This window comes from Anas platyrhynchos, chromosome 1 (genome assembly GCF_047663525.1).
Source record: "Anas platyrhynchos isolate ZD024472 breed Pekin duck chromosome 1, IASCAAS_PekinDuck_T2T, whole genome shotgun sequence".
NCBI classification, from domain to species: Eukaryota; Metazoa; Chordata; class Aves; order Anseriformes; family Anatidae; genus Anas; species Anas platyrhynchos.
Window position 1 is genome coordinate 174,411,227 of NC_092587.1, and position 144,179 is coordinate 174,555,405.

The window sequence follows — 144,179 nt, forward strand, 5'->3', positions numbered from 1 at the left end:
TGAAGGCCTTGATGTCCACCAGTGCTGGTCACTCTTTAAGCGATGCTTCCTAGAAGCACAAGAACAGGCAATTCCTAAATACCGCAAGTCAGGCAGGCGCGGCAGGAGGCCGGCGTGGCTGACCAGGAACATTCTTACGGAGATTAGGCGGAAACAGAGAGTGTTTCACTACTGGAAGGAGGGCCGGGTGACATGGAAAGAATACAGGGATGCTGTTCGTGTTTGTAGGAAGAAAATTTGTGTGGCTAAAGCACACCTAGAGTTGAAGCTGGCTGTGTCTGTGAGAGAAAATAAAAAGGGTTTTTTTAGATATGTGAATGGAAAAAGGAGAACTAAAGAATACATAGGGCCGCTCCTTGATAGGGAAGGTCTTCTCACAGACGATGACATAGGCAAAGCAGAGACGCTTAACGCCTTCTTTGCCTCTGTCTTCAATGCCGATGATGGGCTTTGGGACCCAGGGTGCCCTGAGCTGGAGGACCGGGACGGTGGGGAGGACAAACTCCCAACCGACCCTGAACGTGTGCGGGATTTGCTACTCCACCTGGATCCCTACAAGTCCATGGGTCCGGATGGGATTCATCCCCGGGTGCTGAAAGAGCTGGCGGACGTCATCGCGGAACCTCTCTCAATTATTTTTCAACGATCCTGGGATTCTGGAGAGGTCCCGGTAGACTGGAAGCTGGCAAATGTTGTGCCGATTTTCAAGAAGGGTCAGAAAGAAGACCCTAGCAATTACAGGCCTGTCAGTCTCACGTCAGTGCCTGGTAAAATCATGGAGAAGATGGTTCTCGAACGTATTGAGGCGCACCTGGGGGACAAAGCAGTCATTGGTCCCAGCCAGCATGGGTTTGTGAAGGGCAGGTCCTGCCTAACTAACCTGATTTCCTTTTATGATAAGATCACCCGTATGGTGGACCAAGGGAAACCAGCTGATGTGATTTTTTTGGACTTCAGCAAGGCTTTTGACACGGTTTCCCATAGGATCCTACTGGACAAAATGTCCACCATACAGCTAAATAAAAACATCATACGATGGGTGAGCAATTGGCTAACGGGCAGGGCCCAAAGGGTTATGGTGAATGGCGCTGCGTCAGGCTGGCGGGCGGTCACTAGTGGGGTCCCTCAAGGCTCCATTTTAGGGCCGGTACTTTTCAATATTTTTATAAACGTTCTGGATGTAGGAATAGAAGGTATTTTGAGCAAGTTTGCCGATGACACCAAACTTGGAGGAGTTGTGGACTCGAATGAGGGTGGAAAGGCCTTGCAGAGGGATCTGGATAGGTTGGAGAGCTGGGCGATCGCCAACCGCATGAAGTTCAATAAGAGCAAGTGCCGGGTCCTGCACCTGGGACGGGGAAACCCTGGCTGCACGTACAGACTGGGTGATGAGACGCTGGAGAGCAGCCTAGAAGAGAGGGATCTGGGGGTCGTGGTAGACAGCAAGTTGAATATGAGCCAGCAGTGTGCCCTGGCAGCCAGGAGGGCCAACCGTGTCCTGGGGTGCATCAAGCACGGCATCGCTAGTAGGTCGAGGGAGGTGATTGTCCCGCTCTACTCTGCGCTGGTGCGGCCTCACCTTGAGTACTGTGTGCAGTTCTGGGCACCACAGTATAAAAAGGACATGAAACTGTTGGAGAGTGTCCAGAGGAGGGCTACGAAGATGGTGAAAGGCCTGGAGGGGAAGACGTACGAGGAACGGCTGAGGGCACTGGGCCTGTTCAGCCTGGAGAAGAGGAGGCTGAGGGGAGACCTCATCGCAGTCTACAGCTTCCTCGTAAGGGGGTGTCGAGAGGCAGGAGATCTTTTCTCCATTAACACTAGCGACAGGACCCGCGGGAACGGGGTTAAGCTGAAGCAGGGGAAGTTTAGGCTTGACATCAGGAGGAAGTTCTTCACAGAGAGAGTGGTTGCACACTGGAACAGGCTCCCCAGGGAAGTGGTCACTGCACCGAGCCTGACTGAATTTAAGAAGAGATTGGACTGTGCGCTTAGTCACATGGTCTGAACTTTTGGGTAGACCTGTGCGGTGTCAAGAGTTGGACTTGATGATCCTTAAGGGTCCCTTCCAACTCAGGATATTCTATGATTCTATGATCTATGTTTTCACACAATTAAATTAAATCTCTAATCAACACAGTTAATGGAATCTGGACATTAAGCTGTTGAGTCATGAACTACTGTAAAGTTCACAAGAGTATATCTACATTAGCAAGTAATCCCAATATATAATGACAGGTCTGTAGCATGAAACAATGGGTGTTGAGCATACATTTCATCTGGTCCATGTGACGAAATTCACATTTGTGACTAAAAGCATTAAATACACTTATTGAAGCACTATTTTTCATTTAGTCCAAAAATAAGCAGATTCACACACTCCAGGACACCTTCATAATACAAACCAAAACATAGCAGGTGGACACAATCAGGAGACACAATCCAAGGTGCATTACTGATCCAACCTAAGATTTTAGTCTAGATTCATCCTAAAATAAACAAAAATGGAAAACAGGGCCAATGGGAAATGCTTGACTTTCTGAAATGATTTCTGAAGCACAGTTGGGATACACTAGGATATCTCAAAGGGCATTGACACCAAGCTGATTGGTGAGGTTGATATGATAGAAGGAAGGGATGCCATTCAAAGGGACGTAGAAAAGCTTGAGAACTGGGCCCATGTCAACGTAATGAGGTTCGAGTTCAAGTGCAAGGTGCTGCAAGGGCCAGAGCAATCCCAGATATGAATACAGACTGGGAGAAGAACTTATTGAGAGCAGCTCTCTAGAGAAGGACTTGGGGGTTCAGGTGGATGAAAAGCTCAACATGAGTTGGCAGTGCATGCTTGCAGCCCAGGCCAACTTCATCCTGAGCTGCATCAAAAGAGGAGTGGCAAGCAGGTGGAGGGAGGTGATTGTCCCCCTCTACTCTACCTTTGTGAGGCTCCACTTAGAGTGCTGCACCCAGGTCTGGGGCCTGCAGCACAAGAAGGATGTTGATCTATTAAAGAGGGTCCAAAGGAGAGCCATAAAGATGATCAAGGGCACTTCTCCTACAAAGGAAGGCTGAGAGAGCTGGGGCTATTCAGCCTACAGAAGAGAAGGTTCCAGAGGGACATCATTGTGGCCCTTCAATACTTGAAGAGGACTTATAAAAAAGATGGGGAACAACTCTGCTCAATCAGATAATGACAGGACAAGGGGGGATGGTTTTAAACTAAAAGAGGGGAAATTTGCACTATACAAAAGGAAGAAATTCTTCACTCAGAGGTTAGTGAGGCACTGGAATATGTTGCCCAGAAAGACTGTAGATGCTCCATCCCTGGAGTTGTTCAATACCAGGTTAAATGAGGCCCTGAGCAACCTGATCTAGTGGGTTGCATCCCTACCTATGGCAGGGGAGTGGAACAAAATCATCCTTGAGGTCCCTTCCAACCCAGGCCATTCTATGATTCTATGATTAGATGTTGTGGTTAGGCACTTCATCAGCTGACTTTAGACACCTAAAATCAGGTGTCTTAATGTAGATGTCTTCCTGTCATCTATGGTGTTTAAACTTTTCCTATAGAGAGTGGAAAACTAATACTTGTTTATTCAAATAGCAGAGCTACTCAGACTTCCAACATTGTTACCTGCATTTGGTTGGATCTTCACCTCTCCAGACATCACTGACAATTGAAAAGAGCCTAAGTTAAATTGCTCTGATTTAAGTCTCTTCTTCTCTTTTAAATGTGCAACCTTGAACTTCTTCTCCAAGAAGGACATGGGTCTCCAGTCAGTCCCCTTAGCTGGTTAGATGCATAAGCTACAAGCACTGCATCTTTCCTCATATGTCTAAGAGTGTCTGAATGGTTATACAGCGGGAGAGAGACAGCAATTGTCATTAAATTGAATTTTGTATGAAATGTTTGTTTAAGTCACTTCAAAATTCCAAGTGTCTTCTCAAGTCTGAAAAGGCAGTACTTAAGAGTTAAGGTCCTTAGAAATCACTTCATTCTGTCTGCAAAGGTACATTTCATTATGCAGTGAGAAAATGCAGTAATGCTTGGTGAAAAAATAACATACACAAAAGCTTACTATAAAAATGATAAATCATGTTAGTGGTGCTTTCTTGCCCTTAGTACAGCTAATTTCAGAGGCATCCCAAGTCACAATGTGCATATGTAAGATCCTTTATTTTCCACTGCTCATGGGAGATATAAGTCATGTACTCTGTCTCATATATTAAAATAATAGTAACATTTAGATGACTTCAGAAGGTTAACCTTTTGGTGGTGAATTGTTACGGGTGGTGAAGGGTTACTTACTTTCAAAGAGTAGATACTGCATAACAATTTTTCATGAGCTCAAAAGCATATGAGACATAGTGTCTTCTTAAAACCATGTGAGTGGCGTTTTACAATTTCTATTATAGATTATAAAACAGAGTGGTGAAGATATATTGTTTCACTGTAGTATTTCCTATTTTTCTCCTTTCTTAGCAATGAATATATCCTAAGAATTCCCTTCCTCCCGTAGACTGGTATGTTAACCAGACTGTTTAAAAGTCTATGTCTTACAGCTTCTTTTCCTTGGGTTTCCTACTATTTTTAAGCAATACTAATATTTTTTTGCCTTGCACCAGGTAACAAAATTTGACTTTTCTTCAGATCATCAGGCTTTTTCCTAGCTTTCTTTTTTTTTTTTTTCAGCCTTTGTTTTTTAGTTCATTCACTCCTGTTTACCAGTTTTTCATCTCTTCCAGTTTCACAGGTCACTTCCCACCAGGCTTGACTCTGCCCCAATTATTCACTTTTCCCTTTCTACAGAGTTGCAGTGTCTTTCTGTTCCACATTAAACAACTTACTGGCTATCTACTTCAAAATTATAAACTTTCCTATTCCACTCTAATATCCATATCTTAATGTAGGTCTCATATTCTTCTAATCATACCCATATATTCATATCTTTCATCCTTTCAGACCCATACCTATACACTCAGGCTTCAAGCCCTGCTCATTGACATAATGGATTTGTCTTTCTGTACCAGTCCATTCTCAGATGTCAGGATCAGTTTCCTTTTCTTTTCTTTGACAAGAGTTAATCTTTTTTTTTTTTTTTTTTTTTTTCTTTCCCTTCTCTTTGCTAGCCTTAGATTAAGAGTTCTACTCACTATTGCCAATATTTTTGTTAATTTCCAAACACACATGAATTCCTTCAGAACCATGATAAGTTGTGAAATTCTGTTCTTTCCCTCTCACTTTCTCTGTCACCACTTTCTAATTCGTCCATTCTATTAACGATACCATTAGTTTTAATCTGATTGGGGCCTTTTGGTCTGTGGCTCCTCATGGTTCATGTCAGTTCCAGTAAAAGTAAAGTAAAGAATTAAAGAATTTTTTTATTATTATTATTTTTTATTTTTACTAATTTTCTCTTGGTTTCTGTAAGACTTTATTTCTGACCTATTCTACCATAGGTCTCATCCATGCTATCCACTTCTTCATTTATCATGTGTTCTATAGGAAATGAATATTTTAAGAATCAGATTACTGAAAAGCTGCCAATCTCATTTCAAGTAACTTAATAGTCACAACAACAATGAAGATAGTTTATTTTACTTATCTTCTTTCATCTGAAGAAGATCCAAAGTGTGTTGAAACCACATGTGATATATAACATCTAGCTGGACAGGAAATTGATGATCTTTATTTTTGATAAACTAAGCATATGAAGTGTTTCTTTAGCAATGCGAAGTCACAGGAAAGCCCCTAAATAAGCTTCATGGGTGATAGTTTGGCTCTAGTCCATAATGGAAAACATTATTCTAGGTATTCATTTTAATTTTGACACAGACTGTGATAAAGTCTCCTGTAGCCAGTATTTTGTTAGCTGCCAAACACATGCATTCTCTCATAAACTCAGCTATGTGCCCATATCTTTTGTTGTTGTAGTTGTTGTTGTTGTTGTTGTTGTTTGTTTTTCTCTGTCTCCACAATCACCATTTCGCAATCTGGAAAGAGAAAATACCAAACATTAAGCTCACACGTTAGGAGCAATTGTGTTACAAATAAATGTTCTCAAAAGAGATATTTTGCTGTCAAACAATAAAGGAGGAAATTCTACATATCTTCATTAAGAAAAAACACACCAAAGATATTAGTTCATTCAGTCTGGAAACATAGAGTTATCTAATCAATAGCTTCCAAGAAATGTAATTTTGAATATCATGGAAATAAATGAGCAGAAAGCTACTGAAGTAATCTGTGAATAGAGTAGCATCCAATTTGAACAGGAGAAATAAAAGGGTCAGACTCATCTTGTGAAATATAGATGTCTGTGATATTGATGTTTTTCAGACTTTCTCCTAGCCCGGTCTTTTTTTTTATTATCTTTTTTTTTTTTTTTTTTTTTTTTTGCTTCTGTATTTCCCCACTCATCTCAATTTAAGTATTCTAAAAAGTTTGGTTAATATATTTTTACTTCCTGCTTCTCCCTCTTTTTCTCTGCCTCTCTTGTAGGGCCGTCTGGAGTATTTGTTACCATAGCTTCAGAAATGTGCCATATTGCTCCTCTACTAACAGCTTTTTGAGCATGTCCCTGGCATGCTCTCATTGACGCTTGTTGTTTTTCTCTATATGATTATGAACAGTCACCTCAAAGCTAACTGTGCATTAACAAAACTGCTGATGAGTTACCAGAATCTTCTTTCATCTTGATCCTCTTTTCAGTTCTGCATCTGCTGCTGGCAGTTCTCCTAACTTAGAGCTTCCTTTTGTCTGTATAAGTGCTTCCAGTGGGGAGCTAGAAAGCCGCTCTTTTCCAGTTAGACCTTGGTAAAATATATGGAGATTTCACTGCAGACCAGTCACAAAGTGTGCTCAGGGATGTGAGTTTGTATAATACATTTAAAATTATCTATTTTAAATACATAAAAACTTGTCACAATAAATAAAATTAACAATCTAGGAGAAGGTGGAGTTGGTAAAGGATGCTAAATATTTATTCCACTGGAGGAGGATGTTGCATTAAGGGGTGTATTAACCATTATGGGCCCAGTCGGATTCAGGGTACTGAACTATCACAATCACAGATTCACCAATAATGCATTAACCATTAGGGGTCCAGTCGGATTCACCAATAACACATTAACCATTAGGGGTCTGGCTGCATTCAGAGCACTGAACTACCACGGTCACGGATTCACCAATAATGTATAACCACCCTTACTCTAGTCGCAGTTAATGAGAGCTATCACAACTAGGAACAATGCAATCAAATGCGATTTATTACAGCAACAGGTACACAGATTCTTTGGATTGCCAGCAATAGTGACTGTCTACAAAAGCAAGCTATCACGCATGAAATAGGTGACACAGGTGACACAGGTGACACAGGTGCGCAGTCTGGAAATTAACGTCTTAAAAGGCACAAAGACTCTAGAGAGATTTATAACCAAGTGTTCAAACCTCACCCAAAGGCATCCCAATGGGGGGGGGGAGAAAGGCTCAGCCCGTCAACTGGTCCCAGGAGTCAGGAGGTCCTAAGGATGTTGTATTCCCTTGGGATGGTATCTCCCCTGATGGTGGTATCTTCCCTAACATCCCTTCTCTTAGGCCAATTTATGTTATTTTATATCTTTTAGGTGGAGCCTGAGTGACTCTAGTCAAGCATATCTTAGTTATGATTGATAAAATGTTCTCCCATCTCTGTCTAAAGTAATAGGCTCCGAGAAATTCAGAGCACATGCTCAGTGAGGGGTGGTCGCACCTTGGAGGTGGGTAGCTTTTGGGATGGAGGTGTGTTTTGGTATTATAATGATATTATAATGAGCAAAAGTACACTAGGTTACAGTATTTGCCAAAACATGACAGATTCTTGGCTAAAGGTAGCAAAAAGTGCAGCTTATTGGTCTCGGTGTGCACAAGAACAATCAAGTCCCCACCTGGTCACAGAGCCTAGCCATGGTGTCTCCACTCCACTCTACGCTCTGTACTGTTCCTTAGAACTAGCACACCAGGTTCCCCCAGCATGATAGCATCTAAGGTTGGAAGCCTAGGGAACGCTCAGGTAATGCAGCTATGCCCCACCCTGAAAGCCTTTTCAATGCTGTACATTTTCTTTAAAAATGTGAATGTTAGTTTTATTTTCCTAGTTACTTCAGGCAATTGCACCACAGAGGACCGGAAGACTGTGGGCATTCTGCTAAAATTTTCTAGGCTTTCAAAAACTTATAACAACTCATTTTGGGAAGCAGAGTAAGAGTACAGCTTCTTACCTCCTTGTTGGGAAGGTAACCATCTAAGCGATTTTCTCTATCTTAGATATGAAAGCTTTTATTCCCAATGTATATATATGAATATGTATTCAAACGACTTTTAAAATGCTTCAATATCTATTCTTTTCAATGGTCCTTTTGCATACTTTATCTGTTCCTGTCTTTCCACTTTGCTATTTCAAAATACAGCATAAAGGACAATCCTTTGGAAATAAACAACTTGGGAGAAGGGTAATTGGGAAAACTAAATGGCTCGTCGTGATGAGCTCCTATCTTAATATGACATCTGGATAAGCAGCTGTGAACCTTGGATGCATAAGCAAAGGAAAATTGAAGAGAAGTAGAAAACTAATAACCAACACTAGAAGATCTTTTGCTAGAATATTGAATACTGGTCTAGTGTCCAAATTAAAAATAAAAGAGAGAGAGAGGAAACGGAAGAGAAAGAAACAAAAATGATAATGAAGGTTTAGAAAAATTATTTGAGATTGGGAAATCATGTTTTCAATCAGCTATTAGAGTTTGTTTCAGTTAAATTACCTGGGGAAAAAAAAAAAAAAAAAAAAAAGGCAGATTAGATTTTATCATTGTCAGCAAAATTCTGACATAACCATATTATGGGCTGATAACCTGTTGGGGCATGCAGGTGTTCTGAGATACCTGGAGAAATTGCTGAGGATATGATTCTCTCTGTGTTAAGATATCTTGCAATATAATCATTTCAGGTCATCTCAAAAAAAAAAAAAAAAAAAAAAAAGTGGCCTATGGTAAACAATTTTACAGTATTAATAATTTTACTGGTTTAAGGTGTGATGGAACAGACATCATTATGTGCAATCTAGATAGAAGCCCTTTAGGCATCTTGATAGTTACGAATAGTTATGTAAAGAAAATAATAAAAAAAAAAGATCTTACGGTACAGATTTGCACAAAATGTAAAAGACAAGAAAACAAAAAGACAAGAAGATAACAAGATTCTGTTCTGGTGGTCTCTTGATTTGCACAATGAGTTGATGCCTCGAAATAGATATTTCTAAAGTCATTGCTTTCTAGAACAGCTATGAGATTGAATTAATATAGGAATAGGTTATTAAATTATATATCCAATGTACATTGTCAATGACATAGAAATGAGCACACAAAGACCTCTTTGGTTGTCTAAGAATATGGAAGAAAGGGAAAGGGAAAGGGAAAGGGAAAGGGAAAGGGAAAGGGAAAGGGAAAGGGAAAGGGAAAGGGAAAGGGAAAGGGAAAGGGAAAGGGAAAGGGAAAGGGAAAGGGAAAGGGGGAGGGAAAGGGGGAGGGAAAGGGGGAGGGAAAGGGGGAGGGAAAGGGGGAGGGAAAGGGGGAGGGAAAGGGGGAGGGAAAGGGGGAGGGAAAGGGAAAGGGGGAGGGGAGGGGAGGGGAGGGGAGGGGAGGGGAGGGGAGGGGAGGGGAGGGGAGGAAAACTTTGTACAGACTGGCAGGACCATAGGAAAATTACTTTTCATACAAAGAATGTTTTTTAAGTTTCCTGAAAATTCACTGATACTTTACAACTAGTAGTAAGGCAGCCTCAGAAACTGATCTATTTTACCCTTCATCCAATCTTGAGAACCAATGCACTGAGTAACGAGATAATGGAAGTTCCCCTGGCCATGCCAAAGGCAGTATTTACAGAGTCACTGGAAACCCTTTCATTCCTGCAGCCTGCTTATATTTCTGCCAGCTTCAAGAGGCTTCTGATTGTCTGAGGTTCTGCAGCTCTGAGGCACTGTTGAAATGATTTGTTCAGACTCCCTTCTGGCCAGTTCTTGAACAGTAGTGATCAATCACAATTGAGTTCCGGGTACCATGTCACAACAAACTGATTAAACTCTCCCTGAAGAAATCACAGATGTTATTGGGTTTAATGATATCATCCAGGACTTTAAATTACAAAGGAGATTATATTTGTCTTTCTGAGAAAACATTTTAATTTAAAAACTCAGCAAAAAATGTTCAAATCTTGTATGGTGATCTTTGTTAGGAATAAACTATTGCCTTTCAGAATTGTAGGGTAAGAAAAAACTGTTATACTACTGACATGTAAGATGTTTCTGTGCTTTTTTATTTTCTAACTGCTTAGGAACAAATATTCCTTGTTTTTCAGGTAGAGAGCATAAAGATAGCATCAGCTTCATTACAGAACCCAGAGCTACTCAGTGAATGGCTACATCAACCCACTGCTATTATGACTCAAGCAGATAACAGATATCCTAGCCTGGAGAAATCCCACTGATTGCTAAGTTTCCAGGGAGAGACTCCTAATTAAGTTATTGCGATTTTATAACCTATGCTCTAAAAATCCAGACTTTAGCTCATCTGTAATTTAAAATAAATAAATAAATAAAAAATTACAGGAAATAATGACTTAATTTAAGCCTGAAAATATTTCACACAGAAATATGGAAAATCAGAGTTGACACATGCACATAGATTACATACAGTGCAGCTACTTCCTTCAAGTGTCTCATAAAATTAACTATGTTAATTTATGCTGAGTTCTGATTTCCTAGTACTGCTCTGTTTCTCAAAATAAAATTGAATGGATCAAGCAAGAAAAATATCCATAATCTCCATTCACAAAATAAGCAAATGCTACCAGCTACCTTTATTCAAAAAATAAAATAAAATAAAATAAAATAAATAATAATAAAATAAAATAAATACAATAAAATAATAAAGTAAAGTAAAGTAAAATTAAAATAAAATAAAATAAAATAAAATAAAATAAAATAAAATAAAATAAAATAAAATAAAATAAAATAAAAAATGCATTGACATTGAACAGAAAATAACCTTTTAGTTGATTCAATACTCAAGGAATTATACTGAGATAAGCTTAGTTTACAGGAACAGATTTTAGGTCTGACTGACCTGTGCTCAGATCAGTTCTTGGAAAAAGAGGGATAATAGGCCTCTTGTATCATCTAATAAGTGTGCATAATTTAGAGCATAATTTAACACATAATTTCAAGCAGATCTTCCCTACATTCACAAGATGTTCTCATTTTGCTCAGGGCAAAGGAACAATGGAAGGGATTATATTGGCACCATCTTTACAGTGTGTATCATCAATTGTCCAGGAACAGATTCCTTGGCTCCTTTTTCAAAATATCAACCCTTACCATTTTTATTTTCTGAGCAGAAAGGCCAGGGGGACAAGAGCTAGACAAAACTGAGGCATGTTGGAAAGCTTAATATATATATATATATATATATATATATATATGAATCTGTCTGCATGCTCAGTGAAGCAGCAATTTCCCAAATATTTCACATCTCACACCCCTGGTTGCATAGAACAAGGTCAGACAGAAAGTTTTGATAGATCAGGCTTGTAAATTCAATATTTAGGCTCATTGAAACTATTGAAAGATGAATTCAAAAAGCCATGCAGCTACCTGCAGGAGAACATTTTTAATTAAATTTTGTGGAGATATGGAAATTTAAGCTTATTTAAGCAGATGCAGGGGTGGTTTGGCTTCAGCCTGATTTCTTCAGAGACCATGGCTTCAGTTCCTTGATAGCTCAGATCTAAAGGCTGCCTGAAGATAAGTGAGAAAAAGAATAGCTTAAGAGTCCAAACTCTCATCTCATATCTCTCTTTCTCCCCACATACCCATCACACTGTGCCTGCCCAAAGCCTTCAGCAGTGCAGGCTGGTGGCTCCTCATTCAGGCTGACTAAGCCAGGACTTTCAGATGTGAATGCAATACAAAATATAAGAAACTGCCTGTTATCTCTGCACATGCTGGGGTACAAACCAATTATATTTCTGTTGTTTACACACAGAACTTTGAACCATACAGTTGTTTCTTCTTCTATATGGCAACATCTTTGGCTTTGGCTCTATTTGCTAATACCTGCTGTGACCCATCTTGGGTTCACTGATCATCCAGTACTGGCAGAGGGATATATTTTCACTGTTAAATAAGAACAGGCCAGGGGGGTGAACCTGAGCAATTGATCCTTAATCATCCACTCTGCTGAATTGTCAGATTGCTCATTGTTTTGGACATCTTAAAAACACTTCTGCTAACACCGGGGGTAGCTCTAAGTAGTGTGGATACGAGAAACTCCTTAGCCACATGGTATAGTTTCTAATCCTATTTTAATCAGTAATACAGACATGGCCACTGTGCATCACAGTCCTAGACTAATCCATGTGCACACAACATGGCACAACATTGTGTTGAAGCTATTCATATGCATGCACAAGTCCACTGTGGATACAGGACACAGCCAGCACAGGCAGACAGACCTGGGAAATAGGATGTACCCTTAAGTTCTGCTGTATAGACATAACTGTGCTGAAGTAAGTTATTTTGAAATGACAAGCTAGTATTATTTTTCCGGAATGAAAAAGGGAAACATATCTTATTTAACTATTCTGAAAATCTGGGTGATCTTCAAAAATCTTTTCTGTAAAATGAGGCCAATCTAAAGTTATCACACAAAAGGAAAAATTTGCAGACCTGTCTTGTTCTACATTCTCATTCCAAATGTTTTTCATCTCTTCTTTTCCTGTACAAGAAAATTATTTATTTTACGTGTTTGTGTTTTATTTTTCAATAATGCATTAATATATGAAAAGAACTAAAAATGATACAAGACATCAAGCTGACTTTTTTTTTTTTTTTTTTTTGTCAGAAATTGTTTTTCTCTCCTATTCTTCATTTTAGGGATATGGATATAAAAAACAAGCATTCCTTACATTTCCTTATGGCTGTGAGGAAGGTTTCATAATGTAGTGTTTTCAGGGATCCTGCAGAAAAACAGTAAAAAAATGAAACTCCAGCCCATTACTGGCATTCAGAACAATTGGAGTATCCTATGATACATTTGTACTTTTTTTCCATTGGTTCTTTAGGAAATGGTGTGTGTGTGTACATATTAATAAATCAATTTATTTGTTTATTTATTTATTTACTTTTAACCACCATAATCTCAGCTCTCAGAATCAAGTGACTATATCAGATGCTAAATTTTCATTTCACATTGAGCAAATTTGCAGCCTTCACAGTTGAGGAAGAGCTTAAAGACCTGAATTACCAATTCCAATCAATCAAAAAACACCCTAAATTTTGTGATTCCTTCAAGTTAGAGTCACAATTCCTGAATGTTTCTGTTGTAAAACAATACAATAAAATGACATGCACCTGACCATGCTGCCCTATGACATTTTTACACTGTAAAAGACTACACATTGAATCCTAGATCCTGTCTATTATAGACATAAGAAGAGAAAGAGGCTATGCTATATTGTGGAATACATACACATATTTCCAACTAAAACACAACATAATGTTCATAGTGATTTAGAACTCAAAGCTGAGTAGGCAGAAGGGAAGAATAGCAGAATATGAGAACAACCCATTTGCAGTCTGAAAGTGGCTGATATATTTATTGCCATTAGCTCTCAAACTTGTGCTAAAACATCCTGAAGATACGCACTTTTCCTTTTTTTTTTTTTTAAAAAAAAGACCAGAAACAGTTTTAATTTTCAGATGAGAACCTAAGCTGGTCAGACTCTTCATCTTCATCAGTAATGGACTACTCATCAGTGTTCTACCTAAACAAGAGTTCCAGCCTCCCCCTTCACTTTCTGTGTTCTGTACCTTTATCTTTCATCAGTTTTCAAATGTTCTCCTCTTAAAAAACAAGCAAGCAAAGAAAGAAAGAAAGAAACAATCCTAGCAACTTAATTAAACCTTTGCCAGTTTTCACTAACTACACAGAGATATAGAAATGCACAAATTACAGTGACTATATTCATTATCTTGTTCATTTTACTCAGATTAATAATGCAAACAACCCTGGTGAGGTATGGCATCTGTTCAACATCAGTGCACCAATACTCCTATTACATAATGTTAAAACTTTTCTCTCCTGAAGAGGAATATAATCATCAAGCCAGGAATAATAATAAAAAAATAAAATCCAGTGTGTAAACCTAATAGACATTAGAAGGTAGAACGTACTTTCATTGAAATATGGCAAATATAGTGAGAATAAAATTAAAAAATATTTGGGAAAAGGTCATCAACTCAGTAGAAAATAAGTTTATGAGATTATATTTTCAGATCTGATTAAAAAGAGTTTGTTTCTACCTTTTTTATTATTCAAAAAAAGTGATTATTTTTGCATACAGTTTGCATACAATTTGCAGTCAATTTGTAATTTGTGTTTGGTTGATTATTTTGTTTGTTTGTTTTCCCTTTTCTGTCTTTTTCATCCAAACTCTGATTAATCCAGATGGATTGTATGGAATTTATAAAGAACTTATTTTCAACCACCACAACATTTGTCAGAGGTGTATTTTCTACTAACACTTCAGCTTTCACTCAGAATTCATACTAAAATCCTTTTTAGTGGGATAAAGCTCAGAAAGAATGCCATTTTAAATCTGTGATTACTAAAAGAAGGAAAAAATGAAAAAAAAATAATATCATCTTACTGATACTTAAGCTTTGATGAAAATATGCTTATACCTAATTAGCTACCTTTATCTTCCCTTGCACCTGGAAATACTATGGAGAAATAGCATGATTCAATATATAAAAACATTATTTCAACTGAGGACAGTATGCAAAATGATATTCATGTATGCAACCTACTTTATGATGAACCACATTTAGGATGTATAGTAAGTGATATTTCATTCTTCTCATTCTTCTCTCTCTCCCCCCCCCCCCCCGCCCTTTTTTTTTCATGTATTGTAATTAGTCAAAATGATTCTTAGTAAGAAACTAAAAATCTTATATTTCTTATTTCAGACAAAGGACCCTTACAGATAAATGTTATCAACAGAAAAAAATATTGATACTATTCAAACTAAACATTCAAAGTAAAAGTATACAAGGATTGCTTCTAACAGTGTAGTTAATGATTTCTTTTATATGCTCTGCCAAGGACCATGAAAGCCAAACCAGGTGTCTGCTAACGGAGTACTCAGGGATTCTGATCTGGCATGATATAAAGCAAACCACTGTGTTGGTAACCATTCTCAACAGGTTATGATAGTGACATATTCATATCAATGATGCTTTGATAATCATGTATTTTGAGAAAACTGTATGACTTCTCATGACCTTAAGAAAAACACACATCCTCTCATGATGTGCTAATAAGAGAAGGCTATGATGTTACGCAAATGAAGGAGAAAAAATTGGCTGAAACTAACTCAGATTAACCTGTGTTTGCATATTTACATATATGTGATTATATTTACATACAGAGACAAATGAAATAATGCTTGTTTTAATGCATTGGTCCAGAAAAATTGATTTTTTAAAAAGATGAATGAAATATCAAAACCTGTTTCTAAATTTCAAATAATTAAAAATGATTAATGACATAACTCTTGACTATTACTGATAGATTAAAATGGTGTTTATAAAAAGAAAATTTAACAGGAATAAGATCCTGGTCAAGATGCTATCACGCTGGGGAAACCTGGTGTGCTAGTTCAAAGGAACAGTACGAAGCATAGTGGAGACACCATGGCTAGGCTCTGTATCAGGTGGGGACTTGATTGTTCTTGTGCACACCAAGACAAATAAGCTGCACTTTTTGCAACCCTGAGCCAAGGACCTGCCATGTTTTGACAAATGCTGTAACCTAGTGTGCTTTTGCATTTCAGTTCAAAAAAGTGTCCTTTTTTGAACTGAAAATTTGTGCCTAGAAGACTTAAAAAATGTATCTGTGAAACACCTTATGTGGAACAGAGATGCAAATTTAAGTTTCCTCATATCCTACCTTATTGGTAGGATACGAGGAATGGCTGAGGGAGCTGGGTTTGTTCAGCCTGGAGAAGAGGAGGCTCAGGGGTGACCCTATCGCTCTCTATAAGTACATTAAAGGAGGCTGTAGAGAAGTGGGTGTTGGTCTATTCTCCCATGTGTCTCGTGACAGGACGAGGGGGAACGGGCTAAAGTTGCACCAGGGGAGGTTTACGTTGGATATAAGGAAGAACTTCTTTACTGAGAGGGTTGTTAGGCATTGGAATGGGCTGCCCAGGGAAGTGGTGGAGTCACCATCCCTGGAGGTCTTTAAAAGACGTTTAGATGTTGAACTTAGTGATATGGTTTAGTGGAGGACTTGTTAGTGTTAGGTCAGAGGTTGGACTCGATGATCTTGAAGTCTCTTTCAACCTAGACAATTCTGTGATTCCGTGATTCTGTGAAACAAGTGTCTCTCATTCTGTTTTATTATGCAAAACTTTCTTTTTTTTTTTTTTTTCTTTTTCAATTAAATAATTACCTGTCAAACGGAACAGAGTTTTGATTGGGGTTCTCTAATGCCAGATGAGCTCCTTGTCTTAACTCAGCAAATAACGTGTGCTTTGATGTACCCCAGTTGTTTTTAAAACGTAAAGTCTTTTCCAATGTATATGCTCTGTATATCTAGGTGTTTAGGCACTCCAAACACAGTAGACGGAGAGAAATTCAATTTAAACATACACAGCTTACATCCTAAGATACTCAGAAACAAAATGATGCATAAATGAAGGAGTCAGGCAAAGAAAATCTTCAAAACTAAAACTTCACAGACAAGTATAGTCCCCCTTTTTGATCTGGAATCCTACATCATCTGTCCTCTACAGTGGATATTATCTTCTCTATTTTCAGTTGCTTTTTTTTTTCAGTCAGGTAGTTCTCTTGGAAAGAAGAACTGGAAGATCTCATAAGAACTGTACCCAGCAAATGATAAGATGTTTCAGTCAATACTTCTCAGCACAGAGATTGAATTAGCTCTTGGGCATGCATTATAAAGGAATTACAGATGAAGCCAAAGTGAATCTTTGTTAACAAAGTTAACTTAAAAGATTAACTCTGTTAATCATTTGCACACCTGAAAGAAAATAAGACATTTCTACTTCACATGGGATTAAAGTAATCTGTGAAGGCAAATATATTCCATTGAAATATACATAATTATATGTATTTAGCCTCAAAGAAAACAGCAAGTGTTATTGGGGATACTGAAAGTGATTTAACTATAAAATCAAGGATAAAGTAAGCATAGGTAACTAAGTTACATTGGTCACCCAATGCACACGTACTCTAAGTGTAAGAGAATTACACATGAGGCTGAAGGAAATAAACTCAGAATCACAGAATCACTGAATCATCTAGGTTGGAAGAGACCTCCAAGACCATCTAGTCCAACCTCTGACCTAACACTAACAAATCCTCCACTAAACCGTATCACTAAGTTCAACATCTAAACGTCTTTTAAAGACCTCCAGGGATGGAGGTCTTTAAAAGAGTCCAGTGGACTCAACCACTTCCCTGGCAGCCTATTCCAATGCCTAACAACCCTTTCTGTAAAGAAGTTCTTCCTAATATCCAACCTAAACCTCCCCTGGAGCAACTTTAGCCAATTCCCCTTCATCCTGTCACAGTATTTGAAAGGCTGAAATATAAACAATGTTCACACATTTAGTAGATCATGAAAATGGAACTGAAAATATTCATACTGTACAGGAATTTTCATCAGCAATCACCTTTGTCCAGATAGAAACATACTGGCTTCTATGCAGGGATGTGCTAGGCCTGACATATAAATATGGGATCTACCTGCAATACATCCTGTGGCTAAGAACCATAGACTCATCAAATGGTTTGGATTGGAAGGGACCTGAAATATAACCTGGTTCTAACCTCCCTCCTGTGGGCAGGGACATCTGAGGACTTTAACGGATTAGGCCTCAAAGATTCATCCAACCTGGCCTGGAAAACTTCCAGGGAGGGGGCATCCACCATTTCACTGGGCAACCTGTTCTGGTGTCTCATCACCCTCGAAACAATTTCTTCCTTACGTATAATCTAAATCTACCCTTTTTTAGTTTAAAACCATTACCCTTTGTTCTATCGCTATAGACCCAGGTAAAACTTTAAAAGGTTTGTAACAACAGGCCCTTCAAAACATTGGGGTGGGGATGTTACAGTCCACTCCTATGAAATATGCAGTCTGGTAGTATTACTCTAACTTCATTAGAGCTTTCAGTGGAAAACACATGACAGACTGGAATTTTGCTTTTGAATTCATTCCTTAAATAAGTTCGACAAAATGCTTTAAAAAGATGTAGAACTGTTCTTAAATGCTTAACTAAATTGGGACACCTAAGTTCCTCTCTGGAACAAAATGAAACTGGATATAGCTTCAGTCTCTCTTACACTACGAAGAATTTAAGTATCTGAGCATTTAGTTCAGTTCAAAACTTGAAATGCTGTAATTGTGGGGTCCGGGTTCCCCATTAAACAACAATAAAACTATTTCAGTCATCCATTTGATCAGAGTTTACAGCTGAACTACATCGCTAGAGAAACACATTAGTTAATTTATCCAGTCTTGCATTCTTCTTGAAGTCTTCTGCTCCTTCACAGAAAGCTTTTGAAAATATGTCTTTCAGATCTGTTTGTGCATTTAGTTCACACATCCAATTCTAACAAAATGCTGACAGTACTGCCAGGATTGTAGGGACATCCAGTAACATAGAAAACACACTCCATTAGATATTGTTAATAGAGGATCAATAGCACTCTCACTTTCTCACCTCAACTAATTTCTTGTACACTGAGTAAACACATCTGGAGGAATTAGAAGAATTGTTAGCTAACATTTGTCAACATAATAATGTATCAGTTTAAACATTTGAAGATTGATCTAGTGAGGAACAATTTTACAACATGATAAACTAAGCTCTAAACAAGAAAACAATATATATATATATATTTAAAGTTCTTATGCCTTTAATTTTTTAATTTTTTTTTGAGCTATTGGAACAGATTAAATGTAATCCTTCTAGCTTGATGAGGAGACAATATTCTGAAGCAGACCTGGTAACAGATGTTTACTAATCATTGATAATTTTTGCATATTTAAAAGGGGAAATGGTGTTTAGAGGCACTACTGATATAATTATAAGAGCATACAGAAACCATGTGAAGATTTGCTGAAATAAAATCTAACCTGGGAATAAACACAAAGCCGCTACAACCTTGAATCTGGAACTTGCCCACATTCCAAAAAAAAACAAACAACAACAACAAAAAAACATTCTTTGAGTGTATTACACAAACTTCCATATCTATTTTGCGTTTTCTATTCCAAAAAAACGCTTTTGAAATAAATGATTTAATTCAAAAGCAAACCTTTCCAACAACACTTCATTGAAAGAAAACAGAACTAGCAAATATTCCTCATAGCCCCAACATGCTGATGGACATGGAATGAGGAACCCAGTTAGGATGCCTGAATAATGTTTGTATCAGATATGATAAAGATACGTAACATATATCAGACACAAGCTAGAGAAAACAGACAGTTTTCTTGATCTGCTGTACTCATTCACCTTGAAAAAGAAAATGAGATCTAGTGTTTTCATCAAAGAAAGACCAACTGGTAATGCAGTGCTATGTGAAATTTACTGAGACCCTATTTGGAGTTCTGTTTTCAGCTCTGGGGACCCCAGTATAAGAAGGACATGGACCTGTTGGAGTGAACCTGGAGGAGTGCCAAAAAGATAATCAAAGGGCTGGCGCACCTCTCCTATGAAGACAGGCTGAGGCAGTTGGGGTTGGTCAGCCCGGAGAAGAGAAGGGTCTGGGGAGACTTAATTGTGTTCCAGTACCTAAAGAGGGCCTACAAGAAAGCTGGAGAGCAACTTTATCAGGGAATGTAGTAATAGGTTAAGGTGAAATGGCTTTAAACTAAAAGAAGGTAAAATTAGATTAGATATTAGGAAGAAATTCTTCACTCTGTGGGTGGTGAGGCACAGGAATAGGTTGCCCGGAGAAGCTGTGGATTCCCCATCCCTGGAAGTGTTCAAGACCAGATTGGATGGGGCCCTGGCCAACCTGATAGTGGGAGACATCCCTGCCCATGGCAGGAGAATCGGAACAAGATGATTTTTAAGGTCCTTCCATCCTTCCAACCCAAATCATTCTATTATTCTATAATACTGATTAAAAAGGTTTTTTCTTTCTTTCTTTTTTCTTTTCTGGAACCATGCAACAGTGTAGCTTAGCCATACACACATACCTAGAAGACTAAGAACACAATTCTGCTAGCAGCCTGTTACAAGAAAGAGCCCAGAATTTCCCCAGCATTTGCTAATAACTAGAACATCTTAAAGCTTCTTATCTGCAAAGATATTAATTCATGGATGTGCATAATTCCCATCTGTTTCCCCCATCCCAAAGCCAGAAACACAACTCTAGATGACCTAACCTGAAAAATAATTGATGAAAATTGTTTGAATGCTCCTTGTCAAGTATTTTGTGTCTGATAGGTAACAGCAAGACTGGCAGATAAGCAAAATACCTGCTGGAAGGGTGATGTTCAATCTTTTTAATAAAAAATAGCAACTTTTCTCCAAGACTGTCTTAACAGAGGAGTTTCTAGCATGTCAGAACATTAATGCACCTACTGAGAAAATGTGCTTTGCAATGATTAATGTCTGGAGTGAGGACAAAAAGAAATTGTCTGTAGGAGATACAGCAAAGACTGTAGTAGTCTTTAACACAGTCTGCATGGTAACAGCTGAATCCTGCAACTAGCTGTGAGGAGCTGAATCATGTGCATAATAAGAATATTCATAGTATCTATAGAAGGATTATTTTTTTCTTAACATAACAAACTCTTGGTTGTTTTTGAAGGTAGTGAGTTCTGCTAGCTTGCAAAGTTCTACAGTTTACTATTTGCTTAAAGAGAAAAATGCTTTATACATTTCATATCATGTCACTAGTTAAAACACTGATTTGCGTCTGAATAAAGATTATAAAGAGTAAAAACTCATAGCTTTAACTCAAAATACAGAATTAATCTCTCTGGACTCTTGAGACATGATGCTCAAAGAAAAAGAAGTATTCATACGTTGTAAGGGTTCATTAAACAAATTTTACCAAAGTACATGTAAAGAATTAAGATAAGAAAAGAAGGGGACTGTGCATAAACTGGTGAAGTTTTGAATCATCTACATGTAATTACTGATTAAAAAAAAAAAAACAAAAACAAAAAAAACCATGTTTTTTGTACAATGCAAAAGTTGGTCTTACCTAGAATTTATGGTGAAAATGATGGAAAAGTACCTCACACAAGAAAGCCCTATGATCCCTCATTATCTTGTGACTTGTAGCTGAACTGTGTGGGTTGTGACATGTACTTGACTTGATTTACTACTATGCTAGTGAAAATTACTTTTCAAATTAGTTGACTGTAGCATCCTGTTCTGATAAAACACTCCATCTGGACCATGACTGATACTCACAATTTCACAGAGGCCAAGTATAGCTAACTCTTACAGGTAGGTTTTCCACTGATCTTGTACTACATAATAAACTTCTGTTCTCAATGATATCTTAATGAAGGATTCACCTCATCCCGCATTTAAACATCTAAATTTTATTTTGCCTATGGAAAGAATTGTTTCTACGCAACAGTTTGGCTCATCCTAACATATTTGCCTTCTCAAGGTGTTTATTTCTTTTCTTCTATTTGAAAGGAAGTCTAAAGAGTATCTGAGATTCTTCATTTTTTAAAAGTTGCTGGAAGGCAAATACACTAAGTATACATCATACCCTACACTCTGTAACATTTCAAGGTTATATTTGGAATGAAGGATTAATTTCCACCCAACTTTATCTTGTCTTTCAAAGTGAAAAATAAATAAAAGTGCAGGGAATAACGTGTGGGGCTTTATCAGGAATAAAGGGTAAAGGTCAGAAACTCTGGAGTGCTTGGCTTTGCACTTATTTATTTATTTCTCTGAGAAGTTGACACTGCTGTTTCTAGCATTTTCCTCTTAGTTAATGAACTTGTGATGGAAAGGTGTGTGTAATTAGAGCTGTCAATATTGAATTCTAAATGTGCACTGCACTATGAATTTAATCTAAGTTTCCCTATCCCCAGTCCTCCCTCCCCATTGCCACTGGGAGAGGCTGAAACACTTGACTGCTGCTGTGGCAAATTGGGTCCTAATAAGTATGATGCTTTACTGCTTCTTGTTTTTGCTAAGATACAACTGCAGCATTTCAGAAGAACTCACCTGGGCATTAATTCAACAAGAAATGTTGGTAGGAGTATTATATTTTCCACGTTTTGATATCTCACTGAATGACTTGCATATAAAGAGGCCTGGCAGCTGCTTTATGTCAGTGACTGATGCGCTTGTCATTCCAGCCTCAGATTTGGCCGATTCACCTATGCCAGGCTTAAAAATAATATTCATCTTGTTTTTTTCCTACTATTTTGCAATTTTAACTAGTAAAAAGAAAAAAAAATTACAGAATGAGGCTGTGACAAAAGCAGTTAAATATTATATAGCAGGTTTTGTTTAATATCAGGAAAGAGGTAATCTCAATGCATGTCACCTCTAGCAGTAATAGCAGGTTTATTCAGAAATGGAGAGGATGTATAAGAAAGGAATATTTATTTTTAGTGCAATAAATTAGTTCAAGTCATATGTTTACATCCTTAGGGAACTCAGTCATAACTGATAAAACCTAACAACAGCAAGGTAGGAGATTTGAGGTGTATCCATAAAAACCTTGTTTAAGATGGATGTTTTTATGCTATGTAGAATCTTATCAGAGATCAGGACGAATTCACACTTTAAGCAGAAATAAGAAATGCCACAACTGTTTCACCAGTAACCGTGGATACAGAGGGCCATCTTCCAGTCCACAAGTTACTTTATGATTTATTAAATCAGTTGCTACATTCAGGAACGAATCACATTAAAAGAGACAGAAAGAGAATGAAAGAAAAAACAAAGAGCCAATATCATTCTCATAATTAATGAAAAGAAAAAGAAAAAGAAAAAAAGAAAAAGAAAAAGAAAAAGAAAAAGAAAAAGAAAAAGAAAAAGAAAAAGAAAAAGAAAAAGAAAAAGAAAAAGAAAAAGAAAAAGAAAAAGAAAAAGAAAAAGAAAAAGGAAAAGGAAAAGGAAAAGGAAAAGAAAAAGGTCTTTCTGATTTTGTTTCAGAAAAAAAGCTGCTCCTTCATAGTTGAAATGCCACCAGATGGTCTCTGTTGCTCTAAAATAAGGTTATCGTTATGCTACATAAAATGACCAGGAACAGGGCTTCTTCAATCAGATCACAATCCCGGTGCTATGTGTAAGTTTTTGATGAAGTGCTTTTTATTCAAAACAGAAATAAAAGCATTTTAGAACTTTTTACATCAGTGTCTCAGAGTTTGTTTCAGAAAAGTTCTAATTACACAGTTTAGTAGGAATATTTTAAGCACATTAAAAATTTTAAAGAGCTTGCGCTTGGAATTTTGGTCTTTACACTAACCAAAATCGGCTGAAAATTTGCCATCAGTCTCCGCAGCAATGTCATGCAGGAGAGACTGAAACAGTTGAAAATTAACCCTACTTCAAGCTGTGCATATCCATGTTCCAGTCTGCCTGAAACAGGGCCTGACTTTGTCTAACTAGCCTTTCTTATTTCTCACATTGTACTGTAACATGCTCACTGGTAATAACAGGCTATCACTTTTGCATGAAGTTTGCACAGTCCCAGAACTAAGGGTTGTCAGGCTTGCTCTGCCTGAGCTTTTCTTGACCTGCCTCCAGCTGTCTTACTCTTGGTTATCTGTGATTGCAATTTCTCCATCAGACCAGGTTTCCATAGCAGCTTAAACAAATATGTCTATTTGTTTTACTTTTTTTTCTTTAATTTTGTGAGGTACAACCATATTATTCTGTAGATACCAGCAATAAGCAGTTATTCTATACAATATAAGATACTTTTCCTTTAGCATAGGGAAATAAAAACCTGGTTTGTTAACAGAGGCCTTGGAAAGTGGGTACTCCAATGCATTGCTGAAGAGCACAAATGTGGGATGATAAGGAATGGGGCACTGGAGACATCATTTCTATAAATGTGTCAAATCACTGAAGAGCCCACAGCGACAGAGAACTCACCAATGGCCAGTTACAGAAATGCAGAAATGGAGCTGGGCAAAACTTGGTCTAGGGGTAACGAAGAAATAAAATAAATAGTGTTTAACATACATGTACATAAAAGACACAATATGTAGTAAATTTGGATATAACATGCATCTGCAGAAAATGAAGAAAGGGTAAAGGTACAAATGTATGATAACAAACAGAAAATGAGCTGAAGTGGATCCTAGAGTGAGAAAGTAGCTAGTGACATCAATAAAACATTCCTCCCAAAATGAAGAGGACAAGATGACAACTTGTGGTGCTACCCTTTCTAGCAGTCCAGAGCTACTTTGGGGTGCTATTTGGAGCAGTCAGTAGTTTACAACCCAGAAGAACAGTGCAAGGGTAGTCAGAAATACAAGAAAAAGGGATAGAAATTAGGAAGTGTCACAATTCTGTGTTGTTAACATTCTTGACAATGTTTTTTTCTCTATACAAATATTCTAACTGTATTGTGTTTTTTTTTCTTTTTCCCATAAAATTAAATCTGAACAAAAATGGGTTCTTCATTTAGACTGTTAAAATATCAGTTGTACTAACTATAATTTAATGTCTTTATATATATACTTACATGACATGTTTCATCCTTGAAAGGAAGAATTTGAGTATAACTTACAGTATAAGGAACTAGTAAGAGCAATTGGTTGCATTTGCAAATCTATTTAACACAGCTTAAACAGTTTCTGATCAGCATGATACAAACATTGGAAAAATGGGGGCCCAAGTGGTATTTTACAACTATGTTGCTGAGTAAAAGGGTGCTGAGTAAAATAATGGTATTTCTTGTGAAAAAGTCACACATATAAGTATCTGAATATTTAGAGATGCAGTAATAGAAAACTGTTCGTATAAGCCTTTCTTCCAGGTGTTTTTATAAATAGATACTGAATTCATATATGTGAATTTCTGAACATTTTCTCTCTCTGTTTTCTTAGGAGAGGAATAACATAAAATGGTAAAACCATGCAAAAGTAAAACATGATCTGAAACTAAAAAAATCATCCCATTTAAACAGCGCTGAGATATTATGCTAGTCCCACATTCTTTGGAATGATATTTTTTGTGTCCTCATTTTGCCTTTGCTCAAGTTCTCAGCCACTCGACAGGTAGATGCTGACTGATGACAGCAGTGAAGCCACAGGAACTCTGAAAACATTTCTGTTTAATGTGGCTGGAACAATGACACAACCTTTCTAACATTTTGACATCCCTCACTGGCTGACATTCTGTTTTAAAATAAATAAATAAATAAATAAATAAATAAATAAATAAATCCTGTCAACTGGAGCATCTGACACAAGGAATGTAAGCTCTGAGGTTCAGATCATCATCATATGATCCACCAAATGCCTGAGTGTATTGTAAATGACTATACACACCTGAATGTTACCACAATGGAGCACTGAAAGACCATAATATTCAAGTTTGGTGCTTTGAACATTTATTTAGACTGTCATAAAATTTCCACTTCCATTTTTCTTAAATCATTCTCAACAAAGAAGAAAGAGAAAGAAAGAATGAATGAAGAAGAGAAAAAGAGCAGAGTGAAAGAATACGAGGGAGAGAGGAGAAAGGAAAGAGAAGGGGAAACATGAAAGGAAATGAGGGAGAGGGAGAGGGAGAGGGAGAGGGAGAGGGAGAGGGAGAGGGGGAAGGGGGAAAGGGGGAAGAGGGGGGAGTGGGAGGTGAGGGGAGGGCAGGGCAGGGCAGGGCAGGGCAGGGCAGGGCAGGGCAGGGCAGGGCAGGGCAGGGAAGGGAAGGGAAGGGAAGGGAAGGGAAGGGAAGGGAAGGGAAGGGAAGGGAAGGGAAGGGAAGGGAAGGGAAGGGAAGGGAAGGGAAGGGAAGGGAAGGGAAGGGAAGGGAAGGGAAGGGAAGGGAAGGGAAGGGAAGGGATATGCCTTGTCATGTATTCCAGGAGGGTCATTTAGTAGTTGTACAATGTACAGCACTGATAAATCTTTCAAGTACTGTAGCTGGGTAAAATAAATCTATCTATTTGGGGAAATTACAATAGTTGGAAATGCTGGTAGTGAAGGAGAATTTTATGTGGTACTACAAATGGATTCACAGGCATTGATGATCAGGCAGGAATTGCTGAATATAATCAAATACCCTCTTAACATGTGCAGAGCTCCATATTGTACAGGTGGAATTAATCTGGCAGAGCAGCATTTCTGTACAGTGAAAATGCACCACATTTATGCTGTTAGCTATATTTATACCCAGAGAGGTATGTGGGGAGATCTGATTTCTCTTCTTTTCAGCTTGATTCCAGTTATGAAAGTTTGAGACTTTGCAGCTACTGAAGAAGACTCAAGTCTTTTGAGCAAGGGAACAAAGACTGAGTAAACCATTTAGCTGTTTGTTTTAATAGTGAAGATAGAGTCTTTGGAACTGTTTGGAGAGAAAGTAATGGATAGAAAGGCCTGAAACTGAGAGTACACAGTAGACTCTTACACTTTGTTTCAAATAAGTGTAAGAAATAAATGTGACATTCAAAATATCAGCAACCACAGTCAAGGCCATTTCATGTCTTTTTGAAGTAAGACAAAAATAATAAATAATCAGTTATCCTATCCTATCCTATCCTATCCTATCCTATCCTATCCTATCCTATCCTATCCTATCCTATCCTATCCTATCCTATCCTATCCTATCCTCTGTTAAGCTCACCTATTCTTCATGGTGCCACTGCTCTATGTGTTTTAGTGTAAGCTCTGAAGAGAGAAAGATATCATAACACTGAGAAATACCAGAACTGTGGAAAGATCCTAGTGCCTTCAATGAGAAGCTTGGGCTTCTTTGCACAAGTTTAAAGGGAGAAAAAAACATTTTAGTATTGTATCCAATAAAATGATGTGCTAAACTGAAAGCCACTGCACTCTGGCTCACTGAGGTGCACTGAGGGGCTGCCTAAGACAAGATAGGGGAAAAAACAAAACAAAACAAAACAAAACTTTAAACATGCACTTTGTGGTTGAATACCTTCTTCACTCATGACCTGAATCATTATCTTCCTCTGCTACCTATAGAACTGCATGGTGGTAAAGTTCCAAGGCTCACAAACAATGTGGAACAAACCTCAGCATTTGAGTGCTTGTTGGGTAAAAACACAATTTGGTCAAGATTCTTAATACTTAGTGTCTGTAATAGTTAATACGTTCTTATGACTCTCCTGAAAGCTGGAATAGAGGCCAAATCTTACAGATAAATGCACTAGATGAATTTATCTCCTAGATGAATGGGAGTATAAATCTTTTTCAGATGACCTCAGGGGCAATGAATAAGTAATTACAGAAATACGTATTTGAAGCTGAGTTGGAAAGGAGAACTGCAATACCTAAGATACCTTTACTATGTGACTCTGTTTATCCATTTGTAAAATAAGGGCAATTATACATTCCACATAACTGTTGAAAGCTTACATTCATGAACATTTACAAAGAGTCCCAAGATCTTTATTTGGAGTGCAGAATTAATTTCTTATGCTGAATTTTATTCTAAAAACGTTTCACAAAATGTTTCTGGTAATTAATTTTACAAAAATTTAGAGTAGAATTTTTTTGTTTGTCTTCCTAGTGTTATGGCTTCGGCATTTGATTATAATTAAACATTTAAAGTTTCGATTTTGAAAATAAAACATTTTGAAAGTGGTTTTTTTTTTTTTTTTTTTTTTTTTTTTTTTTTTAAGAAAGTTTTAGTATTCTAACAGCTCTCACTAGCAATACAGGTAAGAGCATATAAGGCTTTCTGTTATAAACCTGGATTTTCAGGATTAATTTATCAGCTTTTTAAAATCCCATTGGGTTAAAACTTCTCATACGAGCTGTCAACCCATATCTAATATTTCCCCTAAAAGAAAATGGTTTAAAAACCTCAGATTTTTTTTTTTTTAGATGTGAAACATTCCCCAGAATAGATGTTTTTGTTGGCTTATATGTTTTTCTTTCATCAGATGAAGCTAGAAATGTTTTCATATATGTTTACAACAACACAAACCAAGATATTACTATGATGTGTTCTAGAAAACTAGGGGGTAAAAACTGCATTAAATGACCCACATATGCCTACTACCCTTCTTGTCTGATGGCTGAATGGTAGATTAATGAAAAGATTAATGAAGTAGCCTTGCAGCCTCTTAATGTGGATTTTACAGGATGCTAGTTAAAAGGATTGTGTTTAGTAACTGGAAAGACTGATTGCAACCTGCAGTACTGAAGCCACATGAATCACTGCATTAGCATATAGGATCGAGACAACAAGTGATTTTAAAGGTATTTAAAATCATTTCTTGATTGATTAAGTTCTTCTACTGAGCAAGAGCATTTTGCTTAATGTCATTGAATATGAAAAGCACAGTCTGATTCCTCAACAGCTACTTAGTCCTCTTTTTTCCCTATCTCTACATAGAGGGATATAGTGCTGTCTTTTCTGTATATTCCTACAGAGAAACCACTCTACCACCAACTTTTGCACTAAGACAGAAGAGCTTCAAAAAGGTTCTCTGCTATTCAAAACTTATGAAATACTAAAAAACAAGACTGTAGAAACACACTGCAATACATGAAATGACTGCTGGTATTTTGACAAGAGATCCAGGGCACATCCTTCATAGTAATCAGTATAAGAAATCAGTCTATGGACAGTTGTCCTCTCCCAGAAAGATCTAGCAGAGGGTGATGACAAACCTCTGCCCCACTGGCAGTAGGTACAGTGTTATTCTGACCTTACTGGTCTCATAGGAGCAGAGCCCGTGGACCACTTCCCTTTTGCACGTCTAATCTACAGGTTAAAATGAAGATTTACGAAACTCCAGAGACAGGAGACATTTTGGCACTACCAAACAGACATCCCTCTACAAACCTAAATAGTTGCATGCTCGTGTGTGTGCACGTTTGTGTGTATGTTCATCCAACCGGAGTTAGCAGCAAGGGAGCCTGTCTTTCTTTCTTTCCGTCAGACTGCTTGACTACAAGAGCTCCTCTCTTGCCCTTGTATGTAGGTTTTTGCTTTGGTTTTGGTGTTTTTTCTTTCACTGTTGAATACCTGCAGACTACAAGGTTCAGAAGGCAGGTGGAGGGGGGAGAGAGAAAAGCCCGGGCAGACAAGAGCAGCACATAAATGTTGATTTCACAAGGGTAGTTGGGCATTCATTAGAAACATATTTATAGCCACTCCCTGTGCACATGCTTATTAAATTGGTCACACATTTTTTGCTGCTGTTTGCTAAACACGCTGTAGGGTTTTACTGAATACCTATCAGTTAAATCCCAAATGGTGTTCTGCTTGAATTGAACCTAAGTTCTTAACCATATGGTTCATGCTAAAATGTTAATTGGAAATATTTATAGTACTGAATTGTGTGGATAACTATCTGTTTTCCATACAGACCAATTATTTAACATATTTCTTGACACAAATAAAATTTTGTAATATAAGAATATATGCAGACTACTTTTTTATGTACTTTTTTCAAATGATAGCATCTTTTTTGCATATTTTTCCTCAGTTTTCCAAAACCAAAGGAGATTTAGGGGCAGACATGATTTGGTAAGACCTCAGAATACACAATAGGAAGGATATTTTTCTTCTTCCACCCAAGATTGGAATGACTGCACTTCTATCCAACATAGCCTAAGGGCCTTGGGCAATGGTGCTGGTTGCTTTCCTTCCTACCCCTCCTCTCTGAAATGCAGGCTTTGTTTGAAGTTTCATAAAATCCTTACAAGTCTTTGAAATGGCATGAAAGAAAAATATATCAGAACTTCACTGAAATTGGGATGTCAATTGCACTGTAAATAGCTGGAGAGATGCATTTTGGTGCCAAAATGGTAGTATCAGTTTTGTTCTGATACTCTACTTAAATTGTTTTTTACAGATAGAGCTGTCTTATCTCATGCAGTAATTTAAATAATTTCTCTGTAACCCATTGTGGAAAGAGCATTTTGTTAGTTCATTATCTAGACTTCATGCAGTTTTAAATGTATTTTAATGATGAATTCCAGACTTCCATTCCAGCTTACAACAAAACTAAAATATATTTCAAATGGAAAAGAAACACAAGTTTTGTTTTGGTTTGTTTTGTTTTGCTTCTTTCCCAAAAACTGACATGTAAAGGACTTTATTTTATTACTCTAAAGCCTACAGTATGCCTAAAATGCCCGCAGTGGTGTTTGTACTAGCAGGGCATGGTAAAGAAACTTCAGTGCGAAGTTCATACTTCAGTTTCACCTGAATCTGTGCATAGTGATCCACACTCATCTTATTTTTCTTTCTGATATTTGATGTAGTTATTTGTAACTGTTTAGTGAGGATGCTATCTAAACAGAGCTGTCCTTGCAGTTATACAAAGTTACATTCAAGGCACAAAATAGTGAAGAATTAGTACTTCTTCATCTAATGCATAGAACATTTGTTAGATTAATCTATGTCTTTCATGTACTTCTTTCTCCTTACTCTTTGAAAGCCTTGCCAAAACCTCTCATTGCATAATTTAAATTCTCTAAGCCAAATTAAAACATCATCCATTATAAACTCTGAAAACTTTCTAGCTCACTTAGATCTAGCCAATTAATCTTAGAAATATCTTGGGAGTAGAACTTCCACTAACATGTATTCACTGAAATGAATAGCATCCAAATAGTGACTTTTAACCTGGATTTACTGAGCACTCCTTTCCAAATTCCATATGACATTTTTCTTTGGTAAACTCACCTGAGACTTCTTAAGAAGCTTCAGTTGGACAACGTGTGCATTTTTTGGCTTTGCTTAAATATTGTTCATTGCCTTTATGTTTTCAGATCATGGCATTAACACTTTTTTTTTTTTTTTTTTGACGTCTCTCTTTTCCATGATATCACAATCTTTATCATTTTTTTTATTACTTCATCTGAATATATGTGTGATTTTATTTGTGGATGAGTCACTAACATTTCCTGATTTATCTGTCCTATGTGCTATTTTTTGACCATACTTTCTCAGCCTTGAACAATAGTTAAGGATTGATTCTCTTTGCCTGTTGCAGATAAAAATCTTTTCAACCAACTATGTGGTTCAGCAGTTTTCTCCAGTGTATATTAATTCCTCCTGTATGCTGGCATTTTCTGAGCTTTGGAATGCACGTTTCACTCCTCTTGCCTTTTTCAGTTCTTTTACTATCTCTTTGTACAGGGATGAAAGCATAACCATATAAATATACATATATACATATATACATAAATAGCCATAAAAATATACATATAAATATAAATATGTATATAACCCAATATACATCCTGACTTTCTCACACCCTGTATTCCACTGATATAGGCAATCATCTGCTATGTGCATGCACCTGGGAATTTTCATAAACTTTGAACTCACAACAGGATTGTGTCATTCACATATGCATAAACATAACACATGGGCACATTAGAAAAGCAAAAAAGAGCAAAAAAAAAAAAAGATTTTTTTTTAATTTGTGTTATCAGCAAGAGTACTTGGTGAATTACAATGTTTGTGTATACATCTATTTTCTGTACAGCTATCTGTTTTTCCTGTTTTTCTTCCTTGACCTTCCTTGGTAATGCCCCTGGGTCCAGTATCTGAAGAAGACCTTGTTTGTGTCTGTCCTGTCTTTTTTTTTTAATTATAATTATCACTGGTTTGTTTTTTTTTGTTGTTGTTGTTTGTTTTTTTTTTGTTTTTACTATTATTAAAGGGTTTGGAGTCATGAAATTACATACAAATCTTCTTCTCCCTTTTTCTTTTCTTGAAGTTTTTAACCCTCCTGTCCAGATAACAAAAAGTACATAAAATATAACATATGTCTACTTTTACAAAACTCATACACACAGAACCCCTGCACATTTATTTATTTATCCTTAAATGTCATTAGGTTAAAGCTGATGCCATTATGTCAAATCCGTGATTTGTGAGATCAGATTGGAGCTCCTCAATGCTTGGACCTGACATCCTGATAAGCAGTCACTATAGTCTAACTCTCTTCAACTTCTAGAAACATTCAGGTACATGTGTCACATACTTAGAGGCTCAGCATAAACTTCAGCCTTGGTGGAAAAATACATTTGTTTCAGAAATGAATGTTGTTTCCTTCCCTCACTAAAGAATCACATATTTACATACTTTCTTTCAAAATCAACATTTTAAAATAGTTTTAATAGTAATGAGATATGATCTAAAATTATTCAACTCCATAGTTTCAGTGGAACAGGGAAAATATTGTAGTTAGTCAAGGGATATTAGATGTTTTGTTTTATCCTTTCAGTATTGTGAGCAAGAAACTAAAAAAAAAGATTGTTTGACAATGTATCAGAGAACAAAAAACACCTGTCCCAAATACATATAATTATTATTCTAACTGTCATGAAAATATTTTTGAGAACCTTTTTTTTTTTGTAGCCTTACGGCAAACATTTTTTATTTTTTTTTTTTGGGGGGGAGGGGACAGAGATCTATTACGTATCCACAATCCTGCTATGTTAATAAGAGCCATATCTTAGTGTCTTTACCGAAGACATACTCAGGTAAATGGTGCTCATAAACAATAGATAGACTTAATTGTTAACTATGACCCAGGGCTCAGAGAGCTACTTTAATGCTGTCTGCCTCCATGGAGTTCAGAGAATAGACTTCCTTCTATCAAGATTTCCCAAGCAATGATCATCATTTACTGTAGTAACCAGATTCAATTCATTTTTATTTAGAAAAAAAACTAAAAACCCATGTTTATGACATAAAAATAATAATAAAAATAATAAATAAAAATTGCATAACAGAAAAGTACAGGAACTTAAATATATCTAAACCAAATGACCTTAAGTAAATCCTTACCCAAAATGCGCAAAACTTGATTACACTAGTCCCAGTACAGCTATTTGAGCTACTAAATAATAAGAAGGCATTTCTGGAGATAGAAATGGAATTGCCGGAGATGTTAAAGAGAGGACTTAAAATCAGATGTACCAAAGGAAGTTCTAGGGGGGAAAGAGGGAAGGGCAGGGGAGAGAAAGGAAGCGGAGGGGAGATGGGGAGTGGGGTGAGGCCCTTTCCAAAAGGAAATGGGAGACCTGGTTACCCAGAATATGGAGAACGCTGAGGTATTTAATGACTTTTATGCCTCAGTCTTCACTGGCAAGAGCTCTGGCCACCCAAACCAAGTTGCAGAAGGTAAAGGCAGAGAATGGGAGAATTAAGAACTGTCCACTGTAGGAGAAGATAAGTTTCGAGACCATCTAAGGACCCTGAAGGTGCACAAGTCCATGGAACTTTACGAGATGCTTCCCTGGGTCCTGAGGGTACTAGAAGATGACGTTGCTAACCCATTGTCCACCATATTTCAGAAAATGTGGCAGTCTGGTGGAGTTCCCAACGACTGGAAGAGGGGAAAAATAACCTCAATTTTTCAAAGAGGAAAAAGGGGGAAAAGGAAAAGGAAAAGGAAAAGGAAAAGGAAAAGGAAAAGGAAAAGGAAAAGGAAAAGGAAAAGGAAAAGGAAAAGGAAAAGGAAAAGGAAAAGGAAAAGGAAAAGGAAAAGGAAAAGGAAAAGGAAAAGGAAAAGGAAAAGGAAAAGGAAGGCTGGGGGAACTGCAGGCTAGTCATTCACACCTCTGTGCCAGGCAAGATCATGGAGCAGATCCTCCTGGAAACTATGCTAAGGTACATGGAAAATAAGGAGGTGATTGGTGACAGTCAACATGGCTTTACTAAGGGAAAATTGTGCCTGACAAATTTGTTGGACTTCTATGACGGGGTTACAGTGTTGGTGGATAGGGAAAGATCAACTGATGTTTGCACTTTGCAACAAGGCCAAGTGCAAGGTCCTGCACCCAGGCTGGGGCAACTCCAAACACAAATACAGGTTAGGCAGACAATGGATTGAGAGCAGCCCTGAGGAAAAGGACTTGGGGGTATGGTGGACAATAAACTGCATGTGAGCTGGTGATGTGCACTTGAGACCAGAAAACCAACCATATTCTGGGCTGCATCAAAACAAGCATGGTCAGAAGGTCAAGGGAGATGCTCATGTGTCGATCTGCTCGAGGGTAGGAAGGCTCTGCAGGAGGATCTGGATAGGCTGCACTGATGGGCTGAGGTCAACTGCATGAAGTTCAACAAGGCCAAGTGCCGGGTCCTGCACCTGGGGCGCAATAAACCCAAGCAGAGCTACAGGCTGGGAGATGAGTGGTTGGAGAGCTGCAGAGAAGGACCTGGGAGTGATGGCGGACAGTCAGCTGAATATGAGCCAGCAGTGTGCTCAGGTGGCCAAGAAGGCCAACAGCATCCTGGCTTGTATCAGAAACAGTGTGACCAGTAGGGCTAGGGAGGTGATCGTCCCCCTGTACTCGGCTCTGGTGAGGCTGCACCTCGAGTACTGTGTTCAGTTTTGGGTCCCTCGCTACAAGAAGGACATCGAGGTGCTTGAGCGAGTCCAGAGAAGGGCGACGAAGCTGGTGAGAGTCCTACGAGGAGCGGCTGAGGGAGCTGGGCTTGTTCAGCCTGGAGAAGAGGAGGCTCAGGGGCGACCTTATCGCTCTCTACAGGTACCTTAAAGGAGGCTGTAGCGAGGTGGGGGTTGGTCTGTTTTCCCACGTGCCTGGTAACAGGACAAGGGGGAATGGGCTAAAGTTGCACCAGGGGAGTTTTAGGCTGGATGTTAGGAAGAACTTCTTTACTGAAAGGGTTGTTAGGCACTGGAACAGGCTGCCCAGGGAAGTGGTGGAGTCACCATCCCTGGAAGTCTTTAAAAGACGTTTAGATGTAGAGCTTAGGGATATGGTTTATTGGGGACTGTTAGCGTTAGGTCAGAGGTTGGACTCGATGATCTTGAGGTCTCTTCCAACCTAGAAATTCTGTGATTCTGTGATTCTGTGATTCTCCCCCTCTGCTCTGCTCTTGTGAGAACCCACTTGGGGCACTGCATTCAGCTCTGGAGCACCCAGAACAAGAAAGACATAAACCCATTCGAGAGAGTCCAGAGAAGGGCCATGAGGATGATCACGGGGCTGTAGCACCTCTCCTATGAAGACAGGCTGAGGGAGTTGGGGTTGTTCAACCTGGAGAAGAGAAGGCTCCAGGGAAATGTTATAGCAGCCTTCCAGTACCTAAAGGAGATCTACAGGAAACTGGGGAGGGACTCCTTGTCAAGGAGTGTAGTAATAGGATAAGGGGGAATGGCTTTAAAATAAAAATGTGGTAAATTTAGGTTATATATAAGGAAGAAATTCTATACCATGAAGGTGGGGAGGCACTGGAATAGGTTGCCCAGAGAAGTTGTTAATGCCCCATTCCTGGAAGTGTTCAAGGCCAGCTTCAATGGAGCTTTGAACAATCTGGTCTAGCGTCTTTGCCCACGGCAGGCAATTGTGGTGGTTTTACCCTGCTGGGCAGCTGAACTCCATCACAACTGCTCTCTTACTCTCCTTCCTCAAAAGAAGAGGGGGAGAAGGAATCATGATGGAAAGAAAAAGGCTCATGGGTTGAGGTAAGGATAATTTAATTAAAAGGAAAAGAGAGGGGAAAAATAAAATAAAATAAAATAAAATAAAATAAAATAAAATAAAATAAAATAAAATAAAATAAAATAAAATAAAATAAAATAAAATAAAAATAAAATAAAATAAAATAAAATAAAATAAAATAAAATAAAATAAATAAAATAAAATAAAATAAAATAAAATAAAATAAAATAAAATAAAATAAAATAAAATAAAATAAAATAAAATAAATAAAATGAATAGTCATGCAGAAGCAAAGAGGTGGAAAACAACAACAACAACAAAACTATTCTCTACTTCCAATCAACGAGTGTTGTTTGATTATGTTCTAGGAAGTAGGGCCTCAATCAATACATGTTGTGCTTGTTTGGGAAGACAGATGGCCTCATAACAAGAGCCCCTCTCTTCCCCCTTCTCCAATCCCTTTCCCAGATTTTATTGCTGAGTGTGACATTATATGGTATGGAATATTCCTTTGGTCAGTTAAGGTCAACTGCCCTGGCAATGTCCCCTCCCCACCTCTTGCTCACCCCAGACTACTGGCTTTTTTTGGGGGGGAAGGTGGACAGCCTTGATACTGTGCCAGTGCTGGTCAGCAATAAATGAAACATTGGTTTGATACTGTGCTGGGTCTGTCTGGGATGGAGTTAACTTTCCCCACAGCAGCCCACACAGTTCTGTGTTCTGCACTCGTAGCTAGAACAACACTGGTATCACTCCAGTGTTGTGTCTATTGCTGCATAGTGCTGGCACCACATCAGGGCTCCCTCCAAGCCCCCAGGAGCCAGTAAGCTGGGGGTGGACAAGTGATGGGGAGAGGACATCACCAGGGCATCTGACCTAAATAGACCAAAGTAATATTCCATAACACCTGACGTCACAGTCAGCAATAAAAAGGGGGGCTCTGGTGGTGGAGGGGGCTGTCCACCCAAACAACCATTACATGTTTTTAGGCCCTGCTTCCCAGGACGTGACCGAACATCGCTTGTTGATGGGAAGTAGAAAACAACCTTTTTTTTTTTTTTTTCCTTTTAATTAAGATAGCCTTATCTCAACCATTGAGCTTTTTGTGTTGTATTTTCTTCCCCTTCCTCTTTGAGGGGAGGGGAGTGAGACAGCAGCTATGGTGGAACTCGGCTGCCCATCCAAGTAAAACCACCACAGATACTAATGCTGTTCTAGCTACAAATACAGAGTACAATGGTATATAGGCCACTGCAGGGAAAGTTAACTTCATCCCAGCCAAACCCAGTACAGGGGGGTTGGAACTAGATGATCTTTAAGGTTCCCTTCTAACCCAAACCATTCTATGATTCTATGTTGTTTTTTTTGTTTGTTTGTTTTTTCATAAAGATTATCTAATTTAATCAGACGTATATCAAACTCTGCTGTTAGAGAAAAGTCAGACTATTGCTTATTGGAGAAACTAAGGCATAGCCACTCTGCGTAAACAGCAGGGGAAAAAAAAAAATTTTTTTTGCTTGATTTTCTGACAACCAGAATAGATTAGACTTAACTCTAGTCTCAATCTGAGTTAGTCCTAATGCTTATCTGAAACCCCTCTGTTTCGAAGACAAGCTGTCTTCGAAATTAACACCTCAGAAGAAAGTCAGATATGTTTTGGGGGTTGCTTCACTTAACATTATTTTGGAGAATTGGAACTGTATATATATATATATAGAATCATAGAATCATAGAATATCTTGAGTTGGAAGGGACCCTTAAGGATCATCAAGTCCAACTCTTGACACTGCACAGGTCTACCCAAGTTCAGACCATGTGACTAAGTGCACAGTCCAATCTCTTCTTAAATTCAGTCAGGCTCGGTGCAGTGACCACTTCCCTGGGGAGCCTGTTCCAGTGTGCAACCACTCTCTCTGTGAAGAACCCCTTCCTGATGTCCAGCCTAAACTTCCCCTGCCTCAGCTTAACTCCGTTCCCGCGGGTCCTGTCGCTGGTGTTAATGGAGAAAAGGTCTCCTGCCTCTCGACACCCCCTTACGAGGAAGTTGTAGACTGCGATGAGGTCTCCCCTCAGCCTCCTCTTCTCCAGGCTGAACAGGCCCAGTGCCCTCAGCCGTTCCTCGTACGTCTTCCCCTCCAGGCCTTTCACCATCTTCGTAGCCCTCCTCTGGACACTCTCCAACAGTTTCATGTCCTTTTTATACTGTGGTGCCCAGAACTGCACACAGTACTCGAGGTGAGGCCTCACCAGCGCAGAGTAGAGCGGGACAATCACCTCCCTTGACCTACTAGCGATGCCGTGCTTGATGCACCCCAGGACACGGTTGGCCCTCCTGGCTGCCAGGGCACACTGCCGGCTCATATTCAACTTGCTGTCTACCACGACCCCCAGATCCCTCTCTTCTAGGCTGCTCTCCAGCGTCTCATCGCCCAGTCTGTACGTGCAGCCAGGGTTTCCCCGTCCCAGGTGCAGGACCCGGCACTTGCTCTTATTGAACTTCATGCGGTTGGCGATCGCCCAGCTCTCCAGCCTATCCAGATCCCTCTGCAAGGCCTTTCCTCCCTCATTCGAGTCCACAACTCCTCCAAGTTTGGTGTCATCGGCAAACTTGCTCAAAATGCCTTCTATTCCTACATCCAGATCGTTTATAAAAATATTGAAAAGTACCGGCCCTAAAATGGAGCCTTGAGGGACCCCACTGGTGACCGCCCGCCAGCCTGACGCAGCCCCATTTACCATAACCCTTTGGGCCCTGCCCGTTAGCCAATTGCTCACCCATCGTATGATGTTTTTATTTAGCTGTATGGTGGACATTTTGTCCAGTAGGATCCTATATTTCACCTCATCCTCTGTATTGATAATTGTGCCTCATAGTCATCTGTCATTCAGGTCCCAAATGAGATCTCAGATCCTCACTTCATATCATATAAGCAGTGTAGACCTGGTAAGCAGCAATGAAAGAAGGGGAATGGGAAGACAAAGGAGAAAGGGAAGAGGAAGAGGGTCACTAGCAATGACAGAAATATGATAGCATTAGATGAGAGAAATTTTAAGATGACTGAAAATGTCAATATGGTTTGGATTGGCACAACCATCAAAGATATTTTGTTGGCCTCATGATCTTTTGAAAGTAGAGAGTACTCAAAGCCTTAGGCAAGTAGTTTAAATTTGTTTGAAGACAGAAGTTCCTCTGTAAAATATAGTTCTTTCTCTTCAAGGTAAATCTGTTAACACCAGTAGTTAAAGAAACTCAGATGATTTAGTTGTACAGCCAAACTTTTCTGGTCTGCAAAACTGAGCCTCAAATCTTATGAGGAATCAAAATATTAATTAAGTTTCCCTTCGATACTAAACTTACCCTGTGGGCTGCAAAAGTTCTAGAGGGGCACATGCAAAAGTTGGATACCAGCTGACTGCAGATACACGCAGGAAATAGCCATGAAATGTTAGTTTCTGTTTCACCAATGGGATAAAATAGTACAGTGTTAAACTTGAGGAAGAGGAACTGCAGCTGGGTCCACAGTCCAGATTCAGAGCCAGCCTTAGCTTAATTTAGAAATTGCTGATAATGTGGAGAAATACACTGGATTTAGAAGGATCTCTCTTGATTGCATGTTTCAGTATTAGATTTAAAAAAAAAAAAAAAAAAGTTTAGATTGGTCACCAAAATTTTTCCATTAACTGTGTTTAATTCTTAGTGGAAAAAATAGTCTGCTGCAGTTTCTGCAGTTTCCTATGAAATTTCCAATGAGATATTGAAATCTTGATGTGCTTCAAGTTCTGCATGTTCAAAATGGGACAGTAGAGTTTTACCAGAAGGATCTGGTCACCTTACGTAGAGTTATCAAGGCTGTCAGATGAGTTGTGTTAACTGACTGCATGCATCCTGAAAGTCGGCTCCAGTTATGAAATAAAACATACAAATGTGCTTTAAGTTAGTGTTTTTAGCTCTCCTGACAGACTGAGATCAGATCTTGAGTTTAAAAAGTCTTTGATCTGGCTTCAGAGAACCAGGATTTTCCTAAGGCAATGTTTCCCTTTAAACAACAGCACATAGTACTACTTTTTGTGTGTATGTCTGAAACTCATAGGGTAGTTTTGATCTGCATAAACATAGGATCATTTGAAATGACCTAAGCTGTCCCACCTGTACTCCAGCTGCCCTACCTGTACTCAAGCAGCCCTTACAGAAAGGTTTTTTAACTTAATGACTTATGTGGTATCTCAGAAATTCTATGGTATTTCAAACAGTGATAGATTCCTATCTTTAGGTAAGTCAGTCAAGTCTTTAAAGGCTGAATCTAGCAAAAATGTGAAACAGAGACTATGATCAAAGTCAGTATTTTCTTCCTTCATTTGAGTTTATTCCCTCCAATGCTGCACAGATGAAGTAGCAGAATGCCTAACACCTCCAGAATGGAGATGCTACCGATGCATATGAAATAATATTTTGTGTCATGCCTTTGTAAATTGTATCTGCAAGAATTTAAAAGACAGTAATGTCATTTGTGTTTCTATTGCCGCAAGTATTAGTGCTTTCTTGGAAGGTTAGCTTCCTCCCCCTACCCCCACATACACTACCTTGTTTTAAGAAAATGTAAAAGGCATTTTATCAGGATGAAAACAGTGAAAAATAACCTTGGTGTTCCTTTAACAATATCTGTAAAACAGATGGCCTAATTCTGTAGTGTTTTGCACTATGTTTAATCACATACACATGTGCAAAGTTGGATAAATATCAACCACCTCAGAATGACAGTATTTTACATCCATGTGGCAATTACTCTGCATCAACATAAATGACAATCAAGGCAAAAAAAAGCAGCAGAAAGTCTCACTCTATAAATAATTATGCAGGTTTAAAATTATATCTATCCTTGAAGAAAATAACTGCACTGCAGAGCAGGTCTGTTTAATAAAACAGAAGAATTGCAAACAATAATTCTTTCCCTCCTCAAAAACAGGTGAGATCTGAAGACTCTCCAATGTGAGCTATACATTGGCTTTAACAGATTAAGTGAAATTTCCTTCACTAAATATTTAAGAATATTATATATATTAACTAAATGAAAGAAATAAGAAGTAAATATAAAATTTCTGTCTGTGAAGTAATTCTTTGTTGATAAAAATACCAGAGATGATGTCTGTATTTAAACGTGAATTGTTATATATGCTTATTTTGGAAATGTATACCTAATATATAAACGTGTACATTACAAGTATATATGTGCATATTTCCTTCTTTATTTTTAAATATTTCACTTTTATTTTTATATTTATCAACACTTTATTCCCTTTTACTTAAAAAAAAAAAATCAAAGTATAGATTTGTTTGCATATGAAATCTTCCCTTTTATAATCTGTCAAGGTGGAATGGTTTGACCATTTCTGAAGTATTTTTCCAAACTGGGAATGAAAGTAGATTTGTGAACCAAACAGTGTGTTTGATTTATGTAAAGCAGCAGTTTTGGAAAGAGAAAGGTTAACTGAAATATTGTTAGACAGTTATTAGATTATCTTCTTCCGACCAGAATCTACTCTTCACTCATATCCAGTTTGGGAAAGGAAAAAGTAACACCTAAACAGGGAGGAAGACAAACCATTCTCATCTTTTTTGTGTAAATATACCTTTCAGACTCTTGTTGATCTTTGGTTGTCAGCAGGTGAATAGAGTTAACATTTTTTAATATACTTTTAAAATAATGATTAAAAAGAAGAGATTTCCAGGGATGTAATGAGCAAGGACATATTGGGAGGGAATAGATACAGACAGTGAACTGAATTTGAAAGTTTAAATAGGTACTCACAATAGTAACTTCTAAAATTGCTCTAACTAGGACACTTGCCTAGAGCAACAGCAACATAACATACTTGAAATAGAGCAGGAAAACAAACAACAACACCAACTACAATAAAAATAAATACTATTTGAATTTTCTGTCTAGTAGACAGAAAACTGAAGGTCACTAGCAAGTGTCACAACCTCATCTCATCTCAAACCATCAAGTGAGATGCCATGTAACCAAAAGAAAGACCACTGAAAGGTTCTGGTGAAATGTGTGACAGAAAAATAATAAATAGACAAACTGTGCTAAAACTAAATTACTATTATTGCCTTATATATATTTAATTCTCAGTATTCATTTAACATGTTTTATTTTATTTCATTGGCTAATATAATTGATTTAAGGTTTGGACTCACTTGAGGGGAAAAAAAAGAATCTATTAAAATTTTTTTTTTTTTTTGAGTTTTCAGTGTTTGCTGTCTGTCAATCTGTGTTAGAATAAAATCTAAATCTCCCTCCATTTGGGTAAATCAAATGTATAAGGCATGCCCTTTACATATCCGTTTTGATTTACAGACTGGAGACTACAACACAGCTCAGATACAATACCCTACGTTATAGTCACCCAACTGAGTGACTGGGATTAATCTGAAAGTTCCTGTTTTCCCTTTGAGAAGTGAATCAACTTTTTAAATTAAACAATCATTAGACCAGAAGATAGCTGAGAAATAGACTGATAGAACATAGGTAGCCAAAAAATTTGGGATAGAATAATTCACGTTCATATTGCTGCCCTGAATTATATCTGATATTCAGTCTGAGCAATGAATTAGTAACAGTTCTAAAATGGGGAATCTCTCACATCTAAGATCATTGACTCAAGAAAACTTTACTGAGCTACATAAATATCTTCTTTTTTCTTACCATTGAGAATGCTTTGCTATCTACTGTTTCCAACCAGGTTGTTAAATTTCTTGAATCTATTTCATCTTACACAAATACTGTTGTATAAAGATTCACTTTTGCAAGACATTTCCTTTCAAAACTAAATTGTGAAATTTCTTTTGTATTCTGTGATTTTTTTCTTCTTCCTGTGGAAAATATCAAATACTTCTTTGAAGATTTTAGCAAAGCAAAAATCAATATTTATGTGTAACACTTAAAATGAGCAAAACAATAATGACAAAATCTGTAGAATAAAAGATGTTGTCTATTTCAAGCAGATTTTTTTGTTCCAGGAGGAGATGTAGATATTTCTCAGTTATCACATCTTGAATTTCAATAAGTAGAGCTAGAAATGACGACAAGCTGATTTAATGCAGAAGAAAACAAGTAAAGGTTTAGCTGTATTTTTAAAATTCACTCTAAATTAACTAACATAAATTTCTTTGAAAACTCAGATGTGCATATCTAGAATCAATCATCTACAGAAGTGGAAGAAATATAAAGCTTTTTAGTGTTGTAGTTTATATCTGAAGAGATAAAACAAACACACAAACTGTAGCATGTTTTCCTATTTATATACAGGACATCAGTGTCACTGGAAGTTGCAGAGCAAGAAAGCAGTACAGTCAGATTTTGTGTATTTAGTTAGCAGAAAGATCAATGTGCCTCATCTGCCTTCATAGTTTAACCCACAATAATCCAAGTGGTATAAACCATGCAGTACAGTTGCGGTTTAACTCTGGCAGGCTAAGTACTATACAGCTGTTAACTCTTCCCAGTGGGGGAGAAGAATTGGAAAGGTAAAAGTGAGAGAACTCATGGGTTGAGATAAAGACAGCTTACTAGCAAAAGCAAAAGCCACATATGCAATCAAAGCAAAACAAAGAATTTGTTACTTCCCATCAGCAGCCACTTCCAGAAGAGCAGGTTCATCATATATAACAATTTATTGGGAAGACAAACACGATCACCCTGAACTCCCCCTTCTCCTCAGCTTTTTTTGCTGAGCATGATGACACATGGTAAGGAATATTTGATCAGTTTGGGTCACCTGTCCCAGATGTGCTCCTTCCCTCCTTCTTAGGCACCCCCAGCCTCCTTGCTGGCAGGGCAGCATAAGAAGCAGAAAAGTCCTTGACAGCATGTAACCACTTCTCTACAACACCTAGAATATCAGTGTGCTATCACTGATATTTTCATCAAAAACGCCAAACACAGTAGCCTAAACAAAAAAAAATTAACTCAATTCCAGCAAAAAAAAGACAAGTACTGAGCAGAGAAAAACAACCAAACAAACCAAACCAAAACAAACAAACAAAAAAAGGTATTAATTATTTTTCTTAATGCAGCTCTCTAAAGTAATAAGGTAATCATTTCATACGTTTGCCCTTCTGTCTGCCTGTGTAGTATTAATTAGTTTTGGAAGAATTTACTAAATTCACCTTTACCAACTAATACCTGATTTTATTCAGCTGAAATAGCACATTCTGTGTATGTAGCTAATGCTAACAATAAGTGACACACTATTTAATTTTAGATGCAATGTAAGATACGTGTAGTTAATTACATTGTGGGAGTGCTATTCTCTTCAGTAATTACAAAAGAAGGCTAGATGTTAGATCTGACAGCTTATACAAGGCTAAAGTCAGGTTAGAAGGCTCCAATTCTAAATAAGGAGATAAAAATACATAAGGCACCTGCTCCATTCATGAAGCCATCCTTTCTCAGAAACTATAGAACACTAACACAACAAAATTTGAGCACCATGGTCTCAAAATCAGTACATTCATTTATTAAGGCAGTTGACATTTTGAGATGAGGGTACATGCCAAACTCGTTTTGCTAGTGACAGGTGGTATAACAAAAGGCAATGACCACAAGATGCAGCTTACAAGGTTCAGACCACAGACAAGGAAAAGCCTTTGCATTAGGAAAATAGTGAAGTGATAGACCAGACTGCCCAGAAAGGTTGTGGAACCCTTCACCTCAAAAGGCTTCAATATTTGGTTAGACAAAGCCACAGCTGACCTCATCTCATCTTGCTTCATGTGGGAAGTTGGAAGAGGTGACTCCAGAGGTCCCTTCCAGCCAACATCTCAATCGATCTACAGTCATTATTGAGTTTGGCCTAATTTTGTGTAGATATGTCTTATCTATAATATAAAGATAATATGCAAATAATAAATACAATATGAAAATATTGTATTTATGCTTTTTATGCTTCACAAGGGTTGATTTTACATTTTATGCAAATAACCAAAAAGAAAACACAAGGTACAAGAAACAAAGAGACATTCTGTCTACGTTTTTAGGATGATTTTCTGGACTTCTTGCAAAATCAGGGGAATAAGAGGAGAGGAGAGTTCAGTATCTGCTTCAGTAGTGTGTGTTGACAGTGCCAGGGGGACTGCAGGTATTTTCTTCACCAGTGTGAGTACTGAGTATCTTCTCAACAAGGTCACCTCTGTTGACTGGCAAAAAGAATAAGGGGTAGCTCTCACACTCACACATATCATCGTCTTCCGGGGTTCATTCTATCCCACCACATAAAGTTATTCTTACTTCTCATCAGCAATTCTGAGATCAACCAACCTGGAGAAGCTTTACTTCCTATAGATCTCGAGCTCAAGATGAGTACCCATGTAGATACACTGAGAGAAAAGAAAGACTGCTTCTTTGCTGAAGGCTTTCATCAGCATTTACAGTGCTCCTCACCTTAAAAAAAAACATTCTAGAGACTTGAAAAAAAAATCTATAAAAAATATTTTCAATTCTTTACCTACCTGTTGCAAGTTTTTGTTTTGTTTGTTTAAATTGGTTAGGAGACTCAAAGTAGGAAAAAAAATCTGACAGTCTTTAACACACACAAAAAAAGAACTAACATATTAGTTGTTTGCTTTCTTTTTCCACACCAATGTTATAGGTCTTTTTAAATACAGAATAAGTTCTTTTTGGTCATGTTTTCACTCATATTACAGCATTTTTTTGTCTTCCCATTCACAGATTCAGCCGTAGGCCTCCAGCCCCACAACTGTCACATCCACCCACGCAACTAGCTGATATTACTGTACAGTTCTTGTTCTTGCCATAAAGCTCTGTATCTCTCCCATCTCTTAACACACCACCCTTGATTCTCTAAATATTCTTCATGATTTCTCATTTATCCTATTTATTTCCTTACAATAGATTTTGGTTTTTAGTGCACTTTCATACTGTGTTGTACTTTCTTTTCAATATCATTATTAGACCAGACTTATGCACTGTTCACTGAATCTTGCTTCTCTATTCTTCTCCTCCTCATCTACCTTCACTGCCCAGCAGGAGAAGGGTATAGGAGCCATTTTCCTCCCCCAGACTTACCAGAGACTCAATACACCTCCCATTTCTCTCCTCCCTCTGCTAATGGCCAGGAAGTGAGACGAACAAGATTGACAGTCTCTGAAGCATGGAAAGTGCCATCTGTGCTTTGTAGATTGAAAATCTTATTAGTCTCACTTCCAGCCAAGTGGAGCACGCGGAACAGAGCAACCAGGGTAAGGAAAAGTGCAGCTAGGGGGAAGGGGACAACCAGGAGGGAACAAAGGCAGTCCCTAGGTTAAAATGCAAATAATGGAGACAATACAAGAAGATAAAGCAGCAGGTAGAGAGAAGGCTTACTATCCCACTTCATCCTTCCACCTTGCTGCCAGTTTTTCCACAACACATACCCTAAGATAATGCCTAGTCTAGATGTACAAATATAATTAGGTGTTGAAGTCTCACTACAGACTGATAGTACCTTCCTGACCAAGTGACCAATAAAAAATTCTTGCTGTTTTTTGAGGGGTATTATGGCCATAACAGGCATCTCAAGTTTTATTCTTCTGTGTGTATAATATTCCATGATGGAAAAGATGGGCATCTGGAAACCTAACTGTTCCCCAGGGCTGTCAGCAGGCACTATTTCCTGCCTCTCTGCTTAGGACCTTCCATCTTGGGGTATGGCTGAGATGATGTCCAAACAGGATAAGGCTCCTGCTGTAGACACATTTTATGCAGGAACCTAGTTCTAAGACAACTCAGGTAGGAAAATAAAACATGCCTCTGTGCCTCATGGGACAACACCTAGGTATCTCAAGAGATTGCAGGGAACACCAGCCTTCTTCATTGTGTCCCTGCCTTACTTCTACAACAGCATGTCTTGAGTTTAGCTGCCTGCCTGTTATAAGTTCAGTTTCCGCCTGTGTCTACACATGGCTGCCTTTTTGGCATGAAATGTATTCATGTTTCCCTTAAAGTTTTGCAATACCAGTGACCAAATTCTTTCAGCACTCCAGTCATACTGCTTTTTACTAGTGTAAGTATGAATGTACAGATTCCCACTTAGGTGATCTCTCTCTGCATGAGGCACAGCAGCAGCAGCACATCGCTCCCACCAAACCTTTTCCCTGCCTACCTGCCTTGAAGGCATCTCAGAAGCACACAGAAGCAGGGCAGGAGTCATCAGGACACAATGTGCCCTGGCTGTACATACACTGACAGACTCTTCAGCAGCCTATTGCCAGCTGGTGCATCAGCCCCACAGCCATCATAATTTTTGCAGAGGCTGGAAGCATACTGAAGAATTAGGAAGGCCATAATCCAAATGCAGTAGCTGAAAAAAAAAAAAAAAAGATCAGTATTAAAGATGGAACCAGGCTGTTCTGTGGTAAAATTGAATTTCCCCCCAAAGTCCTATCTTTCTCTGTATATTTCTTATGGGCTTATAACTGTCATCACAATTATGTTTCCACTGCTTTGCAATGCATATGCTAATAGTGTCTCTGCAAGCATACCTGATAATTCTAGTAGAGCCTTGAAGCCTCAGACTGTATTTATATATTCATTCTCATTTATATTTTTCCCTTAATCCTTATATTTCTTTTCTGTATTCTTTTCTTAAAAGTCAAACAAAACTGCAGAATTTTTAAGTCTTACATCCTTCTTTTTCTTTCCTTGTCTTTAAAATGAATGCATGAAAGAAAAACACAGAGAAATGAGTATCTTCTGTCTTGGAAGCTTCAAGTACAATGTCAGTGTTTATACAACTCCCCCCACCCACTCTCCAAGCTCAACATCTATCTAGTAGGCAACATCTCTACAGCCTGGTGGAGGAAAATGGCAAGGGCAGTTGAACATTATGTGGATCAGCAACAAAGATGCTAACAACTAGTGCCTCAATAATTTGTTAGATTCGCAGACTGAAGACAGCACCATTGATGCAGGGTACCCTACAGAGCATGACAATAGCATGCTCTGCTTCACTTCAGTCTGAAGAACCTTATAAACCAAATATCATAAAAGTTTACAGTGTCATTAAGAAAGATAAAGAACATGGCTGCTGAGGCAGGGAACAGCCCTCTTTCAGGCCCAAGGAATTTATCTTCAATTTTGTTGACTGGAATGTTGCACATGAGATTTTTTTCTTCAAGTGCGATCTCACAATCATCTACAACAAGAGCAAATCAGCCTTTCTATCATTTAGTCTCTGTTTTCCACTTCATCCCTTGTACTCTTTGTTGTTTTTACAAACCCATTTTAAATTGTATGTGCTGAGAACAATCTCATACCTTTATTATTTGTAACCTCGATAGCAAATCAGCTTCAAGCCCCAACAGGAAGATAGGATCACCAAATGTCAGAGATCATCTGTGTACTGCAGGACTCCCCAAATCAGCAATATGTTTTGTATCCTCTACACTGCATCTCATTAAGGAGCTTCTTGGGGATTCTGGCATTCCCTGAGAGACTTGGTATTGTGTGAGAACATCCTGTTGATGAAGCCATAAATCAGAAGAGACCTGAAGGATAAGGTAAGTATCTGTGATTCATCACCAACAGTATAAGGTGTAAGAGTTTATCTCTGGCAGTGCAAGAGTTTTAGGTGCATCCACAGATTAGAAGATGTTTCTAAACAGGCTTCTGAAACCTTGTCTGAAATATGTAGGGAGAAATGCAAATATATGTTACCTTATTTTGTCCTTACTACATGCTTGACACTTGCAAAGTGGCTGTGATTCAGAAACTGCACTGTGGGTTTGTGTAACCTTATTGCAAAGCAGGGCACCATGCTGACCAAATGCAGTACAGGACACAATACCACAGTACATATGACCATAGCTGGACATTTACAGTCAGTTCAGCATGCTGGGCAAAATATGTGTATTTGACTGCACTTATCCATGCAGACACACCTTCAAGTGCGTAGATCCTACCAAATTACAATTTAGAAATGATTTAAGAGAGCCTGAATCAAGCTTAGAGTAATAATCATCACTGCTGTGATTAATGAGAACCCAGTGTTTTAGAAACTGGCAGTATTCAATCACCAATCAAAATTGCATCAGGCATTTATTCCTGTGAATACAAATACATGGATGCCTGGCTTCACAGCTGGTGCAGATTGGCTTAGCACCATTGACTTCATGTAAATAGGCTTTAACTAGGCCATCTGAGGAACTGGCTCTGAAATCTCTGGCTTACCCAAAATGTAGGCCCTGTTTCACCTGGAGAGGAAGCAAAAGCCATCTAGGTTTAAGATAAGTATAAATTTAAAAAAAAAAAAAAAAAAAGGTGGAGAATATTTTTAATTTTTAAATCATTTTGGCTATTTTAATGTGTGGCATGCTATGAAGTCTACCATAGGAATACACACCCCAGTACACAAGTTTCCAAAAGGTTTTCCTATTACTCCCTGTATGTTTCTTTGTGTAAGCATCAGCTGCAAAAAAACATGCAATATAAAAAAGATGCTTTTGAGCACATGTTGTTCAAAGCTCAGTTCTTATTTGATTATTGTGTTTTTAGTGGTAAATCTTTGAAATAAAGCTTACCTTGCCACCAGCTCCCCTCACTTTCAAAAGGAAAATGAATGCCTAAGGCAGAAACCCCACCCAAATGTAAAGGACAGCATCCTTCTTCCAGGGAACCCTGGGGAGTTGGTACCTCTTCTCTCCATTGGGAAATGTTTCCTTTCATTTTTCCACCCACCAAGACAATGCAGACATTATACTGATGTGCAGCAGGTGCTATTTGGAAGAGAAATAAATTGTGACTTTTCCTCTGAGGGGATAAGACAGAATGCTCTTGGGGGCTAGAACTCTTCCTTTCCAGAGACCAAGGGGACCACAGCTGTGCTTCAATGGGGACTGTAAGCTGAGTGGGTGGTTGAAGACTTTTTTTCTTGTGCCTTTTGTAACAACATCCACAAACAGCACAGAGTACATCATCCTTGTTAAATAGTTATAACCAGTGATAAAAAAAATGGCAGCATCTATTTCTTTCTCTTTAATTTTCAGAAATAGTAAATACTGTTATGTTTAACCATGAAGCAGCTAAAGCCTGTAATTCCTTTTCCCACCTGCCATCTGTCTTTTCTTCTGTCAATCCTCTTCCCTTCTCCTCAACCCATCACTACAGGCAGTGCTGTTTTGCAGGTAGCTCAGAAGCTTTGAAGTTTTCCATCAGAAAGCTGATTATACAAACATTAGTATATCTGCAGCTTTAAAGCAGGTGGATCATCTTAGAGTATTTTACTAATTTTTCAGAAGGTTTTATACTGTTCCCTTTTCAGTGGGGATTTTTTCTGAGATTATAAAGAAAGGAAAAAAAAAAAAAAAAAAGATGTGTCCAGAAGGAAAGTTAGACTGACAATAAAAGCTTTTTTGATGCAAGTGGTATACTGTGACAGGATGTCATATTCAGATCTAGACTGCACCTATGCATTTGCTATAAATACCAATTGTGCTAATGTTTTGAATAGCAAGTAATTGAAGGTTTTTTTTCACCTATTGTGCTTAGAAGAATAGCAATGTGAATAAAATTTCTTAAAAGATTTTATCAATTTCTTGAAGGAAATAACAATGTGAATAACTTCCCTTGAAAAAGATTTAGGAAGTAGACAAGGATTTTTTATTGGTGTGTTGGATGGGATAAATTGTTATGTTTTGCTTTTTTTTTTTTAATGGAAATATCCTTTTAGTTACACTTCCCTATGTCAGGATGATGCCTGTTTTGTTGTGGGGAGTGTGGTTCTGAAAGTAATGTTATTCGCAAACTACACGGACAATTTTAATGAATAATATATTTTGAAATAGTTATCTTTACCTCCATCTTTTCTAATGTGTTTGAAAGCTTCTGCCAACCCTCATGCTTATTGTTTCCTAGAAGGATTATAATATATTGGGAAGATACTATATATATGAAGATACATTTAAAATACTTTTATCAAAAGCTCTCTGGTTTATTAAATTAGTCTTTATGGAGGAAATCAAACCATACAATAAATGGCAACACCATGTAAAACAAACACACCAAATATCCAAAACTGTAAAGACAACTAAAACTGATTGCTCTCCTGCTTTACTAAGGCCTAATAACGTCTGAGATCACATGTCATAAACAAGGCAGTAGTCTTGTTTGACGAACTGATGAAGCCAGATCCTCAGAAGCATCCAGATACCCGAAAGTCACTGATACCAAGAGGAGTCAGATGCTTAATTTCCACTTGAGTTTGTGCATCACTCACGTTTAAGCCCAAGATACATATCACCTTTTACTTTAACTGCCAATTCAGTTCTCCAGCTAATGCAAAGCACAGTCCAAGATGCGGTGACTGACATGTACAAGTCACAGCACCAAATTCTCTGACAGAAAAATAGCCAGGTGGCTTTCAAATGGAAAAGGGCAAAAATCAGTTGGTATAGCTGCTATGTTGCAAACACAAAACCAACTAAAAGTCTGGAGCCTCCAATTTTGTTCCAAGATCATAACAAACTATTACTTAAAGAATTTATTCCACTTGTTATGTTTTATTTTACATAAGTAGAAGTCAGTATAGTGACTACCATCAGCCTTTCATATATGGCAGTAATCATACCTTTCTACATTTGTTGAGTGGTCTACTGATGACATCAAACAATGTACTGGAGATGATTATAAACTAGATTTTTTCTGTTCAGGGAGAAGATAAAAATAATGTAGATAAAAGGAACATATCTTTTATAAGACAGAACTCAAGTAATTTGAGGGGGAAATCCATAAAAATATCACAAGTGTTGTTGAAATGATGAGTCACTTCAGCAGCATAAAAATAATCTATTTATCTACATTTTTACTGAAGGCTTTGAAGTTATGTATCTTGGAAAATAATATATATATATATTAAAGTGCTTTGAAAAAAGTTCAGTTTTATTTTGAGATGTGAGCCCTTTCTTGCATGTATTTTCCCTACTTCCATGCATGTCTATTTAGCTTTATATTTTACAGCTATTTTTTGCTACCTCTAGCATATACATATAAATATGTATGTGTTTTTGTGTTAAAAAATAGTAATATTGTAAGCAACAGTTTAGACCATGTGGCTCTTAATTACATTGTTTAAGATACATGCTCAGGTCTTGTAGGTGTTAATTCATAAAGCTCAGAGACCAACCAGAATTTAACCCAAACCAATCACTGATTTCTCCTGGTAGTATAATGACTTTATTTATTTATTTATTTATTTATTATTATTCTTTCTCATTTCTAATAGTCTATTTCACTCAAAGCTCATATATCTATATCCAGTTTTTCTGTTGTAATTTTCAGCCATATATCTTCATATAAACTGTTATCTTCAAAAAGAAACCTCATTCTCAACTCAGAAACGGGGTCACTGAGGTGAAAACCTTGAAAACAACTTGCAGCTCGCTAAGTTAGTTACTTGGAAAACCGTGGATAGGATGCACACCTACTAAGTCCAGGTAAGCATTTTCAATCATTGGCAACAAATACTCAAATCTATGCAAGAAGTTGATTTAAACAGGATACTAAGGTAATATCCCAAGTCCATTTTACAGTCAACTAGAAAATAAGTTCAAACGCCATAAAAAAACAGGATTTGGGAAATCTGTTTATGTGTGCATACTTCTTTAATTCTTCACTGTATAGTGCTATTTTAAATCTGTTATTTCTGAAAGCAGACAAAGCAGAAGAAATAGTTTTGCAATACTTGGCCTATATCATGCATTCATAACACTATCTTTAAAGTACCTTGATTTGTGGATAAATTCTGGCTGCTGTCTCCTCTGAGCTCTTCTGACTTTAAGTAGTATAATTTTATGCTAAGGTTTAGTGACACCACAACTGTATTGTGTAAATTTGTTCATTATGTCATTTAAACTTTGAATTTCTGTTGCAGACTGTAGGGGGGGAGAGCTTTTATCCATGTTGCAATCCACATACCAATATAAAAGGAAAATAGACACCATCCCTAGAAGACCAGATGTTTTCGTTAAACATTAGATGTGTAAATGTACACAATGTACACATTAATCTTTTTTTTTTTTTCCCCATTTATAATTCACCTTACAATTTTCAATTTAATTAGATATGGATTTTCTATTCTAGTTAGGTCTCTCTCTAGATAGGTGTACTAAGTAGACTCATAATCTTTTGATTCTCTCCTTCCATTTACCTCTTAAAAAGACCTCATTCTGAAGCCTAATTTAGAAAAATGCAAATTTTATTCTCTTTCCACATACAAAAAGGGATTGAGAGGTGTTGAGATATGCTGCTCTGCTAAATATTTGAGGTCTCTAAGAAAATAGAAATATTAGACAGTAAGCCTCCTGAAGCAAATTACAATGGGAAGATGAAATTATATCCATGAATTGGGAAGAGGATTTATGTAAGAATGATCCTTAATAAGGTAGAACAGACATTGTCCAACCTTCTAAAGAAGCATTTGTGTCTGCGTGCGAGACTAAAGGATAAAAAAACAACTCTGAGCCAATGCTCTGCCCCGCAAATTTTAAGCAATTCTTTCATAGCAGAAATCAGAGGTTAACGTTGCACTTTCATATCAGCTTGTGTATGCCACGTCTGCTCATCTGAGTTCGTAGCTCATTTGCATAGTGCTGCCATTCATTCTGGAATTTATTGTGGTAGGACTGCATCTCAGACTTGGCTAGCAGCCAGAAACTACTGCTTCGTTCCCTCTTTACAGCTAATACAATATGAAAGTCACTAACAAAAAGACTTTCATGTCAAATTACAGGAAAAAAAAATCTGAATTGCCTAATAGGATTTTAAATTCTTATCATACTGGTGACTTTCTGTAAGTAGTAACATTTGAAAAGAAAGACTGAGCTGATGTTTTCTTCAAATGCTCTCTGCACATTGTAAGATTTTTAACATGCTGTGATACACTGCTATTCTGTCACTACAGAGACAATACAGGGCTATGGATCACAGCTATATAACCCTTCACTTCTATTCCCATCCCATCGTATCAAAAAACTGGCTATGGCTATGCATAGTGAGAAATGCTCCTATTTGATATAGATATCAGGCCTATTTTTCCCACTTAAAGGAGTATGTTTTCATATTTGTGTGTATATATATATGGTGAGTATATCAACAAATATTCAACTTTACCCACGAATGTGTGTATATATATATATACCACAAATCTGCGTATATATAACGTGTATATATATTTACATAAATGTGTTCGCTTGGTAATATTACAGTTTTAAATATATATATGTTATTATATATATATATATATTTATAATTCAGGGCTAAATAATGCCAACACTATTAGACTTACTACTATGTCCATAATATGATAACTACAGTTCTGACCGGACAGTTTTGTGTGCAGTACTAGTACCCAACTCCACTACACCTTTGTAATGACCTTTGCCTCCCCAGCATTCCATTTAGTTCTTTAGTTCTTTCCATTATAGTTCTGAGACCTCTCTAGGCAGATTTTGGATAAATAAAAGATGAAGCCAGGCTGTGGTGCCTCTTTCTGTCCCCACACTCTTAGCATTCCACTTCTGAGCCTTGACCCACCAAAGGCTCAGATATTCACAGGACTATGGGAAGAAGAGGTGCTGCAATGCTCTCAGATGCTGATTCACTCTTCATTATCATCTCTACAAATTATCACTGTTTAATTATGTACCTCAATAATTTCTGATGGCATAGTTCTTTCACCAGTAACAACAACAAGAAAGACTGTGTTCAAATTGCATTATTTATCAGTAGTATATGTAGCTACATGTGACATAAGTCAATAGAAATAAATGGAAATTAAACTAATATTTGATTCTATCTTTCTCATCTAAATCAAATCCTTAACACAAACTTGCTTCCTTTTCTGTTTTGAACAAAATAGAACATTCTTCAGTTTTAAAAGAATAAGGTATCATTATGAACTTTTTAGTTGAAATTATTGATTAAAAGTATCAGATACTGGCGTTAATAAGAAGTGTATATCATTTTTAATGCAGTTCAGACGGTTGGTGTAAACTCTCATTTTGTACAGGTAGTACAAGCTGTTTTGTTTCCATATACTGCTTCAGAGGATACAGATTTACCGGCCACTGAAGCTACTCATCAAAAGAGGTTTCCTCAGGTAATGGAGAGAAGTCAAAATCCTCAGGTTACAACCTAAAGATTATTAAGCAGAGGTCATAGCTTGTTTACAGTTAGATGAAGTTTCCTTTAGTTACCTTCACATTATCCACTGGTGATTCATTGCCAGGTGAACAAGGATGTCATAGAAATAGATGTATCTTTTGGACATATCTTTAATCTGATATTTATCTAAATGAAATTAAGATCTACTGGTACTATATTGCAGTTAAAAATAGTTGAATTTCATGTTATCCCTTTGTTTATGGTTTAACAAAGCCAACAGGCATACACACTTTGGCATACTTTTGTAGGAGACAGAAATTTAGCAGAAGATAAAATAAAACATAGAATCATAGAATCATAGAATATCCTGAGTTGGAAGGGACCCTTAAGGATCATCAAGTCCAACTCTTGACAGCGCACAGGTCTACCCAAGTTCAGACCATGTGACTAAGTGCACAGTCCAATCTCTTCTTAAATTCAGTCAGGCTCGGTGCAGTGACCACTTCCCTGGGGAGCCTGTTCCAGTGTGCAACCACTCTCTCTGTGAAGAACCCCTTCCTGATGTCCAGCCTAAACTTCCCCTGCCTCAGCTTAACTCCATTCCCGCGGGTCCTGTCGCTGGTGTTAATGGAGAAAAGGTCTCCTGCCTCTCGACACCCCCTTACGAGGAAGTTGTAGACTGCGATGAGGTCTCCCCTCAGCCTCCTCTTCTCCAGGCTGAACAGGCCCAGTGCCCTCAGCCGTTCCTCGTACGTCTTCCCCTCCAGGCCTTTCACCATCTTCGTAGCCCTCCTCTGGACACTCTCCAACAGTTTCATGTCCTTTTTATACTGTGGTGCCCAGAACTGCACACAGTACTCGAGGTGAGGCCTCACCAGCGCAGAGTAGAGCGGGACAATCACCTCCCTTGACCTACTAGCGATGCCGTGCTTGATGCACCCCAGGACACGGTTGGCCCTCCTGGCTGCCAGGGCACACTGCCGGCTCATATTCAACTTGCTGTCTACCACGACCCCCAGATCCCTCTCTTCTAGGCTGCTCTCCAGCGTCTCATCGCCCAGTCTGTACGTGCAGCCAGGGTTTCCCCGTCCCAGGTGCAGGACCCGGCACTTGCTCTTATTGAACTTCATGCGGTTGGCGATCGCCCAGCTCTCCAACCTATCCAGATCCCTCTGCAAGGCCTTTCCTCCCTCATTCGAGTCCACAACTCCTCCAAGTTTGGTGTCATCAGCAAACTTGCTCAAAATGCCTTCTATTCCTACATCCAGATCGTTTATAAAAATATTGAAAAGTACCGGCCCTAAAATGGAGCCTTCAGATCTTATGTCATTTACATATTATATACTACTGCATCCATTTTAACAGGAAAAGTTATTTTACTGTTCTTTCATAGTAAACTTCTCTACTGAAATACTGAGAGACTAAAATTTAGTTCTCAGGTAGAAATAATATTCTCTGAGGCCCAGAGAAATCCACAGGCTTTTCTTACTCCTTGACAAATCTGATGTAGGCGTAATATGTGTGTACGTCTGGAAGAAGAGTTATAACTACAGTTCTGAGCTCATATTTTTGAACACCTCAGTGCTCTGCCCCTCAATCTGCCAACCTTGGATTTTGGCCAACCATATGTATGTATTAATATATCTCTTTTTGAGGCAGGATATCTAGTCTCTAAATGATTTTAAATCCCTACAGAGACACATGTCTTGTTGCTAGCTGGATCTGTATTCTGAGCGGTAGATGGATTCCTTGATGGAAAAGAACTTCTGTTTTAAGTAAGAACTTCTGGCACTTCAGAGAAATTTCTTCATCAAAATCAGCAGCAGTCAAGAGAATGGTATCTTTTACCCCATAACGTCATCCATTTGCCCCCACAAATGTAACAAGCAATGTGAAGAGCATTATTTTTTCTCTGTATGTGTACCTGATTTCTAGTATCACATGTGAAAGTTATGTCACTTTTTAACACCTCAAATGAAGTTGTTTTAATAGTGACGTTTTGCATATAGTATGTCTCTCCACATTTCATGAAACTCCACTGAAAACTATTTTTTTCCCCAGCATCCCATCAGTATATTGACACTTGAAAATCGTTGATCTAAGTAACAATTAATTTCAATGAAATTAAAAAATACAGAAAAACAGGCAAGCAAAATAAATACCACAGTATATGAAAAGCTGAATGCTTAAAAAAAAAGAAAAAAAAAGAAAAAAAAAACAACCCTGGAGACTCTTAAACTAAAATGACATACACGCACAAAGTAAATCCCAGCTCCTATTGTGAACTAGTAATGAAAAACAAGTCTAACGATAAAACCCCCAAAACAGAAGCCACAGTAGATATAATTGAGTACTATACCTCCCACTCATTTTTCCCCCTTTAAATTTAACGTGTTTTTCTAGAAAACTGTTACAGCACCATGATGGGTTCAAAATGAAAGCACTATGTTAAAGTGATATGTACCTATAATAATATCCAATAGAAAATGTTGAAGTTATATTGCAGTATGATTAGCTTGGGTAACAGTAAGCATTCTCCTACTGGCAATAAAAGATAAGGCTGTCATGAACTGTTCTGCTTATTTGCCTTCTAATTTTACCATAGAATAATGGAAGCCAATGATGGAAAAGCCCTGTTGGGCTCCCTAGTTCATGTCACTGTCATTGAAGAATTGATCATTATAGTATTTCTTAAGTGTTGATGGTTCATTTACAACTTCCCTTTGGAGTGTTGTAGTATCAGACATATCAGCATGGGGAATTTTTTCATGCTTTCCAGACTACATCTGCCTGTTCTTAATTCCATCGTCTTGCTCGTTTTCATAATTTCTTTAATCTCTTATACCTCTGTAAATGTTTCAGTTTTTTTTGTTTATTTTGTTTTGTTTTGTTTTCCCATGATGTCAACATCTAAGGATAAGTAGGCTACATCTTGAGTCTAGGAAACCTCAAATATATATAATGTAATGCTTCAGTGAAACAGAAGCATTATATATATGAAATATATGTAAGAAATATAGCATATATATATGAAATATTTCACATTTTTAGTTTTTTCATCTTTCACACTTTATTATTTTGAAGCGGCATCCTGAAACAGGCTCATTAGAAACATAAAAGAGGGTGAGAGGCTCAGCTTTTGGTTTTTAAAATACTGAAGGGCAGTGACCTGAGAGGACTGTATCCTCCTGGTCATAAGCCACTGAAACATATGACTATCGGAGAGAGATAAAGAGAGAGAGATGAGGAAGATGGAAGCCCATGATCCTTTTCATTTCCATTTCCCTCTGCTCCCTTTGTACTCTTCCCTTGAGTGAACATTCATTTAAACTGGCCATGAGGCATTTCCCAAGAGCCAGGATTTTCTGTGTAACTGATTGAAGTGGGGGTGATGCCACTGTGTCAGCCCTGGAAATCTTTCTGAGCTTGTTATTTACTTCATGTATTGCCTTAACAAAAGCACCTACTGAAGGACTTCTCCAGCCAATAAATAAATAAATAAATATGAAAACAACAATAACAAATAGGAAATGTGGTAGATCAAGGTCTCCATTTTAATCAAGCCAATTTCTCAAGATCACTGCTCAGGAATGATGGAGTGAAAGTGCAAGACATATCAAAAGAAGGAAAAAAGGAGAAAGGAAAAGAGGAAAGAAAGAAGGGTGGAGGTGAGGGAGAAAGGAAGGGAAAGAAAGAGACAAAGAAGGGGTATTAAAAAGTCAGGAAGGAAAGGCAGGGTTTTGTGAGACAGTTTAGTGCTGAGTGTAGGCTTTATCTGTATGTGATATAATTCAAGGTAGTTCTGCTTGGGAAAAGAAAAAGGTGCCATTCGTCAAATATTACTCTGCTTACAGAGAGAAAAGCATAACTGTTCAGTCATTTATATATGTTTCCTACCTGAGACAGTACCAGATGGTGCCATGTAGTCTCAGGTTAATCATTGTGTGAGAGACCTGGGCTAGAAGCCAGACCCACTTCACCGTCAACTGTGAGAACAAGCGATGCTGAACCTTACATAAGATTCACAAACAGAGCCCTTGCATTTTAAACAGACATCTGTTATGACATTTCATATTTATCTGTTAAAAGTGTTCAAACTGAGTCAGAATGTGGCATTACACCATGACAGTCTTCTGTGGTTTACTTATCGATTTCGGCAAAATATAAACTTTCATGAGAAAGTATTGTGTTCTTACAATTTGGGATAAGAGTGTTCCAGGCAGGTAGCAATGCAGGGATGAGTCTTCAAATAAACTGAAACAGTGCTTTTGGGAACCAACTGGCCCTTCACCATGCCACACAAATAAAAAGCAGGAAAAATATTGCTGTGATTCTATTTTCCAAAGGCCTGGACACATGAAGAGACTCCCCACAAATACATTTTGTAGCACAGAGATAATTACTTTTGGATCTACTGCTTTGTGACTGCAGAGTCCTACTTCCCCCATGAAATGGGACAAGGAGTGAATTAATCCATTGCTAAAGTGCTTATTCAGGTTAGATAGAGGCTATGTGTTTGCTCTATGACACTGTAGGAGTGACAGTGAGGTGGTTCAGGATTTAACCCTAAGGAAGGTGGAACATGCTCCTTTCACATCAGTAGGATGTTGACTATGAAGAATAGAGATATTTTACACAGCATTACTTACTGTATTACCGATGACAAAAAACACCTAGGCTTTTGAGACTTTGAAACTGAGATTACTAAAGAACTGCGAAAAGTACTAGCAGGTTCTCTCTCACACACTCGTGCACGCACAGACTAATAGGAATTTATCCAACGAAACAAAGCAAAGACATTGTAATTTAAGGATAACACCTTTTCCTCAGTACTCACACTCAGTGCATGATTACCCAATGGAATTCCAAAACAGAATAAGTTAAGTAAACAGAGTACTGTACATCACTAAAATGAAGATGATGCACATAGACCGATACCATTTAGTTGTCTTCATTAAAATATTTTCTAAGATTATTATTATTTAGAAAGATGGATTACTATTATTTATTTATTTATTTATAGAATTTAGGATTAAAGTATGATTAAGAATCCCATGGAAATTGAAGGGTTTGCAGTACCAGGTGTTCTGTGGGAATGATCAGAGTTGAGCTTTTCCATTTAGGCATCGTGTAATAAAATTCACATACTGTTTCCAGCCATTGTGACTATGAGGCAGAACACCATTTTGAGGAGTGTAAAACTATACTTCCTTAAAAGAAAAGCTATCATAGGAACTTTCTTTTTCTAGTTAGTATCAGGGGCTTATTGCTACACTACTTCAGCCATGCGATATTTCCTCCTTTTCTCCTTGCTTTTTGGGGTGTCTGCTGTGGTGAGTTTGAACAACAACAACAAAAAAAACACTTCTGGTGGAGCTCACAGCCAGCTGGTCATCTGTTCAAGTAGCAAAATACAATCTGTCCCAAAGACTTTCATGTACATATGCATAAACATAAACACATATGTATGTATATAATTATGGGTGTTTATATGTATTAAACAAATACATTGAATTACCTCTCAAATGTTGTATTTTTTTCCTGCTTTGACCATTTGACTGTTATTAAAAATGCTTTTAAAATGTTTTAATTCTTAATAAAAGCTACTTGACAGATTTTATAGTACATATTTTATTTATCCAATGTCTTGCACAGATTAGAACCTTTGAAAAGCAGGTAATTAATAAAAAATACCCTGAGCACATAGCAGCGATTTAAAATAGTTGCATTCACAAGAGAACTATTATATTAATGGAGATATTCCAACCAGAAAGGAGGCCCCATTGTGTTAAGTGCTGTACAATCACAGAGTCAAAGACAGGCCCTGCTCTGTAATGCTTGCAGGCTAATTAGTGATAACAATAGAACATGACTTATTTTCATTGATACAGGGACACTCAGGGCCCACTCAGACTCCCACCAAGCTTAGTTGTAAGACTCCCACTAACATTAATAGGCATTGAAGCTGGTCTCCACTGTGAATCAACCAATTCTGTGAACTATCAAGCGCATAAGCAAGCACAATGGGAAGAATTAAAGAAAAAAAAAAAAAAAAAAAAAAAAAAAAACTAGAATATCACAGAATGTACTTTGTTCATTTATTTTGACAAGACTAGTTTAAATAATTTATGAAACTTCATAGTAACACTAATGAATTTAGCGTTCAAGTAATAAAGACTTGATAATGTGGGGTCTTCATTATAACATTCTACCACTAAGCCTTTGATTAAAAGATTAAAAGAGCTGAAGCCTCCATTTCATTTATTTCTTTATTTTGGTAAGTTTATTTTGTTTGTAGATTAGTAAATTGATAATTTTCTATTGTAATGTACTGCCCCTGGCTGTGTTACATGAGACTTGACACCCCAAGACTGCATCCAATACATCATTTTAAATGCTCATAGTGAATGTTCTTTCTACTCAACTGCAGTCTGGAAGATAATATGAGATGTTTACATTTCTTGAAAAAAAAGTCTATTTCTACCTGTCTTACCAAGTGAGTAAGATGTGCCTTTTCTCTCTCTCTGTCTGGTCCCTAAACTCTGTATCCCTCTATGCACAGTGATATAGAACTGGGTAGAATAGGCAACAATGATGATGAAGAAAATAACATGATGCTTAAGTCATTTGCATGGACTATGAGGATATAGGGCTTCAGAGTCCTATGACTAAATGGAATGGCACAACTGTGAAAACATACTCCCTAACTTTGTCTGTCAGAAAATTAGCAAAGGTCTCCTCAATATATGACATGCCTTTTAAAAAAGATCAAAAGCCATTTAAAACAGTTAAGAAACAAGTTTCTAAACCTGGTAACTTTCAAAATAATTGTTTCTGTAACTGATCTTCTTAGAGATCTGTTCTTTATAAAAATGGATTAAAAAGCTAGCACGTATTTGCCCCTATTTAAATCAGTGGGCATTCTCTGTGTTTAGATGACAAATCTAATTCATTTGTACTAAAGAGATAGCATTTACATGGGAGCTAATGTGTTAACTGTGAAAGCATCTGCTCAAAAGCACATCTGTAATGATGACTGTAAGCTTCTAATAAGTGAAAGAACTGTAAAAGTAAATGATCCATACATGTTCTTGAAGGAACCCTGCTGTCATTAAGATCGGCCTCTGCATGGATACATCAATAGTATAGTTACAAATTCTGTTGCAGATCACTTCATCTTCTAGGTTATGTGATAGAGAAAGACAGAACTTATCCTGGAGTGTATTATAAAATGATTTCACAGGGGAAGTCATCACCCATCTAGATTTCTAAGGGAGAAAAAAAGAAAAAACATCCCTGTAGTTTTGTAATCCACCATTATAATAGCCCTAATTATGTACATACAGAGATTGTATTAATGAGCTATTTCTGTACACAATCATAAGATTCTAGCTTAGAACAGTACTAAACAGTAGTCAGTATATACAAATGGTATATTTTTGTCACAATTAGTTTTTGAGGGGAAAAATATTTAGACAACTCTAGAGGTTTTTCATCATTGAAACGTTCTGTGGGAAAAATGAAGACAGCCAATTTTTTTAATTAATTCTAGAAACCTTTTGTCTTAGGACTTTTCAAAAATTTTGGAATTTTGCAGTTTGGGATTTTTTTTTAAATCTTACTTGCCTTTTTTTTCCTAAGTCAATGTTATTATTTATTTTATTTTATAGTAGATTGCTAAAGCAATATGTATCCAACCTTACCAGAGGCATTGTAGTGGTTAAGACACTGATTTATTTTTTTTTTTAAATATTAAGAATTCTTACTGAATTTTTATACTTTTTGTTTCTGATTCTATTTTAATAGAAGAGTTGACACCTATGATATTTATGAAATTTTAAACAAATGCTGTTAAATGTGTCGATATCTTATTATGACCATAAACTGCTATAGGCAAGCAAAATTATGACAAACTGACAAGAAATGCAGATAGAGACATATTGTCAAAGCAAAGGTTTTGCAGGCTTCCTATGGGGCATCTAATTGTAAGTACTCTCAAATATACTATAAAGTGCTGTATCATAAAACAAGGTCTCATTCTGCATCTGGTGGAAGAATTAGCAACAAAGTGTTGATGTGAGCATTCTTGTTGAATTGGTCTACAGTATTCACTTTGGATGGGATTCAAGTCACTCATCTGCAACCATTTAAAAGTTAAACTAGTCTAAGCAAGTTATCTAAGCACCCACAAATGGCAGTGAAGAGATGAACAGCAACATAGCAGGATTCATCACAGCCTAAAATAGTTGTCTACAGTAGGTCATATGAATACTTGGGATGTTCTGTCTCTGTTCACTGTTGAGGGAGTCTGACAAATACCATCGTCTGCACAGTCCACATTCAAAACAGTTATTTGGTCTCCAGACTTCTATCTGCTGTAAATAATACTACAGAAACAGACATATTATTCTGGGAGGGCTTGGAGTGTTACCTTTGGTATTTATTTACAGTCTCCCTAGAGACAGAAAATGTATCATACACAATCCCTTTTGACATTTACTAGTATCTCCACTGATCTCGATAATTTTACATCTTGAATCATTACTTCAACGAAACTAACCAAGGAAAAAGAATAGTTACTTAAGTCAGATCCTAAACGCCATGTATCTTCCTCTAGTGGAGTGAAAGCCACAGGGATCTACAGTCTGATTCCTGCATACCTGCATCTTCAGGACGGGTCACTCTTTGTGACTATGGAACATTAATATCACAGTTATATTTTGTATTGCACATAGATACATGTTGGGAACCAACAGTTTGCCATAAGATCTTTGACAAAGAGACAATAACTCCAAAATACACAAATATGTGTTCATATTTGTATATGAACACATAGGGTGCAACACCCTGCATAGAACTGGACTAGGAAAAGTTCTTCTTAGGAAAATTACTGGGGTTTCAAAGATTTCTGCTTGATTTTGAAGAAAAGAGGGAGATACTGTCCCATGAAAGCAAACTGCGAAAATGCAAATTGCTTCAGTTACTGAAGAACACTAGCTGTAAACTGGTATCTTGAACATTTGTTGCCACTTTGGTGAATTAATCATTCCTTAATCAACTCTTTCTAACCATTCCAATGTCGCTTTCACTTTCATATTTTTCTGATTTTACCCAGACTCCTGTTCCAAAGGCAGTCCATGCATGTATCAGCCCTTCAACTTTCTGCTTTCAGTGGCTTGTATGCTGCAACAGACTTGCTGTCAGTCAGAAAGGGACTCTGGCAAAGGCGTCTCAGCCTCCTGTCTACCATCGCTGGTTATCACAGTAAATGTGTGTGCAAGTGTTGAGAGATTTCCATTTATGAAGCTCCTAGCCCGTTTTCAAACATGTAGTTCTAAGAGATGTTTAACGCTGACAAGGTCTATGAAGTGCAGTGTGGCATGCAAGTGGAATTGCCTATTTATTTACTAAAATACCTTTCCTCCTATGTCACATACAAATAGAAAGGGACAAGCCTAGCAAAGCTGCCTTACAGATTTAAATAGCCATTGACCAAGTAGTTGTTGCTTGTCTATTCACTGCTGAAAGGAAGCATGCCTCTTGAGAGGCAAACACAATCTCAATTCCAGCTCTATTTTTTAGCTTGAAAATAGGCCCATTTACTACCCTCTGAGGACCATGAGGTAAGTACTAACCCAGGAGCAAAGTACTTTTAAAACATTTAATTTCTACCTCTGGATCAGAAGGCACTATAAATGTTTACATGTGGTCTAATGTGGAATAGCTGAGTACCACCAGAGTTTTATAATCCTCACTAGCCTTTTTCACTTTACTGGAAATCTACTTGTATCAAACTAATACTTATAAGGGAGAAATATTTGTTTTCCACTCTAACAATACGTAGATATAACAGCAAATGACAAACATGCTATGAGACTGTACAATAGAAAATAATAAATAACTGTATTTATTTGATAACTTTAAAATATTTTTAAATACAATAATTCCCTTTCTTTTATTTTGACATTTAAAATACATTTATTTTTCCTTTTCTAGAAAGAATTTCATTTGAGGTCACTTCATTTAAGGGTCTGTTGCCTTTCTCCAGCTTTTAAAAAACATTTTCCCTAAAGGCTGACATTTAAATCTCTAACACTTAAATCACAATTTATTTATTTTTTTTTCATATCCACATTACATGTTGTCAGAAGAGGTTCTGCTGTAATACAATGCAATATGCAAATATTAAGAGGCCATTATTATCATCTATGTTATGAAGAGCTGGTCAACCCTCTGCTACAATCTTTTTTTTTTTTTTTTTTTTGTACATCACTAAAAAGAATAGCCAAAAGCAATATTCCTTTAGTATTCAAAATGATGTGAAGTTTATTACAGAGATCCTTTTAAAATGATTTTTGGGTAACATTTGTATTTCCTCCTTATCACTAGATGACAGCAACAAGAATTTCACATATCAGAAAATGTGTATAAGGGAATACCGAGACATTTTGCTCTGACCAGAGAGAAACCCTCCTACATCCAATCAAAAGGAGAAGAATAGAAAATGGGGCAGTTGCAGCCCACGTCATCAGCCCCTAACAAAAGCAGTACAAAATTCAGTGCAAATGAACACTAAGGTGAGAACATCTCTTTTCTGTGAGCAGAAAGACCAATATCCCTACACCAAAGGATTACAAGAATTCCCCTCTACTGATCCCGGGAAAGATGTAGGAGGTCCACAGGAAGGTAGAAGAGGAAGAATGTAGAAGAACATCATAGAAGAGTGAGAAAAAAAAGGATTCATCTTGTTACAGTTTGGTCTTTTGACAGCCACTAAAAAATGTTTTTTGTTCATTTGCTTGTTGTCCCCTGCTTCTCCAGAAGCTTCCTTTTCTCAGATGGCTTCTGGGACAAGGTAAAACCTTGAAGAATCACCTCCCTTAATTGCAACTAGCTGAAAGCTCAGTTTTTAGTTTGAGTCAGTCGCCTCAGCTTTCTTGATACATACCTCCTATGTCAGTTCATCTCCTCCTGAGATAACCAGCTAAAATAACTCAAATAAATTACTCTGCAGTGGTGCCTGTTAGCAGGAGCCTGACTGTCTAGGCAAGACAGCTGCCTGTGAGATGGAAACAGGAGAGGAGAGTGATCCCACCCATACTGCTAAAGAAGAGATTCGTGGGTCACAAATGGCCCTGGAAGTGGCCCTGGAAATAGTCTGTAATCTCAGACCAATACATGGGCCAGATGAATGTAACAATGAGACAAGCTCCAGGCAAATGAAGGAACTTCACAAATTGTTTTCCCCTAGATCCTTTTTTGGGGTGCTGCACTGCAGGACAGAACTATCTGGTGAGCATCCACTACCTCAAAGCAGTTCATGAATCATGCAGAGAACATACTTAGGACTGAGCTTCAAGTTCCCTGTAAGGTATTTTGGAGCAGGGCATTAAGGAGCAGAAAGCAGTTCAGAGAGATCTCTCTCAGCCTTGTTTTCCTGAGGGTCTAAGATGTGGAAACTGAGAATGAGAGATATAGTAGGGAAAAGAAGTTAATTCTGCGTAATACAAGCAAGATAACAAAATTTCTCTGGCACATATATTCATATGTTGACAATTTGCCATGGACCTTATTGCTGAAAGAAGTATATTTTGCTTTAGAGGCTGCCCTCAGTTTTGGTGATATCCCTCCATTTGCCTTGCAGGCTACACCAGAAAGTGATTTTGATGTAATAATATAGAGCTAAATACACACAAAAAAATGCAAGTAATTTCATTTTTGGATGCATACATTTACTAAGCAAGTACAGGATGTTTAGCATCTTCCCCTTTGGCTTTATTTATAAGACATTCATTCTCTCTCCACAGGTGAATGAAAACCAAGAGGCTCACACAACCTGTTTACAAATACGTCCTGTTTTTATCTATGATTGCTTCACAGCGCTGCTGTGCTTCTCTGATGTGCTGGACTTGAGTCACAGCCCTGATATAAGCAATGCGTTACTTTCCCAACCAAAGAAAATGTAATTTAAGCAAGCTTGTCAACAGTAGGGCCCAGCAGGCAGGCGAAGCAAGGAATCCAAGAGGGTCAGATTTCTTGGTATTTCTCTGCTAGCACAGAAGATTAGAAGATAACATTTCTTGTTTGGAAGAAATGAATCAAATCTGGTAAGTGCAATGCATCCTCAAAAGTTTATAGTTAGAAGAAGGTATTGGCTCAACATAAAACTAGTGCCGGTAATAAAAGCTGTATGGAAGTGACATGCTTCATAGCACGGTATACATAGTGCTGTTCCATGACCTGAAAGTCAGCCTCAGGCTTTTTGTACAAAAATATTTTAAAATTCTTACAGCTTTGATTCAGCAAAGCCTGCTCTCTCACCTGCCTCTTTTCCCCATCCTCTTGTTTCATTTTCTGGATTGCGTGATGATACTTGTTTTAATGCTCCTTGCTGGGACCAAATTATCAATCTACCTGCCACCCACTTGGTAAAGAAGGCAATGAACACCAGGCAGAAACCACTACATATTAATTCATCATTGCCTCCAGAAATAGAAATAACCTAGTTTTTTTATTGTTATTATTCCTCCCTTCCCCTCTCAGGAATAATTTACCTTGTCAGCCTAAGAAACAACATCAGTAGCTCCCCTAAACTTTAGCAGAAACAGTAACTTCATGTTCTAGAAACTAATGGTTAAAGGCTTCATCAGGAAACCTCCATGAGGTAGTTCAGTTGCTACTCAAGTACTGGGAATTGCTCATTGAAGGCAAAGTTCATCTGAGATCTGTTTTTGCTGTTACCCCATGTGAGTGTCTGAAATCTTTAAATCAACATTTATCTTGTGCCTTAATGCTCTGTTACTGTAACAGGTGTAACAGGGTACACGTAGTAGTCTCAGCTGAATCAGGACAATTAATTTGTTTTGCATTCTGAGGCCTTACAAGGAAGGAAAATAATAATAATAATAATAAGGCTGCCTCAAACTGTTTACCTTCCCTTGCTTATAACTGCACTTAATTTTAAATATTTGATTTGGATTATGTCATTCTGGGTTTTTGATGAAGACTAAATATTATTAAACAGCTTTGTGTTATTTTTCTTTCCGAAAAGCTTTTTTTTCTTTTTCTTTTTTTTTTTTTTTTAAGGATGCTACTGGAGCTGTCAGACCTGGCAGACTCCTACATTCACCTTCCCTGGCTGCTGCAGCCCAGCTGGGTGCACTCTGGGGCACTGCGGGCCCTTATCATCAGCACCCATATACAAGATCATCAAAACCCACATAAAATGTAACTGTTAATAGCCTAATCCTGTACTTCTACTCCAGCGAGCCAGGGTTGAATATTCTTTCGTGAAACTTGTACCTTCACTCTCTAGATTACCGTGCACACCCACAATCACAGACTCCTCAAGTATTGGGATGGCCTCTAAGTCCATCTAATACCTATACTTAGGCCTGTTTGCTAGCCACTGTCTCAGACCCTGAGTATTCCCAGATGCACATTTCCTCCTACCAACCAGCTAATCTTGTTACTAACAACTAGCCGTCTCATGCATGTACATACACTTTTGCCTCTGCAGTTGTTGTAACATGGGTGTGTGAGTCCTATGGCCTGTATCCCTCTCTCCAGCCACTGACATGTAGACCTTGCAGGATTCACACATGCTATAGGGACAGGGAGTGAGACTGCACAGGAGAAAAAAAAAAAAAAAAAAAAAGTTTGTAGAAAGATTTAGTAAGAGGATAGGCAGCTGGCCCCTTTTCCCCTCTCCCCTCTATTTTCCCATGCTTGTTTCTTTCCAATCCACCCTGATACTTCCCTTTCCCTACCCTTGACACTTTTCCTGAACATCCTACAAAAAAGTTTACAAAATACCACAAGCCCGTTTTAATACCCAATAATACTGGTGCTAGTCTTGTTTCTCCCTTTTCATCAATTACAAAGCTCAGGATGACCTTCTTCAATGCTGTCTGTGAGTGGTGTCTTTAATGGCCTGTGAACTGGTGACTGAGGAGTCCTGGTCTTTGTTATTGTCTCTGTTGCTGCTTTTCTAGTTATGTGTCATTTCATTTATACTTACAAGTCCTTAAATATTCAATGTGATGTTCTTTCACTCCAGAAACCCATGCAACTTTTTATTGCCCATGTTTTAGAGTAAGCCTTGGCCATCCAGGATGGGCAAAGACAATAGTACAGGATTGAAGAACATGCCATTAACTGTGGGCATAGACATTTCCCCCTCATGCAGCCCACCTTTAAGATTTGGATGACAACCAGTTTGGCTGTAAACAACAGAGGTCAGACTGGCAGTTTTCCATCTGATCCACGGGGGCTGGGCCCTGCTTCAGCTGCAGCACCCGACTGCGCTGCAGATGTTGGATCCCTGCAGCCCTAGAGTTTGATCACTCCTCGCGCAGGGTTGCTCTCCCCCTGCAGCCCTCCCAGCCCACACAGCAGCTGCGAGCAAAGAAACTGTCTCTGTGGTCTCACTGCTCCCTCTTTTGGAGTCTGGTGAGAAAGATATACTGTGGCAGGGGAGAAGAAATCGGGTGGAAGCAGAGGAAGGGGAGAGTATTTGAGGAGAGCAGGGGTACATGGCTGGAGCAGCATCCGGGAAAAGAGCACGCTGAAAAGACGGAGTGGGAAAGGGTGATAAAAACAAAATAGGGCTTGTAGGGGTTGACAACAGGGAGAGAAAAAGGAGACGGTGTGTCTGGGGAGGGAGGCAGGCTGTGGCAAATGTAAAGGAAGGACAAAAGCAGAAGAAAGGCTGAAGCTGGATTAAAAGCTGGGCAAGGAGAGAGTGATTTAAGATGATAGCAATGTAAAATGAGCGGAGAGGGGTGAGAAAGGAGACTGAGGGAATTTGATCTGGAGAGTGTGAAATCAATAGGATAAATTCCCCACTTCAGTGTGGAATTATATTCCTTATTTTTCAGTCTCAGCAGTACTATCTGGGAAGCAGCTGTATAATTCAATTCACTGGTGAAATCCTTATCTCAGTTTGTTCTCCTGGTCAATTCACATGTAAAGTAACAGTTTTTCACTATTACTAGTCACCACCAGTCATATGCAAAACTTTCCTATTAATCTTTTAATTTAATACAAAGAAATATTCAGAGTCCCACAGCCCATATCAGATGTGTGTGGTGTGTGTTGCAGTTCTAGCTTTAACCATCTAAGAGATTTTTCTCTCTTTTCCCTGGCTAGAAATATTTCTCTTGGACATATTTCTTTTTGCTTGTTTTTAAGTAAATGTCTGACAGTTCTGGGCTCACTTGCACTAGCTATTTTTTGTTTTGTTTGTTTTGTTTTTCTCTCTTACAAATACTTCCCCTGATGCCATTCTGACCTTTTGAATTCTCTCCATGTCAGCAGCTTCATCTTAGGAAGACAATCCTCCCAGACTTTCTCCTGCTCCCACTTTCCCCTTCAAACCAAGTACTGGGTAAATAGATCCATACTACCAACAGCAACGCACTGCAGTTCAGTCACTTTTACCATGAGCTACCTATTAAGTATTTTTTCTCAAGACTTTCCAAGATGCCACAAGTAAATAATTGAAGTAAATGTCAAGCTGCCCTCCAACTTCCAAGAAAGGACCAGGGATGATTTCAAGGACATTAAAAGGACTATTACCTAATTATATTTCATATGCACTTCTACATAATGTCTGAGTTATGCAAGTGTGGGGGTATTTATCAAAAGAAAGTATGAATTTAGGTATAACTTCACATACATTTTCTTCTCACTTTTTTTTTTTCTTTTTTTTTCCTTCCTAGGATAGTTCTGGAGCATAATAATATTTCTATGTGTCATGATTGTTATTACTTTTAAAATACATAATCAATGCTGAGAAAACAGAAAGAAAAAAAGAAAAGAAAGAAAGAAAGAAAGAAAGAAAGAAAGAAAGAAAGAAAGAAAGAAAGAAAGAAAGAAAGAAAGAAAAGAAAGAAAGAAAGAAAGAAAGAAAGAGAGAAAGAGAGAAAGAGAGAAAGAGAGAAAGAAAAAGAAAAGAGCCAATATAACTGTAACAGAAAGCATATGCATCAAGGTAACATAGTGTAGCCATCTACCTCTGTAGAATTTTAGCTCTATGCTACTGATTTAGAGGTAGAAGCACAAATATTTTATTGTTTCTTTACAAGTGATATGGTAACCTCTTTTTGGATAAATACAGCCTTTGTTGCATCTCAGTGAAAGGCACAGTGCTGACTACACATCTTGAAGTTTCATTTCATTAATAAAGAAAGGGGGGAGAGACAAGTGCTGTTAAAAGAAAAGCCTATTCTTTTCACATTGGTAAGTGTATCACATTTGTAGGCTTTACTTGAAATTAATACCCAAACTTTGACTTTTCCTGTATTAATTGTGGTAGATTCTTGTTTTGGAAAGTGAAGTGCCTTATTCTGATTTTTAAAATACAACTGTCTTTCACAAAAACTAAGATTTATTCCACTTAACTGTCCAAATGAAGTATAGTGATTCTCCTGGTAGTCAATCTAAAGATAAGCAACTCTAACAAATTTAGATTAATCCCAGAAGATAAGCAACTCTAATAATTTAGATTAATCCTACTTATTTTAGGAAGAAGTAAAGATGCCTCTCTCTTTCCATTAATAAGAGTGAAGACCTAAACAATTCACTCTGATTAGACAACTGACTTCTAGACGGTTAAAGTTAGATGAGATGAATCCTAACTTTAAACTTCCTGCATCTGTTGTTTCAATTAAATCTCTTGCCAAGGTACATACTAAGGACTAAGCTGGATTATAAAACAATTAAAAAAAGAAAAGTTACCATTACATCACATTGTATAAGGTGATTTTTCAATGAGATCCTCTCACAGAAAAACTTCTGTTTTCCATTATTTTTTTCTCTGCCATTATCTTTTGTGTATAAGGAGAAGGATACAATCTGACCTGAAACTATTACATTTCCCTTTCTCTGTCATTTCACCTTAAGAGCGTGATGAAAAACACAACAGAATTCCCTTTTCTTATCTTTTACAAACCATTATACATTTAGGCATTAAGATCAGGATTTGGACATTAGTATTTTGTAACATCAAATACTGTTTATTGTAAATAAAATATTGCAATGTGTTAATAGAAACCAGTTATATCATTTCACTTATATCTCATATCTCAATTACACATACACTTGGGTAAATAACACTAAACATTTAAAATCATAATAGAAATAGTATTAATAAAAATAACATAAATAAATAAAGCCACTACTCAGTAAATCATTTGTTTTCACAGAAATTTCACCCTCTGTCTTTTACTAGATATTTCCATTTGAATGTGATTCTTCGGCTTAATTTTTACAGTATTTCACATTAATGTATTTTTGCAAACAAATTTCTCTGAAATATGTGAAACTTCTGAAAACGACAGTGCTCTTTCAATTATGAGTGGTTGAAGGGAAGGAAGGAGGTTGGTATTTCATTAGGTGCCCACTTCTACTAAAATATTTCATCAATGATTTAGTTGATAGATGACAGCCTGAAGCTGTGAGGATCTGGAATATTGTTGAAGGGCAGGATTCAAGGATCTTGGCAAATGGGATAAATAATGGCGGGGGGGGAGGGGGTGGAGAGAGAAAGGAAATTAAATAGAGGCAATTATAGATTAAAGGCTAATACAGAATGAACAACATAACAACTCTGGAAAAGGAGTTGGGAGTTACATTTAATCATGAGCTGAAGATAGAATAAGGTCAGCACCCTGGTAACAGACAAGGTGTTGGGATCTGTGTCCAGTGAAATGCTCAAGTCAGCTGAACTTGACCCACACAGCGGCACCATGATCTCTCTGACCAGGCCTGTTCTTGGCGGAAGTTTACCGCTTGCCAGGAGTTCACATCCAGGACATTGTGGAGAGGCTCTTGAGGCTTGACCAGTCCAGGGACTACCACTCCTTGCCTTTCTTCCTTATGAGAACAAAGGTTGCTGACAAGGGGGACCTGAATTACATCAAGAGTGATTTCATTGCTCTGTGCATGATTGTAAAGGGCATGGAGGTCATCCTTGATCCTGTCAATGAAGGGGAATGACTTGCGGGGAAATGAGCAGATCTCATGAATCAGCAGCTCTTTGCACAGATGATATCAACAATAGGTATTTGCTTTTTACCACTGTGGTACCCTCCTGGAGGATCAAGGACTGTCAGGAAGAGGTGGAATCCACATGAAAAAAAAGGGTAAAAGCATCTTTGCAAAAAATCTGACCAACCTTGGTGAGGAAATCTCTAAACAAGGAATGCTGCAGGAGGGACATGATAATCCACAATCAGGTGCAAAGGTGATGGACTCTACTGGTAAGCAAATGGTACAGTGTGATATGGGACAGAAAGAACCTGGAAAATAGCAAAATGACAGCAGTGGTCCATCCCCAGGTCTATATGCATAGATAATGAAGTGTCTACAGAACAGCACTATGGGGGAAAATCTCATATGTTTATTTGGTATACATTTAGAGATGCCTCTCTGAAGTACCTGTACACTAATGCACACAATATAAGGAACAACAGGACAAATTTGAGGTCCACGTGCAGTCACTGGTCTGCTATCTTCTTGGGTCACAGAGATGTGGAATAGTTCACATAACTGGAGTGCTGCTGTGGTTGGATACAGGCTCATTAGGAAGGACAGCAAAGAGTGAAAGTTTCCTGTTGTGTGGGAAAGCAGTGGGAATGCAAAAAGCTCTGACTGAAGTTGCATGAACCTGTAAGGACCTTATGTGTTAAGGTTAGAGGTGAGACCAGTATGGGTGTCATTGTGACAGGTGTCAGTACAGAAGGCCTAAACAGGAAAGTTAGGCCTTCTTCCAGCTAATGAGAGAAGCCACATGGTTACAGGCTGTGGCTGTTGTAGGGGACTTCAACCACCCCAGTATCTGCTGTAGGGACAAATGAGCAACACACAAGCAACCCAGGAGGTTGCCGGAGTACGTTTATGATAACATCTTGACATAGGCGATTGAGGAGCTGGCAGAGACGTGAGGATGGGATGTCCTGCTGGATCTCATACCTGCAAACAAAGAACAAGGACACGAAGGCCAAGGCAGCCTTGGCTGAAGGAATCATGAGACGGATGGTGGAGTCCAGTATCCCAAGAAGAAAGGGCAAGACAAATAACTGTATCACAACCCTGTACATAATGAGAGCAGACTTGGGCCTTTTTAGGGGCCAAGGACTTTGAAGAATTCCACAGGAAACTATGACAGAGAGAACAGAGGTCCAGGAGAGCTGAATCATTCAAGCTCAATTACCTCCTCCAAATGTCTGAACCCAACAAAAAGGGAGTATAGATGGCAGGAGATCCTCAGAGGTGAATAAGAAACTCCAGACAAATGTCAAATATAGAAAGTAAGTATACCAAAGGAATACATTGCTAAGATTACAGGAATTAGAATTGAATTAGGACAGCCAAAACCTACCTGGAGCTGAATCTGAGATGGGATATGTATGGCAAAGTCAGATGCTTCTACAGGCACATTAGCAGAAAAAGAAAGACTAGGGAATATGTGGACCAGCTGTTGAAGGTGACAGGGGACCTGGTGATAAACGATGTGGAAAACACTCAAAAAAAAAAAAAAAAAAAAAGGTTACTCCTGTCTTCAAGAATGGCAAGAAGGAAGACTAGGGAAACTACCTGCCAGTCAGCTTCACCTTAATCCCTGGAAAGGTGATGAAACATATCTTCCTAAAAAGCATTTCAAAATATGTTCAGGACAAGAAGGTACTTGGGAGTAGTCAATACAAATTTACAAATGGCAAATCATGCCTAGCCAACCTGGCAGCTCTCAGTGACAAAATTACTATCCGAATGGATAATGTAAGAACAGATGATATTGTTTGTCTTGACTTTAGCAAAGCTTTTGACAAATCTTCCATATAAACCTTACAGTAACACTGATGAAAAATGGACTAGATAAGTGGACAGTGAGGTGGACTGAAAAGAAGGTGAACCACCAGGCTCAAAAGGATGTGATCAGCAGCAAAAAAAAAATCCAATCCAATCATTAGTGATCTAACCTAGGAGTCAATACTGTTTCATTTCTTCATTAATGACCTGATGGGACCAAGTGCACCCTCAGCAAATTTGCAGGATTGTTTGCTAGAAAGATCTGATGGTTGTGATGTCATTCAGAAGGATCTTGATGAGCTGCAGAAATTAGCAGAAATGAATTTCATGAAGTTCAACATTGTGCATTGCAGGCAGGTCAAGGGAGATAATCTCTGCCCTCTACTCAGCCCTGGTGAGACACATCTGGTGTTCTGGGTTCAGTTCTGGGCTCCCCAGTACAGGAGAGACATAGATATGATGGAACTAGTGCAGCAAAGGGTAGCAGATATGATTAAGGGACTGAAGAATCTGACACATAAGGAGAGGCTGAAAGAGTTGGGACTATTCAGCCTGAGGAAAAGGAGAGTCAAGTGGGACCTTATCCATGTATACGGATACCTGCTGAATGGGAGAAAAGAAGATGGGGGAAGACTCTTCTCACTGGTGCTTACTGGCAAGACAAAAACGAATAAGTACAAATTAAAGGACAGGAAATTCTATTTGCTCATAAGAAAATTCTTATATGTATTTTTATTTTTATTTTTATTTTTTACTGTGTGGGTGGCTAAGACCAGAACAGCTTGCACAGAGATGTTATGGAATGTCCATCCTTGAAGATATATAAAAACCAACTGGGCATGTCCTTGCTTGAGTGGGGAGGTGAGAGGGCACGGTGAGGCAGGAGGGTGAGGGGGACACACACAACTCCAGAGATCCCTGGATTTCAACCATCTTGTGATTTGTGACTCTGTGTGGGTTATGTTACATTTTACCCACCATATTGACCTTCTCCTTATTGTTTAATTCTGTTTTGAAAAAAATACTCACACAAATCACTATTCTACTTGATTTGAAGTAGAATATTTCATACCTTTTCACAGACATGCAAGATTTCTTCATATTAATATTATTTTTATTGTTTAGATAGCTGCTTTATTTTATCATTACCTAATTTGGAGGAAAGCTTATATGTTGATTTATTCTGTTCTTTTGTTTTGAGTTCTGGTACTTTTTAGCATTTTCTAATTGCTTGAAGGACTTAGGAGGCCATGGAAAATGAATTGCCAAATTCTAACATGGTCCTTTTCTTATCAATGAAATTTTTTCTCATTTAACTTTTTTCTTTTTTTTTTTTTTTAATTTGATCCTTAGTCCTTAATTATGTATGTCACAGATATGTTACATTGCCTATGTACAAGTACTGAAGGGGTGTAATTACCAAAACACATGGAATTAAGTCATTAAGTCCTCAGAAAGGACAAAAATGTGGAACTAGGGGCACTAAATTAATGAAAATGAATTAGAAAGAAACATTCTCAAATGTATGATTTTTTAAATTGTATTGACTCAAAGAATTAAGTGGAAGCTGAATCACTTGAGTGATTTCAAACTATGCTATGTAATACAACATATCAAAAAATAGGGTTTGAGAAGGTGTCTAGACTATGTTGGATAATTTTTGTCAAACTATAAAATGGACATTAATGGAAATTTTTGCTACCACTTATGAACTATAAAATCATTAAGGTTGGAAAAGGCCTCCAAGATCATCTGGTCCAACCATCCCCCTACGAGCATTACCCACTAATCTATGCCCCTAAGCACCATATTCAACCTTTTCTTAAATACCCTAGGGATGGTGGCTCCACAACCTCCCTGGACAACCTGTTCCAATGCCTAACGACTCTTTCTGAGAATTAGTTTCTACTAATTTCTAATCTGACTCTGCCTATAATGCCACAATATTATAGTTAAGTTCTGCACACGTTGTTTATCAAAAGGGTAGAGCCAGTGTTAGGAAACAATTTCCATCTCAACAATTTATAACTTCTACAAATCTACAGACATATAAATTATAGGTTCACAGGACACTTCTGTTGTTTCAGAGGGTATTGTGCTATGTCAGGATCAAAAGGATCTGCAATTTTTAAAGGCTTTATTTAAACGGTGAAATATTACTTTCCTTCCTATGTATTTGTCTGTATTTAATAAGAGAGCTATAAATACTGGTCCAATTGTTAAGCAGTTGCAGAGATTACAGATATCTGTTAGATAAATAATAACTGAAGGTTTCCTTCTAAATGGTACTACAAGTTAATGGTAGCAATAGTGTAGAGATTATATAACTTTTTATTGAAGTGTTTTATATCAGTGCTATATCTATAAAAAAAATCATAACTTTTGGAATCCTTTGAGAGATCCAGAAAACATATACTTTGATTTTAAATATTCAGAGAAAAAGTGAGTTCTTAAGTTCATGCTGTTTTACATCCTGCAGATTCAGCTGTCTACACTGAAATGGCTCTGTGACTCTCATGCACAGGCGTCTTTTACATGCAGTCATTTGGTTCAGATGTTAGCTGCATTGTAATGTTTCATTTGCCTTGGCAGAACTCTGACACATAACTAGGAAATTGTATTGTTTGCAGATGTTGTTCAAAAGATTCAGTGCCATTTTTTTTTTGAGGGACCACATCTTTCCATTCTGTAAGGGAATCTGTATAACTGTAATTAAAATCTGAAACATGCTTTGGGGCAATAGTGCCCCATTGGTCCTCTCTTTGTTTTGAATTTCAAATGGCTGTGAAAACACTGTTATTGTCACCTCCTCTAGCTTTTACAGGATAAGATAATCTATTTATTTATTTGTTTGTTTGTTTGTTTTTAATGGAGGAGAAAAAAAAAACAGTGACTTGATACCAAATTTCAATTTAAAGAACAAGCTGTCAGCTACTACTGATAACATCAGAGAAGGCTAATCCTAAAACATAGCATAATAATCCATCTATAAAACATTTTAAAACAATACCAAGGGAACATTCTCAATACTCACCCAAGCCTTTTTGTGATTTCTCTTCAGGTCAAAAAAACCTACAATATTGAAGCAGTGAGTAGCAGGAAGTACAACACAACAGATATCTATAGCAAGAAAGGGAATGCCACAGCATATGGCTCATACGTCACAGGACACTTTGGCAGTATGTTTGTACACCCTCTCATCTAGCCTAAGAACACTGTTACATGTTACTACCACCCCTGCATTTTGATTCCATATGACACAGCTCTTAACTGTGTTTGATTATTAGAAGTCCCACAAAAGTGTGGCTATTCTTTTATATATTTTTTATTTGTAACAGAACACTGTTGATCTCAGTCAGGTCAGACACCCTGTCAGGGTCCAATCTTGATGCATCAATGACAACATGTATCACAGCAGTCAAAAGTTCACAGCATATAATAAAAATTGAACTGAAGTCAAGCATGCTATCCTCTTGTGGCCTGAGTGGGACTGTAGGCAACCAGTGATTTGTAGGCACCATTACTTCCCAGATGTTCACTGTATCTAGCCCTTGGCAGGGTGTCAAGGACAAAGAATAATCAGTCTTTAGATATCACTTTTGAAATGTTATGCCCCACGCTTCCTTCAGGTGACTCATTCTTTCCGTGTTGTCAAGAACCACTGATGAAAGCTGACTACTTTCAAAAGCCTCTGACAAGTGAAGCATTCCTGATACATGGAGAAAATGATATTGTGCAGTCAGTACTCACAGAACATACCGTGAGTGATGGATGAGTTACTGCTTTGCCAACATTGTGGTCAACTTCTCTTCCAAACTCAGGACAGAGCCACAGAACAGCTAAAGCGATCTTGGGCCCAGGAGGAAAACACTGGGAATCGACTTGAGGAGTTTTTAAAGTGATTTCAGGGTTCCCATAAATCTAGGTGCTATCTTATGGATGGCGACAATATCCTATCCTATCCTTACAGCAAATCCGTGCATTTAAAATAGGGTAGACACACTGCAGGAGCATGAAAATGACGTGAAAATCGATTGCACTAATGCAGGGCAGTGCTCACGTGGCTATTAAGAAGGCATTTCTGGTTTAATGTGTTTTTTAATCCTTTATATAAATAATGTATGCGGTGTAATAAAATATTACTAACAAATAGGGATTTAAGATTTTATATATATATATAACAATGGCTATCTTACTCTTTGCAGAAATTATGAGTCAAAAATCTAATTATATTGTTCAGAATACATAAACCCAAATGCAAACTCAGAGGAAGCTAAATTTTCTGAAGTTAGAAGGTTTAAATTTCACACTTCTTTATTTATTTATTTATTTATATATATATATATATATATATATATGTTTTTCCCCTTAATAATGTGTATTTGTTCTTGAACATTTCTAAGCTGAGAATGGCCTTCTAGTGTATGGTATATTTTTGCTATCCAGTGTGAAGCTTTTTCCATTATTTATTTATTTTCCTTCCTGAATCTAGCTTGTAAATGTCTCTCTTGATAATTTTATGTTATGCTGCTCATGGTGTTCAGGACTAAAATATGAACAGAGTTAAGTATGATCAGATGTGAACAAGGCATGGAGATGCTTAAGGTAGGCTTTAGGGATCCTAAAACCCTGCACATAAACCCTCTATGGGTACCTCAGTTTTCAAATAAATATTCTTTGGGAGCTTAAAAAATACATGCCCAATAGTGCTTATTTAAAAAGAAAGGGTTTAGGAGCATGCTGCTTGTTTGTGAGCAGCCACCTTGGGAGTCAATCCTACAGGCATCTTCAAGGTTTTGTCTAACACATACTAGTACCACTGAATTTATTCAAAAACATGTACAGAGAAAACAATAGCACTGCTTATGTTAGCCTAATGGTCAAATAATTCAGCCCAGAAATATAGGATTTAAAATATCTTTTGCCTCCAAGGGTTTGAACCACATCTCACCAACTTCACTAAGCTGTAGGCTTTCCCTTTTGAAATAGGACACTGTTCTGGCAGGAAAGCAAGGCGAGAGAAAAAGCATGCAAAAGGCAGCACTGTTCTGCTGCTCAGAGGTGAATGCATTCACCTGGAATGAGATAGAATAGAGCTGCATGTGCTTTCCTGCTCTTTTTGCTATGTTCATTTTAAAATGAATACAAATTTGTTTTGAATATACAATTGAATATACAATGTGGAACATTCAGGCCAGAATGATGTGGATAAAGTCATACACAACATTTGCTAATCCAACTGGACAGAGGACCTCAGGTCAAACCTCCTTTGCAGACATGCCCTTTGACAGCTTGGACTGCTATCCTGGCAATCCAGTGACTGTTCCTAGGCTTCACTGTGCCAGGATGCATGACAAAACATACAGTTCTGGATACTGTGTATTTCTGAAGAACTGTCTTTACTTACTCCCCATCTGTAAAATGTTCTTTACCCCACCCCCCACTATGACTATGTTGTCTATTTAGATTAATACTTAACTACGTACTTCATATATACCTCCTAGCAACAGTGGCCTGAAGAGACGGTTAGGTTTGATTCTTCTGTCATGCAAATAAGCAAAGACCTTTTATTTCCCTTTTTCTCTATATGTATATAATTTATAGATAGGTTTTCTTCTTTTCCAAAAGTCACTTTTTTTTTCTTTTTTTTTATTTTTCTTTTCCCATGTGCAGGGAGACTAACAAGCTGTGGGAAGTCCTGGAGAAAGCAAATATATATATGAATGCATCTGAGCATCCTTTAAACTAGGTGAGGTAACATCCAAGAAACAAACTGTTTTCTCCTGGGACACCTGATCAGTAAATAAACATGTGAGCTGTTGTTGTTGCTTTAATGTAGTTGCACAGTATATGTTTGCAAATGCAGGTCTAAACCATATGTCAACATTTGCCTTAATATACTCATGGAGGCTACCTACAAAGGAATCAGTCAAATAACTTCAAAACATCTATAAATACATACACCTCCCCTTACATTACACACAGTTATATGCACAGTGGTTGTCTGTTGCACTGGGCTTAATTTACTTATCTTGCCTTTTGCAAGCTAAACATAATTTTGTACAGTATTTAAAGTTTATTCTTCCAGTATTTTTTGATATTCTAAATTACTTTGTATGCCACCATTTAATTTACTGCTAATATTTTAAAGAGTTGAGTAAGGATCATGGTAGCCTTGTTTCCAAAAGACTTCTGTAACAAACTTCAACGATAGCTCAGTTTAACAGGAAGTTAGAGTTGCAGTTCATTACAGGAGAGTGATCTCCTTCTATATTGAATTACTGCCAGGAAATATTTACAGGCTACAGTCATAGACTTTACCCTTCAATCAATGGTGGTCTAAGGGAACACTTCCTTAAGTTTGTTAATGCGTTCTGCCAGCCTGACAAGTGGGTGTAAGATAATTCTGCCAACTTCAGTATCTTCCTGAGTGCTGCTTTGAGGCCAACAAAACATCGAAGTATTTTTTTGTGAATAAACAACTCATCAAAACATATGAGAACAGAAGGTTTCAAACATAGTAAAGCAACTGGCATGTTAGAGTTAATGAGAAGCACAATGATACTTTATTCAAACCTCCTAGACCAAGGGTCATCTGCATAATAACATAACATCTCTTACAGCCTCCTTATAACTCTATAGAAATATGTATTAATAACTCTCATTTTCCTGTATCTTTAAACAAAATTGGAATATTTCAATAAATGTGAATAAAATGGAGGGGAAAAAATGTCGTTAATAGAATATGCTTTTACATTCTGTTCTATCTGTCATTGCTGCCCTCCATGTGTTTTTTTTTTTTTCTTGATTGTTTTTTGTTGTTCTAACCTCTTTTCATTATTTTGCATGTCACAGTTATTGACTCTGCTGAAGAATCCTACTTACAAAATAAGGGACCAGAGCTCTAGTTAAGTAGTACTGTTGGAAAAAAAGAACAAAAGTGCATACTTGTCTATTTCTTATTTTATTTACACATCATGGCTTTTTGTAAGGCATAAAGTGCCTTGGACTTCAGCAATTGTTTCCTGTATTATTCTCCGTATCTTGCAAATAAACAAGAAAAATAATATTAATTAATTAATTAAACAAATGAATGAACAAACAAACTTTATGTGCCTGCCTGTTTCTTTACCTGTGCTGGCTAGTGGGTGGAGCTCCAACTGAGTGGCAGAGGAGGATGTGCAAGTGGTCAAAAGTGCTCACATCTGCCAGTAGTAAATTACTATTCCCCCAGTCTCCAGTCACTACACTGACTGAGCAAAAGGAAAACAATGAGCCACAGCTATTTCCTGGAGATGTCCATGGAGATATAGATGCTATGCAAGCTTCTTTATGGGTTGTCTGTATGAGACAAACTCTAATTCATATTGCCACAGGAAGTTTTAGGCAGACGCAGGTTATGGTGAAGGTACAATGTGCACCATAACAGAGAATCCATTGGTTCCATGCATCATTACAGTAATCTGAGAGTAAGATGTCTGGAACAGTTGGGTAAAATTTAGTATAAATGTTGCAGCAATACTTGCTCAGAGCCTCACAGAATATGTTATTATTCTTACTATTACTGCAACAAACAATTTGTTAAGTGGGAAATGTAGCAATGTACACTTGGGAAGTTTCTACTTATCCAGAGTAAGGCACCCTGATATTATAAGGTAAACCTTTGGATTACTTAATCAATAACAAATTGTATAGAAGAATTTTGCCTTTTAAAATGGTACATTAAATCCTGCTAGATAACTAAAATACACATCACAGATGGTTAAGTATATAAGTATATAAAAAAAAAAAAAAATAATAATGGGCATCTTTCAGCTAGGATTTATTTAAACAGAGTAACTTAGAGATCCTCAGAAATGAAGAAAAACAAACAAAAAGCAACTAAACAAAAACAACAAGCAAACAAAAACAGTTTAAACAGCAAAGGTCTAAGACATTAGGAGAAATCATACTAGTTTAGGCAGAAAAAAATCACAAATTACTTTTAATATTTGTAGACAGAATTCACTTTAAAAAATTAAACATTTCTTCTTCTTAATCCAATATATTAAAAAGCATTTATTTAGTGTAAAAAAATAAAGTCTTTATTGTTTCTGTCTACTTGGCATAACAATTTTTCTACCACACGCATTAAATGAGAAAAGCAATTGTACTATTTCTAGTACACATAGCATCACTGATCAACATATTGCCCCAAGCCAATACCCTGGAATCTGAGCTAGCTTGTGCTTTCTGCTCTGAAAGCCCTTCCATCATGTCTGTCGTTACCTAGGCAAGTAAAACTACAGTTTAAGAACATCGTTGTTGTTGTTGTTGTTGTTGTTTTGTTTGTTTGTTTGTTTTTCAATAGTTACTTTTGAAGACCAGGTGAAAGACTGCTCCAATGCATGCATTTCAATGTCAAATAGTATCATTGGCACAATATTGACAACTCCTGGTCCTGGGAAAGCAGGCTCTTCATAAGATGGAAACCTAGATTTTGAGTAAACAGAGTGGGGAATTGTAATTGCTCCTAAGGACCCGAAAAAGGGAAATTCTCTTTACGTATATTACATGTTCACAGCAAAAAAGACCTAACCAGTCTGTTTTTAGGGAACATTTTATATTTTCTCTAAAATAAAATAAATGAATGTTCCAGGGGCAAGATCCTGACTCCTAATTTTGCCTGTGGCCTCCCTGCCATACCGGTTACCACACCAGTAGACAAGAAACAGGCACTACCTGCCTGTCAGATACATCATTGGATCTGAAAAGATTTGTAGTCCTAATCAAATTTAACATTTCTAGATTCTGTGGTGCGCTTGGGTTGAGTTTAAGTGATTCTCCACCTAATTTGGATGTTAATGAGCTGTAGATGGAAGTGGGTGATTCTCAACTTGTACTGACTGCTACAGTTGAGCACAAAAGGAGATGCAGGCTATATAGGGAGTTGTATCATGATAGAAATCTACAGAAAGGTGCAAGGCTATAAGGAGGCAAATGTGCTTGTTCTCTTCTTGACCTGTAAGGATTCGTAAAGCAAGTCTTTTTATTAGTATTATTTTGTTTGTTTGCTTGTTAGGGGCCCATGCTTGGGGGATGGTGGGGGGTTATTAAGCTGTTTCCAACCCTACTTTATTAAATTTGTTTCATATGTTAACATACTTCATATGTTAACATATTTCATATGTTAACAACACCTTTTCATATGTTAACAACATGGTGGCAAAACACTAACAAATGTCTCTGAGAAAACTGTCTTTGTTAGAAACGTTGAAACAAAATATTTTATCTGTAAGACTAGTTTTCCTTTATATTGGACTTCATGGAAGGAAATTCTCTATGTAATCATGAATCAGAACTGGTTGGGAAAAGGAACAACATTATTTCATCTACTCATGTAGTCCCTATATAAATAAGATCATACATACATAGTCAAATGACAGCATAGTCTTTCTTTTTTTGGACTCTTGTAGACTCTGAGGACAGTAATGCCTTGTTGCTTTACCATGACAGTGGTGAATAGGCAGTGGGTGGAGTTCCTGCTTCTTCCCAGGGCCCTCTGGGTCCTAGAGGGTTTAATCGTCATGAAATCAGTCCTCAGTTATTTCACAACAGTAAGTAAACACATTTTTCCCCTTTCTCTTTTAAGGATTTTGTGCTGTTAATTCCTCAGTACCTAATAGGAATAACACTGAGCAGTTTCGCAACACCACTGAGGATTTCATATTGTATAAGGCTCTCAGGAAAAAAAAAAAAAGAAAAAAAAAAAAAAAGCAGGGAGGGAAGGAGAGAAGAGGAGGGGAGATTAAAGGAAAAATAAAATGTGTTTATTGGCAGTGTTGGTGGTATTTTTATATTTCTTGTATTTAGCCAGAATTAAAACCAAACACAATTTTAATTTACACACTTACCACAGTATGTCTTGTTTAATTACCATCCTATTGTAAACCACATACCTGCATATTTTATTTGTTCATTTCAATAGAATGAAGGAAGACAATGTCACAGAAGAGTATGAAGTAACAAATTTGTTATGATGTCCAAGCATTTCCTAAAGTACCTACTTATCTATGTCATGGGTAATTCAGAGTTCAAATTCTCCTGCCCTTTTCTGTGATTATAAGTACAAAAGGGTCAGATTTACAAAAGTAATTAAGGACTTTAAATTTTGTGTAGATGCTTTGTAGGATTTTTTGAAAGTGACTTGCTAACCTACTCTTACTGAAATTAATGTCATTGAAACCAATAAAAATTAAGTGCAGTGACATTTCTGAGAAGAAAAAGAAAACAAGATACCCAGGTACCTGCATATTTAAGCACTGAAATACTTCACCTTTCTTAGACACGTCTGAAAATCTTACAAAGAAGCCAGGTCATCTACATATTTTTGAAAATGTTAATATAGGTCAGCCTACCAGTGAGCAAATGGTAGCAGCCTTACTGGTACCATGTTCACGATCTCAGAGAAAATTGTCAAAAGCGTTATTTATTGTTTTAATAATTCTGAAAGTTAATCATAAGAGATTACAGAGTATTTGGTAAATTGGGGGTCTCCCATGGCAGATGTTAATATCATTTATTCCTCAGAGAAAGATCTCTTTTTGAAAACTTCAGAGGCTTAAATTTAAATCACTGTACATATCTACCTTTCCAGCCTTCTCCTTGCCAAGTATTATCTACTTTCTACCCACTGCTGTTCCCTCAATACCGTTTTCTGCTTGCATGTTCCAGTAACACCAATTGTTTTTCAGTCCAGGTGTCTTATGCAGACATTGAAGCCATGGAAGTAAGGCTGCACCATGCAATGTACAGAATCTTTGGATTCTCAGGGACTATCATACTTTTCTTAATGCATGGTGCAATGGAACAGTAAAGTTACTGCACCGTGAAAGCATAGCTAAAATCATGTGAAAAAAATTCAGTCCCAGAGGAAACTGTAAAGGCCTTCAGAATCTTAACTTTCCCTCAGAACTATTCTTCTGATCATCAAACCTTGTCTGTAACAATGGGTATCCACCCACTGGTATACAGATGAGCAGAAGAAACTGGAATTGCTGGCCACCTCTCAGTATCAAACCTTTTCATCACTAACTGAGCTTTTCATTCACCATTTTCCATTAGTCAGCAATCTTTGTTTTTGTTCTCAAGAATACAGTGTACAGTTAGAAAATCATATGATAGGATCATAAACCTCCAGGATGAAAAGGCAGTTCATCTTGTGCAATGAAGGATTGTTCTCTCTCCACACAAGGGAACAATCCCTCATTTCACAAGTGTGCAGGAGAGTTCTATGTAATCTTGTCTGAAGTGATTCAAACATACTTACTTCTGTTTAGAGCTTGAATTGAAAGAAGATGGGGAGAAGTATTTAGCATTTTTATTTTGTTCTTTGTGCTTAATTGTAGATGATTTAATAAGAGACTTTTATACACATAGTGAAAAATAAGAATCTCTAATCCCACCACCACCACCCTGTTGACACCTAGTTATTTATCTGTTTTTACTTGTTTCTTTCTTTACTTTTTTTAAAGATTTTGGGGCTTATTTTGGATTTTGTTTACTCCAATGCACAGCAAATGCATGATTCTAATGTTAACGGATTCAAATTTGTTTACATTATATTTTTTCTTGTGTATACTGGTAAAATCTATTGAGACCTTTGGTCATCAGACAAAAAATCACTATTGTTGTCAGTTGTCTCTGACAACTTTATTATACATCACCAAAGTCATCTTGCTCCATCTGTTCTACCTTTTTCTTGGATTCTTTTGGCAATTTGCTAAACTCGTTTTGTCCTTTGGTGTCAGTGTATCTGACTCAGAACAGAGCTGCAGAAGCTACACAGGACTCGCTTTAATTATTTATACCCTGAGTTTAGTTTGACTTTCTATGCAAAATACAGGCCTTGATGATCCTCTTTTCTTTACTGAAGTTATTGAGAGAGAAAGTTTGGAAATATTTTTCCCATTGCTTTCATCTCTGAGTAATATTGGGGATTTATGCATCAATATGCTGCATCATATTTATGCCCTTGGGTAGCTGTGTCAACGCTGGACATGAGCAGTCATGGTGATCCTGGAGGAACTAAGTGACAAAGCTAGCAAAATTTACAGTCTGATAGCAGTAAGTGTATAGGAGCTGGTGGTACCTGTCATTCCAGTAGCATATCATTTCTGGAATTCACATGTAAAGTACAATTAACCAACAACATCAAAAATTAGGAAGTTGTTAACGAGAAATACTCTGCAAGGCAACAGGCCTTGGAGTGAATAAAATTATTAGCATAGGAAACAACACAAAATCTTTACCAAATAAAACAAATACAACATTCGGAACAGGAAAATAAGTTTATTTTATTATTGTAAACTTAAAGGTGATCTAGAAATCATCTATAGTCTTTTGAACACGGTAATTAGAGCTTTGACCCCAAATTATCAACCCACTTGCTTCAAAATATGTCTATTTCTTTTTACTTTTGTTGGCTGACTCCCTAATGTACACCAAAGTAACTTAAGTGAAAATCTCCAAATAGCATTCCAATGTTCCTTCCCCATTATGCTAATATAGCTTTATTGCTGAATCTGCTAGTTGGTTGCTGTTATTTTTACTGAGGTTGTATGTCCTGTTTACTACTCATGAAATCAAATGGCTCTGTCACTTCTGACTAAACAGGAATATCACCTACAATCATTTCTTCATGCTGAACTGTTTAGGAAAACATCGTTTTAAAATGGCAGAGTCATGCAGGTGTTAATTTGTTATTTTTTTTCTGGGATATTTCCCTGCTCAGTCAGATTTTTTTCTAACCTGTTTTTACCTTCAGAAATAAACAATCTTTTACAAAACTAAAGAAACATTTGCCCTTCAACAAGTCTATTTCTATTAATTGCTATTCTTTCCTGACCAGTCGGAGAAAAGTTCAGGAATCAGAATTTGAGCTCTTTTGTATATCATCATTATTCATTTGTGGGAATATATCATCATGCTTAAACTATACAGTGTGTGGGGCTTAATTTTCTGAGAATAATTGGATAGAGTAGAACCAAACACTTCATCATTAACATTCACTGCCAGAGCTCTGGGAAGATACACAGCAAAGAAAACAAAAACATGAGGGTGATAGACAAAGACAGAGTTGTGAAGGGAGGAAAGATTGTTTATTTTCTTTGGTTATCATATATCAGATGCTTTTTTTCAGTGCATCCTAATTAAAGCAAGTGGTCTTACTTTATACCTGAAAAGACTGTCATATAACCATCTAAATTTATATCTGAAAAGGTTTTATCATTTTTCAGCATACGACAATAATGACCTTTCACATGTGTGTATATGTATGTTTTGAGGACTGGCATGAGAAAATAAAATTTCTAAAGACAAACCAGTTTCCATCACTAAGACTAGCTCCTCAGCTCATTTATGATAGCAGAACTCCATTGTCTGCTGTCCCGTATGCATTGAGAAGGGGAATTGTAAATATGAATGAGGGATTAGCTGTAGTGCCAAGATAGCTTGAAAGATAGGATAAAAAAGAAAAACAAAACAGATCTGTCCTATGAAAAAGGACAGAAATCTAGGGTAAGAGAGACACATGTTGTTTCCTCATTTTTAATAGCTTTTTCTGCAGCAGGGAATAATATGGCCAACATTTAGCCATGTTAGAGAATAATAGATATAACATTAAAATATCTGGAATTTTACGTATATAAAAAGGAAAGCACATCCTACAGTGAAGTATTCCAACTTGATTAGACAAATGAAAACTACCCATTAAATATTTAAATCATAGTAATGTTTCCTGTACAGAGCTGTCATATTGGCTGTCAAGAACTGAACCCTTAACTTGGGGCTGAGCATGGTCCAGTGAAGTTGGAGGCTCCCATGGACCTTTGCAGTCAGGCTGAATGGAAAGTTCTTATGTGGAATGTTTTGCCTTCAGAATCAGAATGTTTTGCCTTCTCTCTCTAATCAACTTCAGTCTGCAGCTTTCAGGGAGCACTGAGGGACAGTTGCTCCTCCAGGAAAGTGAAATGAGAACAGGGGAGATAAGAAGGCAGGCAGAAACAGTGACCTGACTATAAGGAGCCAAGATGTCAAGTGGCAAGTCACAGATACATGGGAGTGGTTGAGGTTAGAAGGGACCTCTAGAGGTCATCTGGTCCACCTCCCCTGCTGAGGCAGGACCACCTAGAGCAGGTTGCCTAGGTCCATTTCCAGACAGCTTTTGAACATCTCCAAGGATGGAGACTCCACAAACTCCATGGGCAAACTGGGACAGTGATTTTAAGGTAAGAATTGCTCCAGTCAAGGCAGAGATCAGGACCAGAAACAGTGGTCAGTATGATCACACAGCACGGCTACCACAACACAGTAATTCTGAGCTTGCCACAGAAAGCCATGCTGGTGGGTCTATATCTACATCTGGGTCTGGATCAAGGAGTTACAAGCTTGAGCGCAGACCTAGATGCAAATCAGCTGCAGGGTAACACAAGTGGGATGCTGGTGTTATGGAAAGAGCTTAAAAGCAGCTCCATGGGACAGGGGATGCAAGACCTTATTTTTAACTTGTTTGTTTGTTTGTTTGTTTGTTTGTGACAGCTCTTATCAGCAACAAAGCAACAAAGCTCACATTGGACTCAGCCAACTAAACTCTTTGTCTCAGTCAACTAATCTGATAGAAGGTGGATGCAGTCCAGGCCCTGACAATACCCATAAAGCATTGCTAATTACCACCCACTACTAATCTGTGTAGTCTATGAAAAAATTTATTAATCTTCTCATGGAGTTTGTGAATCACAGCTGTGGGTGCCATGGGTTTTGTGTATCCTGCCCTGACCACACAAGTGCACAACCCAGCTTGGAAGAAAGACCAAGAACAATTATCAACAAAGCTGATTTTACAGTGAAGCAATTGGGTACTGCATGGCCACAGGACATGGCAGCACCATGCTAAGCTGCTCTAAATAGGTTATTTGCAAGTGGAAGTCAGCAGTTCTAGATGTTAAATTTTACAGCTGTAGAGGAGAGATCCATCACATTTGGTCACACACAACTGGTGTGTTATATCGCCACTGTTTTCATCAAAAAAAAAAACAAAAGACAGCATTGTATGAGTCTCCATGAAGAAAATTAGCTCTATCATAGCCAAAAATGTGACAGTCATGCAGTCTGCCTGCACAATTCAGCAAAATGTCAATGTTGTATCATTTTATGACCTGGACATGCACCAGCTTCCTCACAGTGTTTTGTTTATTTATTTTTTTTTCTCACTAAACACGAACACTCCCACATGAGCTTGTTACAACATACCCTAATACATAAACCTGCATACATGCTTAGGAATCCAGCTTTCCATCTGGAGCTAAGACACACAAAAATCATCTGAAAATTGTATCCTGACTCTGGAAGAAATTACTCCCATCCTCAGCTTCAGTCACTGGTTGTCCTACAAAGATCAGCTCTGCCACATTTCACTTAAAATATTTATATTATAATTAATAATAATAAAAAAGAGATATTTTTATTATCTTTGCACAGCTTGTGATGAACTAGAGACTAGAGGTTTTCTTGTCTTCACAAGAGTTACTCTTGCTCATAGCCACTGCTGGCACAAGGGACCACAGTTCCTTCAACTTGAATCGACTTTTGTCTGCTGCAAGTGTTTCTTGCAGTGTTTTTCTTGCAAGTGTCTGGAGTGTTTATAAACTTACAGGACCTATGTTACTGTGCTATATGAAGAATAAAACCCTTTACTCCCAATACACAGAAAAAAACTACTACCTGTATAGTTCTTCATGGTGGTTGGCAGATGGTAAAATCTTCAAAATCTTTCCATACCAGTAAATTCTGTGTGTTGTCAAATACTGACAATTAAAAACAAACAAAAAAGAAAGGCTTTGAAAACAGAAAAGAAAATAGTACTATTATTTTTGTAGATGTTTTCATCTTGGAATGAATGAAAAACAAAAGACGCTTGAAAAATCAGATAACAAAGTTTCTATTGCACATGAGAGAGGAAGTGTTAATAACAAGACTCAGAGGCTTTGTCATCTGGTCAAATGTCCAGGAGAAAAGTGAAAGGGCAGAACACTGCCAAGATAAAAGACTATACCTGAGGTCAGAAAATACTGTGTGTTTGGGTTGGCTTTTTATTTTTTCTTTCTCTCTTTCTCTTTTTGAGCTACATTACAAAAACATGCAATGTTCCAAAGAGTGTATGAGTGGGTTGAGGTCTCCATTCATTTTGTTTGTTTATTTGTTTCTTGCCTCCAAGCAGGAACTTGCTGTGACTCCTGAGATGTGCATGTGCATTTTGAACCAGTACATACCTGTAAAATTCAACAAGGTGAAACCTGCTGAGTAAGACAAGGATACTGAATGAGACAATTCTACTCTCTGGGGTGATTTGCTCATTATAACACATCCCAAGATCATTTCAACATTTTTTTCTTGCTTTCATCAAAACTCTGTATTCAAACACTTTGAACTTCTGACTCAGGATGATGAACAGAAACTCTTATATGTAGTCCTCATTGACTTAGGGTTGAGAGGGAGCAGAAGAAAAGTTACACTAATTTGAATTAGATTGAGAAAAGTAAAACAGGGAACCAGTTTTCAAAGCTTTTTTTGAGATTAAAAAAAAATAAATAAATACATAAAAGCACACAATAATGAAAGCTGAAAAAGAGGAAAAAACTACACAGCTAAAATTCCTTTTGCATAGTATTTGAGGCTTTTGTCTTTTTTCCTAAAGAAACAAGATTAGTTTCTGTTATTTTTACGTGGAGAATCATATCTTTGTCTCTACTTTCTAACTTACTAGCTAATATCCAGCCAAATTCAACATAGGGTTTTAAGTCTCAAGGGTGCTCTTTAATTTTCTACAGTTTATATGAAAATAGGCAGATGGAAACAGAGGTTAAGTCCTCTCATTGAGACACATGTTGTTAGACACTGTACTAATCAGATGAGAATGGCATCAAATAGAAGAAAGACAGAAAGAAGGCCCCAGATATTGGTGGAGACCTGAAGGTAGGTGCCTTCAAAACAAGGAGAAACCAAGAAACTTGTGTGTTGGGACCTGTTCATTGTGCCAACCTCCTGCTTCCATTCTCTGGGTACTCAGCAAATCCCAACACTAACAAAGTCATAAATCAAGAAATAGAAGCCTTTGGCAGCATTAAGAATTTCAAACTCAGTTAGATTAGAAAGCTGTGCAATATTTTCCACTGTTGTCAATCTCTGCTGTAGAGGAAGACTCACTTTGTTATACCTGGATATCCCAGCTAAGAACCTAACAATAAGGGGTAAAAACAGTTCATGACATTCTTGCTTTTAATAAAATCTTTATTTTGAAGGATAATATTTACATGGGCATTAGCATTTTTTATTGTCTGGATTTTTATAATTGAATTACTGCCACATTGTCAGCTTTTCCAATTTTAATACAGCTTTCATAATTTTTGTTGCAACAGCTATTAAACACAAGCAATTGCACAACAAAATTAACACAGTTGTAATTTAAAATAATAAAGGAAGTGCTTAACTCTTGCAGCTTGGATAAAAGCTTGAAAATGGTACTTGAGATGAAAAAAAAAATTAAAAAGTATATGTGGATACACAGACAGAAACAAGAATAATTAAAATTGCATGATTTTTTTCTATAGGTACACAATTATACCAAATAAAATACACAGATGTCATTTAAAATCACATTATATGAACACAGTATTGTTATATTCTGGGGCTGCCTGATGATTTAGTATTGACAATATTTTTTATCAATATAAACACCATTTCCTTTGCTAAAATGCTCATCCAAAACTGCAGCTAGTTTAGATTAACCTCCTTTTATTGATTTACATCTAACAAGGATCCAGCCCCATATTTTAAAATGTTTGCTTCTAACTTAAGGCACTCACAGTAATATAAATTGATTACTCATAACTATACAACCAATTGACTCATTCAGTAAATTATATTAATCCACTATTTGTAGCCTGCCAATGAAGTTCATAAAGATCCTTCTCATAGTCCATTAATATTGACTCTCAGATTTAATGAGTTCATTACAATAACCATTACTGTATTATTAAAATGCAGAAGGAAATGTGAGCCTGTTTCATGCAAATAAAGAATGGTATAATTAATCAAATGATACTTTTATTATTAGCATTGTCATCGTCATCCAGTATTTAATAGTCCTAGTTTTTGCTTCAAGATAGCTTTGTGCTATGCACAGCACAAAGCCAAGGAGTATATAAGCAAGTTCAAATGAGACAGAAGAGTTTAAGAATACTCTGAGAATTTATAAGTAGTGAGGCAGGCATTTGTTTCAGCCCATCACAACATAACTAATCACAGAATCACAGAATGTTTTGGGTTGGAAGGGAACTTAAAGATCACATAGATCCATCCCCCCCCAGACACGGGTAGGGACACTTTACACTATACGAGGTTGCTCAAAGCCCCTTCCAACCTGGCCTGGAACACTTCCAGAGATGGGACATCCACAGCTTCTCTGGGTAACCTGTTCCAGTGCCTCACCACCCTCTGAGTAAAGATTTTTTTCCTTATATGTAATCTAAATCTACTCTGTTTTAGTTTAAAACTGTTATCCAATGTCCTGTCAATACTCTCCCTGACAAAGAATCCTGCTCCAGAGTTCTTGTAGGCTCTTTTGAAGTATGGGAAGGCTTCTCCCCAGAGACTTCTCTTCTCTAGGCTGAACAACCCCAACTCTCCCAGCCTGTCTTCAAAGGAGACATGCTGCAGCCTGATCATCCTCATGGCCCTCCTCCAGACTCACTCCAACAGGTCCATGTCCTTCTTGTGCTGGATGCCCCAGGGCTCCAGGTGGGGTGTCATGAGAATGGAGCAGAGGGGGAGAATCACCTCCCTCAACCTGCTGGCCATGCTTCTTTTCATGCAGCTCAGGATACAGTTGGCTTTCTGGGCTGCAAGTGCATATTGCCAGCTCATATTCAGTTTTTCATCAACCATACCCCCAAGTCCTTCTCCTCAGGGCAGCTCCAAATTCATTCTCCGCACAGCCTCTATTTGTGCTTGGGATTGCCCTGACCCAGGTCCAGGACCTTGCATTTGGCCTTGTTGAACCTTGTTGAACCCCATTTGTGACGTTTAGTCACAAACCTTGTAATTTTTCTTTTTGATCCCTTTAGTTCCGCAGTGGTTGTTTTAAAAGAAAACTACACTTTTCTCAGTTCCTTGAAAGAACAAAAATTAAAATGTTTAAATAGAAATTTTAGTTCTGTATGTTCTGAAGTTCAAGCAGTGTTTTTAGGCTCTGGCACCAAAACAAATCAGTATCCATGGCACTTAGGAGTCATAGAACATAAAAAAAAATTGTAGAGGGGAGGGATTTCAGGTCTCTGCCTCCTCAGCTTTCCACTTTGGATATCTCTGCAACTGAAGATGTATGCATGCCTGTTTGCGAAGCTACTTTGGGTTCTGTTGTCTCCTAGTACCTGGACAACTCATCCAGGTTTCTGGAGTATACTGCACCTATGTCTATACTCCAGCATTAAATACGTGTGAGAGATCTTCTCTGACCCTGGGGCTAATGGGCAAGGGACAGCCTGCAGCCGTATCAGATCATCCAGATGATAGTGACTATGGTGAGAATAGGGAATGGTCCTACCTCTATCTGAAGTCATGAAATATTTGTAGAAATGTTTTGGGAGAACGTTCTATGGCACAGACAATGACCACGTCAGGGACAGATAGTGGATAGCATGGTGGATAATTAACTTCTAATACTCATGAAATTCTTTGGTAGCATTTACTTCCCCACTATAGTTACTGTCTGTAAGGCTCAGGCACTCAAACCACAGCTTTCAAGTCCCTTACCAGTAAGTACTTAACATCTATGGCTGGATCAAATCATCACGTTTCTGTAATCACTAAAAATTATCTTTCCTTATTCTTCATGTGCCGTTTAAAATAATAAATTTAATAATAAATAAATAAATTTCATTTTGGGCAGTAAAACTGTCCTTACTTACTAACTTAATGCTTAAGCTATTTACATGGCTTATAAAGAAAGTGTCTGATCCTGTAGATCCAATTGTAAGGGGATATCCTGTAGAAAAGTTCCTTTGCTGCCAGCTAAATAGAGTACCACTTGATGAAATTGCATCTCCCTGTGCCAAAACTATGTTTAGCAAACAGTCTGTGAAAAAAACTCTGTCCTCTGAACCAGAAGGCTCACTAGGAGCTGGGGTAAGCCTTTCTTGCCTGGGAATCACTAATTGCCTACTTCCAGGAACAGTATTTTAGGGAGGCACTCATAAATACACAAGACAATTTTTTTACTGAGCGAACCCAAAACACAAAGTGGGTACCACTGCCTAGTTTCTCTACTTGTACAGGTAAAAATAAGCGGCTAAGAACAGATTGAGGCTGAAAGCTGATTAACTTTGTGACTTGAAAATAGTGACTACAGGCACCGTTTTGGCAAGACTTGAGGAAGGAATCTGTCATAGGACCCTCTGCAAGAGATGAATGGAAATTAAATGAATTATCGTATTTCTGCTGATATCGTAGGACAATGGTGATTTCTCTGAAGATCTGCCTCATGGCATATCAAAGACATTGAAAGCTTTTTGCAGCATTTATAAATTTGCTCAGTAGTCCAATAATTTCTTGGATTGTAAACTTCTTCAAAGGCAAACACATACGACAACAGTAACAAAGTAAACTGAGAAAAAAGAATCAGCCTTAATCTATTTTATTTTCTCTGCTTCAAGTGAAACCTAATGCTGTAAGATCTATACAATTTCCCACTGACAACTACGCAGATGAACTCCTGTACCTCTGCATGAAGCAGAACTGTTACCTACCAATTAACCTTCTGTGTCAGAATATTTCCTGCTATGTTCTTTTTTTGTTATTGTTGGTTGGTTGGTTGGTTTGATCTGTTTTGTTGTTGTTGTTTTTGTTGTTTTTTGATTTTAGAATGTTTTTTTAAAAGCAATCCCCATACTGTGAAAACTGAAACTTCTTTGTGCTTTCTGAGCCTGATCTGTAGTTACGATCTAAAATCATGCATGGAGGGTAAGATCCAAAATTATAGCAGCTTCTTTCCTCATTCCATGATTTCTTCAATAAAGCAACCTCAGCTTACATCACCTCTAGAAGTCCCAGTTTTACTTTGACTGCACAGTGGTATAGATAGCCCCTGGGTGTACTTCTGCACTCTTAATTGCAATTATGGTCAATTGGCCAGACAGCTCCTGCTCTTCCAGCATTGTGTCAGCCAGAAAGAAGGACTTGGTGGACCACCAAGATCTTTGTCATTCTTGTAACAAAGTAAATGGAGACATGACCCATTTTTTTATACTTCAGCATGCAGCTGATCTAAATATCCTTTAGGATGTGGACCTAGGAATGTCGTATGCTATGTCTGTTACATATCTCTCATACCATCATGTATATCCCTACCAAATTTAGACTCTACTCTTCCCTGTTAAAAAAAAAAAAAAAAAAAAAAAAAAAGTTATGAAATACTCCGCATTATTGAACCTATCTGAGTTTCAGTATAATTAATTTGTTCTGAACACTGATGAGACAAAGCACAAAATTTCTGCAACTGCCAGAAAACATACCATAGAAAAAGTCATTCAAGATAAAAGTTACTGACAAGGACAGAAACTGCTAACATCAGTCAAATGTCTTCCATATCTCATCTAGATGTATGATACTTTACTTATTCATTTATTTATTTATCTATCTATCTATTTATTTATCAAGCAGAATGTGGGAGAAAATGATGCCCTTCAGACTCATTCATTTCTTTGTTCTGTAGAGCCTGTTGGTAACAAGAGGGATGAAATATATAAATTTATCTGAGTATTTCATATGCACTTTGAGGCTGAGACCTCTTTCTATCAGAGACAAAAAAAAAAAAGAAAGTGTCCAGTTTTTACATACCCGGCCAGTTCCAACCAATTGCCACGTGCTCTGGTCATTGCAAAGCATAAGATCACATATTACTTGGAGTTTCTGACCCAGGCAGATATGCTTTCTCATTCCCTACATATCAGCCAGAGAGGGAAAAAACAAAAACAAAAAACACACTTCAGCGCTAGTTATAACAAGACAATTCAGTTTGTGTGTCAACAATTCCATTATGCCTTTTGGTGATGCCTTATTACCTCAAGTTAAAATACTAAATCAATTTAAAATGTGTTAGTTAATCTGCCTTTGTGATTTTTTTCTCTCTTCACATAATGGTTGTAGACCTTGTGACTAATAAAATGTAAAACTGGATATTGTTAAAAGTTATTTAGCAATACATGATGGATCTGATACAAGAACAAGAAAATTTTTCAGAGAACATACCAAATCCTCCGACCCAAACCATCATTCTCACAGGGATAGCTACAACCGCTTCAAAGAGAATACGAAATCAAATTAGGGATGGACATATTGGAATTGAGCAGCAAATATAAAATATGTGGGTAATCTTGGCATTATTTACTGTCCAGCATATGAGGAAAGATAGGAACTTTTTCTCTGTCTCAGTATGTTCTAAATGACTGTGTAGAATTCTCTGCCACTAAATTATGAATTATGTCAGATTTAATATTACTAGGATTCAAGAAGGAAAAATAACTTTTAAAATACTACTCTTAATTCCATATTATATCAAAGTCACATATCCTTTTAGTTACATTTCTTGGTGTATATCTGGAAAAAAAAAAAAATACAGTACTGATGTTTGCACAGGGTAACACTTTCACAGTAAAGTGGGAGAAAAAAGCAAGAATAATTCTGTATTATAATAAAATGATTGCAGGTTGTGATTAGATGGCTCCTTTCATCCAAGAAGCTCAAAATGCACTACAAACATTCACTGATCTGGAACTGATGCATAACCTATTAAAGTCTATAAGAATACTTCAAATGATTCAGTGAGCTTTGAATCAGGATCTTAACAGAGAAGTCTGAATTAAGGTTGTTTATTTCAGAGTCAAAGCCATTTATAAACAAATTATTTTGGTTTAATGCATTTAGATAAGTCTACGTAAGCAGGTCTATTGCTTGCCTAAATAAGTTTCGTTTGTTTCTATAAATGACAAAATTGTGTTAAACTATGGTAATAAAGTGTTAGACTACTACATCAACATGTTTAAATGTATTTCCAGAGGGGGATCTGCCTGACTTGAATAAATTGTTTGTAAATTGATATTGTTACTCATTGCAACTCTTCTTGTATGGACTAATCACATGGCAAAAAGATAAAATTACAAAGGTATAATAAATACTTTGCTGTAACTATTATCACAAGTGTATTTCAATATACATAATAATGTTAGATTGACATATATATTATTATTATTTCCCCTTTAAGCTGTTCTTACTGACAGAATATTCTTTTTAACTTAAGAGTTTTTATTTACTTCACACACACTTAAAGAAATTATTTACTAAGTGAGATGAACTGATTCATCTGTTAAAGAAAAATGACTTAATAATATATTTTCTGATTAAAGAATGCAATTCATGAGGTTCAGCAGAATCAGGCTACCTTTTTTGATGATATTGTCCAAAGGATCCATTTCCAGGTTTGATAAATTTGAGAAATTTCAAAACTTTTTTTTTTTTTGACTAACAATAAAGTGTTACAGTGACATGTACTATCCTTTTGTGCTTTTCCACATTTTCACCAAATTGAAAGGACTGAAAAATAGAATGGAATTCTTTATTTACAGATAAGAAGGTACTCACTGCTTGTGATCAATAGTATTATATCTAGAGATTCAAGCAGCTCAGTTAGAACCGTAACAGGCAGAGTTTATTACTAGTAAATCAATACAATGTCTCTTAGCCATGCATCTCTTTCAAGAATCTGTATAGTATAATGATTATCATTATATAATAAAGTCCAGTCTCTCTTTTGCTATCTTCTGGTTTTGATCTTGTAAAACTGGGAATTGATTTTCCTAAAAATCAATATTATATTTCCACCATGTGGCAGATACACCACTTAGCAACAGCTCCAGGTGCCAGCCCTTGAGTGGGATTGGGAATGAATACATGCTGAGGGAGAAATTGCTCAAAAATTTGAAGATCAACATCTCCAGGCTAAAGAGCTATTTATTTTCTATGCCATGGGTGCAACACTGCAGCTTTCCCTAAGCAAACCTGATGTGCATTTCCCATTGATTTTTCTGTTTTCTTCAGCAGAATTAACTATCAGCAAGGAATATGTCTAGTTCGTATGCTGGATTTCCACAGATGTGAATAAACCCAGCTCATCTCACATGACAGAAAGTCAAGAAAAGCAGAAAGCCAGCTGCTGCCCTAAAGAAAAGTTGAAGGTTCATCTACTTTGATGACAGTCATACAAAATATCAGACATTTATGCTTTCAGCAATCCTTGTCACAACTTGATTCATTTAGACAGACTTGATACAAGAAGAGATGTAAAGAATCACTTACTTTTATACAGGTATTAAAGGGCTATAAGCCTTCGTTAGATAGATGAAGACTGATAGCAAGTCTGATTGTCTTTAGGCTATGCTGTGCCTCTGAGATCTCATCAGTATCTAAATCTGTCATAAAGCATGTCTAACAAAGTATTGTCTATTTGGACGAGTTGCTTTCTTCATTAAGATACTGTTATTGAATTCTTGTAGTGATAGGAGATTTTATCATTGTTATCTTAATTTTTCTTCTTCAGAGTCAAGATACTAGCTCTTTCATGACACTACCTTTATGAAGATAATTTTAAGCAAACCACGCACCAACTGTTTATGTCTCCTAGAGAGAGCCCTTCCAACTGTTCATGTCTTCAGGCAAATCCCAACAGGGAAGCATAATTGTATTCCCAGTAGTTATTTTCTGAGCATGATTGGTAAAATTTATTCTCATAGTCTAAGGAAAAGATCAAGACTATTCCCATTATCTGAATTATTCAGGGTTTCCTCAACACATCTGGAAAATGTATTTATTTTCCCCTTCTTTTCCTCTTTTTTTTTTTTTTTTGTAATTGTTTGCTGTTCAAGAAAAGCCTGACATTTCTGAAGAAATAGCAGTATAAAATAATAATAAATGTTATTTTTATAGGATTTAAGTATTAAGGTATTAATTATTAATTATTAACTATTACTTTAAGTATTAGAATATTATTATATATTTGTATATATATATATATATTATAAGTATTAAAGTATTAATTCTCATATAGAGAATTAAATCAAAACAGTGCAGTGTCTTCCTTGCTTTGCCACTAAGAGTTTGTTTTGGTAATGGATTTTCCTGTGGTCCCCAGCTGGCTTCCAAATATCCAGTATGCATTGCTTCAGCTGCATACTTATTTAGCAGATATAAAAAACTGTCCTATCACACTGAAACATTTGAATTGTTTCGACATCAGTCTTCAAGCAGCATTACCTTGTATATCACTTTATGATACTACATGTTTGGGTTGCTATGGAAAGGATGAACTATCCCAATAAATCTCTCTTTATGGGCAGTAAATTCAAACATGATCAATTTTCTGACGATGTAAAAGCTTCGTTGGTAAAGATCTCATTCTCCATGCTTTTGGCCATTATATCATGCCCCATTACCATCTTCACTGCACAGCTTTATAGTTAGCAGTAAGCTTAATTCAGGATTGCAGTAGTTTGCTAAGATTTGGTGTCAGGATGCAATATTTAAACCTAGGTGTCTGTCTTAGGTTACTGTACTCCATGTTTTAATATTTCCATTGTTAGAGTATTTTCTTCTAGTGTCCAGTGAATTTAAGACTTTTTAAATATTATTACTATCCGTGTATTTCAGTATCTTCTTTTACAGAAGTTATATGAAATGTTTTTATATAATGTAATAAATCACATATAAAGGTGATTTTTTGTATACTCAGATTTGTTGTATACTCAGATATTTTTCACATCCATTGCTCAGTATAAGTGTTCTTGCCCCGCTTCTAAAACATGTATTTTAAATTAATGTTCCCAATTTAACGTATCATAGAATAAATCTATCTGGGACTCACAACTTCATCATTGTCATAAACAGCACAAAAATTATTCCAGATACATGTATACTGTTTGCTTCTCAAACAGAGAAAAAAAAAAAAAAAAAAAGGAAAATGAAAAGAAAAATCTTATAATACCTGGCATCATCTTTATTTATAGGAAACCAGCATGTGACAATCACAGCACAAGAGATTAACTATTCTTCCCTACCCAAACATTTTTCATCAGAATTTTAAACCTCAGCATGAAACTAGTAATGTTCTCACTTGAGAGGATCAATATGTGGTTGCTGGGAAGACCACAGAGATCCTGCACCTAAAAAATATTTGATATAGTTTTTCTGTTGTTTTGTTTGTTTCTTTCTTTGTTTTCTCGTCTGTTTTATTAATCTGAGTTTAAATAGCATAATTCTTTTTTTAAAACTTAATTCTTAAGGTTACATCATTCTAAGTCATTATGAAATATTTTTGTTTCATAAGTCTGTCTATATTTGTGCAAATTAAGGATTTTTCTTAATAAATAATAAATAAATAATCTATTCTTTAGTCCATTGCATACCAAGCATTTGAAGTAAAAGTAATGCCCTTTGATATTTACCAAATTCAAACACATGACAGACCCAGGTAAATTTATTTTTACCTTCTTATTAAGAAGGTAAAATAGGACTTACATGTTTGTTTGTTTAATTTCTATTTACAAAATGGAAGCTGCTCATATGGTTAATTTCAGTCAGTTTTGAGATGTGATTTTTTCTCAAAAATGAAATTGTTTCTGCATCTTTTCTTGTGATTTGTCATTTGTCTCAGCAATCTAATGGTTGAATAAGTTAAATGTGAATTTCAAATGCAGAGTGCCTCAGATAATTCTTTTGTATGATTCTAATAGCCTAGCAGCTGTGATAAAAACCTTTCTAATTTAAAAAAAAATCTATTTGCTTAATTATTTCCTTCCCACTATACATTAATCATAATTATAACAAGTTATTAATTCTGTTTGTTTGTTTTTTTGGTCATTTCAAAAAACATTCCAGAGGGTCTGATGCACTGTAAATAAATGTTGATGCTTTTCTATCATATATAATGGTCTGGCTACTTGTGCATGCTGTCTAAAGTTTCGCTTCGTGTTTAAATTTTGGCATCTTCACAAACACATGGAACTCACCAAATCTCTATAGAAATTTACTCAGGAAAAGACGGTAGACATAATGTAAGTATAGAAGCATATTTGATTGACATACTATTGTCATTCAGAAATTAAGTCTTTTTTTTTTTTTAAACAAACAATACGTTTTGGTCTATTATATGGTGTATAGACACACACACACATACAATATCTACACAGAAAATGAATACAATTTAAAACTGAAAAATCATTTCAAGTTCACAAAGGCAAACACTTTTGACCTACAATAATAATAACTAAAAACCCCAAAAGACTAAAAGACTAGTTTCTTTTTTGCTGTTGTTTGTTTGTTTCTGCAGTTTTGTTGGCTATAGTGAAAACTCACGGCTGTGATATACAGTAAAAAAATAATGCGTTTTCTTTCCTTTCCCCTTCCTTTCCACTTGCTAAATCATATTATCTCTCAGTTAAATGAAACATGCAGAACTGTATAGAATTCAGCACAGAATATTTTCTCTGTAGAATACTACAGGAAGGATCTAATAACCTAAGAAAATGTGTCATTATCAATTCAATCTGGTATTCCTTTATAAGTCATTTTTACCAAGACCTCTCAAATCCATTTAGTATTCTAAAATGACTTTACCCTTATCAGTTGCTGTGTAGGTATTCTGATGAGAGAAGAGAAAATTTTATAATAATTTTCTTAACATAAATCCAGGTACGTTATAAAATAGAAGAAAACATAGTCCAGGTACATCATAAAATAGAAGAAAACAAAGCAGTGGTATTGCTTGTTTAACAAATAGGATAATGCAAATGTCTACAAGATCTACATCTACTGACGTGCACTTGTTTGGAATGAATGGAGATATGTAAGATTACATAGACAGAAAAGACTTGGGCATCACAGCACTGACTGCTGCAACATCTGTGATGATTCATAAAAGCCTGGTAGGGTGCCAGCAAATGCAATGGACAGAGAGAAGTAAGGAATAAGAATGTGACTCATGGCAGATAACATACTGAAAGGAAAACTTTCTAAGTTAATTAATAAAAACTCTACGAACAAAAACATAAATTCCAACCTCCTCCAGATTACAACTGTTTTTCATCTGTTACTATAGAGAAATGCTTCTTTTTTTTTTTTTTTTTTTTTTTTTTTTTTCCATAATCTTGCAAGATCTTCCTCTTTAACGTATGGCTCCTTAGTTGTTTTCTTATAGAGATGGGCCGTGAATGAATGGGCCATGCTCCCCTTCAAAATGAAAATGAATTGAGGTGCTGCTTCCATTTTTCTGTGCATCATCTCAGTAACTAAAGCAATTCACTCATCCTGGGCATGGGAACTACAGATGTTCTCATGTCTGAAGAAGATTAGACTACACATTTCTCATGTTCCAGAAGATTATGTTCTGCAGTCCTCTGGATGTGAAGTATTCAGAGACAGACAGATGTAAGTTACATATTCCTCCTTTATTTGTTTATTTAATTAATTATTTTAAGGTCATTCTACCTAAGAGGGATGTCAGTAAATATTACTTGACACAGAAGTAAAAGAACTGATGCATATGATTCTGTGAGCCCAGAAAGTTATGGCAAAGTTTTTTGGTACTGTTGACTGCCAGCTATATTTTAAAAGAGAATCTTGTTGATGTTAGATCAAATGTCTGCTGAAATTAAATTTTGTAGTCTGAACTGAATGTAAAGCATCCACTTCAAAGAAGTCTGAAACTGAGACTCTTTTCTTTCAGTGAATCTCATGTTGCTTGACTGAATGCTTATTACTTCTCTTCATAAACAGAAGTACATGGCAATATACTACAGTTTATTACAGTTGCTGATCAGATGAGGATTGTGCTACACATTTTACTTTTTTTTTGTTTTTATCCTAAAGTTTTCTCTTTTTGTATCAGTTAAAAAACAAATTCTCAAGATTTATGTTCTATATTATGTCCATTTTCCTTGTTAGCATTCCATTTTGACATGAAAGTGTTAATGTGTTTTTTATTTTTGTTTGTTTTGTTTTGTTTTGTTTTCCTCGTGTATATATAGATGTATAGAGTGTGGTATCATTGCCACAAGAGATTCTTATGATTATTTAGTTTGAATGTATGCATGTCCATTTGTCTACATAGGCCAGTGGATGTAACCCAACAAAAAAGTGTAAAAAAAAAAAAGTAAACCTGAAACCAAGGTGGCATCCCATAACTTTTGACTCATTAAAGTTAAGATTTTATATTCCTTTTGAAGAGAACCATGGAGTTCCCAATGCACAGATATATGACAATATTGTAATGACACTAAAAGAAGAAGAAGAATGTAAGAAAGTCTCAAGACTTACAGATGTAAATTATTCAAGAATAAGGTGAAACAAGAAAAGATGAGAAGAATTCACTTTCTTTAAAATTCTAAGGGTTTCAGTACATAGGCCCTGGGCAATTTTTTCAAAGCTAAAAAAAAAGTCAGGAGATTGGTTTTGCTAAAGAAGACACAAGGACAAACTTTAAGCATGATTTGGTCAGTGAGAGACTAGAAGGCAGTGTTCAAGTATTGGTTGAAGATTTCTGAAACTAAACCATCAAATCACATCATTAAATGCATTAGTGGACCAAGGTCTATCTTAAACAAGCTAGAATTTCTTCCCTCACAATACCTATTGGAAAGACAGTAATGATAATTCCCAGATTACATGCAATTAAGATCTGTATACGTCCATTAGACACTGGGCAGGTGTAGTACCTGAAATTCAATTGTTCTTTCTCCTCTAAGTTTAACCTTCTCCCAGGGTTTTGCATTTACAAACATTTTGTCATTCCCATTTACGGTTACCTATACACTTTACAATTTTTCTCCAACCCTTAATCATATTCAGTTTAAATAATTTCACACAAAACAATATCAAATATTTCACTAATTTAAGGAATTGCTGATCCAGAAAATAAATTTAAAAAATAATTCGTATCAGTCTTGTGTATTCTGTGATAGATAAATTATTTTATCCTAATTTCTGTCTAACTCTGCATGTTTATACTTTTCCTCAAAATTATCTCTAAACCAATGTCAGTCTAGCAGTCATTAACTGTTCAGATAATTCTTTATAGATTACATATTAAAACAAACATAGTGATTTTATATTTTTCTGTCATACATCTTCCCCCATCTATTATGAGATTATTTTTTTTTATTAAATTTACAGTTCCAATTATTCCATTAGGATGTTGGGATGACCTCCAGTTTGAACACAAAAGCCTTTGAGCTTGGTTTCCACCTTATGTGTTACAGTTCTCATTTTCGTATCTTCTAACATAAGATTCCGTTGCCCCATACTCAACTTCAGCAGCTTTACTGAAAAACAAAATCAAACATTTGTTGAGGTTTTGAGTCATCAGCTTCAATCTTGATCTAACCCTTGTTCCACAGCAACTGCATTGTACTCTTTAAAAAATTGTATGCCCCAAATAACTTTTTTTAAAAATTTTGCCAGCTCATGTTTTCAAAATCATTGAAAAGACTTGGGCACCTAATTTTCAGTTTTTTTGTTTTGTTTTGTTTTGTTTTAAGGAGGTTATATACCACAATCCCTTTGATAATTTTGAGAATCTCATATACCCTGCTTGCTGAGTAGCCTATTACTTGCTAGGTATTTATTTAGAATGCCAAGGTTCTTTTAAAATGAAGATTCTGGCAAATTGACATTTTTTTTTTAATTTCTTTCTCTTTTTCCTTCCTTCCTTTTTTTTTTTTTTTTTATATATATTTTAATTTTTCTCTCTGTTAACTAATTTTATTTATTAATGTTTTAAAATTTACAGGATACATTTTTTAAAATCTCAGCCTTTCTTCTAATTTGTTTATATGTTTTACATTTAATTTTAATTCTCTCTACCCATTTGAATCTTTAGACTTCTCATGCCATGTCTTTTACATCTCTGATTTTACCTGATAGATGTAAAAGATATTAACAGTGAGAAATGAAAAAGACAAGTTCCTAAGTTCAGATTCTGACATCCAAATTTATTATTGAGTTTCTTATTTATTATTAAAAATGTATTACAGAATTGAACAAGCAGAGCACATAAGCAAAAGTTACCTGAGGGAAGGCATAAGTCATTCTGTGACATGTTACATGTACTTAAAGTAGCTATTCACTTTTTTATTCATGAAAAAATTGATAGATTCTACATTAATTGTTGAATACCTTGATGGCCTCAGCTACTTTTGCAATTCAAGGCATCTTCAGACATATTTACCAATATGTCATGTGGCTCTGTGCCCATTTTAGAAAGGATTAAAAAGAACTGTGGATGTGAAACCTCATTACAAAATTTTGTCATATTTCATTTTTAAAAGGAACCTGAACGGTGCTTACTAATTTTATTTATTAATTGGGAAACATAGTCTTAGAGAATGGATATTGAGAGAGGTTAACCATACCCTCCACAACAAGAATGCTAACATAAATAACAGCAAGTACATAGAATATTATTTTCAATTACGCTTTATAACATTCTGCCTCCTCCCTAAAGCTGTAGTAAATTTATCAATATTATTAACTTACCTTTAGAAATGTCGTTTTCTGCTACCTGTAACTGTGTTAACCAGTAAGTTCAGTATTAAGGCTGAAACACACTTCTATGTGGAAATTTGGAATGAAGTTATCTCTCTCAGAAAAACAAAAAGGCACAAATACATCCAGGCTACCTTTTGTAACTGAATTGTCCCATCTGAACTACAAGTGGTGTTGCACCTGCTCAAAGGACAGCAAAGTAAGGACCCCTAGATGTAACTTGCGTTTGAAGGAAGCTCTTTTGAGGTGGCTATTTCAATGCACTAGCTCTAGAATGTCCTTAAGGTAAGTCTATATTATCTTTTTATTAACATATGCATGCATTTATTCACTACCCTTGATTTTTTTTTTTTTTATACTGAGAATCAAGATTAATATTCAATTACCAAAAAAAAGAAATTGAAAGAAAGCATCTTGAAATTTTCTTTTTCTCGTGTCTACCTAGTATGCCAGTGTACACTTTTCTCAAGGTACAAAAGTATAGATTTGTTTAAAGAATCACTCTCTGATTTGTGCATACTGTGGCTCTGCAACCATTTCAGTAACTTAATTGTACTATCTTTTTTTTTTTTTCTTAATCAAATTGTCCCTTATGTTGCCGAGACTATCTCTTTACCATATATCTTTACCTCTCTATGAGAGGATGCAGTCTCAGTCTGAACTGAAGCAAGGTCTGTGCTTCACAGTAGAAGTGTTTTTGTTTGTTTGTTTGTTTGTTGTTTGTTTGTTTGCTTGCTTTTTTTATTTTGTACTTTATTTTTGACATAAATATCCTTCAGCTTCCACTTCAGTCCTTTAGGAACTTCATGGATGGAAAAAGTGTAACACAGGGAAAATACAGTATAATCCCATTCTGTAGGCTTTCATAGAGAATATAGGTCAATAACTTTCAAAAATTGCTTATACCTTAATCTTGAAATTTTAAATAATATATTGATTAGGGATTTTCATGTACATAACTACAAAATTAGCAATAACTCTCACAGGTTTGGTGGCAAATGTATTGTGAACCTTGCAGAAAATGGTGAAAAAACATAAACATTTTCATGTGCATGTTAGTGAGAATACCATTTTCTCTGAGCTTGTAAACGATTTCATCATCATGATGATTTCATCATCAACACCATTAGAGCACAATTAGTGATTCTTCTTCCAATGAAAGAGAGAAATGCATGAGCCTTCAGTGTGCCCATATTAAAATATTTTGCCTAATTTTCTCCTGACCCTGCAGTACCTGATTATTTAAAATAAAATCCATTTACTTCATTCTTTTCAAACTCACCTTTAATGAAGCCCCCTACAAATCTCACTTTACCAACTATTTGATGGGTTTATCATTCTCCTGATCTTTGCAACACATATCGTGTTCCATGATGTAACCTATTACAGCATTTTAGAAATATACAATTTATGATTTCATTAATAGCTGTATAAAATTTCATGTAAATATAGTTGTTTTCAGCTTTATTAGTGATACATTTTTAATCTAACAATGAAAGGGAGACAGTGGAATCAACTATGTGCTGTGCCAAAGAATCCCACTCACTGTTCAGTGCTCCTAAATTTAAAATTAGAAGTGTTTCACTGCACCTGAATTGCTTTGGCTCAGATAAGTAATTCCAATAGATCGACTTTAGTGATAATCTTCTAACTTTAAATTTAGACTCACTGAAATGTCTGGTTCCTTCAGAACATAATTTTCCAGGCTGAAGAAGTTGTTCTATGGAACTGCAGCTAGCATTAAGGGGAGAGACAGATTAGAAGTATTATATAGTACATGTATATTCAGTTACTCAAACCTTAAGTCATTTTTCAAGATTTTGAAATGTTCATATACAAAATTTCATTTTAGGGAATGTGTCATATCACAGTTATTAATGGGAAGAGGGACTGAATGTTCAAAAAAATTTACACAAGCAAAGAGATAATTGCGGCAAGCAAATGCAAAAATACAAGTGAATATAGGTTAGCTAAGGAACTTATGATCAAGGCACAATGTGAGCCACAAAGCAGAAAAACTCATATAAAATAATTTTTAAAAGATACTTCCAGATTCAACTTTCTGGGATAAAAATTATGACTGTGGTTTGAAATGCTGGAAAGGTATCACATTTTATGCTTTGTTGGCACATCATAAATTTTGGAGTTATAGATAAAAGATGCCTAGTTTTGCCAAAGATTGGATCCCATTTAACTTTTAAAATGGGATTAATTCCAAGATTTTTAAAAACAACTAAGGGACCTAAGGCCTAACAACTAAGGCCTAAGTGTGGATTTTGACTTAAATCTCATTATAAGCAGACTTTAGGGTTGGTAATCACCTTAACTAATTACCAATCTGAAAGCTGCAACCTGGTCTACAGGTCATTTAATTTTCTTCCATAGCCAACATGGAGAGGTTACTCCAGAACTGTTATCTTGGATGGCTCTTATTTTATGATAATGTGAATCATACTCTTTCTCTGTGACTTATCCATGCCTTTCTAAATGGTTATAGTTTATACATGTTCATCACAAGTACAAGTATTTACATAAGGTATGACGTAGAAGAAAAGAAATCTAAGGATCTACATGTATAAGGATCTAGTACAGTCCATCCCTTTGTCAGTCTTGTCATCACTAGAAAAAGTTTAGTTATTTGTGTTATATAAATTTCTGTCCTTGTTTGCAAAACATTCTTTTGAACCCCAACATTGCCTCCTATCTAGATAAAAGCAAAATTTCATACTGCAAGGCTCCTTCTGTTGTTGGAAACACCCCACTTCATAGAGATGGCAAATGAAATGTCAGTTTATTAGTTAAGGTGTCTAGTTGTATGTCACTTACATATCACTTCCACTCGATTTGGCTGTCAGTTTTGCATAAACTGAAGACCTAGTTAATGTAAAACCAGAATGTATTTCCACATTTTTCCTCAGGGGTCATGGAATGTCAAAAAGTATTAGCAGGCTTAGTTGATGTCTTACATGTAAGACACCCTAGGATACTACAGTACCCTTGGGTGGAAAATTAGAGTACTTCTTTTTATAAACAAATCCATAGAGGTATGAAACAAACAAAACAACAAAAAGAAAAAAGAAAGAGAAAAATAAAAAGGTGGGGGAAGACAAGAAGAAAAATGATGGAATGAGAAGCAAGATAGAAAAGCAAGAAGCAAGACAGACAAATGCACTAAGTTCTGTAGAAAGAGCTGTACTTTGACCAGTTCGAAAAATGTCAGTTTCATTCCTTTTCAGACAGTGAATATAGGCCATTGTGCCGAAACACTTAACAGGAGTGCTAAATGAGATAACTTCTAAGGTAAATGAAAGGTCTATAATGATCTCGGTCTGATAACACATTCATATGCAAGACAGGTTTAAGTGAAATAAGTTAAAGTTTACCAAACTGTTGGGTAAATTCCCCTTACTGGGCATGAGATACTCAAAGCTAGAAGGAAGTGCTGAAGAGACAACTAGAGTGGGAAAGTCAGTGTAACCCTTCTGGTAGGCAATTATAGAAGTGGGCATTAACAGCTGAATGTGTTTCGGAGGGCAATTAGAGACAAACAGCACAATATTCAGTGAGACACACTAAAAGTAAGAATCCTTTAAGAAACAGTAGGTTAAGCTTCTAATGTATAAATAAGACAAATTGATAGATGATGGTAAAAATTATACCTTAGTCATCTTAGGTTTGTTTTTGTGGTTTCTTAATTATTTATTTATTTATTTATTAGGCTTGGCAACTACCTTAACCAAAAACTCTGAGAGGAAATCTGTTTACTGAAAAATAATCCTGCTTCACAGCAAACATCTAGCTGAAGCACCTATGTTAGAACCATAGATGTCTGTGACTCCATACAGACAGGAATAGGAAAATATATATATGTCTAGAGCACAATGCAGCTAACCACAAAGCTGTTGTGCCTTTTGGAGACCAGATTTGCCCCACCCTGCTGTACATCAGATCAAGTGGGAGAGTGATTTTTTTCTTATCAATGTCATACAAGCATCAAGTGAATCACCTTCAGGGAGCTCAATGTGACTGGTGTTGACTTCAGCAATTAACTTTTAAACACATGGATTGGCACTCCTAATGTAGAAACATTTCAGCAATGAGATTTAGATTGGATGAACCTCGGCTGTATAGTTCTGACCTTGTGTTGCTGAAATCAGTAGGAATTGTTCCACTGATTTAGCAAAGTCTGTGAATGAGACAGATGTTCAGTCAGTGCTAATCTAATTGGATTTTGAAAAGAACATGACCTAAAAAAAAAAAAAAAAAGAAAAAAAAAAAGAGAGACCATCAAAAATATCAATTCAAACTTATTAATAACAATGTAATATGAAAGAAGAAACAATGCTGCCTTACCACTTTAGCATCTGGTCTATCAGATCAAAACCAAAATGTATGTTAATGAAATGTAGAAGGCAAAAATCAAGGAAAGTTACACAAAAAGCTAACTACTGTTGTATCTTCTCAGATTCAATGTTTCAGGTAGTCTTTAACAATCCAGCTCTTGGTCCCAGACAAAATCTAGAAATGCAAAGGTGCTTTTAATGAAAATTAACCTATTTTAGGTGGAAAGGATTACATCTATGAAATGGAACCTAACTGGTTTGTTTGCTTTGAGGATTTAGTCTGCTACATATTTTCTTGAAAGCACTTTACTGAAATTATTGCATATTTTATTGAAATAGGAGGATAGGACTAGATAACCTCCAGAGGTCTTTTCAAGACACAACCATTGTATAATTCTATGATTCTGTGAAACTAATTTGATCATCACTAGAAAATTTATGATCCTAGGGTTTTTCAAGTTATTTTGATAAAATACTCAATTGCGAATTACTTCTCTATTGTTCATGTGTTTACAGAATAAGAATTACTAAACCAGGTGTTATTAAATTATGATTGCTCATCACTCAAAAGATAATGATAAATTCGAAAATATTAAAACACTATTTTATACTTGTAGCTAAAAGGTAACGTAATTGCTTGAACTTTTTGAACAACTGCTTGTTTATTACTTAAGTCACAGACTAGAGTATTAACTTTAGAAGTGAATATTCTGTGCTTGCTGTGACCACTTGTGTCACCAGAAGTCAATGTCTCTGCTTCAGGATGACTGTCAAAGAAACATTTTCCAGGAAAATAACCAATTATATGCCATAGCTCTGCCACTGATTAAAACTTGTCTCCAACATATAGTTTATTTCTGTTACCTGCATATTAATGTCTATGTAACAAATGTTATAAAATGTTATAGAAGATAGAAAATGTTATAAAACACTAAAAGTTATATATCTTATGGGACTGTTTCTAAGCTACTGATGAGAAATGGGAAACACAAACAAGCTGCAGATCTTTTCTTCAGATATCTCTGAAGACTTCATGAAGCCTAGAGTGTACAGGCATAAAGAAAGAAAATTTCATACAATTTTCAAATAACCACCTTTTGGATGAATCTGGATTCCCCAGTTCTGTTGGCAATCCTATTCCTCTTTTAGTTCTACTTTCATGCCATTTTTAGTTTACCATGTGTGCTATCAAAACAATACACCATACCTTAACAGATAAAAGCACCCCTTCTCTCCAAGCAGCTCTATAAAACTGAATCACCCTGCTGAGCTGTGTCTATTCATTTGTGTAATATTTACATGTAAAGGGCAACAGATTTGAATAATAAGTTTGAATAACTCTGGAGCAACAGTTATAGAAGTTATGAAAATTTATAATAAATAACATTACCTGTTCATGACTTCATCCAGAAGATATTAGCTAGTAAATTACTGATAATAGTAACAGTTTTGTTAGAACCCATACTTAATTATACACATAAACTCCAGTTCAGTTTTCTTAAATGTTATTCTAATTAGGAATATGTGATGTTCCTGATAAATATTTTTAGGATCAATCTCTTCAACACCTTTCTTTTTTTTTTCTTTCTTTCTTTCTTTTTTTTTTTTTTTTTTTTTTTTTCCCCTACATTATGGTATGATTTAATCGTATTCCAGCATTCAATGAAGTCTGATTTTGCTTTTCATAATTTAAACCATTCTAAGGCAGACTGACATTGCAAGTTAAAACAAAACTGGCATTTCTTCATTAATCAAATAATGATGGATGGAAATCTACCGATTGATCATTATTTCATCAAGAGCAAAAGCATGTGAATAATGTGAAATTCCTGCAGTGGTCAGTGACAGATTTTAATATCATTGCAGTCTTTTAATTAAAGCACCAAATTAAGAATTAAGACATATCTCCAAGCTCTTAATTAACTGGAATCAGTAATGATTTGAGATTGTATCTATGCATAACTTCTGTATTATTCTTAATAGTGACAATTCCCTTTTTCTACCTATATCAGGCAACACACTCTAGTTTGAAAGCATTGCTTTTCTATTTTTCTGTTGTCTTTTTTGGCCTTTATGAATTTCCATCCTTACAGAAACACCACCACACAAAGGTGTAGTTTATCTTAATGAGCAAACATATTTTAAAGGTCTACAATAGGGAAGATCAGCTAGGTGAGATCTTGATCACATGATTGGGCTGATGCCTCCTTGTTCTTATGCAGTCTCCATGACCTGTGGCACCATGCCATTGCTTTCCTCTTGGATTCATAATGTTTCATCAGAAACAGGTAAGAAATAATACTCTCAAAATTTACCACGCAGAAGATGTGGATTCCATGACCCTCAGTCTGAATCAGAGCTAGAACAATGGACTCTCACTTATGGGGAAAGAGCACTAGCCTCTAAGGTATTCTGGAAAATGTAGGACCTGGAATGCTATCTTCTTGCTTTTTAAAAAATTGGTCCTGTTCTGTTGGACACTATGACAGATTAGAACCCAAGTGGGTATATATTCCCATCATTGTTCATTGTTCTTTAAGTAACCTAAATTTGATGGACCTGACTGCCATCTGAAGGTCTTCAGAAATCTTAACAGGAAACTTAAGCATTTGTTTTGGGAGAATTCTACAGGAGGAGATGGCTAATAAATATACAGATACAACTTTAAATTAGTGCCTCAGACACTGCATCTCAAACAGCTTCCCTTAGATTTCACAATACAGATGCAGAAAGGGCACACGTTACTGAGCTTACTAGCTAGACACCTTGCAATGCTTTCTGTATGTGTAGAAGCAGAGAGCAAGTCAGCTAAAATCCAAAACTGTTTGTTTGGTTGGTTGGTTGTTGTTGTTTTTTGTCCTGCCTATTACCTTAATCAAGAAAATCAAATGCTACTATATAAAATAGGTAGCTTATATTTGACAAACCCATAGTAGGAAAATGAAAAGACAGAAGTGGTCTTTAACTCCACAAATGTAACCTAATGATAAGATAAAGAACTTATTACTAAGTTTGAAAAGGGCTTGTGAATAATGTTGAAAATGAAACTCAAGCTCAAGTCTCTGTACAGAGCTACCTAGTCCTTCTGTGGTGAAGAAATTAGTTTCCAAATTACCTCTAGAAACAAGATTGTATAAATACAAAGAAGAAAATACTTTCTTATGCATTTGGGATGCTGAAACATAGTAACAATTAGTTAAAAGAACGATGAGGTCAACAACAGAAGTACCATGGAGGGGGGGGGAGAGGAAGGGGGAGTAGGTTTATTATGATGGAATCAAAGTCAATTACAATCTGAAGGTTAAAGACAAGAAGCACTAATGATGAGAAGTGAAGGGGTAAGACAACATGATAAGGGCCATCTGAAAATCTGAGACTCTTTCTGAGTCTCAGAAAAGTCTTTGAGTCTTCTGAAAGAGGGGAGGGAAGGGGAGGGGAAGGGAAGGGAAGGGAAGGGAAGGGAAGGGAAGGGAAGGGAAGGGAAGGGAAGGGAAGGGAAGGGAAGGGAAGGGAAGGGAAGGGAAGGGAAGGGAAGGGAAGGGAAGGGAAGGGAAGGGAAGGGAAGGGAAGGGAAGGGAAGGGAAGGGAAGGGAAGGGAAGGGAAGGGAAGGGAAGGGAAGGGAAGGGAAGGGAAGGGAAGGGAAGGGAAGGGAAGGGAAGGGAAGGGAAGGGAAGGGATAAGTAGCCATTTTGCTCCAGAATAAAAGGATTGCAATTTATTATATATTTGCACAGAGAGTTTGTCCAGCTTTCTTTCCCTTTGTCATAGCCTATAGATAACAAACATTAGACTAATGATGACTGTACAGTGAATGCAGTTCAGGCCATGTTTGCTGTATATAAATAGTTAACTGGAAGAGAGGAGGCATAAGGAGTTTGTGTTTCCGAAGGAAATATTTTCAATATTGATGCAGTTGTGGGATGATGGATAGACATAAGTAAGTGCAGCAGCTGATGTTTGCTGGGAATGATTGCGTCCAAGATGATCTAAATAGCCTGCCAGAGAACCTGGTGTTGTTTTCTGTTGAAGAAGTCTTATGCAGATGATGGTAAGCACTGCTGTCAAGTAAAGGATATTTGTAAGTTGTGTACAGAAGCAGAAGAGCCATTGAGACTCCTATCAAAGCAATTGGCTTTAAAGTAGTCATTAAAATCAAAACAGGTAGGAAAGAGTATCTAGACAAGGCAAAAGAGTCTCTCCCCTTGAGTTTCCTTCTAGAGTACCTCTCCATGTTCCCCCAAGAGCCTTTGCCTTCCTTGGAGCCTATACGTCTCCAAATATCTTTCCCAACTTGTCTCCTTCAAAGAGCATCTCACCCACATTTCTTGCCCCTGGCAGCTGTGCTCTTGCTTAAACATCTGGGGGAGGAGGTGTCTGTTGTATTCTGACATGCAATGTATACTGTTACTCTGCACGGATCGATGTATCTTGGAATCAAAAACTACACCAAAACTGGTTTGAACTGCATTCATGGCATAGTAATCATTAGCTCTCTAACACAGTTTAGTGTCTATTCTGAAACAAATCCATACAATCAATTTAGTCTGTTTTCTGCATGTGATTTCTGTAAGCAAGCAGACAATATTTAAATGGAATTTGATTTCTGTTGTTATGATTATTATTTTTAAATAGATACTTTTACTGCATGTATCAGTGTTCAGTGTTTTAAATTCATTCCCTAGCATAGGTCAGATAAAATTGCACATCATTGTTCATGTTTGGATGAGCGTGGAAGCAATTCTGTAAAAAATCCCCCTGTGTGCCAATCAGTTTGTGAAAATACATGTGACTGAAATTTGCTTGTGTGTGTGCCCCTGCCAGCTAAATTTGATTGCCTGAAGATATTCAAGTTAGTTAAGAGAAACGAGCATGGGTAAAGAAAAATCATCTACAAATGTGAATATTCATGCAATTTGAATATTCTCCCCCCTGTAATTACAATTTCCCCCCAAAATGTGTACTGCATTTAAAATGGATGGATAAGTATCATGTCTTTTTCTGCATACATCTATTCACCAATCAGATTAGTTTTTCAAATATGCCTGACTTCCATGGGAGATGTTGGTTTCTCAGTAACTTTTGCAAATCAATTTACTTAATTAAATTCCTAACCTAGGCTATTTGGGTAGGATTCAATCTGAGATTAAGACATCTACGTTTAGGGGGTTGTTTCTACTGCTTAAACACAGATGTCTATGCTATTTCAAACACCAGTCATATCCTGTCTAGTTGCTAACAGATACTTCAGAAGGTCATAAGTCTCCCATAGGTCCTGTGTCATATCCGTCAGCCTGTGCAGATGTCTTGGATACTCTAGGGCCTTCTGAAATTGCACTAGAAACCTGTGTTTAGGCAACTGAAATGAGTCTTTATAGCAGAAAGTTAAGCTCCTCTGAATATTTTGAGTAGCTAACCAAGTGAGACTCAGTTATCTAAACATAGGCACCCAATGCCATTTGAAATGCCTTAGGACATTCAAAACATCTGCAAAAAACTGGCAGATTTGACACAGGGCCTACAGAAGATCTCAGTATTTCAGAGTGGCATCTAGAGATTAAACAAGACATACCACAATGCAACTGAACCTTTTTCCATTGGCTCTAATGAAATTTTAGAAACCTACCTCCCATGTAAAGACCTGTGTAGAGGCACCTAAATTAGGTGAATTCAAACTGTGTCTATTTGTATTAAACACATCAAACATTCAATTCTTCACTTTGTTTTGTAAATCATAGAATATCCAGAAAGAAAAGGAACCCAGAAGGATCACTGAGTCCAGCTCCTGGCTCCACACAGAACCACCCCAAAATCAGACCATGTGTCTGAGAGTGTTGTCCAAGCACCTCTTGAACTCCAGCAGGCTCAGTGCAATGACCACCGTCCTGGGGAGCCTGTTTCAGTGCCCAACCACCCTCTCGGTGTAGAACCCAATGTCTACCCTGGATTTTTTGAAATGTTTACACCATCTCAAATTCACAAAACACAAATAATACCCTAATATGCAAACACCGCATATGTTCATGTTGAATCTAATTGATGTTTGTGTATGGAGTAAAGAGTTAGTTTATAAAAGTTAGTTAGTTTAACATATGTTAGTATGTATCCATGCTCATGTTCAGATAATCTCTTTATCATCATTCTACAATTTTTGGAACCTATTTCTTTCGACCTCCTTTCCTGTATTACCTTGCCTTTAGCAGAAGTTCTCTGGCAGGCTGCTAACACCTGTCTGGTGTTTGTACCATTGCTTACCATGGGGTCTATTCCAGTTTCTGCAGCACTAGCCCTAGAGTGCCAAACAGCACTGAAAGACGGCTAATGCTCAGCTATTATTAGTTAGCTGGAGGGAACACTCAAGATTTCTGCCAGAGGAATGACTTTTTTATTGAAATACCCAATATCTGCATTTATATGAGGACAATTTGAAGAGCAGAAAAGACTTTAATTAAACTGCCATACAATGCAGGCAGTGATGGACAATGCTGTTCTCAGAATCGGTTCAAGCTTTGGCTTGTCATTCACTAAATTTTGGGAGCATGCATGCTACAGTCCAGTTCCAATCTGGAATAAGCTAAACGAGTTTCTGAGAAGTCAGAACCTTAGCACAAGGTAGACATTTGCTCATTTTGCCTCCTCCAAGAAGTATGGGCACTAGTTAAAGTTTCTTGGCACTATCCATTTCAGCCTGAATCTGAGCAGAGGCACAGCAGAAGACAGCATACTATAAAATTAGGAATGGCAAAAGTGATTCCAGAAACTGCAGCCAGAAAGAGATTAAATAAATGCTGTCTATGTGTTCAAGCAGGAAGCCAACATTCTTATTCGTGAGCAACATAAGCACATGCCTTTTCTTTCACAGTTCTGTTACATTAGCTGAATATATTGCATTCTTATTAACATTAAAATGTTGGACAAATCACTGTAGACTTTGTCACAATGGCTGCAGTAGTTGGAAAAGTTTCTCACATATGTCATTTATGGCAGGTAGTCCAGTATGGACACCAAAAAGGAAAGAAAGATAAGTTTGCAGACCTATATATCTTTGTCTAAAACCACTTTACTTTTAATCAAAACCTCCAGTGTTGGATTTTCTAATTCTTTGTGCAGAAGGATCATAAGGTGCTCAAATATGATTTCTGGGCAAGGCACACTTCCAGAATCCATTGATAGCTTTGCAGCCCACTCCATTCCTTGTTAGGCTGTTCAGTGAGTAGGCAATGAAAAATCTCCTCTGCAGAGATAGATGGATTCCACCAGCAGCCTGGAAAATGTGCTCTCTTCCCTCTGGGACTTGCAGAAGATTAATGCCCTCCAAGGCTTGAATAGCCTTAAATAACATTGAAAGAATAAGAATAGCAAGTTCCCCAGTCTGATTTGCCCTAGCCCACAAAATTAAAACCCCTCAAAAAAATAACTGTCCGAATGAATTAAACTTGAAATATTAATCCAATTGTCTCTGCTTATGTATCCAGAAGGAGTATCTGAACAGCCCATAGTCCCAATTTTTCAGAGGTATCCTGTCATCATGAAAACATTATGTTTGCAGAGAAGTGGGAGGAAGGCTTAATTTTCTTTTTGTCCTTCTCTGGATAGAAGATAGATCTATCTTAAAAATGCTGGAATTTTTCTATTGGATCACACCAATAGTACATTGAGTCCAGTACTTTGTCTCAGACAATGGCAATGAGAGAGGCTATTTAAAGAGAGTGTGTAAGCCTTCTCATCCTCTGCAGTCCATCTCTGTTGTACTTCTTCTATATCTACAAATATTGTATTGGAACTACTTTTACCATCTTATTGCTCTACAGGTGGTTTTTGCTTTGTTTTGTTTTGTTTTGTTTTCCTTCTCCTCAGTAATGAGCTTCTCTCTCTAAATTGTTTTTGAGAAAATCATGTGTCAAAAGCCTTGTTTTTTAATTTTTTATTTGTTTTATTTTTTTTTCCCCCAAGGTACTTCCAAGACATATGCTCCAGCATTTTTAGAAATGCTGGCAGATCTAATGATTACTTTTATATTTTACTATAATGGAAAGACTAGTTTCCTTAGCTATCCGGACTGCCTTGACCTCTGGTGAAAATCCATGACAGGAGTCCAAACTGAGTGCATGGGCTGGTTGTGAAGGCCATCAACAACTGTAAGATTTTAGCTATTTCTTCCTTTGACTTCTGTCAAGAATAAATTGTGTACCTTGCCTCCTGACTCATTGTCCTTAAAAAGGGGTTTCACTCTCATTTTTCTCCCTCTCCTGATCTTGATAGATAAACAAAGAATCCATAAACCAAGATTTAAGACCAGATGCTATAACTGAAAAGAATGCAAGTTTCCTCTAAGTCCGAACAGAGGGGTAGGATACATGATGACAACTGTCTCAAGGAGTAGGTGAGTATAAACTTCATGCCAAGTAGTATGAATTCACAGGCTAAATATGTTTTCTCACCATATTGCCCTCCCCAACCCACTGCAAATCCATGTCTGAACAGACCTTCCATTCCTCTCTGCCACTCTGAAAGGTGACAACATGAGAGCACAAGGCATACCTTATTTCCTTTACTTCAGCAACAGTGATAAGAATTTCTTCATTGCTTGAACCAAGTCAAAAAACATCAACTCAGCTTGCATCTACTCATTGCATTCTAGCTCAATGAGCACAGATGATTTTTTTTGTTTAACAGTATGCAGAATGTATCACCAAGTACAGGCAAAATTTGCCCAGCTGGCACATATATTTCTGTAGCTTATTCCAGCTTACCTCAATCAGCAGAACAAGCACATCATCATCCTGCAGAAAACAAACAGCCCAGATTAAAACCTTTTATAACAGTTGAATTTATTTATTTATTTATTTATTTATTTATTTATTAGATACACAGCATAGAAAAGCTGAAAGGCTCTCTGGTATTGTTGGTACACTTTTAGCCATGCTCTGACATATATATGTATTCTGAAGGCATGTTCAAAAGTGCTTTTTTTTTGAAAATGTATTAACAAAATAACAGAGGTAGGCAGAATGAGTCAATAGATGGAACAAGTTTTAATGCATGATATTGAATAAGAGGCAATACACACAGTGAAGAAATGCAAAAAAATATATATATATATAATGAGGATGGGGGTGGTGTGGTGGTGGGTGCAAAGTATTTTAACTTAGAAGAGCAAGGAAGAAGCAGCAAAGGCATGCATCAGTTATGGCATAACCAAAAAAAATTGGGGAAAATTATTATTATAAATAAATATAAGTGGGGCAATATTATATTTTTCAAGGCTAGGGAAAAGAATGCTATCCACACTGAAACAAGAGACAGTCTACATGAATTTTAGATTTACTGAGCCTTCAAGTTTTGGACCTGGTCAGGATCTCAGCATCTATATTAGATGTTGCCAATCTGTCACTCAGCATTTCAGTGACACTGTCGTGCCACAGGGGCTGCTTGGGAGACCATACTAAGACCTCTTGCTGTGGCTACAGACAGCTGAATATCCAGAGCGCTTGCAGTGATGAAGACTGTAGAAGAACGACAAAGGAGCAGAAGGAGACATCAAGGAAAGCTGCCAAGGTAGTTCTTAAAGTGTTCACCGGGGCTGTAGCAAATGTCACTGTGGTTCTTCAGTCACTGCCCTGATTATTTATCTTGCCTCATGTAAAACCAAGCTGATAGCATGGACTACTAAATCCCATAGGCTGAATCCAAACTGTAACCTTTGAAGAGGTTTTTTATGTATTTTTTACATACACATTTTTACATATAATATCCTATCAAGTTTGCCAGATGGTCACGCCATTTATGTTTTGAATTAGAACCTGAAAAGCCAGACTTCAGAGGTTGGACTATAGTCTGGTCCCTGTGTTCATTAATTCTCTGTATCTGGACATAATAGATACAAATCTGCACAATAGACAAATTTGTACTTTGCACATAGTTTTCCCTCTGAAAACATTGATTTAAGATCATATTATCTCAAAGCTGTTTTGAATATATTACTTTATACTACTTTTGGTCATCTTGATGTTAGCTATTGATCATTACTCTAATGACTAGAATATTTGCATCACCAACTGGTGAAAACACTGAATGAAATGCCTTTTGTATCACAGTTTCTCATCTTAAATGAACCTGAAATTCTCTGAAAACGTGTTTTAGGCATGCTGCCTAATATTTATCAGCAAATTTTTGTAAATTTTTGGTTCCTTATAAATAATTGGTCTATTTGCTCAGGTATTCAGTAAAACAGAAATTTCTTTTCTCAGATTCTGTTTCAATTAGTACTCATCAATCATAAGTCAGGTTTTAAATGACAGACTGAATGCTAGTATGAGATAAATTTCTCACACCATTTGGTGTTCATTCTACATCGTGATATACAGCACTGTAAATTCTAGTTGTGTTTGTCTTTGTTTTGTCTGGTTTCTAATCTCATTGACTTTTTTCATGCTGCCATGAACATTTTATCAGTCCCTCTTGTGCTTTTACATTATGTGTGCAGAAAATGTATATCTGAAATATCTGTCAGGTTACTGTCATAAGCTTCTGTCTGAAGTAATCAAAAGGTTTGTAATGGTTTTGGCTGAGAGAGAGTTAATTTTCTTCTTAGAGGCTGTTTTATATTTTTGACAAAAAGAGTGATGATAATACACCAATGTTTTTAGTTGTTGCAGAGCGGTGCTTACACAGAGTCAAGGACTTTTCTGCTTCCTGTGCTGTCCTGTCAGCGAGGAGGCTGGGGGTGCACCAGGAGCTGGGAGGGGACACAGCCAGGACAGGTGACTCAGACTGACTAAAGGGACATTCCATACCATATGGCATCATGCTCAGTGATAAAATCTGGGGAAAAGAAGGAGGAAAGGGTAATGTTATTTACCTTCCCAAGAAACCATTACCCGTGACAAGCCCCACTTTTCTGGAAGTGGCTGAACACCTGCTTTCTGATGGGAAGCAACAAATGGATTCCTTGTTTTGCTTTGCTAGCACAAGTAGCTTTTGCTTTACCTAGTAAACTGCCTTTGTCTCAACCCATGAGTTCTCACATTTTTACCTTTTTCTCCCCCATCCCACCTGGGGAGAGTGAGCAAGCAGCTGTGTGATGCTGAGCTGTCTGCCAGGGTTAAACCACAACAAAGTTACATGATGTTCTTAAGATTTTGTGTATTAAGTCTGTTTATATACATCAGCATCCCAATTATTGTTGTTATTATTATTTTGTCTGAGAAACAAAGAAGGGTATATCTGGAGGCTGAAATCAAGCCTCTTGCTGATTCTCTGAAATGAAATTTGTTGACTACTTCTGTTCAGAAATGTGTACTGTTGTATGCAATATTCATAATATGGATAGATACTTCATACAAGAATAATTTAATTGTCTGTTCTGCTCAACCATTGTTTAATGAATTCCTAACAACCTGACAACAAGCTGTCGGAGGGCCATTATTAAATTTCGTGTTTGCTTTGCAGTTTTGTTCACCATTGCTTCACCTATTTAGAATTAAGATGACATTAACTTCTTTTTTTCTTCACAAATAAAAGCTTGGAATATTTTGTAATTTAAAAAAATGCAATATTTAATCTTTCACTGCTGAAGCTTATTGGTCATAAAAAATAAAAAGTAGATTTTTACTTAAATCGTTGTGTTGTGGTTTAACCCGGCCAGCAGCTAAGTACCACATGGCCATTCGCTCACTCCCCCTCCCCCTCTGGGATGGGGGAAGAGAATCAGGAAAATGAAGCCTGTGGGTTGAAATAGAGACAGTTTATTAGGACATAAAATAATAATAATAATAATAATAATAATAATAATAATAATAATAATAATAATAATAATAAATATGTACAAAAAAAGTGATGCACAATGCAATTGCTCACCACCCTCTGACCGATGCTCAGCCTATCCCTGAGAAAGCAGCTGGCCCCCCCACCCCAGCTAGCCACCCCTATATATTGTTTAGCATGACATCAGATGGTATGGAATACCCCTTTGGTTAGTTTGAGTCAGCTGTCCTGGGTCTGCCCCCTTCCAGCTCCTGCTGCACCCCTAGCTTGCCCACTGACAGGACAGAGTGAGAAGCTGAAAAGCCCTTGGCTTGGTGTAAGCACTGCTCTGCAACAATTAAAACATCAGCATGTTATCAGCACTCTTCTCATCCTAATCCAAAACATAGCACCCTACCAGTTACTAGGAGGAAAATTAACTCTGTCCTAGCTGAAACCAGGACACATTGACAGCCTGTCAGGAAAAATATAGAAACCTAAGAGAAAAATATGTAATAAATAGTATAGCACACAGTAGGGAAATTTCCAAAAAATGCAGCAAAATTATTCCAGTTAATTTTATTAGGTATTTGTTTGTTCTAAAATTATGTATTTATGTGAAAAGGAAAGAACCATATGACCAAATGGGATGTCATTGACTATACTATTGTTAAATATAACTCTAGCCTGCCATCTTTTATTTATCTCTTCTATAAACTAAATTGACTTAATCTTTTTGATCTCTCTTTCAGTAGAAGTTTTCTAAATCTGTAAGGATTCTCATTTCCCTTCTTTGGACTGTTTCTCTTCTGCTGTATCTTTTCACATCAAAATGAACACTGTAGCAATGAATACTGAATTTCTGAAATATGTGTCATCAGTATTGTTCTATTCTGTATCTGACTCTTCAAACAATCATACGTCTTTGAGGTATCTCTTGTGGTTATAGAGCACTGAGTGAAGGTTTTCATTTTCACTGCTCCAGTGACACTCAGGTCTGTTCTGTAAAAGTCTGCAGCTAATTACACATCCATCAATGTGTAGAAGTAGCTTGCATTACTCATTCTAATGCACAATACTTTCTACTTATCTATAATGATCTTCATCAGCCATTGGGTTACCTAATTGTTCAGTTTTCTTAAGTACTTTCACAGTTTGTTTATCTATATATAAGGTGTTTTAACAATGTTCATTATTAAAATATCCAAACACCTCCTAGACATTACTGACTTCTGAAGAAAAATGAATAAATTATTTTCAATTTAAATGTTCTATTTGTTCAAAAGCTGCTCTTTTACTCCTTTTTTTTTTGAAATTATTGGTTGAATAAGTATTTCTGTGCTTGCTTCATGTAGGCAGCTATGAAGAATAGCAAAGTGAAGGCATTACTAGACTATGGGTTAAGTGCAATAGAGCACCTAAGTAGAGCATGTGATGTTCTTAGTGTAAGATACAAGAGAGGAAAGAGGTGCAAGTCTTTGCCTCAGTTTCCCCACTGGGTATTACATCTTTCTTGAGCTCTTACTGCAGGTCAAGAATGCAGTACTTTCCAATGCACAATTTCCATCATCAGTTAAAACTCTCAGCCATACTAGTATTTGTATTTAATTAATTTAGAAGTTGACATGAAGTTAATAAGTTGGTTCCAGGAGAAAATAATGCATACGAGAACATATATATATTTTTTCTATCAAATCTTAAATCAGCAGTTAAGATGGAGTTCTTAATTATTTTTTCCTACACCCCTAGGCATCCCAAATGATTTCTCCTGACTGTCTACAATTTTCATATAGATTTCATAACTATAATTGTTTTATGAAAACATTTTAGTGTCTGGATGTTTAAATTTTTGCATGTGTGTGTGTTAAAGTCTTAGATTGTTAGTAGTGTCTTAAAGATGTTGTGACAGTCTTTTCTTCTGTGGAGAAATGGAGTTATTAAGACTTGCATGTAAATTAAATTGTATGTTATTCTATTCACTAATCCAGAGATCTAGTCCTCTGTTTTCCCTTCCCTTCCCTTCCCTTCCCTTCCCTTCCCTTCCCTTCCCTTCCCTTCCCTTCCCTTCCCTTCCCTTCCCTTCCCTTCCCTTCCCTTCCCTTCCCTTCCCTTCCCTTCCCTTCCCTTCCCTTCCCTTCCCTTTGCTCCCCTCCCCTCCCCTCCTCTCCCCTCCTCTATTTTTCCCTGGTGCATCTTTATTGAAATGTCTAAACTTAAGCTTAGCAAGGCAAACCATGCACTTTTAGTCAAAATTAAGCCCAAACACTGTGAAGATAGATCAGTATAGAATTTGGGTTGTTCTCTAATCTCTTGCTTGTATTAGACACATATACAAAGCTGAGATTTAGTAATGAAAAATACATGTTTTATGTATGAACTGGATATGAATCTTTAACAGCAATACACGAAATAGCTCCTTCCCTGTTACAGCATGAAACATTTGATATCCTGAAACTCAATGCTTTCTCTAGAACAATAAGAAGTAGGCAAGAGAAAGATGGTTCCAAGACCTCAAACCTCACAGTCAATCCACAGTTTTGAAAAGTCAGTGAAGTCATTATAGCCCAAGACAATTCCACCACTCTAATCTTCTGTTTTGGGCCCTAACAATAGAAATAGTCTAAATGTCAAGCTGAGAATCTGAACTTCCTATACCTCCATAACTGGTGAACATAAGTAAATATATCCTGTGTTTTCAGAAAAAAAAAAAAAAAAAAAGAAAAAAAAAAAAAGTGAACCTTCACTTCTGCATTGCTGCAGTCTGAATTTATACTGGGTAGATGGGTAGATAGCTGGATGTATAAAAATACCCTTGATTTGAAAGTCACATAATTCTGTAGTACTCCAAGAATTTAATAAGTATAAAGAAATATCTACCTTTCTTTTCTGTCTTTTCAGCATTGTCTGCAAGGTGTTGATTCTGTGTATCTATGAAAGATGGGATGCGAAACTGAAGTTATTCACTGAGATGAATATTTTACTTTTAATGGAAAGGTTAAAATTCAGTATTTGTCTCATGTACAATACATATGCTATTCTGTTAGCAAAAATCAAGCCACTTTTATTTTGCTTGGCACCTTCTAAGCATGTAGCTGAACAGTAAGAACGGAGAAAGGATCTGTCATACTTATTCTCCTTTGAGTCAGAAATTCTGCTTTCTCAAAGTCTGAGTTTCCACAGGTGGGATATCCATTCATCTTCAACAATCCACAGCTTTGTGACAGAAACTGTGCTAAAACAAGCGTTTTTAAAGTTTTGGAAGTTTTAGATCTCCTTAAGATGAGGGTTTGGGCTAAATTTTAGGATTCCCTTTTCTTCACTGAGTGCTCTCACTAGTAAGCCACTGTACAAGATGTCAGCATCTAATAACACAATGTGTTATTACAACTCAGCTTCACTGAGGTGCCTACATACCACTTTAAGAGAGCTTTTATGCCTAGGCAGGGTGTGCCATTTCCCTGCAATTTGGCATGCTCTGCTGGCATCCCAGCATTCAGTATGTTGGCTGTTAGGATTCAAGGACTCTCGAGTTAGTAATCACTGGAAGCTACAGGTGTTGCGACAATGAGCCTTAAAACACTTACAGAGGCACCTGGATGACCAGGCTGTCTGCTCACTAAAGGCTGTGTTATTACCAAGCACGTGCAACAGAATTACTGTTGTGTGGCTGTTTTGTTGTTTCAGGAACTGTATAGTTTTGACAGATTTTCTTGAACATAGATGCTTAAATTTTTTCTAGGTTGTGCTTTAGGTACAGCTTTTACTTGAATCAAGGGGAATTAGGCATTTCCCTGGTTTCGGAAGCCCAAATACTTATGTGGATCTGGTTCATGCATGACTAATAGTTCATGAAATTGAGCTGAACTTCAACTGAGTAGGAATTTGAGTACTTTCAGCAGGGTTGAACACTTTTTGTTAGCCCTAGTGATATCTCCTTCCAAGTGCCTTCAGGCTAGAGAAGAATGTAGGCAGAAGGAGAGAGGGAAATGCATATTTGAAACATTTTCTATATTTGTGTGTATGCGCATGCATGTGCACTGTCTGCAAGCACTGTTATATGACTGTTACAAATAAAAAAATCCTGGGTCATAAACACTTGACAAACATATCAACCATTTCTAAGAAATCACCCACTCATATAACTGAATTGTGAAACTGTTCAAGCAGTATGTCAAAACAAGACAGCACAATAAATAATGTTTTACATTATATCAGGTTAATAAATACAAAGCAATGGAATATTAAAGAAAACATTTTATTAGAATTATGATACTGGCTACACACTTCAAAGAAACAGAATTACATATCAGCATATTCTATCAACAAAAGGGGGAAAAAGTTTACTTTTCTCAAAGAAAAATATTTTCTCTGAAATAATTGACAGAACATTTTGTGTTTATTTTGTCTTTCCCAAAACAAGGATAGAAAATAGAATGTTTCTTAAAATACCTTGTAAAGGTAGTATCGTTAACAATCGCTATTATAGTGTTTTCTCTAGTTTAAGGTCAATTATACGAACAATGGAATGATTAGAAACCAAAAAAAAATTCTACTCAGTTCCTTTATGAGATAGTGGCATAACAAAAACGTTTGTATCCTCAGAGAGATACTTTACAAACAAAACAAAAAAAATAGACTTCCAAAATAAAACTGGAATTTAGATAAGGCACAAGACTCCCAGCCCCATAGAAATGTTCAGCAGGACTGTGTGTGTATGTAAAAAGAACAGCTATCACTGCTCTTTGTCTAAGTGACATTCAAAAACAATCCTCCCTCTTCAGGCATCATTCTCACGAAATATGCCTGTAGGACTCAGAAAATATAAGCATAAGAATAGCAATTAGCACAGTGAGTGCTGCTCCCCACTTCCTCCCACCTGCTGTCCACCCCTTTGTATGTCCGTCTCTCTAGAAACTCTCTGGCACTCTCAAGTGCTGATCCCTCATGCACCTTCTGGCCACGACTCTCCACTATCAGGCTCTCAGAAGACTGCATGGACGTATGCAATGCATGCCAGAGTTCCTTTCCAGCTGTACGTATTTATGCAGAGAGCCTCGCCTTGGGCCATGGCTTTGTGTCACAACTATATGTTAGGCCGTGTAGGCCAAGCTTAGCCCCAGTTTAATAACTAGAGCAACTTCAAAGGACTTGCCTCAGTATGATATGTATTTTGCAGAATGGTGCTTGCTCTCCCTCTTTCTTTCAAATCCCTCCTCTTAAGCATTCAATCATTATCTGCTTTTCTCCTTCATGACCTACATGTTCTTAAATTAAACCATCAGCATTGCCATGTTTCATTTATAACACAATGAGACTCGTATTATCTTTGTCGTAGCACTTACCCCATCTTGCATCAGAGATGCTTTCGTCTTTGCTCTTCATATATTGTCTGATGTAGACTCTGGGGTGGGAAGGCCTGGGCTTTTAAATCTCTGTGAAGTACTATTTGAATTTGAAGTGATACATACATATTTAATTAGAATATGCATAAAAATAATTACCAATATTCTTAGCTGGCCTGAATGCAAGACGATATGCTTTTAAATCTAAGCTCTTTTTCTCTTCAAAATATAAGCACAGACATTTGCATCAATATTTTAAAAAAGAGATTTGGAAGAGAATATCTCTAAAAATATACCAAATATATATGTTTATACATAGGAAAGTATTTTCTTCCATCATAACTCAATCCCCCCTCATTCTTTGAAACTGTACAAATCTTTACATGTAACAAAATAGGCTGTATAAACTAAGGACAGCAGGTTTATTGGAGGTCATACAACAATCTCATAGCCTGCCATTCCAGCTGTAATTGTCTGTCTACAGTCTTTTATGGTCAGATACAAACAAATTCTGACTGACTCTAAACCAATTGGAGTCATAGAAGACACAGATGAAACAAAGTTTCCCTGTAATAAGTTGAGTAGTAAGGCATTAATAGGGCTACTGAGTCTATATATCTTCTGGCTGGCTGCCAGAGCAGAATGATTCCATGTCTCAAAAAACAAAAAAACAAAACAAACAAACAAAAAAACACCAGTCTTGCTTTCCATATAAAATATGCAGAATCTCTCTTCAGTGACCAGAGCACATAGGGACTGAGTGAGCCAAAATCTGTGTGGGCAAGTTCTCAATAAGGTGTGATATTGCTGAATCCATATTCAGACCTAACAGTATTTTTCACCATATACCTCCAGCAATGTTTTGTGGAATCATTTTTACCTGCTTCCCAAGCAATTTCCCTCGATGAAGCAACACAAATTGAACAGTATTAGAATATTTGTGAAACATAAGAAAAGGTATATTAATAAAGGAAATAAGCATATGAAGGAGAAAGGATTAAAACTGAGAATTTCTTAGCAATACAAAACTTCAGAGTTGAAAAAGAAGAAGAAGAAGAAGAAGAAGAAGAAGAAGAAGAAGAAGAAGAAGAAGAAGAAAAAGAAAAAGAAAAAGAAAAAGAAAAAGAAAAAGAAAAAGAAAAAGAAAAAAGAAAAGATTATGCCTTGCCTTCCCCCCAGAAAAACAAAACAAAACAAAAAAAAAAAAAAAAGAGAGAGAGAGAGAAAGAAAGATCCACACTGTGAAACCAGAATAGCCTAGACAGAATAAATAGAAAAGGTCAGAAAAGGGGCCAAAGATGGGTATCACAGGTTGATGGATAGATTGTTTCTGATTCCATTTTGTTGCAGTTCTGTTCTGCCACTCTGAATCTGGGGGAATAGAAGGGAAAAAAAAGGCATGGAAATAACTTGTGTAAAATTTGATTGAATAGGTATATTTTCATACTATTATGTGAAGAGGCTGATTGACATTCAGAAGTATGGTTACAATTGGCTTAGCCCAAGGGTTTGTCTAGTCCATTTATTTGTTTCCAGGGAATCACAGTGGCATGCCTAAGACTATAGATTGCATTTCCTTATGATGTTCTCCTGGCTTAGGCCGTTTATGTTTGTCTTTGTAGTAACAAGCAATGGATCTCTCTTCCAAGTACTTTTTTGGTTTCCCTTTGAGCACTGGTAAATTTCTTGCATCTACAATATCCTTTAATCTTCACTGAGTGAAGAATTGCTTTATTGGGTTTATTTATTACTGCTTTTTATTGTTGTTTTGTTTGAAAGTTAAATTTTCATGGCCACATTCAGTGACTTCTTTTTTTTGTGTTGGAGAAAAGGAACAGTTAACATCTACCAGTACATGCCTTTTGTGTCCCTAACTCATCTTTTTCATGACAGAGTCCCAGCCTACTCAATCTTTCTTCCTGAAGTTATTATTCCACACCTTAAAGTCCTTCTCTACACTTGCCATTTTATTGGACACTGTCCCAGTCTCATAAGTCTATCTTCATTGCTTCACAGTTTTCTCTCATTCTTACTACACAGGACAAATCCATATTTGGACAAATTCATGTTTTCAGCAGACTGTCCTCTCCCTGCTCAACCCCTTCCATGTTGTCAGCAAAACTTCATGATTCCCCTCACCAGAACTTTTGTTCAGTGCAGTCCCTTCTGCATTTGTTCACCCTCAGAAGAGAATAGAAGTTACTCCCTCCTCTCCTGTTTTCTGGATGTGGTAATTATTTGCACCCATAATCCAGGAAGAGAGACAGCAATCCAAAGTAAGCACTCATCTTAAATATACAAGTCAGAAGTGAGAGGGGTTGTTTTGTTTTGTTTTTTTTTGGTTTTTTTTTGGGAGGGGGTGGTTGGTTGGTTTTGTTTTGCTTTGTGTGTTTGGTTTTGTTTTAAGATGATACAAATTCTTTGAAGCATACGTCATTTTTCCACAATTGCATATTTTTCATATTCTCAAAGAAATTTCCATTACTCACTGCATGAGACATTCAGATCATCATTCATGCATCCTGTCAGTCTGGAGGTGAGTCACTAACAGTGCACGGGCCAGGCAGCATATTTCCAGAGCTGTTTTGTTTTTCCAGAATGATATTTCTTCAAGAACTCTGTGGGGCAGTTCTTACAATAGGAGAAATATTAGTTCAATAAATGGAAACTTACTAACCTCCTCTTCAGAAAGTTTACTCTCTTATAATCTCCTTTTATAAACTCCCCCCCAAATACAGCATCCTTTTAAGGTACATTGCTGTCATTGTCAGGAAATAACCCAGCCATGTCTTGCTTGATCACAACTTTATTGATGGCAGTCTCTGGTGGAGAGATGGGAAAGTGCTTCACTTCTATTGCCAGTTGCATTTTGGGGCAAAGGGGATACAGTCATAATCCACCTGTGGCATGCCAAACAACAGCTCTACTGAGACCTGAGGTGGCCGTCATGCCTCACGACTTAACAAATACAAAATTAAGAGGGCTGACTTGCTTCTGATGGAGTAAATCATTGAGCCTGATGTTATTTTTCCTATTTACAGAAAGTGGAGCAGCTTTGTGGAGCATTTTTGTCTTTCCAGCCTTCCTTTCCTTCATATTGACCTTATCATTAAACACTGCCAGTTTCAGAGTATACTGCAATAGGTTGTGGCCTTTATCAGTACTGTATACTTTATTTACATACCAGCTAGGGTAAAATTTCAATAAAAGCCAGCTTGCATTCTTTTATTTAATACAAAACACTTTTTTCCCCCTTTAGCTGAAGTAAAGCTTCTGTTTCATGGCATTTTAAAGCACATTGCTTATATTGCTTATGCCACAATGCCAATTGCTTTTCTTTTAATTAAGTAGGTGTCACTAAATGCGACTTTAAAGTATTTTGAGATTCTCTGATCTGTACTTTTTGCCATCTTAGATAAGCTCAATATATCTGAATTTATAGATTGAGGAAATCTATTTAGTTAGTTTGAATGTTTAATGTATTTTTTTCCAAATAATGTGGCAAAATCCTATGATGCAATGCCCCATTCATATAGAGGGTATGTCAACATTATCCAGAAAACTACAATAAAAAGGGTTGATATGGATTTTTACTGACAAATTGATGGTATAACTGGTACTTAAAGCACTTATGTGTACTCAGGATGTGTATTGTCTACATGGGATACATGTGAGTATATGTAATTCCTGTGATGCTCCAGTATACTGTATCTTACTTAAATTTACAAACACTGGCTAAATTCTCTCTCTCCCATTTCACTGCTACATTATAGTACAGATTATTTAATTTGCTCTTCTAAAGTGTGTAGTGGCTGAGCATGAACACATGTATTATTAAATAGGTTACTACAATTGATTATAGTTCTTGGCTTGTAAGGCATCTTTATGCTATCCTTGGCCTCAGGCCCTACCCAACTCATCTCCAATTTTCTTCCAGTTTCTCTCAGATTCCTAAAAAGTATCTATTATTTCTTATATAATGTAAGGAGCCAGATCACATCATGGTAATATTTAGTTCTCTAGATAGTGTTTAGCTTAAGGTAGAAGTGTTTGGGTTCATAATTTGAAAATTCCTGTGGGCACTTACAGTGGTATACAGATGGCATATAAGCAGCTAAGTCAGAGAACATTAAAACTACTTCTGTGCCCTTCAGCCTTGTGCATAGTGTTATGGTGTCTATTGCATTAGGTATAGCTTGGGCAGTTCATGAGTTCAAGGCTGAACATGGGATATGATAAACCACACTGTTTCATTGTAATCTGTCTTCCTGGCAAGGTCTTGGCACATGCCAGGTAAGACCTTTCTAAAAAAAACTTCTGGGCACATTTTAAAGTATAGCATAATAGAATCAGAATCCCCAATATATAAAGCAGATGAGGCCACCCTATTCAAAGGGGGGAAAAAAAATATCTTATGCAATTTGACCTCAGAACTGTGTTAGACACCCAAACTAGTCTTACAAGAATGAGGGTGAGCCCACAGTGCAGTTCAGAAGTGCACAAAGCTATTGGTGAAGCTAATGGTTTGGTGAAGCTGGTTTGCTTCCACTTCCAGAGATGACTCAGATATCCACACTGCTTTTTAGAGAGATCACAAATATGAAATGGTTTTGATTGTTTTTATGTGTTTTGTTTTTTTCCTAAAATGTACAAACTGTTTTTTACAATTTTTCTATCATGTATGTATAGAAGTGAGGCAAGCATCTAGCTTTATGTCTTATTCATTAACCAGCTGGATATTTGGATCTCATTTTAGAGGAATCTGAGAGTTCAAGACAAGCAAGACTCAAATCCTCATTTCCTTTTTTACTGGATTAATATTTCTTTTACCTGACAAAATGCTACTCCTTTCTTGCCCTACAGAGGAAATTTATAAAAGAAATAGAAATGTGAACTCCCATTTTCAAAGGTGCAAAAGTAAAAAATCAAGGCAGTCATATATAAATAATGAAATTAAAGACTGTACTTTCACTAAAGTACATCTGCCTTCAGAATGCTTTCATGACAGTGTAGGGAATCAGACTGATAATTAGCATGTTCATTTCATTACAGTTTGTAGACATGGGCTAAAGTGAACACCTCCTACCCATTCTGTCCTTTATGTTAGGCATATACTGTCCTCCAGATGGATTTCTCTATTTCTCTAAAACTATTTATGCATGCATATTTATGTTTCCTCTCTTCAGTTGCTTAATTATACTCTATACCTGTAATGTGAAAAAATAACCAAAATCATTAATTAAATCCATATTTAGACAATTACATAAAAAGTAATCTGATTTTCAGTGACACAAAGCATCAACAACTCTACAAGATAGAGGATTTTACAGATACCTTCACAACTTTGGAAATATTTGGCTTAAAATTACCTGTTGCTTTTAACCTGACCTTTTGAAATTACCTACATCTCTCTGATTTCCTTAACTTCAAACATTGTCCACATGTGGAGGTGCCCAGATTATTGCCCCTAGTGTGTGTTTATCAAGCTTCATTCAGAAGCACACTGACAAGTTTCTTTCAGGTCCATAGTAAACTGCACATACAGAGTGTGGTGGAAAGCCACATCCTAGAAAAGTTAGATTCAGGACATAAATCTAGATGTGTGTTGACACAAAGTCAATTCTTGCCTTAAAAATAAACTGCCTGTTTCAAGCTAAGTTATGAAAAATAGCACATTTTTTTCTATACTCACTATCACTTCAGTTTGCTCATAAGCAAGGGACATGAAAACACACAACAGATGAAGAACATGTCTGCCCTTCTATGCACTGCTTTGTTAGTAGGCCTTTGCAGTGGCCTACATAGTCCAAAATAAGCCAGTTTTCATGGGCACTTCAGCCTTGCAGGTATCAACTACTGAAAAGGAACACTAGTAATTTTAAGACAATTATAGCTGTAGAAGCCAAAATATTTTACCAGACCAAATGACATCTTTCCCTAACACTTCAGACATTTCTGCTTTTCCAATATTTATCTCATTCATCCCTATCTCTCGTTTTTGTCTTTTAGTCTCCTTTTTTTATTAGGTAATGTCTATGGAGTGATATCACCTCTCTAACTCATTCGACTGCTTATGGTTCCAGGTAGGAGATTGTTTTAAGAAGTAACGAGTAAGCTCTTCTACTCTTAACTTTCCCACCCTGAAGAAAAAGAAGGAAGGGAAAAAAAAAAAAAAATATATATATATATATATATATATATATATATATATATAATATATATATATATATATATATTATATATATATATATATAATATTTATTTATTTATTTATTTATTTTTCTGCTCCATTCAATCTAAGAACTCAAGTGAGCTGCTGAATTATGCTGGTAAGACTTCATTCTAGATAACTGTTTCCTTGATGCCTTCTCATCTGCTTTTTGCCCTCTCCATCAGCTACCCTACTACTTTTTAAAAGCAATTCAGAGCCTTGTTTTTTCATCCATTTTCAATTATAGGTATTAGTATTCTCCTCTGCTTTGTACTGACTGAGGTTTTCCGCTCTGAGTTTGCCAATTGGTCCTTAGTTTTTACCCTAAATCCTTTCAATGTTGGTTTTGTCTTTGGCTTTTATACTACTTGATTGTAGAATTCACTTCCACCAGACATCAGAATTGTCAAATCAACAAAGTTCTTTGGGGAAAAAAATAAAAAAATAATAAAATAAAATAAAATAATAAAAAAGAACTTTTCCATTTATTTTTAAGACTCACTTCTCAATTTCAAGTTCAATACAGTTCTAAGTTTTTGTTTGAGGTATTTTTAATATAAAGTGCTTTGAAATATTTTGTATGGGCAGCATTATATAAATTTAATTTATAGCTGTAATGTAAGGTGAACTTAATTTATTCTAAAGCCAAAATGCAGATTTTGCTTCATCTGCTCCTGTAATGACAGATTTTCTGCCAGACTTTGTATTGAATCTTAATAAATGGAACTTGACTCAGAGATACTGGAAGGATCTGACATCTTGGAAAAACATGTCTGATGAATCATAGACATAAATTAGACATATAAACTATCAATTAGGTCACCCATTTTGTCCTAGAGTCAGTGAAAAATATTATAATCCATTTGCATCGTCTTCTAATTTCTAGTCTAGTTTGCAACAGGCAAAGGTGTGCTGAATCTGAAACTTCCCTTTGGCTCAGGTATTCTTTCCTGACTCATATCAGCTTGTGCATTCCATACCAAGTAAATTAATCAAAATCACTTTTGATCAAGTTTAACTGGAGGCAGCGTTAACTTATAAGTTAATCAATAGCTTTATTCTCTAAAACTTATTGTAATTTTACATACACTAACATCTGTGAAGACACACATCCCTGCGGTAATATGTAGGGTATTTTTCTGTCTTAATCTGTAATTACTGCTAATTATGGACTATTCCAGTAAATAGTTTCATGCACATATTTTAAAGTATAGTAAGAATCTCATGTAAACCACATGTCATGCCTAAGTCCTCATCTAGCTCTTGCAGTTTTCAATATTCATATAACCCACTATCATTTGAAAAAAATACATTTTCATCTTTTCATCTTTTTTTTTTTTCATCTGTCATTGAACATTCTCTTCACATTTCTAATCAGTGTAATCAGTGTAGATAAATGCAAAGTGATACACATGGGAGAAAACAATCCTAACCTTACATGTGGAATGACGGTCTCTAAGATAGCTGTTACTACTCAGGAATACATCTTGAGTTAGTATAGATGGATCTATGAAAACATCAAATTAATGCTAAGTAGCAGTTTAAAAAAAAAAAAAAAAAAAAAAAAGCAGCATTGATATGTGACTGTATAAATTCATTGTCTGCTTTTATCTTGAGTACTATGTGAGTTCCCCATCTTAAAAAGGATATAGCAGAACAAGAACATGGAGAAAAGGAACAAGGATGATCAAAACATGGGATTCCTCAGACTGGAAATAAACAACTGAATGAGAGTACAATAAAGGTCTACAAAATCATACACAGAACGAAGAAGATAAACTTGGAATTATTTTGCACTCTCTATTCCAATAGAAGGTCTGAAAGGTCTGAAAAATCTGAAATGACACTAGCACAGGAGGCTAAGCAAAAGAGTTATTTTGTAGTATAGCTAATTAAGCTATGGAACTGTATTCCACTAGATATTGTGTATTCTAAACATTCTCAAGAGTTCAAAAGAGAACAGACAAATCCATGATTGAGTGGGAAATAACATCAAGAACTATAAAATATTAAGATAACTTCTCTTGCTTAAAAAATAAAAATAAAATAAAAATCTTCCGGTAGTAATTGATAGGAGCTAGAAGAATAAGAAGCTTGCCTCTGCTGTTGCTACACAGGAGACAAGATAATGAATTAACAAGGTCTGTTGGTTTGAAGCAAAGTATGCTATATTTTGGTTTTAATAATTTATTTTGCTTATTTTTTAGACTATTGTATATATGTAGTATATATAACTCTTACGGGTTTTACAAGGTTTGCAATTATGCATTTCTTATTACAATACATCAAGTTAAATTTCTCCATAGCCCCTTAATATATAATTCCCACTAAATCAATTAAAATTAGTCATCTGATTTGCTGCATTTGAAAACCCCAATTGGCATCTTAGTGTAACTTTGACAAATAAGATTCAAAATGCCGCCCATTATTTTTTGTGACATTCTCCTTAAAGTTTATTTAGTCTTTCTGCAATATGCAAACAAAGTGATTAATCCAGATGTCTAATTCAGGGTGAAAATATATCAACATTTTAAGCACAGAGCTGTGAAAGTTTAAATCAGTCTTAACAAAGGCTTAAGTTAGCTAAGCAGTTCATCAAATGAATTTGCTTCAGGAGGCCCGCATTTTCATTTAGTGATCACAGTATTTAAGGAGTTTAAGGAAGACCTATTGTTCATGACTTGCAGGAAAACCTATTACATTTTGGTGGTCTCTAGTTTAACTTCAAGTGCTTACAAAAAAATGACTATTGAGCTAGCTGTCCAGATTCCCTCTATAGTTATTAGGAGAAATGTATCCTTACAAGTGTAATTACGTTCCAGTTTAGAAACACAAATTATGCAGAAACACCTAATGGAAATGTCCATTTCTGTCTACTGGTGATGACAGCATCCTGTACAATTGGTTCAAAACCAGGTAAAATGAGTTTCCAGCAACCCAATCCCAGTGAACTACATCACTCTGCAAACTCTTAAAGGTAGTTCCATTGACCACATAAGGCAAGTGGATTTCCTAAGTTATTGTGGTTTTACTATATGAATTGCAGCCTCTTGGGTTTGCAAAAGGGTTAAAATTATCTGACAAGTATTCAAAATAATTTTCTATAGTTCAGTTTATCTAGGACAGCAGGATGAAAACTAGTTGAAACTTCTATGGAACATGCAAACACAATCATCTTTCACTCATCTTTTCACATTTTCTTCCTCAAGATCAACACTGTGGAGCCAGACAAGAGGGACAGATAGGCATGGGTAAACTAAGAGAAAGTACCAAAGAACTGCAAAAACACTGATTTAGATTGGTCTTTATTTCCTTCTAACACGAAGATATTTCCTAATGTTTAGTGTAGCTAAGTGAGCCAATCAAATTGTCCTTGGTCATAGAAGTAGGCTCAGCGTAACACCAAATCATAATTTATGTGACATTATAATGTGTTCCATGACGAGTAATCCCCCACCTCCACCACCCCCTTGTGTTGCTTTGCTTTGCTTTTTGTTGGTTTTGAACTCACAAATACGTCAGTAGTGGGAAAAAAAAACTATCTCTATCGAATCATACTGCTTAATCTGGCTAACTACAGTCAAGGTCTAGACCAACTGAATAATATTCAAGAGTTTTGTTTCTGTGAAATTAACAGAGCAAACCAGTTACACAGTGGAACAGAGAGACTTCTAAACTGTGATAATATCTCAAATAAGCTATTTCTGCATTATACTATTTCAGACATTTCCAAATTATTTTGTCATTGTTCTAAATTGAATTAATTGCTAAGTTTATATGAAAACTGTGCTGGGTCTCACAGTTCCTGTGACTTGATAATAATTGGTATAGAAATGCCTTAGGGCTAACTGTCCTTAATATCCAAATGGGGGTATAGTATGCAATGAGATGATATATAACAACATTTGAAGAATAGTGCTGTGGTGTGAAAGATACAGCAACATTCTCAGTAAAAGAAAAAGTAGACACATTAAAATTCAAAATGTGTTTCTGAGTAGCATACCTTAATACCACAATAAATTTTGGTTATATTGGATTCTGATGTGTTAGAGTTTGAACTCCCTTTAAATTCTACTGCAATTGTTAAAGGCCAATGGTTGCAGCTGCTTTACATGGGAAAAAAATATTTGGATTATAATATTATTTATTTCCTTTCCCATTCCATTTCTATCTATGTAGATCCTTTGTTATTGCTCTGCACTGATGACACTGTTATTGTTCTGAACTGATGTCCTGTTCCTGGTGACAGGATAGGAAGGAACTATTTTCCTTTCTGTTCCATTCACTACATGGCAAGGCAAATCATCCAGGGTTTACACTTGAATCCATAAATCAGAGATGTAAGGGCTAGATCCAATAGAAAACTAAAGTGTTTTTTTGTTTGTTTGTTTTGTTTTGTTTGTCTGGGACATGTGGTTGAGCATGTAATTTAGTTGCCTAATTCATGTTGTGGTCCATGGAAAATGAGTCTGACAACATAACTTTTAGGTTCTACTATGGATGGAAAATACACAACCCTATTGCCATAGCCTGACATAGACATAAAACCACAACCTCAAACCTACCTTAAGTTCCACAAAAGTACAAAAATCTGGAAAGGGCAGAAGATACATGAGATAGATGTCTAGTTTAGACATTTGCAAAGGAAGTTCACTGCTAATGGTTTATTTCTGAAGCTGGGGATCCTTCTTGGTTCAGCTACAGTTAGCCGCAGATCTCCAGAAACAGTTTCCAAAATCAATTCCTAGTCTCTAGAATACGCTGGAGTAAAATCTTCATCATACCTGTCCTGTAAGCTGATCAAAAACTATGTTAGAAAGGGAGAAAGAGAAAGAGGAAAACTAAGGACATATTTGGGGGAGCTTTGTCCCCAGATTCACCTTTTTTTTTTTTCTTTTCTTTTTTTATTTTTTTTTTTCCTTTTTGTTTCCCTCTCAATTGCACTACTTTAATAATATTTTCTTTCATTATTTTGCTATTCCTTTCTGCATGTAAAATTATTGAGGCATGTGGTAGGTTGCAGAATGCAAGGAGTTACTCTGATCAGTACTGAACGCTGAAGTTACCTAAGGCTTCTGATAAGAATGCACAAGTGATGATTTCTTTTCAATTGTGAATGCAGCAGCATTGAAATTACTGATCTCCTTGCCTAACCCAGACTTATTTAGAGAAATAAAATTGTATTCTGTCTCTTCTAATGAGAGAGCAGAATGCTGTCCACATCGTATAGTAATCCTTTTTAAAGCAGGGACACTGTGTATAATTTTCTACATAAATGGGAAAAAAAAAAAAAAAAAAGTAATCTTATCTACTGCATATTCTCCTTTCAGCGTTATGCCAGTTTAGTCAGACTAAAGTTGTTGACAAAAATTTCTCCACTCAGATGAGAAGCAAAGATGAGAAAAGGCATTGCAATGGTGATGGAAAAGCTTTAAATAATGAGACAAATCCCAGAATCTCCAGGGAACTCATTCAGCAGTGGAAACCATTTCATGTTTCTTTCATTATGGGAATGATATCCTAGCTATTAAAAGTACAGAAGTGAGATTGTCCGTGCAGTTGTTTTAATAGGATGATTCTGAGCGGGTCACCAGTTGGTTTTGAAAACAGGAGTCCACATGGCTATTTTTCAACTGCACCATGCTTCAAGCAGTTCCAATCTATCACGGGATGGTGGCTTTAGAACCTCTGATTGTATAAACCTGTCAAGGCATCACAACATAAACAACACAATCTACCAGGGCTGCAAAACTATTATTCGAGGAGTCCATTTAGTTTCATAAACTTTTCCCAGTTCTCTGACACCTTAAACAAAATATGACAGGCATTTATATTGTATAGAATACAAGAAAGATCACTTACTGCTTGAAAAACTTATCTAGTGGCTTTACCAATGAAGAGAGAAAAGACAAAATAATGGAAAGCAGGAATCATTTTGTGATACATTGTATTATTTTTTGAAAAGAACCAGTAAGGTCATAATTCCTTTGATCTTTGTGAAGATAACTTTGCTGTTCAAGTTCAGTTATACGCAAAGAGGGAGATTGCCTATCAAAGATGTACAAAGATGCCCATGCTGCAGTAAGCTGAGGCAAGCAGAGTTGTTTCTTTTGAAGAGTCACCTTTTATTCCATTTTGTTTTATTATGTGTTATGTTTTCCTGTTTTCTTTTTAGGGGTTTATTTCACTATTATAAAAGATGTTTTCCTCACATAATCTGAAGTGTAATGTCATATATCCTGACATGTCATCCTGTCTGAGGAGAGGATACTAGCTAATCTTTGGGGGGAAAAAAAATTAAAAGTAAAATCCCTGAAGCTCAAGGCAAAACATTGCTTGGCTCAAATATCTGTTTTCTATACAGTAATTACCCTATGTAAACTGAGCTTTCCTAACAGAAACATACCCTGAGGCGAGCTTGAAATACAGCACTGTAGTCTATAGAACTGGACCAAATTTCTCAAAAACAGACCATTAAGAAGTCTCCCTGAGTATTGACTTGAATAGTACAGGCTGATCACACAGGAGAGCATGCTGATATGAAGAGAGACAAGTATACTTTCAAGGGACTGAGATTTGAAATATTGATTCAGTCACATTAATTGAATTTTTGCCTTGAGAAGTGATTACAAAAATGTTTCTCCAATATTAATTTGTATCTGCTTTGGATAAGATTAACATTAATTTCTTCGCCAGTCCCCATTACTCTTTTATTATTCATTAGCATCTCCCTTTGCATGTGTAAGAGACCTTGATGAAGCATGTTTATTCATAGACTAACCTTTTTAAATAATTCTAACAGCTCTCTAACAGAAACCTTCCTGGCATGCTGAATATCTCGTCTTTGTTTCATTATTCAATCCTTGTGCTCTATCCTCCACTTGAGATGCTGAACATGAATCATACTGCTCTTCCTACTGCTCTCTTCCTCCCACTGAAATGTCCTCTGCAGTCTGATCCCACAGGATAGCTCTGTTCACAAAATACTGCAGCAAATTGTCTCCTGCTAGAATCTAGGATGGTATAATTTCTACAGAGCTTGAGTGTAATTATTGATTTATGCTGTCCTTAGTTCATCACATAATTTTTATCATGTTTTAAATCATTGTTCATTTACCTCTCATTAGAATATTTGGTGTGAGCAAGTCTTTGATGAGAGCTCTGGAGGCAACATTTCATTTTTTCCTTTGTACTTACAAACTTGTGACTCTACCTTTTCAAGCAGACAACAAAGAGAAAAGAGGGACCTAACAAATCAATTAATTTATTCTCTCTTTGCAAAATCTATATGCATAACACTAGCACTTGCTAGGTTTTAATGAATATGCACTTGAAAATTCACTACTAAAACTTTATTTTAAAAAACAGGATGCATACATGCTTTCACTTTTTCATAAATCCTCCTTCCACAGCAATAATATGCAGTTGCCTCCAGCAAAATGCTGTCATCCCTCACATTATCTTTTTGTATTTATCTTGCTATAATACCCAAAGGCCCTAGTAAAGAAGGTGTTACAAATGCAAAAATTTGCTTCCTGCTCTAAAGAACTTACAAATATTAAATTTCTAACTTAGAAATAAATTGGTGGGTGATTTATTTCCTGTTCCAATTAGGTTTAGGGAAAACTCTGGAAAATATATATTGATAGTACACTCAGTTTTAAAATATCTGGAAAAATAATCTATTTCACGGTGGAGAAATAATACGCATTTACATAAATTTTTGAAGTGTTTGATAGGAAAGTAGACATTAAAGTATCCACAGCTGAAATCCCTCTTACAGCACTCAGAAGAATGGAATTAGTTTCCAATATGCATTGTTGAAAAGCACTTGATATATATTTTATGTATCTTTCCCTAAAACAAACAAAAAAATAATATGTAAACCTAATAATCTTTAGGGTTAGGATGAGGAGGAGAGGAAAGACATGGTATCTTGAGAGAAAATTCAATATTGGGAAATTAAATTCCAAGTGACTAAGTAGCAGGCAAACAAAAAGAAAGTGTTAGCTTTTCAAAATCAAATTTTTTAAAAGCTTTTAATGGGAAAAAAAAAAAATTACTTGAAAAATGGAAGCAAAATCCTCTGGGGTACATGAATTGAGGAAGAATACATGCAGAGCTCAGTAAACATACCATTCTCTCTCTCTCTCTTGTTAAGCTCATATTATCTCAACATGCAGAAATTTATATCTGTGTTTCTCGGTAATGCTAATACAAATAGTAACTTTGACTACCAGCCTCCCACAGACTTTAGAACACACTTATCCCTCTCTCCCTCTCTACACACCAAGTCATAAGCATGGATAGATGAGTAAAACTAGGCATCTTTTAATTTTAAATGTAAAATAATTGAAAACTGAAGTGAGCAGTCAGAATAATGAAGTACTTGCCTTGGCTAATAATTGGATTGTATTCTGCTTATCCTTAAATGCAGTTACTGACACAGCCTTTCCACCAGTTTAAATATGCTGTCTTCTGAAGAAGTAATTCATAAACTTCATTAGACCATTTATTTACTTTTTACTTTCAGTTGAGGCCTTTTCAAAAGGACCTTCTGCAAAGGAAAAAAAAAAAAAAAAAAGCATTGAAATGCAAAAATTATTATTTATGCCATGGATAGTTCTGTGTAATTTTCTGATAAAGCAAGAACTGCACCCATGCCCTACATAACCCAAGACATGGGTATTTAAAATCCTTCTTTATTAATGCAATACCTGACAGCTGTGATGTCTGTGGTAAGACATTTGAAACCTGTAGGGTTAAACGCAGGCCATCCTTTGTGTTGGGAAAGGTGAGAGAAAAAAGCCTTGGTTTATAGAAACACTTTTTCTGAACCCTTCACAGCCTGTGTGGAAGGCCACAATCCTTATGTTGTTTGTAGACGTCCTCTGCTTGTTTAATCACCCACTGCAGAATTTATATTTTACCATCCCAAACGACGGATTTATTGCAATAATTACTTAGAGCTACTGACAGCCAATCTAATTTTCCTCTATTGTTTTTTTTTTCCATTGCCAAAGTGTCTTTTCCAGCACAGCACGTGTGCACTTTGCGTTTTCACAGACCTTCTCAGACTACAACCATTTTGTTTCATTTTGGAGTTTATAGCTTTTTAGTGTGGGACTGTCTTTGTCTAAAGCAAAAAGAGCACACAGCATATAAAGCAGGTGGTTTTGGCTACTGAGTAGATTTCTGACATCAGGTTTGTAAGCAATTGTTTACTTTGCTGGCTTGCAGACTTTGGACTTAGAAGTCTTTTAACTTAAAAACTGTGCATTACTGAAGGATTCTTACAGACATATGCATACTGGAGAATTAACTTTAATTCTAACCTTTTCTTTTATGAATAGAAGTCAGGCATGTAGTGGTAAATTTTCAAAGCTCTGTGTAGTTTTTTCAGCTGCAAGACTCCTATTAAATTCAATAGGCCATATGTTCTATTGGCTTGCAGGCTGCAGAGGTTAGTTTCATGATATAACTTACTGCAAAAATTGCTTCAACAGCTCCATCTTTTGAGAAAGGGCACGGACTTTGGATTCAGGAAACCAGATTAAAGCTCTTAGCCTATCCATGTTCCCCTATCATCTTACACTACTCCTTTTACGAATGCAATGTTTTTGTTTCTTTACCTGACAATTTTCTTTCCTGATAACAGTAAGTGAAGATGAAACAGCACAGCTACGACAACAGAACCAAACAAGCAAAGAATGTGGTAGTGTCCAAGTAAATGGACAGGCAAGTCTGGATTTGGCCCACTGGAAATAAATAAGTAAATAAAAATGCAGAATAAATTAAGAGAAATAACGGGATGGAGAGGAGGTGGAGTAGAGGAAGCTTGCTTCCAGAATTAGACTTTCTATGGGAATTTTCATCTAGTACAACACTTTTATGGGCATATTTTTAATCTCTGAACATAGGGATTGATAATGGAAATGCTGACAAACCTTTTGGTGTTCACAGGACTGTAATATTCTGTTTAACACAACCAAAATTGCAAGGTATGCTTTTTATCCTTTTCTGCTAAGAAGGCAATTACACAAGCATCTTGTTGAAGTAGTTTATAATATGATTAAATAGGCAACATTAAATCAACTGGTGATTGAATCCTCAAGAGAAAACATATTTCAGTTAAACTTGAGAGTTACCATACTTCTTTATACTTAAAAGCCTTTGAAGCAGGACACA

General features: G+C 36.7%; 2 long non-coding RNA genes across 3 annotated transcripts; one reads left to right on the forward strand and one right to left on the reverse strand.

Annotated features, from left to right (window-relative positions):
- Positions 1-5,402: 5,402 nt before the first annotated feature.
- On the reverse strand, positions 5,403-77,919 carry LOC110353431 (uncharacterized). 2 transcript variants are annotated; one of them, XR_005262569.2, is made up of 4 exons: positions 77,707-77,919; positions 48,020-48,250; positions 46,867-47,064; positions 5,403-5,991 (listed from the first exon to the last, which is right to left on the reverse strand). It is a non-coding gene; the product is annotated as an uncharacterized lncRNA (long non-coding RNA). The 2 variants fall into 2 exon arrangements; XR_011806734.1 differs by lacking the exon at positions 48,020-48,250 and having other exon boundaries at positions 77,707-77,917.
- LOC140001492 (uncharacterized) lies at positions 52,037-57,084 on the forward strand. The gene is made up of 3 exons (XR_011806733.1): positions 52,037-52,192; positions 54,766-54,855; positions 56,556-57,084. It is a non-coding gene; the product is annotated as an uncharacterized lncRNA (long non-coding RNA).
- Positions 77,920-144,179: the final 66,260 nt, after the last annotated feature.